The 144,179-nt window shown below is 37.5% G+C and overlaps 5 protein-coding genes across 10 annotated transcripts in view; 3 read left to right on the top strand and 2 right to left on the bottom strand.

Moving 5' to 3' along the window:
- The window catches only part of TMEM144 (transmembrane protein 144), a 19,767-nt gene extending 14,841 nt beyond the window's left edge, over positions 1–4,926 (top strand). For all 3 annotated transcript variants that reach the window (XM_066186067.1, XM_066186068.1, XM_066186066.1), the window contains exon 13: positions 683–4,926. In XM_066186067.1, the coding sequence (XP_066042164.1) occupies positions 683–766 (84 nt within the window). In that variant the 3' untranslated portion in view covers positions 767–4,926. The remainder of the gene's footprint in view (positions 1–682) is intronic.
- Positions 4,927–51,678: 46,752 nt separating this feature from the next.
- On the top strand, positions 51,679–101,794 carry RXFP1 (relaxin family peptide receptor 1). Of its 4 annotated transcripts, none has more exons than XR_010721462.1 (20): positions 51,679–51,711; positions 55,439–55,494; positions 71,111–71,266; positions 83,531–83,635; positions 84,442–84,547; positions 85,805–85,876; positions 87,418–87,489; positions 88,546–88,617; positions 89,417–89,488; positions 90,247–90,321; positions 90,601–90,672; positions 91,590–91,661; positions 92,402–92,473; positions 92,881–92,952; positions 94,939–95,010; positions 95,245–95,474; positions 96,710–97,120; positions 97,633–97,851; positions 99,917–100,371; positions 101,542–101,794. XR_010721462.1 is itself a non-coding variant. In XM_066186063.1 (20 exons), exons 2-20 carry the CDS (start codon positions 55,446–55,448, stop codon positions 101,556–101,558), a joined length of 2,160 nt encoding a protein of 719 aa, XP_066042160.1. In that variant the 5' UTR covers positions 51,679–51,711; positions 55,439–55,445; the 3' UTR covers positions 101,559–101,794. The 4 variants fall into 4 exon arrangements, 3 of the variants coding, with proteins under 3 accessions (XP_066042160.1, XP_066042159.1, XP_066042158.1); XM_066186063.1 differs by having other exon boundaries at positions 99,917–100,060; XM_066186062.1 differs by having other exon boundaries at positions 94,942–95,010; positions 99,917–101,794.
- Positions 101,795–102,102: 308 nt separating this feature from the next.
- Positions 102,103–103,646, bottom strand: CUNH4orf46 (chromosome unknown C4orf46 homolog). Its single transcript, XM_066184987.1, has 2 exons — positions 103,457–103,646; positions 102,103–103,361 (listed from the first exon to the last, which is right to left on the bottom strand). The coding sequence occupies exons 1-2, from the start codon at positions 103,616–103,618 to the stop codon at positions 103,206–103,208; spliced, it is 318 nt and encodes a 105-aa protein (XP_066041084.1). The 5' UTR covers positions 103,619–103,646; the 3' UTR covers positions 102,103–103,205.
- Positions 103,647–103,806: 160 nt separating this feature from the next.
- ETFDH (electron transfer flavoprotein dehydrogenase) lies at positions 103,807–123,528 on the top strand. Its single transcript, XM_066186059.1, has 13 exons — positions 103,807–103,929; positions 105,851–105,997; positions 106,382–106,611; positions 107,471–107,552; positions 107,816–107,934; positions 108,250–108,327; positions 110,881–111,027; positions 112,748–112,888; positions 114,858–115,001; positions 119,726–119,894; positions 121,530–121,712; positions 122,064–122,285; positions 122,586–123,528. The coding sequence occupies exons 1-13, from the start codon at positions 103,896–103,898 to the stop codon at positions 122,747–122,749; spliced, it is 1,860 nt and encodes a 619-aa protein (XP_066042156.1). The 5' UTR covers positions 103,807–103,895; the 3' UTR covers positions 122,750–123,528.
- PPID (peptidylprolyl isomerase D) lies at positions 123,527–138,043 on the bottom strand. The gene is made up of 10 exons (XM_066186060.1): positions 137,886–138,043; positions 136,002–136,142; positions 135,440–135,546; positions 131,929–132,117; positions 131,050–131,172; positions 129,414–129,520; positions 126,705–126,846; positions 124,395–124,481; positions 124,275–124,317; positions 123,527–123,753 (listed from the first exon to the last, which is right to left on the bottom strand). Exons 1-10 carry the CDS (start codon positions 137,968–137,970, stop codon positions 123,665–123,667), a joined length of 1,113 nt encoding a protein of 370 aa, XP_066042157.1. The 5' UTR covers positions 137,971–138,043; the 3' UTR covers positions 123,527–123,664.
- Between the last annotated feature and the right edge of the window lie 6,136 nt (positions 138,044–144,179).

The raw sequence follows: 144,179 nt of genomic DNA, 5'->3' as shown, positions 1-144,179 counted from the left end.
GAAGGTTTTAGTTCCATAGCTTTATGAGAAGCTGTAGATTGTAAGTGAAGACTGTAGCACAGCCAGGAGGCAGGATGCCAGGCACTGCCTGAAGACAGTTTTCGTTTGAGCCAGTTCTTTCAGTAGAGCAGGGGAATGACCAGTTGTCCCAATAACACATCAGCAAGTAGATTACATTTTTAGAGTCAGGTTCAACAAAGGATGTAAAAAGGTTAATTAACCTTTGTAATTACAGTGTAAAGATCCTAAATTGATACAGCAGTGATTGTCTGCAACAAGCTAATTTACTGTATTTTAGCATATAGGCAGAAGTTAGTTTTCTAGTGGAATTCGAAGCACTGAATGCTAGCCATGTAATACCAGGTTCTTTTTGCCAATCTATCCAGGATCCATAGGTACCTAACTTGCTATTGGAGATGAACTTTCTCAGTATTTTTGGTGACTGTTTATCAGGCATCATTGGATCTAGAAGTTCTGTGTCTCCCACTGCAAATTAGTATTGCACCACAGTAGAAGATAATAATGTTCATTATCCACATCTTTGTAACTCTCTAAGCCTTTCATTCTTTTCATATAATATCTGCCTAAATGAAACTTAATACTTTGTTCTACTTTTTTTTTTCAAGTGGTATCAATAATGAAAAGATGATATTTTCATTTTTCTCTTCTTTTGCCTGTACAGGGACTGAAAAACTACGTGTTACTGTCAGTATCGTTTTGCATCATTTTGGCTGGATCACTTTCCACAGCTTTTTCTAAAGTTTGAAAGGACTTTCTGGACCAGTAGATGGTGCTAACGTTTAACACAAATAGACAGTGTTGGTAGATCACAATGCATAATTCTTCTCAAAATGTGTGTCCAACATTTACCCTAACTTGCTTCAGACGAGTGGAAAATGAAAACATTTGGCATGAAAGAAAATCTGGAAATCTCTGTTTCTGTTTTTCTTGGGACAGTAAGAAAATCAAAGGACTTTATTAATCAAAGCTAAATGATTTTATTGTTACTAATTATTAGTTTTTTTCATTCAGGTGCTAAAATTTGTGTCATCATAAATTGAAGTTTACTGTTGTGATGGTGGATAGTGATTTTAATTTTAGTCTATAATACTGTATGTGTTTGCAAGCTGATTTGTTTATTAAAACATTTTCTTACCAACTTATATATAAGACATGTCTTGAAATATTCCTTATGAAACTGATACACATGAAGATAACAAAGCTTTTCTTTTACTTAGAAGCATTATTCTTAAAACTCACTAGTATGCATTAAAATATTGTCTTCCAATCACTTCAGACTTGTGAAGGAAATAGAGTAAAAAGGGTGCAGGAAAATAAATTACTTTTATTTCACAACAGTTACCATTATCACCGCTAATAGGGGCTGTTTATTTTCTTACTTGCGGCAGCTAATAAATGCAGAGATGTTGTCTGAATCTCCTCTTAGTCTTTTCTTCAGTGCATTAGACAACCCCAGCTCCTGCTGTCTTCCCTTGCTTGTAATTTCTCATTGTCTTTCCTGATATTTGAATGGTTTGGCTGGAAGGGACCTTAAAGATCATCTAGGTCCAACCCCTCTGCCAAGGACAGGGATGCAATTCACTAGACCAGGTTGATGAGGGCCCCATCCAGCCAGGCCTTGAACACTTCCAGATATGAGGCAGCAGCTTCTCTGGAGAGCTTATTCCTGTCTTTCACTACCATCTGAGTAAAGAATTTCATGTTAACATCTAATCTAAACTCAACCTCTTTCAGTGTAAAACCATTGCCACTTGCCCTGTCTGCCTGTATTAAAAGTCTCTCTCCCTCCTTTTTATACACCTCCTTAAGCTTCTGGAAGGCTGCAGTGAGGTTTTGTTGAAGTCTTCTCCATGCCGATCTCTCAGTAAGTGGCCTAGGTCTGTGCAGAACACCAAAACATGGCAGTCAGGCTACAGTCTTTCAAAACCAAGAAGAGCAGCTGTAAGATTATGGGTGTTTTTCCCCATGGGATTTGCTAACTCTGTTCATAGTTCCACATCACAGCTTTTTGCCATCATGTCTTGATATTGTTAGCCTGTTTAGATTGCAATCATTTCTTTCTCCCTTCCGCCTTTCTTTGTCTGCTCTGCACCAGATTTGGTCTTAGAACTTCTACTGAACCTGCTTTTTCCTATCTTGTGTTGTTTATTCCTGCCTCGGTGTCAGAACTTGGTGCTTGACTGGCTTTTTCCCCTCTAAGACATTTCACTAATTTTGGTCTCTATGTTAACCTTTTCCTCCAACAAGGCAGCAGCATTTTTCAGCCAGATGTCATCTGCAAATTTAATAAATGTACTCTCTAATTGCTATAAATAATTAATGAAAATGCTGAATCATAGTGGCCTTTACTTACACTTTGGTATCTGATACCTTTTTTAACTTTTCGGGAACAATTGATTAAGCTTTGAGTACAATTTTCCTGTGTCTTGCAGTGCTTTTGTTTAGACTGCATTCTCAGAGCTTTTACATAACATCTGATAGAACTGTTCAAGGTACATGATGTGTTCTACCCTAACACCTGATACTGAACTGAAAACTGGTATTTTTTTCTGTCCAGTACCCAGGTCAGGCACAATTTCTCCTTGACAGACACTTGACTGTTACTTACTGAGCCATTTTTCTGTTGACTCAGACAAGGAAAAGTAATATATTCACTTTGGTTTTGAAATAACTTGAATTAAATGGTACATTTATTAATTTCCTTGGTTCTGTTTAATTTCTTAAAGATCACAGTCTTATGGATTCCCCTCTTAAATATTCCAGGAATATAGTCCGTGCCAGAAACTTGCTGATAGACAAAGAATTGGCCAAACCAAAATATAACATCCTCAGGCTCCTCAGATACACATATATGCTTTAATGTGGCAGTGAGGTAATAGTTTATGTACAGTAAATTACTAGTGCCTCAGTCCTGCTCCCTAGGCGGTGCAAAGGCAGCAGCAGGACAACCTGCCTTGAGCAAGCAGGTGACAGCAGAGGGACAAAGGGGCAGTTTCCTGCCCTGCACAGTTTCCTGCCTATTGTCCCCCCCCCCCCCCTCCGCAGCCCCTCTCCTAACCAGGAAGAGCCACACTCTCAGTGAGCAGTGAGCTCTGCAAGAAATGTCCCTCCTGCTTCAGGCAGGTGCTCCAGGCCCTGCACAGGCTGTTCCAATGCCCCTGCATGGAGGATGGCCAGAGGGTGCTGGTTTTCCAACCACACTTGCCTGTGCTTGGTCCACCTCAGGTGCAACATGGATGCAGGCATGCTGTCAGAGTTTTGAAACTCAGGGCTTCACGGTGTCTGGAATTATGATCACTTTAGGTAAAGAAATGTCACCTCTAGATAAAGAGAAGAAATTTGGATGCATAATTACCTGCTGAATTATCGTATGGGAGATGTTATAAACCTTACATTCTGTTTATGATCTCTATAATAGCCATGATTTTAAAGGCTTAGGATATTAGGCTTACTACAGGAAAAAATCCCAACCAAACCAGTGACCAGTGGGGTTTTCTTCTTCAGAAATAGACATGGACCCAGCTCAGCTGTGGAGAAGGTACGTGGTCCTGTGGCTGCCATTATTTCCATGATCATGAGAGGCAGAACTGCAGAACTTCCACCCTTTCTGCTTTCCCTTTCTCTAATCCTCCATGCATTCCCTGGGATAGATGATCTTATGGCTTCTGCTGTGTCTCTTGAGGGATGCTGTGAACTTCTAATACGGACACAGCATCTGTCTACTGCATATGACTATAGGAAGCAGTTAAATCTTCCAGGGCAGGAGCACCCTTGCATTTCCTAGTTTTTGTACAAGACCACTGACTTTCTGGGGGGGAAAAAAAAAAAACCCCACACAAATCCTGAGCTCCTGTCCATAGCAGTTGCCATGTAAATAAATGTTTGTAGTCTGAGGCAGTTCTCCAGTCTATGTTGTAAAGCTATCAGATGTGCAGACTTAATTGCTGACTGCTAGGGTGTTAATTAAAATTCTTGCTTGTGACAGCTCAAGTATGACCTTTATTAAAATGTTTTTAGAAGCTATCCTATTGGATTTGACTTGTTGACTGCAAGAAAAAAAATCCCACCTCTTCCAGCACTTTTCTGTGAAAAATCCCATGTGATTTTCCAGAACAGTTTTTGTGTTGTTCGCTTGGAATATGTTGTATAAATATTCCCCTCATTTCTGAGATTTTCTTGGTCTTGACATTTCCATTTAGAAATAACACTGCTACTTCTTTCATGTGAGGATGGTGGATTAACAGCATGTTTATAGAGCTATTTGTACAAAACAGTCTGGCGGTAACTGAGTTTAGCAAGAGAAAATTTTGCAGCTAATATAAATTATCATGATTCTGTTTATATCAACATGTTTTTGTATAAATGGAAGAATCACATCTCTTGGAGAAAATTAAACTTTCAAATATTTGCTTATGCCTGTTTAACAACTTTTCAGAATATATTTGATTTCGCTTAAAGATTTTTTTTTCTGGTAATACTTTGAGGCAAAGTAGCCTTTAAAATTTAGGCAAACTGGGAGTTCCTTAAAATTTTTGTGCAGTCTTGTGAACCAGGGAATTCATGTAATCTCTTTTTAGATTTCTCTTACCTGTTTATTTCTTTCCCTGTGTTTATTATCAATGAATATTTTGAAGCTCACTGCCCTTCCTTTTATTCCTTCATATTCTTAGTAAAAATTATTGTACCTGGAAAATAATTTAAGTACAATTGTTGCTGTCTTCAAATGTAAACAGTAAAAACTATTTTTTATTCCCATATAAACTTTATTTTTTATTTATATAATCATTTTCTTTTTTAACTGATAGTCAGGGTAGATTAAATACTATTTCAACTGTACGACCTGATTGTTGAGCTTTCTTGCATCTGGCCTGAAAATAAAATGTAAATTAAGATGATTCACGCTAACGATTAGTGTCTGTTTTCTTTTGACCTTGTTTTCAAATTGAAAACTGATGTTTAATGCCCTATTCCATAATTACTGAATGACTAATGGATTCCACTTTCCTTTAGCTACATGTAATGCTGATAGATAGTGACTGACTATGAAGCACTTTATTTTAATTGCTGAAGTAGTGATTCTTACATTTTTTAAAATCTAAAATATATTTAATTTCTAGTGTAAATTTAAAATACTGTTTAATTAAATGTAAATACCAAACAGTTCTTGTGTCTCTTACTGCTCTGAGGGGCCTGTTTGAAAGTCTAACCTGAGAGAGGAAATAAAGGAAACAGGACCTGCGTTAGTCCTGCTGCTATCAGTGATTCAGGCAGTCCTTGTGCAAGTAACTTGGCATGACCTCAGGTTTTGGTATTCATACTGGAACCAATTCACTGGTACTGACATAAACCGTACCTGGAGATATGCAAGTTATTGCCCCCGTCTTAGCATTTTTCACACTGCTGATCTTCTCAAAACATCTCCTGCAGAACTGGGAAACAAATCACATATCTTCCAGGGCCAAAGCAGAGAAGAGGTGGAGAGGGAGAGGTTTTTCATCTCACTACTCATTAAAATTAGAGAACTGGTGGCAGCAAGTTTTCTGTGCCCTTGGTTTGCTGCAGTGAGGGAAACTGTCATAGCACTCTGAGTTAGTCTCACTGAGCCTGTAGGCAAACCTCAGAGGGCATTGTTCATTGACACCAGTCAGGGATCAGAATAAAAATTCTGCTCTTTGTGGATAGAGGCTGGGGAGAGGAACACTTGTTCAGGAGTTGCAGAATGGTGACTGCTCCCCACCTGTGTTTGTACACCTGAGCTTTGATCCCAGTGAAGGAAGAGCCCTGGGAATACAAAGGCCACAGCCTCTTTGCAGACCTATCCTAGGAGAAAGACTGATCTGAAAGGATAGCAGTATTTCACATCAGGTGATGCTCTGACTCTGCAGTTGATTTTGTGCACAGTTGAAAGGTTGGAACTTGTATAAAAGCATATCATGGCTTGTGTTCCTTGCAGCATACTGTGCTTGTCAAGTTCAAAGGAAATGGTTTAGACTGTAGGCTTGTCTTACTTCCAGATGTACTAGCAGTGAGCATGCATGATCTCATCATCAATTCTGCTTCAGATGTTTGTGTCTAGCATTTTTGAGTGATGTGGTTGAAGTTTAGTCCATAAATCCAAAAACTTGCATTTCTATCTAATCTTTATATGATTAAAAAATGGCCTCGTTTGGATGTTTCTAGAAGTTTGAAGCATAACACATTATGTGATGTTGGTAATGTGAACAACGAGATATTTATTATAGATAAATTAAGCACTTGCAACTTGTGACTTGCTACATACATTGTGTTTTCTTGACTTTCAAGTGCCTAGTCACCACAAAGGTTCTGCTTGTACTCTTCTAACTTTGCAGACATTGAAGTAAAATGCTTGTCTTTTTTCTTCTTAGTTGATTACACTGATTGTAGTTTAGAGCCAGATAGACTCTTTTTCTTAACTTAGTGGGCAACAATCAACTCAATAAAGCAATAGAGAATTTCACAGAGAGGAGGAGAAGCTGAACTATGTAGACATCTGCCTGTATGGGGTTGCTGATATTATGCCACGCTATTCTTTAGCAGATCACATATTTTCATACTTTTATTTGGTAATTGTCACATCCCTAGCATTTCCTTTTTTTACAGAAAATAGTGGTAATCCAGTTAGACTGATCCAATTAATAAACTTCTGCTATTGAATCTGGATTTCACCCATTGCTCTCATTAAGTGGGTCAAGTTGATGAAGTCATGCCACTACCCAGCTGGTTTGCTGCTAACAGAAACCTTGCAGTGAAACCAATGGATAGGATTGTGAGGGAGGTTGTGAACTTATAGGCAAAAAATCATCTTTCTTCATTGTAAAGAGGTCACCTGAAGAAACGGGGGGGGGGAGGGGGCAGGGGGAAGAGCACTTTAACCTAGCACATAAAGAGCAGGTCCCTGCTACTTTTTTCGTGATTGTTGGGACAGAACTGCTCTTTCCTAAAACCTTTTATTTTCCTCTTTGTTTTACTTCGCTGAAAAGATTTATTTTTTTTTTTTTTACCTGAAGCTAAACACTTTACAAACGTCTATAAATTTACTGTGCCCTGCTAGGCTTGCAAATTTATTTGCTGCTTGATCTATTTAGTATAATTTCCATGCCTTAACAGAAAACATCTTGATTTTACTAGAAACTCAGAATCCTGGCTGCTTTAAACACAATTTTGCATATGATTTGTTTATTATCAGCTATGCCTTACACGTTGCATATTAAATATTGTCTGCTGTTTATGGCTGGGGCTGTTTAAGGACGAGATGTGTAAAGTTTCATAGTCTCTTTCAATTTTAAATCTTCATAAAGTTGCACTGTGATAACTACAACTTAAAACACAAGAAAGGGTCTTGTTCACTTGGCCTTCACAAAATATGCCCTGACCAGGATTTGGAGGTCTCTTGCATTTCTTTCATGAGGAAGATCGAAAGGAGCATGGTTAGACTCCAGCAAATGGACTTCTGTGTGGCTGGAAAGCACAAAGAGCTGCCATGCCATGAAATTGCTTCAGAATATTTAAAAGAATAAAGCACTTCAGGAAAACTGTTCCCCTCTGTCCTTCATTAGCTAAGTCTTTGTATCTGTTGCTAGAAACATTAGCTTTCAGATTACTGGCAACTTTCTCATGGAAAATTAGTCAGAATATCAAATTTTATGGCTACCATCAAAACATTGCAAGGAATTATCACAGATTCAAGTGACCGAGTTGTGTGTATCTACAAATACCTAAAGGTGTAAATATCAATATATGTGTGTAGACATGTAGAGATACACTCTAAATTAGGTCCTTTTAGTTCAAAAAGATCTGGGAGTTTTTGTAAGTAGATACCTGAAAATGCCAATTCAGTGATTAACAGCAGTTAAAAAATGCTAGCATGTTTGAAATTATTAAACAGTAAGTGGGGAAATATCACTGTGCCAGTGTATAGTTTCAATTCACTGATCACTGAAATACACGTTTAATGGATTTTAAAAGTCACGCAGAAACAATACAATCTTCCCTTTTACAGAATAATTCCTACTCTAAGTAGCACAGACCAAGCCTGAATTATAGAACCAAAATATGATAACAGCATTAATTAGAAATAGCATGTTAATAGGGATTGATTAGTCACTATGGGTTATGCAAGAAAAGCTGAACAAGCAGTAAGGTTACTAGAAATGAGGTTTGAAAGAAAAAAGAGAATAACTTTTTCAAAGCATGATCAGTGTTTTGAAACATTCTCAGAAGATTTAGTATCTATTGGTATTATAAATGGGTTCTGAGGCAACTAGTGAAAGATAAAGCCATTTCTGCCTGTCACTACAGTTGATCTGAATTGAACATCTGGCTCAAGCCTTTAAGCCACCTGTTTTCCTGAAAGAACTATTTCACTAGAGAAACTTTTTAGTTCCAGACAAAATCATTTGAAAACCATTATTTGCAGACTTCAGCTATTCTACTGTGTATAGAGAGCATATGATATTAATTTCATTAAGATGATCATATAAATTCCATGGCCAGTTAAGCACATAAGCACCTTTTCAGTGTAATTTTTCAACACCTCTCATTATTTGGATATTCCCAAACAGTGCCATTGTCATGGGTAGTACTGACATCCAATGCTTAAACTAGAACCTAAACTTTATCATTTAAAATCGTTTCCACAGACCAAGAGCATTAAACTAAAAGTCAAAACTTCAGTAAAAATTCTGAAATATTCCTTCTAACACAGAACTTTGCACAAAGCAGAGACTCTTTCTGACAGGTGAGTATCATTCAGACTGTACTGGGCCTATGAAAGGTTACACTGTTTGCTTTATATCTTCTGTGGCTTCTGTCCTGCTACTCACTGCACAGCAATTTCTCTGTGGAATCATGTGATCTCTTAGTACAGGTGGGGACTACTTTTGATTAGGGGTGATTGTATTTTTTCTTCAATTTCTGTCCAAATTTGTCACCGTGGTTTGTGTTCATTGTGATGACAAGCACAAGGAAGAGGAAGTTAAAAGGCAAAACTCCAGAAGATAGTAAAACAGAAAATAGTAAAGAGAAAAAGTGTAATGGGAAAAGCAGAAGGAACAAGCTAGTAGAAATTACTGTGATGAGAAATAGAAGCAGAACATTTATATAGGACTTCTACTAGAAGGACAGTGAGCTTTTAATGAAGATGTGGCGAACAGGCAGAAATTCCATCAGTACAGAAAGTACAGATGACAGATCAAATGAAGGGGAAGATGATTGTCTTTCCAGTGCAGTAATAAAATTAAGAAGCAATGAAGTTATAATAACAGTTTCTTATTACCTGAGTTAAGGGGATTTCAGCAACTCACTTTGGCATATTGAGCAGATTATGCTTCTAACTTAGGGACTGTGGCATGTTTTAGCATAACTTTGCTCAGATAACAACTTGGAATCTGTCTCTTCCCACCTTACACAGAGGCTGAAAAGAGCAGTCTTTGTACAATTTTACCTGAGAATGCTTTCAGTATTTCTCCCCAACCATGGCAATGGGTCAGCAGCATAACTTATTTTCCCAGTCACTCAAGTAATAATTCCATTTTTTCTCTGTGTGTTTTCTCTCAAAATAAACATGACTTGGCAAAAGTTTCCATTGTGTGTTCATTTTGAAATCTGTAGGCACTGAAGCTGTCTTATAATGTTTGAACCTATCAGAGAAAGGACACAGGAGAAAAGAATAATGGTTTAGTCCCCTTATGACTACTTGAATGACTATTAGAAGCAAATTCATTCAGAAAATTTTCCTTGTATGCCACTAAAAATACAAGTCCATTGTTAGGTCATATTTCTGTCAGTTTCATAAGGAAAATAAATACTATTCTACTTTACCAGGAAAATAATCTTTCAGTTTAAAGAGTAGTTCTTAACAAATAGTAGTGAACTGAGCATCATGCTATCATTTTATTGATAGGGCAGTGTCCTAACATTATCATTCTTTAAAAATGGCTTCAGGGAAGAAAATACTTCTGCTGGTGTTGTGATGAAAACTCTGCCGGGTTTCATATTTTTAAATATTTAAGCCTAGGCCCAAAGCCAGTACCTGGAGACAGAAAGTATGCATCTGTATATCCTATTGATGCCAGTTTGAAGGGATTATCTTATTTTCCAGAATCTTGTCTTCTGCTTCAAAATGAGATTAGAGAGGATGTCCTTCAGCTGGAGAAGTTTCACAAGAAGATCTGAATGAGCTATGTAACAGGCTCAGCAGTGGGTGGAATTGTAGCAGTGCAATAGTGTGCCCACAGAGCCTTTAATAAGGGTAGCTAAAATGTGCCAGTCTTGATGGAAGAGTGAGTCAGGTGGACAAAATGTTTGTGCCCAGCCTGTTCCTGCATTGTGAATTGAAGTGAAAGGGGAAGAAAAATAATTTAAGAAAGGATATTCACAAAAGCATCTTCATTGACAAGAAGCTAGGGCAAGGTAATTTTAAGGAGTAACAATGTGCTCTGATCAGGAAATTATTAAAAACGTCTCTTAGTAGCCAGGATGCTTTGAACTATTCAGTAAAGTGTTCTTATTTTGACCATACTGGTGTCTGTAAACTTGGGCAGCTGCAGGGCAGAAAAGGTGAGTGCTCTCTCTCTCTCTGTAACCATGCCCTTATACAGCAGTGACTTGTATAGAAAAGAAGAAAGAAAATCTGAGCTGCTCCTATAATCACTGCCTGTTTATGAGATCAATATTAAAGAGATTTTTTTAAATCATATTGCAGCAGGTATCAGAATAAACCATTTTTTCCCTTTTAAACATGGTTAGGAAAAACCCCACTGATTACATAGCAAGATCATCATCATTGCTTTTTTATATTCCCCTTTAATTCGTCCATACTTCTACATTTTACAAGATCAAGTAAATGTGGTTTCTCCTGCAACACTTATTTTATATTTTTAGTATAAAAATTTTCCTATCAATTGCCAAATACTGACGATTCAGAGAAATTGTCATCACCCAAACCAAGCTGTCAAATTGTTTAATAAGAATGATCCAAAACATCAGCATGGGATTTTTGGTTCAGGGAGTTTTTTTGCATTTTTTTGCATTTCTCGTTTTTATTTATCTTCCTATGGAATAAGATCTAAGAAAAAACAGAGATGTGTATGTAAACTTGAAGCATAAATATATAAAGAAGATTAACTTATTTTGCTGCATTAAAATTCACAGCAGTGAAAATAGGCATAGCAGCATTACAAATTCAGGACTGTCAGTTGTCATGAGCAGAGTTTTCCAATGCAATTTTCTCGAAAATAAAAGTAAAATCAAAGATAGTTTATAGCAAGCGACCATTGCAGGTTAACATCCTGGGTTGCCTTATCACACTGAGGAAGAAAAATTATTCTGTTTTTTCTACTAAGATAGACAACCGACCTAAGGAAGTTATGCATGGACTGTTCAGTGCTAGGAAGAGGTAAATTTTGGGCACTGTCCAAGGAAATGCATGTAGGAATGCAGTTTTTAAATGCTTCTGCAGAAGAGTTTTATATACCCCACCAGAAGATACGTTTAATCTGAACTTGCTCCTCTTCAGCAGTGTGATCAATAAGCAAGTCAAATAAATAGGGAAAGGAATGTTGCTCCTGGATGGTTTAGCTTTTCAGTCAGATTAGATCATGGTATCACTGCCTTGTAACATTAGGGTTTGTGACATCTGCAAAATACTGGGAAAGAAATACAAACATGCTATGAAACTTCAGTTTGAACATAGTAATAAGAGTTTGGGTTGGGGGTTTTTGCATTTGATATTGTGGGGAGTTGGATGTGTATACATGAATAAAACCTCTTCTAGCCCATAAAGAAATCCTTAATTTAAGTTACTTATGTATCATTTTCATATTTTATTTTTTCACACCAGAATATCTCCCTACAGAAAAGAATCAAAATAAAGGAAGAAACAGGGAGGAAACTCATGTGCTGTAAAGATTTGCTAAAACTCCTAAAATGCCTAAGCTTCAATGCAAATATTAAGAGTTGTTTTCATTAAATGTAGAAAAAAAAAAAAAAAAGCCACCCATGTTTATTGAGATATAAAAATTTTTGTGTTTAACTTATTCCAAAATACTGCTGCAACTAGGAAAGTGTCATGGTGATACGAGAAAAAATGTTACTGTAACAGAGAAGATTCAAATATTATTCTTCCATCAAAGCATAACAGAGGCTGTAGATGTGTACAATATTTCCATATTATTATAGTTTTATAAATAATATGTTGGGGGGTTTTTTGTCATGTCGGAATCCAACCACTGGCTAGTAATTCTGCTTCTTAGGTGTTTTTCCTGAAGGAAAACTTGTTCACAGCAGTGCAAAAGGGTCAAATGTCAGAGCACATGGGAATAGGTCTGACATTATGGAAGCTGAGCAATATAAAAAAGAAAAAACAACAAACAACCTGTTGCTCTGAAGAACTGTTCATTTCCATTCACCTTGGAGTCTAGGAGATCCACCATGTTGGCTTGGTAAGGTGTCTATTCATGCTACCTGGACAGAACTGAGATTGTATCTTAAGATTTTGACTGATTTTCCTTCTAGGAAACACAGAGAGAAAAGAAAGAAAGAAAAGAAAAAAACCCACCTTCCTACTTCTTTTAGACAGAACATGTTTGAAACCAACAGAAAAAATTATTTCTGCTATTGACTAACTAGGAAACTGAAACAAATGAAAGCGGGCACATGAAGGAGAACGCTGTTTATATTTTTTCTTTAGAAAAGAGAGGCACCTGCAAAAGAAAAGGTATTCTCAGGTAAAATAAGAGCTAAAACTCAAAATGCCAACAGAAGAAGGATGTCTAACTATTAAGCTTTAACATTGCCCTTTCTCACCCTAAAAACATCTCAAGAAATGTATACATTAAGCTGCTGGCTCTTGCTTCTAAACTTTTACAAGTCATATATTCCCAGATGTGTTTCTCTGCAGGATTTTCCAGTTCATTAGCTTTCAAATTGTTTCACTCCATATAAAACACGAATTTTAAATATGCATAAATTAAAAGTGCTCTTACAGTGAAAAACATTTACTTCAGCAGATTCTCATGAATGGAACATGAGCAATTATCAGAACAACATCATTCATGCCAAGAGTCTGTCTTAAACATCCGTATTTCTGATTTCCTCCTCCATTCATCTTCACCCACAATTCACTTATATCATGAACTAATCTTTTTGTTTGCTTGGTTTCATTTCTAGGCATGGAGTTTGGATTAAGATCATTTAAGAAGATATAGGAGTTTAGAAGGACAAAAAATATGCCGGAGAAGTGTGTGTAGTTTGTTTAACTTAGGTAAAAATAGGACTTTTAAAACACAGTGTTTGTTGAGCTTCTAACCAATTGTTTGATGGGAAAGTATTGCAAAATCATCTGTTGAGGAAACAGCATTTTAAAGGTGAAAGCTCATAATGCGAGTATTAATGAAGAGGAAAACGTGAAATTAGCCTTCTTATATGATTCAGGAGAAAGGAGATGTTTCCTGGGGAAATTTAAAGTGTTGCAGGCTCAGAGGCCAAGGCAGTTTGGGATGTAATCTTCAAGACGAGGTGACTTTCCTCTCATGGTTTAAATCAATTAAATGAAGGGATATAAAATGAATGGGCATAGCCTCTTTCAAGGACTTCAAATAAATTGTCCTGTTTAGGTGACACTCCCTTCAGTTTCTATTTTACTTCTGGCCTTACCTCACTTTCTCATTTACACAGTACACAAAGATCCAGTTTTAGACTATCATAGTAAACATCCAAACACCTCCAAATTCAAAAGTTTCTTTTCACTCTGTACTACTCAGATGTTTCTTACATGAAATGTTCCCTTATTGCAAAATATACAAACACTTGTGTCTTTATGGTAAGAGAATAAAGATCAGTATCCCTAATATTATTTGCTTAGAATAATTTATCTAATGATTATTACAAAGATAAGTACATTATGTGTCTCACTCATTTCTTTTTAAAGGAGTGCTTGAATTTTGGTTGTGGTATAAAATAACTATGATATAAGGCTTGAAAAAAAGTATAGAATTACAAATATAGATTCAAAATTCTAAATTTTTGCAAATCAGGGACAAGTACACCCAAGAATCTTTTCTAATCCCTCTTTCATTTAATTAATAAAATCAAAACAGTAAATTTAAACAACTACCTCAAAATTCATCTCTCTCTAGGTGTATTATACCTGGATCTATGTATTAGCAAATAATGGTAAAAATGGTAACATTTCAAAAGAAAAAGGAAGACACTTTTAGAAGGACCATCTTTCTGTTGATGGCTGAGCATTATGTTATTGAACACGAGGAGGGCACACTGAGGAATATTCAGTGATTTTGTTGTCACTAAAACTACCAATAAAAAGAAAGAAAGACATCATCTGCAATATAAAAAACAACAACAAAAATAAAGACACGCGCTTTTTTCACATTTTAGTCTTATTCAAAATCTAATATAATATTTTTTAATTTTATCACCCACCACCCCTCTAAAGTAAACAGTTATAGATCCTCTGACGTAAATAGAATTCCCAAGAGAACTCTAATATTTTATATTAATGCAAATCTACCTTACCTGTGGGCTAGAAAGATAGAAGTGTAACAGAAATCCAGGTATTTTATTGATTTTATGCAATTTTTTTACTTTGAAAGGGTTTATTTTGAAGGGATGAATAATTCCCAAATATGTTGTACAGGTTGTTTTGAAGGTGGAACGATGGGAGGAAGATTATTTATACCCAACATAAAGAAGAAATTCATGGCACATCACTTTCTTTTCTAATGCGACATTTAACTATGTTTGATTGCTGTGCTTAAATGGCCAAAGTTATTTATATAGTTAGATATTATTATTATTATTGCCTTTGGCTTCAAATTTAAAAATTAATTCGCAGACATCATTACTGCATAGTCCTTTGAATATACTCCAAGGTCTCCCAGCTGCATTAACTTTAACATTCTACCCCAGCGCCTGTCAAGGGGGAATCAGTCTCTGAACTGCACTTTATTTAGACTGTTTATTTGTTTTTTGTTTGTGGCTGTTTGAATTCAGCTCACAAACTGGGATTCTGTTACACCTTGTGCTCAGGCAAATTAACATCTGAACAGTATTTGTTTGTTGATCTACAGAGTGATTCATTACAAGCTACGAATCACAGTTACTCTTGGCAAGGCTCCATATTGTTAAAGTGTCCCTTGCAGTAAGTAGAACTGCTGAGATAATTACAATTTGAAACTTGAAACTTTAAGGTTACTTCAGTACAAACACAGGGAGCAGGAGTTTTGAGGCATTTATTTGAATCCACTAATAATTAGGAATGTTCATATGCTTCTGCAATTGAACTTATTTTTAAAAAAGGGTTAATATCATCAGAAAGGTAAGTGGGAAATAATTTTGTCTCCATTATGCTAGGTAAGTAATGAAGCAATAATCTTGTTCTCTCAGACCATTATATGTGTCTGTCTCAAAACATGTTTGCATCTGTTTTACAAATATTATTCTGAATGTACCTTGGATCATCAGAAAAATGGGGGGGGGGGGGGGGGGGAAGAGATTTCCTAAGATGGAAGATGGTATAGTTATTACTAGACAAGATTTTTTTATTTCTGTAAAAAAAAAAAAAAAATCTTTTTCCTGCTTTTAATATGTTTGCATCATAAAAACAGTAGAATTTTCTTAATTGGTTTTGAGAATTTTAGAAAACTCTCTTTCTAATGATGGAATTTCTTAGATTTTAGTCTTCTGTTGAAAGGTATTCTGATAAAACTGTTAGATGCTAAGATGAAGTTATATTAAGAAATTCATAACCTGGAGTTATACAAATGTCTGTCTATTTTTTTCCCCAGGTCTCTAAAATAATTTCTTAGGAAAAAAATAGGGCAGCTATTCCCCCATAATAAAGGAAAACAAATTCTTTACAAAACTAATGTGGAAAATAATTCAAGCCTAGGTTTTTAATTGCAAATTTAAAGTCTTATTCCTATCTGTTTAAATTCTATATTGTGTCACACATGGTTATTTAAGATGCTGAATTAGGATGCACAAGAACAGCATGGTGGCCTCCAAACTCTTCCATCTCTGGAGCAGGGTTTGTAAGGGAGCCCTGTGGTTCATCTCTCAGGAGCCAGCAGTGGAGAAAACTTTCTCAGTAGGTTATTTGACCCTTTCTGGGGAATTTTCTTTCCTCAGCATGTTACTGTCTTGCTTATTTCTACTGGCAAAACCTATGCCTGTAAATGTTGTTTCACTGGATGAATATTCTAGGTACTAAAAGTGGTTCTCTCTAAATAACTACAAATTTTATGCGCAAGAAGCAACAGTGAATCCTCTCAAAATAATTCTTCTTTTACCCTCTTTGATGTATCCTTTCACCAAGAATCTCATTCTGAAATGATGGGGAACTGAGCCCAAATTGCCATAGTAGATGATTCCTAAATTGCTGTCTTTGGGGATCTCTTCTTTCACTACGTAGGCACATGGTGAATTTTCAGGAGACTAAATAGACCCATCCTACCCTTTCAAACATTAAAAATAAAAAAGAGATTTTCCACTATTGTTATAAATATGTTGCTGTTAGGAAGCATTTATTATTTAGTTTCAAATGCTGATGGTAGAATTGGCAGTTTAATGAAATGTTTGCTCAGCTTACTAGACTAAAGAACACAGTATTCAATTTCACTCTGTGAGACAGAAAAGTACTTTATTTAATCATTGCACCAGAAAGTGTAGCCCGCTGGGAAGGTAAACTTTAAAGGTATTTAAGACTTTACTGCAGTTCTGTGAAAATATAGTGCTTGAGTCTACAGATAAAGATTGTAGATTTTTCCAAGAAAACTTGAAATAAATTCTGTATGTCGATTATGAGTCCATTTATTACTAATTTATTTCTATAAGTTAATGCACTGTGAATAAGCAGAACAGGACTAGAAGCTATTCTTCTATCTAGCAGACATGTTGGGACCATACAGGAGAAGAGGAACAAAACTAGAGATAATGAACAGAGACCTTTATTATGGATATAAAATGCTAAACAAGCTGAATAAATCTAAATATAACAGAGAGCTGACAAGAAGATCCTAAACAATTTAACTTGAATTTGTGCTCCAAAGTTGTTCAAATAACAGTTTACTGATCTGGAAAACTAGGGCCTTCTCAGATAGAAGAAGAAATGTGTCCACATATTTTTGTAACAGCAGATTATTTTATTTGTGACAATGTCTTCAGTTAAAAATGGGAATTAACAGAAACATGTTAGAATTAAAGTCAGAAAAAGTTAATGATATTAGCAGACTACTGCTGCATTTTGCAAAGGGTAGGAAAATCTGCATGTTCATGGATTTTTTTCTCTTCTCAAATCAAAATAAAACATTTTGGCAACTTGACCAACCCTTTTTCTAGTTTCTTTCTTATCATAAATCCTACATTCTTCTCAAACCATTCTCCTGACTTTCCTCTTATAAACTAAATTCCTTAATGCAATTTTGTTATGTTACCACGTCTTTTTAACCCTCTAGATCCAACCTAGATTACCCTAAATGCTCCTGAGTAAGCTTTCTGCTGCAGCCACCAGGAAACTGACAGGATGAAGCTGCCATGAACGCAGAATGGATTTGCTCAGTTTGGACAAAATGCAGTAGAATAGTGCAAGTGTGCAGGAGTGTTTGGCAACAAGGGTAAAATGAAGTAATTGACACACTTTGCTTGTAGAGTTGATCTGCTTAAATATCTTAGACGTTTTCAAAATGAGAAAAATAAGTTAGGGTGCTTGGGAAACCATAAGCAGAGTTCTGGATGCAAGTGTTAGAGGACCCAGGCAAGCCCTGGCCAGCCCTTGTTCCACCCAGTCCCAGCAGATATTCCCTGTCTGTGAAATCTTGGGCCTCTGAAACCTTTTGGGTTCACTCTCTCTACAGCAATCTATGCATGGGGGGTGGGGGGGGAGAGTAGAAAAATGAAAAAAAAACCATGTCAGAAGCCTGTCTTTGCAGGTCTCAAATTATGTAATTAGGACAAGGTTATTTCTGTGGATGGGGACAGAGGGGGAAAATGGCCTGAAATGGGCAGCTGTGAACACTTCTCAGAGAATTCCATTGAGAAAGGGTCAAGCCTCAGTGGGCCCTGTGCTTCCTGATGGTCGGTTTCAATGTTTCTCTGTGGTTACCACAGTGACATCATTGTTTTGTTGTGGTTTACTAGGGAAAGTGATTTGTTCTTGATCCCAATTATTCACATTGTATTCGTTTCTGTGTTGTGATCTCTTTCCTTTGTTTATTTAAAATTAAATTGAAGAAATTAATATTTCATGAACATTTTAATTTAATTGTGCAAAGGAACACAGAAAGCAAGAACCAAAAAAAAATAAAATGTATATCAAACAACAACTTTGAATTACTTTTCCAAAATTTGAGGGAAATTCAAAACTCAGAATTATAAAGGGTCCGTTTGCAGGTTTTTATAAGGCAAAATAGAGGAGAAAAGCAAATGTTGGCAGAGGTGCTTGTCCTAGTCTCTGCAACCTGCATTAGTTTAGTACTTCTCCTTTAGTGACAGCTAAGTTAATACAGAAGCATTGGACTACTGTGGGGTTTAAAATGTTGTGGTGCTTGTTCAATTGAATTACATCAGCAGAAGTCCTTTAAATTGAGAAGCAGTACCAGCAAAACTACATTTTTCTCAGTAGAGCTCACAAAACTCGTTTACCTGTTTGGTACAGAGTGATCTTTTTAATACACCCTCATTTATACCAAGAGTGTTTTGTTTCTTCCACACTTGACTATGCTGGCATGGTAAAGCACAACTGAATTGAAAACATTTAAGAACACAAATGCGTGCTATTTCTCAACCTTAAAAACTCCTGTGCAGGCAGAGCAATACGTTCCATCATGAGCAATTTAAGCAAGAGGCATGTTTCCCCATATATTTTTTTCTATTTCTATTTGCTATCCCCAGCTCAGCTTACAATTTTTTTTATTTGTGATAGTCCCCTTCGATCATTATTATCATTGGGCTTGTTGATATTTTTATTTTTAAAGACAAATTTGTTTCACTAAAGGAAATGCCTTTTAAAGAGATTTTATCAACAGATAGATAAGGACAGAAGGAACGCTTCTTTTTCTTGGTCCTTTGAATGAAAGTTGGCTTTGAAAAGTCTTATCACTGTATTAAAGATAAGTTGCAGACTGTTAAATCACAATTTGATTCCTCCAAGAAAGTTAATTAATCTTCAAAAATGCATTTTAATCACACATCCTATGCATCTCAGCATAGCTCAAGCATTAAGTACATGAGACATTACTTTTCAATAACAGGTGAAATGAACAACATTAATCATTTGAGAAATAGGAATCTTAATCAAAACTATGTTAAAAGGATATAGTTTGGGATCCACAATACTGGACCTCCAGATGACCACGTTTGTTTCAGATCAGTGTTGCTGAAGGTTGTTATTACTTGACAGCTGCTCTGCATCAGCTTTATTGAGTTACTGGTTACGTTTCACACCCAGCTGACAAGGCCCTGAGCAGAAATTAACCAAGTGCTACAAGTCCCCAGTTTACCTGGCCAGTGGGGCTACAGGCCAAAGATCAAACTAATACCAGAGGGGCAAGACCCATAGGCAGAGTGTTCTGCCTTTCCCTGGGGTGCATTTTCTCCTTCACAGCTAACAACTTGGAATTTTTTTGAAAATTTGCACAGAAATCTTTTCAAGGAGCTTTGAAAACTTTCAAGTTAGATATTTCTATTCAATTCCCTTTAGCAAAGTACATTAAATTTGATGTCCATTACAAATAGACCCATTGACTAAATTCATTTGCTCTAAACAGGGACATTTCTACTAATGCTCGCTGTTTTGTTGCTTCTTATGATCTTTCAACTATTTTAAAGACATGCTATCAGTATATTATTTTTAAAATAAGCAATTTCTGAAGCCTGAATTTAGTTAATACCATGTCTCTGTTTTAAAATGTCACTTACAAAGTACTTTCTTTCCCTTTGCCAGATTTTTTTTCCAGTACAACAATTTTCTCTGACACTTTTAACTCAATAACAGGAATTTTCGACTTTGAGGTTGGTGACCTCCTCCTTTATAAAAAGTCAGCTTTCAACTACTTTGCTTTTTAGTGAAATAACCTCATAACATTTTCCATAGCAAGATGCTATGATGTAATTGCTGTTGAATTATGATCACTGCAAGATACTATGAACAAGAAAAGCCTAACAAGCAAAGTGAAGTAATAGCTAAATGTATTTTCTTTATATAAACAGTCTATTGCAAAATTTCTCTGTGTGTGAGTTTTCCTTTAATAGGCATTGTACTACAAATGTATGATGTTGGTGGAAGATATGTTCATTCTGAGAAGACATGGAATTATTTAAATTGATTATTTCTAAACACAGCTGTTCCTTTAACATATGGAAAAAACTTTGTCTCCATTGTCAGCTGGAAAACGGTTAATTAGATTCTCATCCACATATAGAGACAATTAGGCTAAAAGCTATAAATAAGGCACCTGACAGACATGAGGCTTCTTCTCCTCACCTGTGTCCTACCAAAACATTTTTGTAGACTAATGCTGTACTTGGGAAGGTTGTTTTTCACAAATATCCCTTCAAACAGATTGTTTAGTTTTAGCTTTTGGAGGTTTCATGAGCCATCTGATGATTGGTAGGTATTATTTAGAGTATCATATTAATGATTTGGGTTATAGAGTACTGTTGCTTTTGCTTAGTTGGAAGACTGAGGGATTTCAGTTTTAATATCATGCCTAACACTCAGCTAGGAGCCTGCTATATTTTGCATACATAGTGCAAAGAACTTAAAAACTGTTTGATATGCAGCTAAAATAAACAAAAAAAATACTGAATGCCATTATTGGCTTTCTACTGTTCCTTCAAGAAAAAAATCAGATATTTCAGGGTTCAAGCTGAGAATGCTTTCAGTATGAAAGCTACTTTAGATGGGAAATTAAGTGCTATTAGACAGGTGTGATGTTTCCTTAAAAGCAGAAGCAATACAAACAAACAAAAAAAACCCTTTTATTTTAGTAAAAGAAATTCAGCAAATAATCATAAATTATAAAGCCACTCTAAATCTTGAATCTTATGATTCTGCTGAATTTAAATCCTGAGAAAGATAAAATTTAAAAAAAAAAAAGCTCGTCTCAAAGAGGACAGTCTTTGAGAAGAATGAATTAAACAGAAGTTGTCAAAGATGCTTTCCATTCGTGCTGCTTGCTATGCAACATCTTTTTTTGCAGATTGTTCTTTCATAGTTTTAGAGAAGTGGGGAATATTAATCCTGTATGGCTGCTGGCAGGGCTAACATCAGGCTGGGGAGTGGGCACCACTGAGTTTCCTCAGGAGACTGAGGGCAGACCTCACTGCAGTCTGCAACTTCCTCATGAGGGGAAGAGCAAGGACAGACACCGATCTCTTCTTTCTGGTGAACAGTGACAGCACCCAAGGGAATGGCCTGAAGTTGCGTCAGGGGAGATTTAGGTTGGATGTTAGGAAAAGGTCCTTCACCCAGAGGGTGGCTGGGCACTGGAACAGGCTCCCAGGGAAATGGTCACAGCACCAATCCTGACAGAGTTCCAGATGTGTTTGGACAGTGCTCTCAGCACACAGTCTGGATTTTGGGGTTGATCTGTTCAGGATGAAGAATTGGACTTAGTGATCCTTGTGTGGGTCCCTCACAACTCAGGATATTCTATGATTCTGTGATATCTTCATTATTTACTACAGTACTGGACTAGTCTAGCTCACCCCATAGTATGAAATCTAAAATTTGGGTTGAGAGTAAACTTCGGCTCCTGTTGGGCCAGAGTTTTCCAGAATGTGTTTTCTAAGACTGCTTCAAACAACTTCTGATTTGTACCATTTAATGGAAGGAAAACACTGTGGTTGTCTTAGACTGAGATTCCTAGGGCATGTTATGCCTAAATAACTGAAGGAGGAGAAGGCATCCAAATTACAGGAAACCTTTCTTCAAGGGTTTTTTATTGCTTTTTAATCTGACTGGAAATGTAAAATAAACTGTGCTAGGCTTTGATTCCCAAATGGTGTGGATATCAACAAAAAGTTATGCAGAATTATTGATTTCAAGGGCTTTGCTGCAGAGGACAAATTTTTTTTGCAAACACAGCAGTAAAATGCATATCTCCTGAAGGGAGCCTTGCTGTAGCTAGAAAATGGCATGATGTTTGGGGGGTTTATGGGACTATAATTTTATTCTTTGCAAGTGAATTTTCATTTTTGGTAGATAAAGAGCCACCAGTCAGATTCGCACAGGAGAGAAATTACAAATTTTCTTTTCATTTCTTTGATATGAGGGCTGGCTTAAGGCTGCTCTGATGCCATTCCAGTTATTTCAGTCAATGACAAGCCACAGAAAGACTGTTCCAAAAGTGAGGACAACTATAATTCAATGGTACAGTCACATCAGAGGGTCCACAAGCCAAAACTGAAGATGAAGGCATAGTACTGAGTGTGTTGATTGTCAGTTTTAGTAGTCCTCTAAACCATGAAAAAACTCAGCAAACAGAATAAGTCTTCTGCTTTCCGCCTGCCAATACATAAAGTATAAACTTTAGGAGAAAAAAAATAGTGGTTTGTGATCTGAAATGTATGATGTGGAGAAATGCTTTCAGTCTACAGACTTCTTCAAAGACAAATGTGAAAGATAACTGCTTGACTGCTTGTTAACTTGCTTAAATTTGCTGTACATGACCTAAAACTTCATTAGTTAACATTCCACAAATCAAACACTGTTGAATGCTTCCACAGAAATATTATGTGATGCAGGGAAGGGGCAAGCTATAGGAAATGTTTTGGTCCTCAATTAAAACAGTATTGCTTGTGATTTGGGCATAGATATGTGAACAAATATGCTATTTTGAACAGCTATGGCAGAACAGTTTGAAAAGAAAAGCAATCTAAAAGTTTGACAATATTGCAGATATTCATCTCTTGAGAAATACGGCCAGAAAAAAGGACTAAAGAAATGAGAAATAGATGATCTCTTTTTTTTTTTTTAGGTTATTTTATTATTTATTCCCTTCCTTCTAAACAGAAGCAAACAATTTGTTCTCTAGAGCTCTGGAAGGTTAATCACTTGCAGGAAAATAAGGATGTGAAGAATATCTAAAGAGTAAGAGCTAAAAATGTCAGATGCCTGGGGATAAAGCAAATATTTCTGTGTTTTTCAAATCACTGGCTATTGTGATTTTTTGAACACAATGAAGAATATTATTTTAAATAAAACATTGCCTTCTGCATAAGGGGAATTATAAATGGATGCAAAGAAAAAAAATCAGTTTGGAAGTGGTGAAAGACTGTGACCAGTATTCAGCTTTTTAGTGAATGAGTGCAACAGGCAGGGAACTGCTCTGCTGTTGGAAAACACACTCCCATGCATGCCCAGCACCAGCTGAATTCTTTTCAGAGTTGCCAAGTTGTAAGACTAGGTTCTGCAGGAAAAGACACTCAGAAAGTTAATGGTAGAGTGTATCCAAAGGGTGTTACAGGGGTTATCACCCCTTTCCTTATCATCTTTCCGAGCAAGGAAAAATAATTGGATCATTGCACATAGAAATCTGTTTTCAAAAAATATTGGTTTTCTCCATAGCAGGTTTTCTGGGTCTTTCTCAAGACGTTTAAAGGAGGTGTTTGCAAAACTTGCTCAGAAATCCCTATTTCTGAGGTGAGTTTGCATCTGAACACTTCATTCAAGATGTAATATTTCACCTCTAGCTTAGAGAGAGGCAAGGGGCAAATGAAGAATTTTTCAAGGTTTATAAAATTCCTGATATATAGTCTCTTAGTACCCTTTTCAGTAGATTGCTGTAGTTGCTTAAGTTTGTCCTGGTGCTGGAGACAGAGAATCAGTATGTATTTTACACATTTTGGATTTAGGGCTCAAGAATGGAACAGTATTTTAAAGCTGAATGATTATTTCAGAAAGCTGATTCTCTAGTGCTGTAGCAAAAAAAAAAAAAAAAAAAAAAAATTAATAGTGGTTAGTGTCAAGCCTCCTGATTTGCAATATGTAAGTGCTTTTGGTATTGAAAAGTCTGGAGGGTTTTTTTTTTAAGTCTTGCTTTTTAATTACTTTCTTTCTGTTAATTTGTTTTGTGTTGCTCTGTCTTCATGACTCCCGTGCCCAAAAATGCATCCAAATTTGTAGAAGCTGGTTGCAGAAGTGCAAATTTGACTTCTGCATTCTCCTGCTGACTTCCATCACTTTATGATCTGCAATTAAGTGATTGGAAGAGATTGCCTTAGTTGTAAATACAATTTCAATGAAACACCTTCTAAATCATTTTCTGATTATACACTCCAATCACTTCTGTAAGGCATGTTCCTGCTACATTTTGTAGCCTGCTTTCATTGACTTGCTCCCTACAGACAAGTTAATGGTGTTCCTGCAATCCAGGGCAGGCCTGAAGCAGGCAAAAAGAGAATGGGGCTTTGGTTGACAGCGAAGGCATTTAAACAAAGTTTTTTCACACAGTACACTTTGTGATTGAAACAGAGCTATTGCTTCAATGATCCGACCTTTTTCACAGTTGGGCACAATTTGATTAATTTTTTTAAGGATTGTATCTCCCAGGGCACCATGTTCTGCGGATACACTAAATGATCTGTCCTACATTTTAGATGTATCAGGGCCAGAGTTAATTAAAATATATACATGCTGTGTAATGTAACAACAGCACTGAGGCCAATCCTGGCTCCCAAGGAAATTATCTACACTAACCGAAAGTTATTTTCTCTCTACACTGTGTGGCTGCTTCTTATATTAAAGTCACTAAAACCATCTTAAGCTTTGAAGTTCTGCAGCTTTTTGGCTGGTGTTTTCATCAGACGTTATTCATCCTCCTAAGGCATCTGTTCTGCTTTCAGAGCAGATATGAGCACTTCTCAGTAATTTATTCCTGTTAAAAATTAAAATGCATTTCAAATGTTTCATATTGGCAGAGCTGGAGATGATAGTCTTCTTTACTTACCCCCATGGCATAAACTGTAATAGTGTCAATTTTTCTTTATTAACCTAATCTAGCACCTGTGGGATAATTGTTTGTTCATTATATTCATATATATATTTATGTCTTTCTTGTATCTTTCTTATCTAGAATAGTGTCTTCTCCTCTTACCATCAGTTTTAATGACTAAATATATCTTGCTATGAATATGCTTATACCTATTCTGGCTGTGAAAATTTATCAGGCAACCTTGTTTCTCTACAGATAAGAAACTAGTAATGGAGATGATTCCTGTCATTCTCCTATGGGCAAGTAAAACGTATTCTAGGGAACTGACTTCAAATAAGTGGTCAAGAAATTTGAGGCAAGGGTTTTACAATGAGGACCATGAGATTTTTGAAGGAGTACAAATACAGTCTCTAGTATTTCTTCAATGAAAATTGCCTGTTTAAATCTCACTGAAAGTCCTTGAATTTTGAGACCATCTTATGAAGAATATTCAAATAGCTTTCATTTTAAACCAGCAAATGCTACTTCTTGCTTTGGAGATACACATAATATTTCTAAATTTTATTTTGAGGATATTGTTACAGATCTCCACATACACATAAAAATAAATTATTCATCTCTTTAAACCAAAGAGCACAAACTTTTTGGTGCAAGAATTGAAATGCGCTGCAGAGATTTATGATGGATAAAATAACTTTGATTCAGTTTGTCAAAGATGCATAGGGTATCCACCTTTTTAGAGCATCGAATACTTTTTGGACATGGTTTGTGGGATGCACTTCACAAGAGACTCCATTTACCCTTCAAGGACTGTTGGTAATAAAGCAGCTTTGTAGGTTTGGACAAGCATTTTCCACTGTCCTCTTGTCCCATGCAATAATGTCATATTAGCCCATCCAGAGAAGTAACAAGTACATCTTACATCTTGACCGTAATTAGTTTTCTCACCTCTACCATTTCTGAAGGATAGAGGGTTCTACTCTTTTTTCCTATCATGGTAGAAAATTTCTCCTTATACCTGTCCCAGTCTTGCACATGACCATCATCTGTTCATTTATTCTCAAGGCAATACTGTTTTATAGCTTTCCCTTCATCAGTGTTTAGTCCAGCAGCTATACCTAGAGGAATTAAGTTTATTTCCCTTGGCCTTCACTTTTTCTATACTGAATTATACCACTTTCTTTTCTGTGCTATTGTAAGAACAAATTGTGGATCCCTTCTGACAGGTGTCGTAGCATCCCTTCCCAGTTTGAACTGACATTTCTTTAAAAACAATTGCACAGAAAGACAGATGGAGTTTCTGGTTAATATTTTAGTTTTGTGTTCACAATGTAAGTGAATTTTTGGTGGGGTGTGTGAACCGAGAAGTGGACTGCAAAGGAGGAGCAATCCTAAACTGGACTCCTTACTCTGAACAATGGTCAGACCTGAGAGGGGTTGAGGAGGGGTCAGAGAAGCTGTCTAGAAGCCGAGTAAGGAAAAAACAGATATTGTTTCAAGGCACTTTGTTTTTATAAGGCTGTAACGCAACAAGGGCAATAGAGCTCTCCTAACCTGTGATCCTGGAAAAAAAATGACATCTCTTGAAGGATGCCTGGTGGGGAAGAGAACTTAAACTGAATGTAAACAGTTATTTGGCCATCTCTTTTAAGAGGCCAAAATATGTGGCAAATGCTTTCCTTAAGAATAACTCTGAAAAGAATGCCACATAGCATTTGTAGTAGAAGCACCTAGGTCTCTTAATTGTCAGAGCTGCTGCTTGTAAACTGAATCTTGACTGCTTCAAATGTGATCTAGAGTTCCAACAGACACAAAATCCAGCTTAGTGTACTTGTGTTTTTATTCAGGATAGCCTAATAGGAGACAGAATTCTTGTAAGACTTGAAACAAAAAGAAGCAGAAACTGGGTGTGCTGACCTGAATCCATAATTAACAACTCTCCATTCATGGAAATTCTACTGAACTTTCTTGGCCTTTTATAAGGCAACTGACACAGCTGGGCCTTCATCTAAACTTAGCTCTTCTAAGTTACTCTAGGGGAGTTTTGTTATCTGAAGCAAAAAAGAACCGTAACCTAAAAGGAATTCATGGAGGCAAATTTTTAGTCCTCACAAGAGGCAATAGATGGATAGTATTGGGTCAAGTATCAGTTTATCACTGGCAACTTCTTTGCTTCTTTCTCTCCTCCAGCCACTCCCTCCTCCCCTAAAAAAAGATCCTCAGATTCAGAATTTCCTGGCACCACAACTGAAGGTGCAGCTTGGAGTTCGGCAAAGGCATTCTAGATGGATATGGTATGAAATTAGTTACATGCAGTCTGAGAGTTTAAGAGCAAATTACAGCAGTGTAATGTCTCTGTAAGCCAGGAAAGAAACACAATGAAAGCGTAGCTCAGGCAATGTGTTGGCTGAATTCTGGCAGCTGCTGGACCTGCCCATGAGCCATGCAGGCATCTGTGGAATGCCAGCTCTTCCCCTCTCCAGTTGCTTTAAAAGTATAAAAAACAAACCACCAACTATAAACCGTGCTACAGTCTGTTCATACAGAATGCTGCTGTGGAGTAGGCATCAGGCATCATTTTCTGGTGCTTACCTTTGGGATAATGTTGCCTGATTATTCTTCTCTATCCACACTCCTGTTTGGGAACTGAGAACACTAACAGCTTTAATATTTTGACCTTTTCTGCTTTTCATTTCTGAAGAGCTAACAAAAAATGCTTCTTCTCTCATCTAAATACTTCTTTTCCAAGAATCTGTCTTCTTTTTTCCAAAGAAAATAAGCTGTCTTCTTACATTATAAACCTCTCATCATCCTCACTCTTTTTCTTCTGGACTCTCTATTGGCCATTTCCTTTGAGAACGTTTCAAAAACATCCAGTCTTGACCCAGTTATATCCCACCAGCATCAGCTGGAATAAAAGAATAACCCCTTCTGCATGTGCTTTTTAATATGCATCAGTGTAACAATGACATTTGGGGGGGGGGGGGGGGGGAGTTGCAGCAGTCTATAAGCTTTGAAGTTTTTGGTTCATTCTAACACCAGAATTTGTCGTAGATGTCAGCACCATGTTAAACGTCTTTAAAGCCACTACACGAACCTTGCCCATTTGCTCTCTGTATGTGCATTTCTTTCATTATTTAAAATATTAAATTATGGTACACATGTGAACCTGTGGAACTGCTCCCATGGAACATCTGAGGGATTTTTTTTGCTTTCCTTTAGGATGAGACACATACAATGACTTTGTACGAATCTTTCTACCTGTTTATACAATTCTCCCTGACGTTGTTACAAAGTCTCTCCACACACAGAGTGTAGCTGAAGTTGCACTGATCATTCTGAGTTTGAGATAGATCCTTCTAAGGACCAGGTATGAGGCTTCATTAAGACATAAAAATTATAGAAATAGATGTCAGCTCTGGTAGCAGTTAATCAGAGGTGCGCTGTGGGGGTATCAATATTCAATCAAACTTTGTCTTGGCAGCTGCTTTTTTTGTTGTGGCTTTTCATTGGTTGGTTGGTCTTTTTAAGAGTTAGGACATGTGAAGCTTTGAGTAATGAAGAAATCATGAAAGAAAATCAGATTATTGTGGATAACTTACTCTTTTTAGCTCTCTATAAAACTGTTAGTACTTCAATATTAAATATCTCCTGTTTTTTTTTCTAGATTTGCCAGTAAAGTCTGTAAATAATGGTAGTACATAAGGACATGCCTGCGGCAAAGATGTTTCAACAACCGGTGCTTCTTGTTCTCTGTATAGGAATCACTTTTCAAGGAATTTCTCCTAAACTATTACACTTATTTTCTGATTAGAGATATAAAAAGCAATTCTACAGTGCTTTACTGAGAATTCTTATCTGAACAGATTCCTACTAGTTTGGGAATGTCAGTAATTGAGGGGACCTTACTGAGCTTATAATGGAGTCCTAAGCTGTGCATCAAAGACTGTTTTGTTGTGATACCTCAATAATTGACATAACAGTATTCACTGCAGTGATGAATAGGGCTAAGATAACCTTCTGTAAGTCTCTTATTTATGTATTTTTTTATTGCTTTTCTATAGGAGTTTGTACTAGATCAGATACAATTTTTTAGGAAAATGTAGTTTTGATTCTATCTTTCTGGAGTGATTGTGACTGGAATCAAAAGTTAAAACTTACATTTCACCAAAGTGTGAATGATCATGTTGAATTTTATTGTCATACAAAACTACAATTACTCAAATAATTCGAAATTCTCACTCTCAACTTCTCAAAGTCTTTCAAACAAAAGCTGGTGTAATTTTTACCTAATCTATTTTTTATTTTAAAAGGAAGAAAACTAACTCACATACTTAAACTTCACCTCTATTTCTACTTAAACCATCTTTCTGGAAATTGTATTCCTCCCTCAGTTGAACTAATAAGCAAGAGTTCTTAGCTCAACTTCTTTGTTAATCATCAGTTGTGTAGGAGTAATTTTTTCTCAAGATCCTTAATTGTAAGCTTCACACTCAATATGCTGAATCTGATAATGGATTATATCCAGGCAATTTAATGTTCTTTATCAAATGTTGTTGGGGATTTAAAAACTAAAATAACCCCATCAGAATTCTTGTACTTCATGTCCTAACTTGAAAACTTTCCTATTTTTATGGATTAATAGGGCTGTGTGTTTGCTTGTACTTTGTCAAACATCTCAGAGCAACACCACTACAATTTCAAGAATCTTAAACCATGAAAGTGCTGTCATCTGCTTAGTATCAACATCATTTTATGGGGTTTTAGCACAGAGGACAGTTTCCTGGGAAAATGAATATGCAATTTTAGCCTTGTTTGCCCTGTGAATGTCAAAGTCTAGTTTGAACTACATTATGGTTAATGGTGATGGTCTTCTCTTACCTCTGACAGAAATTTAGTTCCACTTCTGTGAATGATGTTCAGAATTTTACTGCGCTTCTACATATTGCATAGCTCACTTGCTCAAGACTGAGAATGTAGTTTTTCAATCCCTTGCCTATCCTGTTTCATGAAATAAAACAATTTAATTCCACTGGGATTAATTGGTAGCAACAGAGTTTCTGCAGAATATTGTGCACTCTTAAACAAGACAGTATTGGCTTTACCAGCTTCTGCAAAACCAACGTGCTGTGTAATCCACTTTTATTGCTCTGTTTCATGCTTGAAATGGAGGAAATATGGTGCCATTTTTGTTTATTTCAGTAAATTCAAGGATCTTAAGGAGTTCACTGGAAAAATCTTCTGAAGGGTTTGCTCTGCCTAGCATATCACACTCTGCCCAGCTTCTTTTGTCATGCCTTTGGGTAAACAACTGAATGAAGATGTTAGAAGATGAAAATCTTCTCAAGCAACTCGTCTCCACATGGTATGGCTCAAGGAGACCACTTCATCCTAAGCTGTACAGGAGGGCAGTGTCATTTCAGTAAAACTAATAAAAATAGTTAGCAGCTAGAGACTATAGGGATGATTCTATTTCCAAAATCAGCCAGGCAAGCATGTGTCAGTGTTAAAAGGGATATTTCTGCAGCAACAAGGATGGTCAGCCCCTGCAATGGAGTAAAGCCATCCTGCTCACCAGGCACAGTGCCAAACTGACTCACTGCTCAGTTGTGGGCTTGCTATCTGGTGTTAACCTCTTCATATGCAAAGATTAATCTATTTGTTTTAGCCATTTGCCTCAAGTGTCTTTTCTGTTTTAAACATGACATCCCCAAATTAATACCCAAAGAGTAATACCAGTCCTAAGTAAAGGCAGATTTACCGGAGATCCCTCTCAAGTTTCTCTCAGAGCATCATAATATTTCATTTGTTGCTGCAGATCATCTAGTTACTGTCAAATTAAAAGTAATAGAAGAGATAATGTAGAACAAAAAGTTTTGGAAAAGTTTTTGTTCAAGTTTATCTCTTTGACTTCTCTACTTTCAATAATCTACACAAAACTCTTGTGTTTAATGCTTTCTTTTCCTCTTCCTTCTAATTGTTTTTATTTGGCACATGCTTATCCCATCTTCTTTTCTCTCAGCAGGAATAATCTGAATTGCTTTCTCCAGACTTGGGATTCCACTCAGCTGGAAATCATACTAAGCAATTCTTTATCTTATGAGAAATGTGAATGCATTTCACATGCCATGTAGTGTCACTAAGAAAACGTGCTGCTGCACAGAGGCAGTGCCTGGGAATGCCCACCACACTCTTGCCAGTCTCTCATTTCTCTTGTCATACAATTAAATCTTAAAGAGTTATTTTTACAGAGGTCTCAGATTAATTTGAAGATCACAACTCTGAATAGAATTGTGCTGATTTTTTTTTAATAAATTACCTGCTAGCCATTTTTTTCCATATTATGAGGGAAGAGTTCCCAAGTAATTTTTGTTTTTTGGAGGGGGGAGGGTGGAATCTGCATCTAAAATATCATGTGTTGTGCAGAGAATTATATCAAGAAAAATATACACAAACTTCCTTGTAATTATGAGGTTCTACAAGTTTCTCTGCACTTTGGAAGACAGCAACCTATTTCTGGGTGCTGTTTGCTTTCTCTGTAGGTTGCCATGAGGGAAATACACTCATTATCCTGCTCCATACTTATTTTCTTTGTGACTGAAATTCATTTTTCTTTTACATGTGCATCACAAGAATATGCTGTTTGCCCTTCTTTTAAGTTCCCATCTGTCTTAAAACAAACAGTAACAAAATTCAAATCCTTTATGGTCAATAAAAGGTTTTTTGTCTCAGCCATTCTATCATTGCAATTATTTTCAACTAAGGTACATCAACTCTTTTAGTGATAACTTTTGTCGACTGTCTTTCTTTTTACTGTGAATCTTGTGAGCACTGAGAGGTATGAAATATAAAGTGAGGATGATTTTAGATTACAGAAACTGGAACTTAAACAAAAAGAAAAATCAGGCAAGACTTTAAGGTCAGTTTGCTACTGGCTTTAAAAATAAGTTATAACGCTGCCACAAATCAAAGTTGAGTTCCCTCACCATGATTTTTTTTTTTTTTAATTCACAACATAAATTTCTTTCTGTTTCTGGACGTTGCTGCTTTCCAAAACTGTGGTTCAGTACCTTGCTCCTGTACGTCCTAAGGTTCACTACTGACAGTATCACGAGTGCAGCATTTTTCACTGCTACCACCTTATGGTCGCTCAGGGCTCATAAATCACTTCTACAGGACAAATCAAGTGATGCAAATAATTCAAGCCTTTCAGGACAATTTGGGTTGTTTTTGGTTTTTTTTCTATTTCTGAGAATTATATTAATAAATCTTGAAATAATCATGCCTCACTCAAAAGAGAAAATCCCTAAGGAAATGCAAGATACCTGTATATGTTCTCCATGTTATTTCCCTTAACTGTTCTGATCATTTCAGACAGGTCAGTCATCTTCCTTCCTCTCCCCTCTGTGAGCCCACAGAAACTCCCTTTTGTCTCTTTCTGCAGTTGTGTCACAGTCCCTCGTTTGGTTTTACAGACTTCTGTTATGAAACTTACACCTCACTCTTTCATTCTCTCCCTAGAGACACCTTCCCAACTATCTGAAAACTTGAGAGCCTTGAAATAAGAATTCTTGAAGTCCCGATTTAGCAGGTGTCCCCTTTGTTCTCCTTCCAAGGAAATACCACCATTTACAAAAGTTGCAATAGGCTGGACAGTTTTCCCTAATTCCTACAATTCCGTCGTTCATATAAATCCTTTTGACAAGTGCCAAAGGTTTGGTGATCTTTCTCTTTGCCTGGCTTCCAATGGTGAAAGAGATGTGACAAATCAAGGCTTTGCTTGATTGCATTAATAAATAATGTATTCAATAATCTAACAGTTTATTTTCTTCCACCAAAACTAATAAAGTGCACACAGGTGGTTCTTTTTTAGCTGAAAACCCCTGTATGTTACCTTTTCAGTCATTTTTTTTTTAATAGTATTTTGCTATCATGAGGGAAAGAAAAAATGTGTAATTTGATCTTATTCCATGTTTAACCTGATTTTACAGTGAGTTATCTTAGAAGAGACAATCATCAATTCTAAGTCCCTGCAGAAGAAAATGAGGAAAGATATTAAAATCATGTCTACAGTCTTTAATGGGTAGATATAAATATGATAATCAGTCTAGCTCCAAATCCATCAAAGCAAAAGCACATCAAGTAGCAAAGGTTCATAAGGTCTAGATAAAAATCCCTTTCAAATATTCTGTTAGTCTATGTATACAAATTTACATTCATTAATAGGCTTTAATGTGCGTAAGGAAAATGGATTCAGCTCTGGGCTATTATTATAAAATATTGTGGCACATCTGTTAGAAGAGAGTAATCTCAATATCTTGCTATCTAAATTCAGTACCTGAATAACTCAACTTTAGCACAACACACTTAACAGAGTTAGCAGCATGATTTAGTGAGCGTGGAGGGACTTGCTTTGTTTCTCTTTATATCTAGGGGTGTTTTTGCAACATATAGGTGAATATTTGACTTCAAAAATAGAAGATAAAGCACACTTTATCTCCATATGCTCATCCAGGAAAGCATGTTTGGAATCCCTTTGTTAGAAATTCATGCAATGCATTATGTATGATCTTGATTATATCTGAATATTCAGGTTACACATTAAAAATATAGAAAAGAAACTCCTCTGTCCTCTGTGACACCTCAACTTTTCAAATTCAGTTTATTCTGCGATGTCACAAGGATGCTAGCTGACTTGAATTGATCAGAATTCCTTCTAAGACTAGACCTGCAGTGTCCTGGCAATCCTAAAAATGCATCTGCATTGCAGTAATGTGAAAAAATCCTTCTTTGTACCTAAGTGCTACTTTAAAAAAATGAGGTCATCTATACCTGAGGTACATGTTGTAGAAAACCTGAGAATAAAAAAGCATCCATTTATCACAAGTCCCTTTAAAGAACTTTGATGTAATAAGGTACTATTAGCTTTTTTTTTTGCTGTCATCAACGCTGTCATCTATTTTGTCATATACAAAGCCTTTTCATTTTGCAGTCAGGCCAAATGGTATGTCTTCTCTTCCAGTCAGAATAGTATTTTCCCACTCTGAATAGACCAGCTCCCAAAGAGTTCACACCTACAGAATTATTAGCTAATGCCTATTTCAACAGTGTCTGGAACGATACAGCTACTTTAGACACTGAGTCACAAGGGCAGCTTCCCCTTCACTTTCAGGTTTTGGTGAAATTTCAGGAGAAGATTCTTGGTCCAGTCCTTTAATTCATAGAGAGGAGTTGCCAAAAGCAAAGTTAATTCAGTCAGCCTCTGTTCATAATCTCAAAATGTCATGAAACTCAGAAGGAATACCATAGAATTATAGAATGGTTTGACCTGGAAAGGACATTAAGGATCAATGCCTTCCCCTGAGACACTGAAGGAAAAAAACAGAATCCTTTACTGCAGTTAAAGACCAACTTTAGAAAAAAAAATGTTTTTTATAATATTTTCATATATTATGCTATTGTATTTCTTCTGACAATACTAAGAAGTAGCCTGTAGTACTTAATGTTTGAACGTGGCTATTGCCAAATGGCTACTGCTCCTGCATTCCTTTTTATAATGTTGTTTGCGTACGCATACTATTTCTCTCTATTAACTACTCCATTATATATTTTCATCCTGTATAAGCTATCCAAAGAGGGCATGGTTAAGTGGTAAAAACCAAAAAAATCAACTACACAAAATTCCATGTCTCCTCAAGCCTTATGTATTGTATAAGGCCGTGGTTTTTCATTAATTTTTCTTTGAAGTACTGCTATAATACTACAGATCAGAAGAAAACCTAGGAGAAAAGACCTGGAAAGAAAAAGACAGCAGAGATCTGAAGCTGATGGAAGACACTCTCTGCTGTGATTTTTTTTTTCCTACAAAGCCTTGGTACAAAATAAGTTAGCAGTGCTATTCAAAAAAAAAAAAAAAAAAAAAAAAAAAAAAAAAAAAAAAAAAGCTAGTGATGCTATGTAATGTTGTTTTGTGACAGAAGAGCCTTTCATAAAAGTAACATAAAACCTGGTAGTCTCATAGTGGAAATGGCAACTGCTAGTTTGTTCAGTATTAAATTTGTAGCTGAGTTCTTTCAAAACTCAAAGCTAAAGTTGCTTTCAGGAGCTTTCAGATATTTTCTTTACTTCTTTACTTTTTTTACTCTCATCTTCATCTTAAAATCACATTATAATTTATTTTCTTTACTTCTTTACTTTTTTTACTCTCATCTTCATCTTAAAATCACATTATAATTTAACATGCAGCTTTTATCCACTTATAAATCCGACTATTCATCTCATATAACTCTGGGGATATGTCCCTGAGAAGGGCAGAACACAGGCCCTGAAGTTTTCTGGGACAGAAAGCTCTGAGCCCAAGAGCTTGCCGACCTGGGGAGGGCTCTGGCAGCTTTGTTTTCTGTGTGATAATATAGGCCTCTCCACAGAGAGCGAAAGGAAACAAGGGGAAAAAGAAATATAAGAATGGTAGGGGTATAAAAGCAATACAGCATGGGAAAAGGGGCAAAAGTGGAGAATGTTTAGGCACTGGTAAAAATCTGGGGGAAAGGGTAAAAGGAATTACAATTTATGGGAGTAGGATAAGAAAAAGAGAAAATAGGAAGGAAAAACAGGTTCCAAGTTTCAATGGTAAGATGTACCACTGCTATAAATATTCTGAGATCTATAAGAAAAGTAAGAAGAACAGTATGTGACGTGGTGTTCAGGAGTCAGAGCTGAATAAAGGAAAAATTAATTGCTCATGAAAAACAAATACTTCATTCAAAGCATAGAATTATAATAAATAGCCACGTTGGTTACTAGATACCTTGTGCATGCAGGGCAGGCACGAGTCTTTACCTATAAACCATTTTGTTAACCTATTATTAACTTTTGACTGTTGGACTCTGAGAGGCAATATTAAGAAGGGAATAGGAGACAAGTCTTATGTACTGTGTTGGTGCCAATGGTCTGTGCAAAGCTGTTTATAAATTGCAAGCTGGCCAAATGGCAGCCATGCCTGCTCTTTTTGCTTTCTCCCTCCCTTCTCCCCAAGCTTTTTAAGGTTAGCAATTGCACAGCAAATAGACACAGCAGAAGGATTTATTTACGGAGACCACAGCTTCATAACTCCTCATTAGTTTCCATTCCTTCTGAGAATATTCAGTAGATGTTGCAGAAGGTCAATATCTTCTGAGAAGAGTTCAATAATATTCTGGTCCCTCTGCTAAGCGTCCTGTACCCTTAGACATCCAACAAACAGCCAGAAGTTTGTTAGAGAGTGTTTTTTATTTCAACTTAAGAACCAGGATGTATTTTGGAGTGAATGTTTGTTTTTGCATGCATAAATCCCACATTTAACATTCCATAATGGGGCGGGGGGGGGGGGGGGGGGGGGGGGGAGTGTCAAAAAGTATAGACTCTAAATACATTTATCCTTTATCCTTACTGTACTGGTGTTAGACCATAATTCAAAACATTGTGTTAACATGCAGCTGCTGAGCTACACAGTATTTAATGCTAAGCTCTTCCATACTTCAATGGGGTCAAGAGAAAAGGAAGAGAAAATTAAATAGTTATCTTCAAAGCCCACCTTGCATAAAACCAATATGTGACCTGAAGGCTGCTTTGGGGAAGTTGATGAATAAAAAGGATGAGAGTTGCTTATATTATTTCTTATAGTAAAGTTTAATGAATTATAAAATTAAATATGCACGAATAAAGATTATACTAGCTTTGGATATGTAGATGAATGGTGCAATAAGTGTATTTTCATAACGTTGTATGACCTCAAACCATAGAATTATGCACAGCTTTGTATATTGGAGTATATGTCTGGCTTGAAATATGTGCACAGTTCCTATATTATTTGAAGATCTCAGGACATAAGGAACCTGGTAAACATTAGAATATGAATTGTGTAAAAATATTTTCAGATAAATGTTTGTTGCAACTCTTCATCTTTATTTGCACAGACACGCTGTTAAGTGCAGTAAGGCTAGATTCTGAATCTGAAAGAAATTGAATACTAGGAGAGAAAAATATTACATCTTTTATATCCTAACCATAAGATAGCAATCAGTGAGGTTATAATTTAATTCTTCAAAATATAATTATACATTTTCCCTGGAGCCAGATGAGTTCATAGAGATGAATCTTTCATTCTAAGAATGCCTGTCTATTTCTACCTGAAGTTCTTGCTATTCTGTTCACTCTTGCACCAAAATAAAGCATAGATCACAACTATATATACTGAAAGTCCTCATCACCTGCAACCACTACCTCTATTTTCTTGAAAAATGAAAGAGCTGTAATTGCTAAATTACATTAAAATTATTATCAACACACCTTGCAGAGACAATAGGATGAATATCAAACTAAGATTTCTTTGTTCACTTCACAGACTCATACAGACACCTGGCCATCATTATAGTAAATTACCAAAGCCGAGAGTTTTTGTCATTTTAATACACAAGCCTTTTTTAATACATTTTTTTGCCTTTTTCAATCCCAGTACTATGAACTGCGTCACACCACCTTCAGAGCACTTTCTGGGTTTTTGTTTTTTTTTCTCTGGCTCTACAAAGGAGAAGAGGAAACAGGGCTTGAAAATTTAAAGGTTTTGAGGCTGAGTGTAGATAGAAAAGCATTCCTGCCTGAAAGGTGCTTTCTTACATGGCTGATGTGGTAGACAGAGATTTCTCTGAAATAAAAGATGAGTCCTGCTCAGCTAAGGACTGGCAATATGTTACTCCACTTGTGCAGGTGACAAGGAAACAGAAAACAAAAAAGTCTGTTGTAAGATGAAATACCATGGAAAGATGGAACAAGCTGCAAAAAATAAAAAAAGGCATCTGTGTAAGCTAATGTTATTAGGTATGCTTACAGTAATTGAGAAAAGGGTTTCATTGTCTAAGGGGAAGTTTGATGTAATTAAGAGATGTCAATATGCACCGAAAATGTAGTGTCCCAGAAGGAAAAAAAACCAGAATACTTACATGCAACATTAAATGAGGCTTCTGAGCATAAGAAAATTTTAACGGGTAGCTAGAAATTCAGAGGAAAATGGAAAGGACAAGGTTTTTATCTTCTCTGATTTCAGTCCCTTGACTTAGTCTGAAAAATTTCAGAGACCTTAAACAGAATTTCTTGGATGAGCAAGAGAAAGCATTATTCCTCCTGGCAAAACGTCATGTTAATTATAAGATAAACTTTGGGGACTGAAAATCTCTGAATGGTTTAGTGGAAAAGTGGGGCTATACTTTTGTTCCCTTTATTTTTAATGATGTATTGACACATTCTATAGCACTGTGTATATTCTCCATACACTGCTTCATTGAAATGATGTAAGGGAGAATCTGAAATTAAAATTCCTGTGTAAATCACTGACCTTCAGCCCCTATGCCTTTATATAAGTGAAATTGTAAGCAAAATCTGGCAAGAATCGGGCAAACATGGCTAACATAGAAGCCAGAATCCTTTCTACTCATCAGTTATGATAAAAAGTTTTGATCACATTCTCTCTATATGCATACTTGCCCATGCCTGACTCAGAATATAGGAAATCAATCTTCTTTTCTTCTTTCCCTTTGAAGGCATATTTAGGTGCTGAATTATGAGTCCTTTCCAATAGCCCTTTAGTACACTACTAAGTTAAATTGATTGCAAACAAAAATTATCAGTCTACATATCTAAAACCTATATTTTTTGCCAAACAGCTACCTTGGGATCATTCTTACCATTCTTTCAATAGGCAAAGATGTTATCTTCTGGAAGGGATAGTCATCATGGCTATGGAAACTTCAGCACCTCAGCTAAACAAAATAATAAATGTGGATTTGTAGCTACTTCTGGGACAATCACAAACATCTATTTGTACTATTGTGTAGGTGTGTGTGAAATTTTATTCCTGTGGAAAATGTCTGCTACTGTTTTAAAAATATTGTCAAAGAAACTATATTACATTATTAGGCACTTCTTATACCCGGAAGCATTTAAGATTTACCCTATCTAAATTTGTGCAGAAAAATGTAAATTTATGAGTAACTTTGAACAGGATCCTGACACAGAGCTTGAATTTCTATTTCCCTAAGCAGATGGTAGAAAAACATTTGTGTGGCCATCAACCACAAGCACGAGGCTTTGAGGCTGGCATCTTTTCCACTGATCCCAGTGGCTGTTCTGCAAAATGCATGTTAGCTCCTGTTCTCCCTCTGAGCAGACCCTGGAAGCTCTTAGGGAGTAGAGTGGGAGATTGATCTTCTGAACTTCATCAGAAAAAACTGCTGCTTTCCACCATGAGAGCAACAAACACAGTTTTATTAAAGACCCGTGTCAGTATACCCCATTCTTCAGCCTACTGTGGATGAGTAATGTTACAGGAACAGACTGCTTGAGGAAGTACTTGCCTTACTCGCTAAAATGTTAGGTGGTATCAGAAGCTGTCTACTACAGGTGGAATAAAGCACTTTTCAAAGCAACAGCTTTTATTTGCATATCATTGAAAAGAAAGTTAATAAAATTAACATAACTACTTTAGATTTAACAATATTTAGATTAAAATGTGCAATTATCAGAATCTCAATATTCCCAGGTCATGATCTTCCATTTTAATTCTCTCTCTTACTGGAAGTTACTCTTTTTAAAGTACATTCTGGTGTCAGACACTGTGCATTAAACAGTTATTAGAGATCTTTAACTGTGAGATAGCCGCTAAATCATACGAACTGTCAGCGACTTGAAGCAGTAATTGTCCAGAAAATACAAGGGAAATCTCATTGCAAGGGATGTCAGGAACACATAGAAGGAAATACTGATGAGAAAATGGTTTCCTTCAGACCTTTTCCTGTAAGAGTTGCAAATAAAATTATTCTTCTCCAACGGCTTTACATGTTAATGTAACAAAAGTTGTGCAAGAAGTGGTTTTAAAAAGCTTTGCTTTTTAATGGCCCTTCAACTTTGAACTGAAGACCCACATGGGTTTGGGATTTGGTAACCTTTGTTTCATGTTTCCTCTGTGGTCTGAGAAAATTTCATCACTTGCATGTCAAGTTGGTGCTATTTACCTTTCACTTTTAACTAAACACAGGAAAACTGTCTTTATTTTAGATTTCAGTAATAGTAGAAATATGTAAACAATTCTTAATGTAGGTATCTTCTTTCCAGGTGTTACCTCACTGCCCAGACAAGAGAAATGTTAAGTTTGGCTAATGACATGCACTATCATTCAAAATGATAATCATTCTACCTTACCACAAGAATCAAAAAGAATAGAAGGTATTTAAGAATGAAAAAGGAATAGGATATCTGTGAAATTCAAGTAAAGCAAAACAAAAATATTTTGTATTCATTTGGAAGATAAATTGCAGTAAATTACATTTTCCTCAGAACGTTTGTTAATTAGTGCGTGAGAGAGATTTATATCAGCTATCCTGTGAAAATTAAATTGCTTACAATTTAAAAGTGATTAGTATTCAATATAGATGCTTAATCTTTTTATTGATAGCGATTTAGTAGAGTTTTTCATAAACCATATTGTCAGTAGTTTTGTTGCAATAACAGGCTGAGGCACATGGTATTCTGCATTTATGAAACAACTGAATATTTTGTGATTCCCTATTAAAAACAGCATGAGTACCAGAAGATTTAAAGCAGACAAATGCAAAAATCCTGAAACAACCCTAAATTGCTTTCTTTTTTTCCCTCTCTCACTTCTGTTAATGTCAACAGAGCAGTCATGCTCTAAACCCAGCAGCTGAATCACAGTGAAGGTTTGAATCAAAGACATCAAATCAGGGTGAGTTCATTTTTGATCACTAAGAAAATCTATGGAATTTGTGAAGGCAAGAAAAGAAGATTCTATGGAAAAGACATGTAAGTAACAATAAAAGAAAAAAAAAGAGTAACAGCACTATCTCCTTCTTGAGATGGTAATAAAATTAGAGAAGAGTGGACACTATTTTCAGTTAGTTTTGGACATCAGGACAACACACTTGCTATTTTTCTGTTGAAATAATGCAATAAAAATCAATGTTCCCTGAGCTCATAAAACTGATCTCTGAAGTTCCTGTACCAAGGAGACCTTTTTGGCTTCCTTAGGATAATTTCTATTATGTCATATTTAAAAAGAATATTAAACAAAAGGAAATTCCATTAAATCCTTTTAATATTGAAAGAGTATATTCTAGAAAGGAAGCAAAACAAAATCAAAGTATTTCATACCTCTGCCGGAATGAAAATATATTTGTCTATTTGAATATTGATCCATTAAATGTGGAAGAATGATCAATAAACACTGATGGTCCATCTCTACCAGTGCTGACTGTCCATCATACTGAAAGACAGACAACATAGCAACCTGTCTTGATGGCTTATCTTGAGTCTTAGGATGAATAGACTGATGAAAACGTCTGTGCAGGAGAGCCCTGTGCTTTTTAAAAAGAGTCCAAAACAAATCTATTTTATACTTCTATAGTTTTGTATTGCTGCCCATCTGTGTGCTAGCTAGAATTACATGCTGCCAAATCTGATTGTAGCATCAAAGTCATAGTTGCGTAACTTTTCCTGCAGGAAAAGTATTGCACAAGATGTAATCTTCTTCATTCATCGATCCCTTGTACTGAAATGGTGTGTTCTACAAAAAAAAAAAAAGAAATTTTTTTTAAAAAAATCCTAATCTCCAGGGAATTCAGCTGAGAGAAAGTCAAAGATTTGTTCAGCTAAGTCAGAGCAGCTCACGGCATTTTTCACATGCAGACCCCAAAATAATTTCAAGAAAATCCTAATACTGTTGCTGTGGTGGTCCTTAGAGAAGCAATTGCCACCAGTGAGAGTCACTCCTTTTTGTCCCTACTATTTCCCACTTCATTTTCACAGAGGGACCCAACAAGGAACTCAACAACAAACTAGCATAAGACACCTGCAGCTGCTCTGAATGCCTCCAGAAACCAACTTTTCTTAAATAGAAAATACAGCTAATGACTTGTTATCCTTACATTCTTTTATTATTTGCTGTTAAAATAATCATGTGCACCCAAATATTTTAAAACCTAAACTTTTATAAGCTATACTACTCAATGTATACTTCAAAAAGAACTTCAAAGTTAACTCAGTTGACCTTTTTAAAGCAATATACTTGATTTAAAGGTAGTTCTGGGCAAGAGCTTGTGTAGCTCCCAACCAACACGGAGACTGCAATGCTTGCTAAACAGCAATTCCTTCTCTAGGAAAATACATGTGGAATGTAATAAAGGAGGCCCTAAGTGGAGATAAGCAAAAAAGAAAAAACATCACAGGAATGCTGAGATGGTTGTTTTCATCAAAGAGATTATCTCAAGCCAAATAAAAGCAGTCTGGCAGACTTAAAATAGGATGCTAGCAAGAATATTTGGTGACTATGAGTAAAAATGTAAACATCAGCCTTCAGCAGTCTCCAGCATTTTATAATGGCTTAAATAGAAATTCTGGGAGTGCATATATAGAAGCTAACTCCAAGTACCCTATCACAGCTCCCTATAGTCAGTAGAGCCTTCCAAAAGAATGAAGTTTAGAATAATCCTTGTAAGTTTCAATGGAAACACAGGAACATGAGATTGCTACTACAGACATCTAGATTAGGTGCCTAATCCAGAATATATGAATTAGCTGTATCTCTTCCATTAATTTGTTCTTTTTTTTTCCCCTTGTTGTTGCTGTAGGGTTTTTTGAGGGAGGGAGCTGGTGATGATACAGGGCAGTACAAAGAAACAGTCTTCTCGTTGTTCCTATACATGAGTATAGGTACACTGCTACCCACATTTTTTTGCTCAGATGTATTTGTTGTCTAATCAAATTTTGTGGATGAAACATCTAAATTGATCCGGTATTTTCACTCTCAAAAAAAAAAAATGGATTTGGAGGCCGGTAAGGATTCTGTGACTCAGTTTCAGCTCTAACCTCTGCACTAATGACAGGAACCTCTAGGTATTGCTTTCTGAAATCATTACGGAGCAACTGAGCATCCCTTGATGGCCTTAGTCAAGAAGCTGTAGGAGGGCCACATGTGAGTTTCATAGGCATTGCTGGTGTGCAGAGTTCTTATGACAAAGCCTGAGATCTCTTTAGAAGTGTCATGTGAGAGCAGCCAACCTTTTTATGACTGTTGTTTGGGGAATTTACCAACCAAATAGATGGAAAGGATGCTGACATTAAATGGACATAAAGGGATGCTGAAAGTAGGGATTTCTACTTTAACTGCATGTATGGACTGGCAGTTCTTCATCAAGGCAAGCCTAATGGCTGTCCTATCATCAGGAACACTTACCCTCTGTGGCCCACAACATAAACCCAGTCAGGAAACCACAAGAGACTTAGCAGCCTCAGAACTGTGCACTGGTCTGTGTCACTGCTGTACTTGTATTTACACCCCTGTGAGGCGAGGCCTGGCTCTGTTTGAGGTAGCACACATCAGCTGACTCCACACCCCTTCTAACAGGACCAACAGATACAGCAACTGCACTTGGGAGCCACCCCATGCAGATGCCATGGAAAGTTCATGAGCTTTTATGAAAACCACTGGACAGCACACAAGAGTAGGAGCGTGAGGAAACAAAGCACTCGAGTAATGGCAAATGTTTTCTCTGTGCCTGTGGCATTCTGCATCTTCCAGTGTCCTTGTTCTAACCAGAAGTGAGCCTCAGGGTGCCAAAGGAAATGGGATATGCAGCACATAATCAGTGGCCATGCCACATGGGGAGATTTTGAATGATCAACTCCTATGTCACGTGCAATTTTGCCGATCTTGAAATATGGCAAAGTACATTGTACTAACACATTTTGGAACTTTCAAAGATCCTGCTGATTGTATTTTTTTGCTCCCCTACAGAGAGGGAACTGCCAATCTGCATGGGGTATATTGTACCCAGTTAATTTTATAGGCCACGTGGAAGAGGGACTTATGTCCTTGCTGAATAAAATTTCAATTTAAATGTAACTCTCTGCTTGTTGTCTAGAAATGTGGAGTCACATTTAATTGGCTTGCATTGATCATTTGAAACTGCTTATTAGTTTAATGCAGTGTTTTGACGAAACTGTAGCCTTCAAATAAATGGAGAGAGAGGTTGCTACTGGCAATTGTATTCAAATTTTCCATTTACCAATATCTCGATTTATGAATAGCGTATCTATAACCCCAAAGATTTTCTGGGGCTTTTAACAATACACAGAAGTGGAATCTCAACAAAATTAAAATGTGGAGGCTGACAGAAAAGCATTACTGTTGCTTCTGTATGTAGCTCTTAATCTGGGTCCCAAGGAAACACTAATGGTTTTGAACAGGGACAAGAGAAGTGCAGCACTGCTAGAATGGAAGTCTGCAATATCCCTTATAGGTAGGGATACTTATAGGTAGTTTAGCATTTATAAAGGTATACATACATACATTTGGTATTACAGCACCAAAGACAAGTAAATTAGTTCCTCTATTTGTATAAAGGTTTTTCAAACCTGCTGACTGTTGTTAATGCAGTGTTCAAGTAAAAGTGGCCTTGCCAGCTTATGAAGGAATTAAATAGTTTGCAAATAGCACCTGTCAAAGTGGGGAAAAAAAAACACCCAAACATAAAACCAATGAAGTAAGTACTGCTTGACTTGGACTTCCTTTGGTCTCATTCTCAAAACTTTGGACGAAGAAGAACAACAAGACCTGACTGATCTGACTATTGCCACTCATTCATCTCAGGAAAAGCTGTAATACACGGCAGCTTTGCTGAAACCAACAGGGTTTGTTGATTGTTTCCAAGGGAAGGAACCACTCCCCTGAAGTCACAAACTTTGCCTTTGCTAGTGTTCAGTAACCCCTTCATCATGCTGTCATAGCAAAACTTTTATATTTAAGCCTTTGAGGTATATACAAGGGAGAAAAGACTTCTTGCTGTCTCAGTGGTTAATTGGCATTATCAGAGCTCTTATTGTGGTAAATTCTTCTTCAAAGTAAACTTTCAATAGCTCTATTGTGGCTTGATTAAACTTGTTTGTTCTATTTTTACACCAGCCTTGCCTGCTGATCCCAAATATATTACACATTCACACCTGAAGATGCCCCTATTTTTTCTTCATCTCTTGTTCACACTTTTAATTGACAACTTTTGAACTATTGAGTAGCAATACCCCGAAGTTGCTATGTGAACTGTGCTAAACTTTAGCTTGTGGTTTCATGTACTGAGTTGGACTTTGGTTGAAAATGACTTTGAAATTCCACACTGAAAAAACATGATGTTTTTGGAGAAGTCTTTAAAATAAAGGGGCAGAGTTTTCCCAGATTCTCAGTGGCATCTACACAGCATCTGTGAATGGATGTGATTCTACATTTCAGTGTTTGCCATGCCACAAACTATATATGTTTACATGACATTTCTGGCTTTTATAAAGTCATTATAATCCAAATAAAGTATGCGTGTCTTAGTTGCAAAGTACTCAAATTCTCATCAGGCAATAAGTAATAAATATATTTTTTTTTTGTTCTGAAATGTGACCTAGGGCTTCTCTGTGCTATCATGGTTCCAAAAGGAAAGGGTACTTATGTCATTTTTGACCATGTGGATAAATGAGAAGAATTTTACAAGTTTTAAGTCTGCAAACAACAGCTGAAGTGTAGCAGGAAGGAATATAATACACATAAGTCTACAGAAATTTTCCCCAATTGAGCCCAAACTACATAAGTGTAAAGCATAGTTTATATGGTGTTTCCTCTGGTCATTTAGTCTACTGACTAACTATCCCCATTATGAGAAAGTCATGTGTTATTTCTTGTTTGTGCTTATCTGGCTTTCAGCTCTTCACTGCTGCTTCATATTACATCTTTCCCTGCTGTATTAAATATCCCATTAGTACCCAGCAGAAGTAACTGCAGGAAAGTGCTTATAACCTATAATCATGTTACCTTTTGAACTCTATTTTGAGAAAGTAGAGCAAGCTACTCACTAAAGATATTATATTATTTTTTAACATGTTCTCATCATTTTTCCTGGTTTTTAACTTCCCCTTTCACTAATTTAAATTATTGAAACTGTCAGGAAATTAGGTCAAGTGTTCATGAACCTGTGTGCAAAGATAATCATTAAACTCTGTAATTGACTTAGCCAGATGTTTGAGGCACTCTAAGGTGAAGATCATTGGGCCAAAGCAGTAGAAAGATGTTGGACTTGTTTACATGTACCTCAAAATGTTCTTTACCTACTTGCCTCTATTTGTTCCTCTTATGTTGGCCAGCTGATCACCTTGAACTTTTGAGTGAAAACGTCCAGATAAAGAACATTAAAAACTCTTAAATGCTGTTACACTACAGAGCCTTCGCTAGACATTTAAAAGTAAGCACAGCCCCAGTTTTGCCCTTTCTTTTAAGTTATGTGTCCAACAATTCCTCTTGATGTCCCTTGCTAAGGAACACCTTGGTTTTGCACCATAGTCCTTTGTTTATTTGATTTTTGCCAGCATATCTGATCTATACCTTTGTAAGGAATGATCTATAACTTCAACTGTCTGATTTCATTTACATTTTCAGTACATTTAATTCCTGCACTAGAGAATTAAAAATTGCTGCTTAAACCTATCTGATTTTTTCACTATTCTGCCTTTCTTCCCCCCAGAATAGTATTGTTTACACTTTAATTCTAAATACTGCACTGCTAAGGTGCTGCCAGATTTCCTCAGGGTTTTTATAGATCAGTATCCCAGAAGACTTCACCTTTGAAACCTCTGATTTATGAAGTCTGCTTTTTGAAGCCTGCTATTTTTATTTTTTTTGCACTGCACCAACCTTTCAAGCCAAAGCCTTCCCACAGCTGTATTTTGTCCAAACATGTCAAAAGTTTCAGACTATTTTGGGATTTGTTAAACCACATGTGGATGCTATAAAGAAGAAATAAAAATCATGCACATGCAATAAGCATGCAGGAAATAATGACTGCCTAAAGGTGGCAGCTTTTCAAACGATTTTGTGATATTTTTTATTTCATTTCATGAGGAAATAAACAGGAGAGTAAAGCTTGCCCCAAGGGAAAAAATTGTCCAGCATTGCAGTAAAGATGCAACATTTTTAAAGCACATGCAGTAATACCCAGTTTAAACCACATGACCAAAACGGGAATCATATGCCAGAAGGAACAATAAATTAATTTAAAGCAAAAAAAAAAAAAAAAGTATTTCAAAATTTTTTTGTAGAAGTGCCTGCCTCACCTTGATTTTCCATGACTTTCCATGATCCAGCCATGAATAAAACATCTGGGGAAAATCTTGCGTCTTGCTTAAAATCTTGTGACTTTTAGTAAAAATTACCCAGACTTCTAACTTGCTAGATGGTGAGATGTCCTAAGAAGGATTTGACCTGCAACATTTGTCAGGGAAAGGGATTCCACAGAAACAGAACAAGCAGATAGCTTGAAGTGTAACTGATGTTGGTTGCAGCAGTATTAAAATCTGGCTGATTTTAAAACTAGGTAGATGTTTGCATGGATTCCCACCATGGGTTTGATTGCAGGTTACAAATACTCTTTTTAAAAGGTACAAATTTCCCGCCGTGTTCTGCAAGGACACCAGACTACCTCCAGCTGTACTCAGTGTGGATGGTTTGTATGCAGAATGCCTTCTTATTTGGGGTTTTGGACTATATTCTCTATTATTGAAATGGAACTATTTAAGCTAAACCTACTTCAGCACACAGTTACTGATTCATCTTTTGCAATAAAAAATTCAAAGTTTTTATTTATTTACAGAGAAATGGAGACCTCAATGAAGACAACCCTATGAGGCATTTAAACAATAAAGCATGAGAAATACAATAATTGTTGCTTCATAGAATTCTACCCATCAGTTCCTATTTATTTGTTTTAACATTTTGGGCAATTACAAAGTCAGAAAAGGAATAATAATTACTAGTCTGTTTTTCCTCAGAGATCTGACCATTAAAGCTGATGTCAAGAAATGTAGAGAGTCAAAACACATACATTAAATTGTATGTGTTTAGATATGCACCACAACTTTTAAGCAAGCAATAAAGGCTGGAGACAAAAATTGTATCAGCTTTTTGAAATCCCAGAGCATTTATACAAGTAAAATTCATTGCTAAAATGCTGCTTTCAGGCCACTGGAGATACAGTTCATTATCTGCAAGGTTTATTTGACTTTACTTCAATAGAATGCAGAATCTAGGTATTCATCTGCCTGAGCCCTCTGAAGACTTAATTTCAGAGCACACCTCTAGGACAAAATGGAGTCAGACTCCGTAAAAAATATAATGATGGCCCCTGCTGTTTCCTTTAATATCAGCATGTGTCAGCACCAAGCAGTACTGATCGTCTTGCCTCCTTTCATGTCAGAGCCCAGTGTTTAAGGCTGTTGAGCCAGGTGAGAAAAATTTCATTCAGTGCTCTCATGTCTGAGGGGAGTACACAAGGGACCAAGGCTAACAGAATGAGCTGGTTCTTTTAATGAAGCAACATTCCTGAGCAAAAAAAAAAAATCCCACACTCAGCCAGAAAGAGAGCACAAAACACAGCATGCCACTACAATTCTAGCTGCTCAAGCACTTGTCTAGAATTTTTGTTTTATTATTCCTACCACAAAAATATTTCCTGTGATTAACATAGGAATCATCCTGGGATAAAATACAATGACAGTCTAAATGCATTCTTTGATGTTATCTTACTCTTCATTAAGATTATACTTTATATGCTCAATGATATTAGAAAATTCAAGAATATTGGAAATAAATACTCTCAAGGGGAAAAATTATTTTCATAGTTTTAGTCAGCCAGACATTTGGGGAAAACATCAAATATTTTTACTTGAAATGCAAAACTCTTACTTAGTCTTGCAAACCTGTAAACTTCAGCTATGTTTCAAAACAAAACACAGAAACAAAATAAGTAAAAAAAAACCCTTGGACAGTAGGTCATATCTTCCTATGGTTTAACCATATGTTCTTTGTGGTTCCTTTGGAAAGGTTTTCTCCATTCATATTACTCCCAGGGCTTTAGAAATGTACGATTAATATTGAAATCAATATCTCTTTTTGGTTCAAGCTGCTTATAGAAACATTGATTTTATTTTTTTTTTCCATGCACAATTTAGTGAAGAAAAGGAAGAAAAGCTCACCTACCTAAAAAAAACCCCTCTGTTAATGTAAGCTCCTTCACGACAGGGTATCAGCTGTTCCCAAACCCAACATCTTTACTAGCTCATTCATGCAATTTTTGTTTCATACTTCTCAAAGCTGCAGTATTAGATACAGGTAAATGTGATACTTATTTGCTGATCGCATCCAATGTATATCACTGTAAAAGAACAATCTAAATAGTACCCCAAACAGTGAACTCAAAGCCCCACTGAATTTAGGTCCTAAATATTTACCAGCATTAGGAGAATGTTATGATACTGATCACTTGTAATTATGTAGCAATGACCTTGGGTTTTCTGAATTTCACAGCTCCCTTCTTTTGTCTCTGTTCTGTTCTTTGTAAGCTGTTTCAGAAATACAAAACTAGAACTGTAAATTAAGCCATTATATAAAGGCATTGGATAGGAAACCATACCTACTTAACAAAATGTAGGTTCATAGTAGAGAACTTAATATCTTCACAACAGTGCAGTGGCAAACTGTGGACATGGATGGTCTTACAAATAATGTCTCAAATGCATTCTTCAATTCAGTGGTTCCCACTTTTGATAATGCCTTCTTATATCGTGTATTTGCCCTCTAATAAGCCCTCCTTCCTCATACTGTAACTCTCAGCCTCTTCCTCCTCACTTCTTATGAGTTTTGGGAGATGTTATTAGTTTTTGGGTTTGTTTGGGGTTTTTTGGAGGGGGCGTTCACTTTAACACGTTTGTCCCACATGTCTAATTGCTCCTTTTCTTGATGTTAAATATTTCCTCAATTCAGCTTTTTTCTTGAAGGGAACGTTGTGGGTTCACATGTTAAGGCACTGGTGTGTAAATAAACAGTTCTGAAGGCTCTTGGTGTCCACTGAGGATAATTAATTAATCCTGGTGATAAGCAGCCCAAATGTATTGCAATTCCGCTACCATACATTAATTTCTCTGACTTTAAAGCTGACTTTGCTAATTCTCTAACACAGATGTTTCATAGCTGAGTTACTGAAACACCTTCCATTCTCAAAACTTTATATACTTTTACTCTTTTTTGAGTACATTCTATCAAAGTGGGACTTAATTTTCAATGTTTGTATGTTTGGTACCATCTCATGTTCAAATGTGCAAATAAATTCCTAGTGAACATTTTATGAACTTTGTACTTTTGATATTCAGCTGTTCATACTTGGGAGGTCTGCCTTTTCTTCTAGAACCTTAGGTGCTTAAAACAAAAATTGCACTGGCTCAAATATGAAGGACACAGGTAACTTGGAAAGAGTCATATTGAAAAAGCAAGATACAATTCATCTTGCATCTTTCAGTCATTTGCAGTTCAGTTCCTATAATGTTCCCAAATGATATAAAAACTTACCAAAGCCATTAACATTATACCCGTAAAAAATCATACACAGTCATAAAAATACTGTTACAATCTTTAATCTATCAAAAGCCTGGAAATGGCTGGTTAGGGAGATATATCATTAGCAAAGCTTAAACGTTTGGTTGTTTGTAAAAATGTACTTTCAACATTCCAGTGGCAGCTTTGAGTCAGGCATGCCGGTGAGGTTTTATTTGATTTAGTCAAAACACCCAGCTGGAACAAACAGCTGGAGAAAACTGGGGAATGTGGGAGGAAATGAGCAAGTTTGGTCTGACTGTGGCCTTCTTCACACCAGCTGTAGAGGGACAGCTGGGCAGAGTCACCAAAGCACCCAGTGGCAGAGGGTACTTTTGCAGAAGAGAGGAAAGCATTTCAGTGAGCTCAGAGCTAAATTACTGCTGCTTCTACACCATTGCCTTCAGCCAATCTACTGTCTCATTCACAAAGAAAAGACAAGTAAGGGGAAAAATATTCATCCATTAATCTCTCCTCTTCTGTCTGCCTTTTTTTTTGTGGAAAAGTGATATTCATTCTCTGTGATACCCCCTGTGGCTGCAGCCTAAAACCTAGCAGGGGAGCTGTGATCACCCTGCAGCTGGGAGCTGTTACTAGAGCCATATTTTGTACAATATCTTTAGCTTAAAATAATTTGGCAGAACTGATTTCTGTTTTACGACTCTTGGTGGATATGCATTTCCATTTTAAAAAAAGGTTTCTGCACTGTTCCTGTAGTAAAGCCCTCCAGGTGAGACTATAGCTGTTTTTCCAGCAGAGGAATATCTCTCCCCTTTCTCCAATGCAAGTGCCAGTAATCCCAGCTTAGCTGCAGCTGTGCTGATTAAAAGAGCCTGGAGAGGGAAGTGAGAAGTCAGGAGGTCCTGCAGCAGAGGTGCCTGCACAGTTAGCCTGGCCCATTAGTTCTCGTGTCCCAGGCTCTTCAGGTTCTGTGGGGTAGACCCTATTAAATCTGTAATTGTGAAATGGGAAAAGTAATCTTTATCAAAAAATAGCCCATTTTTGCAGTACTGCTTGAGGCACAAGTATATGAGATAGAGAGATAGATAAAGGTACTGTAGTACAGCTTAACGTTTGGAAAGAGCTGCTGCAAATGAAGTCTTTTCTATCTTTCTGTGCTTAGATATTCTTGTGCTTCTCTTAAGTCCTTTAGTTTGCTTTGCTCTGAATTCAGGGAACCAGGATGTAGGTGTTAAATGAGGAATACACCCTCTAAAGGTAAGAGTTGTCCTGTAAAATACAAATGTCTTATTCTCAGTTGTACTGTCTGCAAAGTGCATTGACAGAACTTTGAATGCAGTGAAAATTAAATAGAATTAAGCCAATTATGTTCATTTTCACGGCTAAATCTTTTGGATTGTAGGATTGATGTACACAATGAAGGATTTAGATTTTAAATGCTGTGTTCTGAACCCTTATCTGTGCATTAGTTATTCACATATCTGTAGTGCAAATCCTGGATTTTGGTCATCAAATGCCTGAGAAAACAAGAGTCACTTCTTGGGCTGTCATTTCTAAGTATAAACAACATAATATTCATGAATGCAGATGGCAACATGGGCCTAGTTTTACTTTCAGTGCTTCATCCTGCACTTCTTTGTGTGCACTTTCACTAGAAACACAGCCAAACAGCTGACAATCTAGTCAGCACTTCCAGCTGAAAATTTGCTTTAGGTAAAGGTTCATTAGGTAATGAACAACTCCTAGTAATAAAACCACCATTGGCAGCAATTGTCTTGTGGATCTTCAATTTGATACATGGAGCATCCTTGAAAGCATTCCTAATCAAACAAAGGAAAATTCCAGCATTAGGAAAGAGCAGAATTATATCTGAGATCCATACTTCTCACTGCTTGGAGAAGCCTGGCAACAGGCAGACTTTAACTGAATCTATCTGCCCCCTGTAGGTCAAACTTAGAGATACAACTTTTCTCCTACTCAAACTGCATCTGCTTGAAGCTTACCAGTTGTAGCATTAAGCCAGTTTGGTGCACGCTGCTTGTTAACCTTCAAAAGAATAGCTGTAGCCTGCAGATAAGTAAACCTTTTCTTCAAGTTGAGAAGGAATTCTAACTTATTTCCTTTGTGGCAGATTTACACCTTAGTGTATTTTTATTTTTAATAATGACAATTATAATGATGAGGCATGCAGCAAGGATTTCTTTACTTCTGTGAAGTTCCTTCTACCTAGCACCTAATGTGAACAATAGAAAAAAGACTACAAGGTGCTGGAGCTTCACAAGAAACTTATTTGAAACTGTCTAATAATTGCAGTTATTTAATTCTTAGTTCAAAATTTGATTTTGAACTCTGTCATAGACACATGAGATGACTCTTCTTGATAGAAAATGGCAATTATTTGGACTTAATGAAACATTAATGCATTCTGTTAGTTTGTGGTTCGGTGGCACAATGTCTGTTGAATGTTTGGAGGGGGTTGACCCCCACTGAAAATTAAGTTCCCTCAGTTTAGATACTCTTTAGATTGAATTTTAATTATAGAACTGCTGTAGGTAGAAATAAAAGCAAATACTGACCACCCCAATGAAGTCCAATATCTTCTCAAAGCTGTTTGAAAAAACAAGCAATTCTGATGAGTTATTTCTTTGCTGTGCAAGGAATTAGTCTATCAAGCCTATTGTTTTCTTGAAAAAAATTCTTAAACACCAGCATGCCATAACTTTTTACATTTTAGTCGGGAGGAAAACACTTATTGCCTTTCTAATACACAGACATGTTTCTTCTAATAAGAAGCAAAAATACATTCAGGTGAGGTAAGCCAAACCTATTTTTCAAAAGCTGGTCTCTCCTCCTTTTTCTGCTCAGCATTCCATAGTTCAGCAATGTGTGTGTTTGTAACTCTAACTTCTTGATTTAAATAGAGTTTCACTGAGAGAATGGGCTGGAAACTGCTGCTGCTTCTTTTTGTGATATTATGAATATGTAAGAAGTTTAGAAGAGGGAAGATCTCAGTGGATTTTCCGGAGAGCAAGCATTTATTTGCAGCAAAATTAGCTTTAATGAGTATCCTTACTAAAGGTTCTTGAAAAAGAGGAAGGCTGAAAAGTGACAGCTCCCACTGGGGCTGAGCTTCAGAAAATATATGTGAGTGGTATGTACCACATTTGGGGGTTTTCCCTGCTTACTCTGAGGTAGAATATTTTTGACTTTTGCAGTGGGTCAGACTGCTTTTTAGAGAAGCAGCTTGCTTGATTTATTATATTATCAGGTGAAAGGATCTAGTCCAAACTTGGACTTACACATGTATGGTTTGGACTTACACATCTTAAGTAGTTACGACTAGATCAGAAGCAGAAAGCCACAGAGAAACTATACAAGACAGAAAATCCTTTATTTAGAATGTAAGCTCTGTCTCATCCTGCACTGAAGAGGTGAAGCTTTTATTTTACTTTTTCTTGAAAGAATACTTCACTTATTATTCACTTTCTTGGTTCAGTTTCATCTTCTGTTTTCTCACCTTGGAAGAGCTTTTCAGCTTAGGCATTAGCCCTAGAGTATGTAGGAGTTAGATTAAATCTTAAACAGTTGTTTGAAGCAAGTGTGATCTTACTTGATATGCTCAAAAGCTAGTCCCCACCGTATAACAGAAATATTTTATGGTTGTCTAATCCTTTTGATCCATTTTTGCCTGTACATTGCCTCTTACTGGTGCTGTTAGAGTAGATGTCAAAGTATTACTTAGGGTTTCCATACACAACAACCTTTTTGTGAACCCCTCTCTGTTCTGCATTCTTTTATATCAGAAATCAAGAGATTGGCAGTTCATGTCTATTTTGTAGACAGCTTTCCCATAGAAGCAATGTGGACTTAGATTTCGACTGTGATAAAGATTTTTCTCATTTTCTAAATTCACCTTTTTGTGGGTGTGTTCACGTGTGCACGTTTCCTTACTCAGAGAAGTTTTCTTCCTTCAGCACCTGACATGGCTGCTAGCAGGTTACGAGTGCTTTCTGACCACTGGCATCCTGACAAGCTTAAAAAAAAAAAAAATTAAAAGCGTTTGAGTCCATTTAAAATTTAACTCCTCTCTCGAGTTCATCTCAGCTGACCAACTTGTTTTGAAGCATGTCTTGCTGTGCTGCTAGATGTTAGCCTTCACATCATAAACCAGATTTTAACTGTGTGACTGTTTAAGTAATAGGGAATACCATGATACTGGTAACAGTAAAATCAAGGGCCAGATAGGAATGTCTCAAAGTATTCAAGTAAGACAAAAATCTGTGAAAAAAGTTTTCCTCATAAGGAATATGTTTTTGAACACTCCTCTTTGTTCTTTCAGATTGTTTTCCTTAGCAGTAGTCATGAAGAGTGGTTAGTGTGTAAAAGTAGTAACACGATATTGGAAATAAATTATACTGTGCATTTTTCTACATTTCAGTGAGTGTCTGGATTGCTACAAAGGGACTGTATTTATAAATTTCACTTCCCCTTAGTTGAAAAACCTCCAGTTTTTTATCTAAACTACAGAAAACACTTGGTTTCAAGCAGATTTGACTAAATAAAACTGTGCTTCTCAGACCTCTTGCAGCATTGCAATTTTAGGAAGAGGAAAAAAAAAGAGAAGGAAAAACGATTAGAGTATTGAGTTCTTGGGACCTGGCTGTGTTTCATGCAGCAGCAGCAGCTTTCCTTGGGACAGAGCCGTGACCATGCACAGAGCCCATCCTTTGCCTGCCACAGAGCAGATCCCAGTCTGTGAGGCAGAGCCCGAGACAGTGTGATCCTGGAAACTTTCATGTGTGCCAGAGAGGGGGGAGAGAGGGAGACCTAGAGCAGAGGCGAGCAGGGAGGAAGGCAGGCAGAGAAGGGAGCTTGCTTCACGCACTGCTGGAGGCTCCCAGAGGCAGACTGTGTGTGCAGCACTCTGGCTGGTGTGCAATTCAAATGACAGCGTTCATTGACTTTATTCATTGAATCGTTGAAGGACAGATATGACACCCAACTGCTGCTTCTACATGTTCTTGCTCATTGGCACTAAGGGTAAGTGTCCCTGGTTTCCTTTCTTGTTTTGAACATTGCAAAGCAGATAGCTGATAAACTTCCGGAGCTGATTTCTTTTAAAAACTAAGATATCTCAGTGTTATTTTACATTTCTTCATGTCAATTATTTTTCTATAGAATCGAAGTGTAATGCAGTCTCTCAAGGTTACTAGCTACATGTCAGGATCAGACGTTTTTGCAATTAACGCCTTGAGAGTTACTGGTAATAGTTATGAGCTGAAATTTAAAAATGAGAAACAGGTTAAACATTGCATAAATACTTGCTGTAAATATTTATTGAAGGTACCTACAGAATTGTCTTGACTCAGATGCCACGAAATCCTCATTTTAGTCTCAGTTCAGTAGTCTGAAGTGATCCTGTGCAAGTGCTACTAGAAGCTACTAGGTACCTCTCAAAGGGCAGAATGCGTTCAGGTAATAGGAATTTTTTAGCATGATAGACAGCATAACATGCAAGAAGGAGACTGAATTTATTGCTAGTTTTCTTTCAGATGCAAATCACTGCAGTGTGGTGGGACTTACACTGGACATACTGCTTATTTTAGTAATGTTTTCTTCATTTCATTTGAGCACCCTGTTTGTAAGTGCTTCTTATGACTTGGTAATGCTGTCCCTGTGAAGCTGCTGATGCTGAAAGCACGAATGTTGAACCTTCCTAATGATTACCATTTTCTGTAGTTGTAATTATTATAAATTGCTTTCCATTGCCTAACATCAATGCTAAAATAGTATTTCATTAATCGTGTAGATGAAAATAGCTACTCTTTATATTATGAACAATTTTGTTAAAATAATAGGAGCAAAATGTTGGATTCTGTCATCTTCCTCTGTATTGTGTAACAACTTGCTCTCTTTCCTGCTTTTAAATGAAATCATTTTGGGTTCATGTGTTCATAGGATACTGCTTAAGATAAAATTTGTAAGGGGTATTGCTCCCACTAGGAGTTTGGGAAATAGAGCTCCATACACAGTTATTTTTCTAGTTGCAAAACTCAGTGAAATCAGTGGAAAAACTTTAAGCAATTCTGTATGTTTTAGAGGACTATATAATTGCAAGCTGCATGCATAAAAAACTCCTATGATGTTAATGTATTTGGAATTTAAAAAAGCAAAAATAATCACATAGTATCAAACCTGTGAGCAAGGTCTGGTTTCATATGCACCTGCATTTTCTGTAAGCTATAATTCAGTATTTAAAGTGGTATTTCCAATTATGCAGAAAAAAGCTAAATGTTTTCAACAAATTAAGCCTTTCGAATTGCTGTTTTCTATGCCAAAAACATTAAAACATAGGAACATAGAAACATTCAAAAAGATGTGCAAATTGTTGCTATTTCTGCTGTTAAGTTCATCTCTGCTTTATGGAGTTTATAAAACATATTGGAATACATTTAAAGCATGCTGCAAAATAGGAGAGCAGATGAGGACTGTGTATGACTACTGGCCTACTAATTATGATGGCCATTAACTTTTTAGGTATATATATCATATATAGTGATGAATAAAAGAAAATCACATGGCTCAAATAGATCTGTTAAAGTGAGAAGCAGTGAATTCATAGATTAAAGCACACTCATGCCTGAAGTCTCTGACACCTGTTAGTGCTCTGTTTTGCACCAAAATTAGCTCCTGCTTAGCGTCAAATTTCCTCACCTTACTCAGTGCACAGTTCACAGCTTCACTGCCTTTTGGAGTTCTAGCCAGCAATGCAAATTACAACCACACCTACAAGCTGGCTGATTTCATCTGCTCAATAGACTTCAGCTCTGCTCAAGCCTTTAGGTTAACTGATATTAAACATTCCTGTAGGAAGTATAGCTGTCCTTAGAAATGTTGGGGTTTTGTGGACTGCTGTGAGTTCAGCTGCATTTTGTTGTGGAGGTTTTTATGTTTGGGCTTCTTAATTTTTAACTTCTACGAGGTCACAGATCCTTCTAATTCTTTATAAAGTTAAATAAGAACTATATATTGTACCAAAGTTACTTGTCTGATTTACCCATGTCCATTCAAGCTGTGCCTCTTTAGTTTTCCTTTCAGTTCAACAGCTAAAGTTCAATCACTTTTTTTTTACTTTCTTCTTTGAGATTCTTCATTAAATCTTTTTTTTTTTTTTTTTTTAATATATATATGAAATGCCTTTCCCTCCAAAATCTAAATAATCAAACTAATTCAAGCAACTGAGCTTTGTATGTTATGGCAACCACCTGACTCTCTTCCCAAGTGCAATACACTATCCCAGGTAGAGGTTTCTGTGAAAACGAAGCAGCATCTGTATCATGATTTTTGACAGCACAACAGCAGTGAGTATGACATTGAGATAAGTAAATTCAGACTCCAGCTGTGGAACTGGCAGCACTGGAGGTGTAGCAGGATGAACTTCTGCCTGGGTGGGTCACCCCCTTGCAAAGCTAGCAGGTCACTTCAGGTGTGTGGCTGGCACTGCACTGGCTGCTGCTGCATCTTTTGTCTTAGCAAAATAATCAGCTGTAATTGCTGCAACCACTGCAGAGCACGGTTGTGCCTTCAGCATGCCTTTGATTGGCTTTCTGGGGACAAAAGCTATTTTATCTTCTTGGACCTTGGCTAAGTGACAGGATCTCAAACAATTCGTTTATCAATCATTAAGCAAAACAGAAGAACATTAATATTGAAAAGTATTCAAAGTGAGTTTCAAAAGGGATTTAGCAGGCTCATTGTGAAAAAGAATTACAACTCTTACAATTTTAACCTTTTATACTCTGTGTCTCTACCTGATGCTCCCAATCCTATTTCTGCTTGTACTTGCAGTTCCTTTAGCCTCCTCTTTCTGTTCTCCCTTCATATTTTTACTTTCCTTTACCCTCACTTTAAAATGCCAAGGACAACTCTCTTTAAACCATCTGAATTTCATTACTTGTTCTGCTACTTCATGCAGGTGGCAGCTGTTTTCAAGGCCAAGATCTTTTATACCAAATGCTTTCTGTCAAATGTGGGAAGGAGACAATCCTGAATCCTTCGTAAAATTGCAAGTTTATGATTGTGCTCCTGTTTACATAGTTTGTAAAATATTTTAAGATTCCTTCCAGATTTGCAAATAGGAAATTGAAATTAACTCAGCCTTTGCACAAGCTTGAATAATCATTGTGTAATAATAATATTTGGTTATTTCTTTCATTTGATTCAGGCATTAGTCTGTCTGGCTTTCCTTTAATTAGAAGAACAATGTGAGTCTTTTGTGAATATATATATGTGTGTGTGTATATATATATATATGCATAACATGAAAATCCGTATTTTTACAGAAAATCAGGGATGCAGGCTAGATTTCCTGAGGAAAATTTGCTCTAATAACAGAGGGTAGTGAAAAATCTGCACAATGGTAAACTGAAGCTTTGAAAGTTAGATCCTACAACTGCTGCGTGGGCAAGAAAGTTTTTCACCTCTTCTTTAACAGCACCAGGAGCCACCCAAGTTGAAAACCTGCACTGACTGTTTATAGCAACTCTACCAGAGTCTGACCATTTGCTCTGAAATTTTATGTGCAGTCTGTGGTCTTTGAGCAAGAAGACAAGAAAACTTAACCAAATTTTTTTTCTGAATATGAGGAATTAGTGTTTTGCCTACACTGATCAGTTTGGATAATCTTGTATTAAGCAAAGTGTTTTCTTGAACAGTACTTTTGAAATATCCCTCTACAATATCACTGTGCCTGAGAGACAATGGGCCATCCCACTAGAGCTGGTGAGGCTGCTCAAGCCTGCTTGCAGTAAAGTAAAAACAACCTTTTCTGATAGATGTTGCTTGTTGGAAGAGAACAGTGTGACACTCAGAGGATCTGTCACCTGTCATCTCAGCATACATTTTTGGTTGAGTGCCATGACTTGGAAGCCATCATATCAGACTTTGAAATGGCTGGTGCAAGGCTGGGAGGCACAGGAAACTGAGAGGATCAGGAAGTCATTCTTGTTGTGTCTGAAAGACAGAGGAGGTGAAAATGTATTGAGAAGGACTGAAAAAGGACAATGAAAGCAGAGACAAAAGGGACAGGTAGATGGAACAGTGGAACAGAGAGCTGAGGGAAAAGACTTATGCTACTTAGTAAGGGAAAATGGAAATCAGGAGGATTATTAGTCTGAAAGAGAAGTGACTGAGGAAAGGGATGTGAGAGAGGGAGCCAGCAGGGAACAGTAAATTAATTAAGGGAGAAGGACAGGGAGATCTGAGAGAGGGGAGTGAGCATCTGAAGTCAGAGGATGGTGAGATCAGAACTAGGCTTCTGTACAAAGAGAAGGGGATGAGATGATGGGAAGCAGGTAATGATCAGACAAGAAAGGATGGGAGTGAAGCAGATGGGGTGAGGCAGAGATGAGCATGAGCAGTAAAAGAGCTGTGCTTGGTACGTGAGCACTGTGTTACAAAGCCAGGATGAAGCCCAAGATTGCCCTTTGACCTACTGACTTCTTTCAAAATGTCTCCTCCTGAGTAACACCTCAGCCCAGAGGCTGGTAATCAGTGCTGTCAGATCACTCTGCCCTCAAAAAACAAAGGTCTGGAGAGCTAAAGGATCCAAACTAGTGATGCAGCATGGTGACCTGTAAGAAAATACTGGAAGGAAACTGATTTCCTCTTCTAATAGTTGATACTACCTATGTCAGAGAAAGTTATTAATTTTGCAAACTCAGTGCTTAGGAATTTAGGCAAAGGACACAATCTTAATTTGTACTATGTAGTCATACTGAATTTTCTTCTTGTTATATCTTGACAAAAACACGTGCTTTGTGTCCTGCATTAAAAGGATGAATCAAAAATTATGGTGAATTATGCTGCCTGAATGACCCCTTCTTCATTTGCTGTAGAAGATTAAGGTAAAATGTGGATGAGGCTGGGGATCCCAAAATGAAGGCCATTACATAAAGGCAACTGAATTCTGCTATGGCAAACACTTATCTTCCTGTTTCTTGCTCTAAAAGCCTTACACTGATCCTGAGGGATCTGGGCATGTGAGATCACTTAGCAGAGTTTATCCAGAGAGGATGTTAAATCACCCAGTCCCCTATAGCACAGCTGGTCGTGTACCACCCTGCTGTTCTGTATCAATCCCAAGGCTTTATTTGGTCAAAATGTTTCATCTCAGTCAAGTAATTGTTTCCTCCAGAGAAGAGCAAGTGTCAATGCAGCGCTAGGAGTGGGAGAGGCTGTACAGTCACTGAGGCTCAAAGACATGCACAAGTTGGTCCAAGTAGGTGAACATTACCTCTTTCTCCTCTGTTCTGCAGAAGAAATAACTGGCTTGACCTGGGAGAAGAGACTTCCCACTGCAGAGCTGATTGTCTATATTATGGTCAATGTAGGGAAAATGGCATAGCGCTTGGAAGGGTGGAAGTGGTATTTTTAAACTTAGGGATATATTTTTTCCCTGGTTTTTATTTTTTTTTTTTTCAGTTTCAATTTAAAAAAAAAGTAGTTAGCAATACATGCGCTCTTCTTTGGAATAAGCTAGGAGCAGCATCCCTTAATGAAAATGCCCACATCATAATTAAAGCCAAAATTTGTGTGTGGGCGGAAGAAAAGGACTAAATTAAGGAATTTAAAAGCCATATGATTGAATGCCTTGATTAGGCTGGAGTACTCAATAGCAGTACAGTTGGCAAAGACGATCTGCATTTTTAGAAGTTTCATTCAAGAAGGTCCATCTACCACAAAAATCTGCTCCTTGACCTCATTTTCTGGACTCCAGTTCCATGTGAAAACATGTGAATCCACTGTTATGTAGTCTTACCTAGAAATTATAGACACTGGTTTTCAGACACGAATTCTTTTCTAGTGATCAAGTAACACTGCAAACATGCATTTATAAATCCTACTTTTTTTTGAGTATGGACTCTCACATCATGCAGAAAGAGTACAGCCACTTTCTACTTTTCTAAAAATGTATCAGAAACAGGTATTTGAATAGCTGATTTTTCTGCACCCCTAAGACTTAGATGTCATATGAGGTCTTTCTTTTTCTTAATATGGTTTAGCAAAAATGAAACACCTAGTACATCTTTCTGTTCTATCACTGTTTGATTAAATTTTCATTTTTTCTTCTTAAATATTTCATTTACATATTCACTGCTTTCACATCATCATTTAACTGGATTGGTTTCTTGGTTTCTAGATTGGTTCGACAGAGCAGGCTCTCACTGCTGGCAATGAGAAAACAGTGTCAGGAACAGACACCATCCTCTTTTAGGTGTAGATGAAGTGGCATGAAAGGAGGAGAAGGAGGAACTATAGACTATGTGGAGGTTAAAACCACAGCAATCCATGCAAAAAAAATTGCTTAGCCAAAGTGCATCCAGAACGGAGCCACGCGTCTGAATGCTGTTTCTTGTTTTATTTTCTAAACTGGATATTCCAGACTTCCAAATATATGCATTTAATAATGTGATATTTCTTTATGTACATTAATAAATGCATAAAATCTACAAGTTATAATTTAAAGATCTATTGCTCTTAATCTGCACGCACATTTTGATACAACCTGCAAAAGAAGAAATAAGTGTCTGGTCATGGCGTCCAAACAGCTGGGTTACATGATCTCAGACGTTTTTTCCAACTTAATTTACTCCCCAGCTCTGTGGTTTGACCAGCTAATATTATTCACTTCAAGAAAGTCAGAAATCCTATTAACTTGAGATAATTTCTGTTTTATGCACTTAACTGGAGTGTCACAATTTTTAGTGGTGAGTTATGTGTACTCACAGTAGAATGTAACCGAGATAGGAAAACTTGTGATTTTTAAATTGAACCAAAGATTAATGGGTCATAATCCAGTAATAATGCATTTATTTAAGCAACATTCTGCAAATTGATTTTTCACAAAATAGTTCTGTGAGCTCTTAGTAAACAGATTTGCTAAAATACTTTCAAGTTATTTTACTTCAAAACAGAACAAAGGATTCCATATTTTATAATACTTCAGGAGGGTGGAATCTCAGAGGGCACATGGCACAGCCACCTCCCAAATCTGAACTTGTAGTCCTATATTAAATTTAAATTCTTAATAGTTATAAATGGTTCTTAGTAATAAAAGTATGTGAATAAATAAAATATATCAGATAATTCTGTCTCCGGCTCACCAAGAAATAATGTATTTTCATTGTTACAAGGTTTATCTTGAGTGTGCTTCAGAGTTTCACTTCAAATTATGCTGGCTTAGTTCCATTGTGAGAATTATAATTGCAATCCTTTTAGCCTGTACTAAAACCACAATGAAGGCAGAAAAAACAAAAGCAGAAAGAAACCCAGATTATGTTTCATATTTCAAATACAGCGTTAGGGCTCCCAAAGCGCTTTTTCCTCTGTCTGGAGTCCTACAAACAGCATAACTGAGATTGTTTTTTGAATGCTTACTTGAGATTGAGCTACCTGGGAGAAGAGGAAAAATAGTGGAATCTGAAATTGTGGCTGATGTGCAGCTTGCTTAGTTCTAGTGTGTCCGTGAAAACTAAGAGACTAGAGAGCAAAAGAAGATGGAGAAAGAGATAATAGAATCTGCCACCACCACCTTTCAGGTCCTTTTCCTCAGACTATTTGGGCTGGCTGTTCTCAAACCTATTTTTCTATCATCAGCACTGCAAGATGCTCATTCTGCCACATTGTTGGGGTTTTGTGGGGTTTGTTTCCCCATCACAAGAACATATCAAAGTTGGAATAAATGGCATAACTTAGCTATAACTTCTGTTTGGGGTCGGGTTGAAAGTGTAGATATTCAATAGGAAAGAAATGCAAGACAGATTTGCCCTTTTCGACAGAGGAAAAGTTAGGCAATGGGTTGTGGTCTTTTAGGTTGTTTCTGCCTTGATTACATGTTAATTATACCCAAATAATTCTTCACTGGTTCTGCCCTTTTGCAAATAATGTGTTCTCAGAATATCCTACAATCTGAATGTCAGGAAGTAATTTCCATGTTCATTGCCTTTCTAATTTCATCCCCCTTTCTCATTGCAGCTTTCTCTTAAGGCTTTCCTACAAGTGTTTTCTGTCTCATCTGCTGGATTTCTTTTTTACTTCCATGCACAAATGCACACGTACACAAAATTCCTCCTGTATATGATATTGTGTCATGAAGTCACTTAAATCTGCCTTTTGTTTATGGAAACTTAAGAGAAATATTACAAATGTCTGTTGTTTGTTAATTTAAATAATTTAGTTTTCACTGGTCGGTGTTTCACTTTTGCTTACTTTATGCATGGCTGACTGGATTAACTTGCTGAAAGCAGCAAGCCTGAAATGAAGTTCTTTACAGTAATCTCTAACTACTGTCCTTATGTATTGAAATTCAGAATGCTGGTTAACTAGATGAGGTGAATGATTGCTGCTTGAGGGACACTAATTTATTGATAAATATCTGTCCTTATCCTTTTTGGCCAAAGTAAATTTTCAATTATTGGATTGCTCTGATTAAAAAAGAAAAAGAACTTTAATTACCTTGCTACTGAGTATAAGATACAAAAATAAATGTAATATACCTGGCAAATACTGCAGTAGAAGAAAACTTTCATCCTAGGATTAAAAAAACTTCAAAAATTCTAGGTATGAACATCCAGAGCACTTTCCAGGGGAGAAGCACTACTTGCAACAAACTTCTTTTCACTTTGGGGCTCAAAGAACCAGGCCAAACACATTCAATAGTGGTTGTGAGAAAGAATCAATTCCTGGGAGAGGAGTTTCTTTTATTTTGATGGCTAACCATTCCCCTTCCAGGCCTTCCAGGTGGGATGGTACTGACTAGCACAGGGTATTTAACACATTTGGATTGGTGCCTTCGTTTCTGTTCAATACCTAACACCACTTAAACAAACCCCTAGTGTTTCATATGGCCAGCTTTCTGCTTGATAATGCTCTGCTGTGAAAAAGAAATTAGGAAAGTTGAGGAGTTATACTGATGCAAAAAACACAGGGACAAAGGAAAGCTTACCTTGATGAATTTTCCATTGGAAATCATGTCAGAATATGGAACTAGAACTTGTTTCTAAACAGAAATAATAGTCAGATATCATTTAAATTCTGTTCATTTGGGGAGAGGAAGAAAAGGGGAGGTGGAGCAATAGAAAAGTTTGGGTCTGTTCATTAATTTGTGTCTGTTAGATGTTGTGCTGAACCCTTATCCTCTGGAAATGCCCAACAAAATTGGATTCAGATGGAACTTATTTTACTTCATATTTGGGGCCTTTAGAGGTATTATCTCTTTCTGTTCTTTATGCAGATCAGAATATTTTTATTCTCAGTTCCATGCAAGCAGAACAAGATGACAAATAAATAAAAGTTATAAGCACCAAATCCTGTTGCAAGGTGCCATGTCACCAGTCTGAGTTGTTCTACTGGCAGTTTCTGGCCCTGGAGTGGGTTTATCTGGCACTTAGACAGCAAGGATATTCCAACCCCATAACTGGATTAATTAGACTGAATTATCTGTGGCATAACTGATAACGTTATGAGATTGGAGGTGACATTTTCAAAAAGATAGCACAAATTTTCTGCTTTGGAAAATGTTTCTGAAATTAAAGCATAGCAAGATGTAAAGGTACTTTATGAAATTAAAATCCAAGATAATTACCAGATTGGTGTACAATAGTCATAATATATGCACCATTTTTGCTAAAGTCCATTGCACTATATTGTGTCTAATGGAAGCAACCATAGACTTAGGTATGTAGTTCAAGTACTATGTATTCCTAGTTTGCTAAAGATAAATGTAATGCAATAAAACTGAAAGTGTATTTCTGGTTGCAAAAATAACAGCTAAATATATTTTAAAATGCTAGTGTTTTAGAAATCAATCTGTCATTCTGAATAGATGACACTGTGTCACTTGCACCCAATCAAACCTAAAATTAAGAACACAATGCATATGCATTACATACATTTAGAAAATGTATAGCTTTCAGGGCTGGACAACTACCAAAGCAGAGGAGTAAATTAGAGAAAAGGCAGTGTGATGATAGAAGTTTAATTACACTTCTGTGAGCACATTGTACGGATATTTAAATCCTTTAGGCCACAGACACTTTGCCTCAAGGATTAATGCCAAATTATCTATTACCACAAGACCAAGGTCTGTTCTGGTACACAAATTTTGCCCAAGATGTTACTCCAAGTGTGGGTACATTAACAGCACTAAAGTACAAATATATAGACTGTTTTGTTCTTGTATAAAAGTGGAATCTATTTTCAGTATGCTATTTATGGACTTTAAACTTTTGTTTTATTGACGTTTAATAATATGAGATTCCTGTTACATTTTCCCAGATATCACTAGAAAGCTTCCCCTAAAAAAAATTAGGAGAGTCTTTATTAAATTACATGATAGAAAAAAAATGCATTCTCACCAATAAAGTTATAACAAGCTAAATGAAATTATGCAGAAGTTAACTTTTTGTGTCTATCCTGAAATGTAATGGACTAACTTCCTCCATTGCCTCAGTCATATATTATTCAAAATTCCCTTGTTTAGTGGGAAGAAGCTGAAAATTCTGAACAAAACCAGGAAAAATAATCTTAGAATGAGCTGCATCTCTTCATTCACTTCTACATATTGTAGTAAGGCTCAAATTTGGATGGACAATAAATTGTTTTTAAAAAACATCTTTTTAAGTTGTTTATTATTTTTTTCTGTTATTCGGTGATTCAAATGTACCTGATCAAAGTTGGTCAGTCACTAGTCACTTCTATTCTTTGTTAATAATAAATTAAACATCTTGTAAGCTAAATTAATTCATAGTTGTAAACTTTTATAACCTTGTTCTGATGATTCATCTTTACAAATGACGGTGATAGGCCTATGAGGCCTGTTCTATGTTATGCAAAAGGTTTTTCAAAGCCATTTCACATGCTCTTAATATACCTTTCAGCAGAAGGGGATATTTTTTAATCAGCTGTCAACTTGAAGCATTCAAGCTAGCACAAAAATTACAGGTGAAATCAATTGTAACTTCAATACTTTCTCAGCTGATTCTGTTTTATTCGAAGAAAACATTCTGTATCAAAGCAAAAATATTTTCAGTCTTCTGTTTCTCCAGCCCATCTCCCACTGTGTCTAGAAGTATAGCAATTTAAAAAAGTTATGTAAGACTAGAAAAGGGCCACCAGTTTTGCATGAGTATCTCTGAAGAACTTGGGCTTTTGTAGGTAAAATAATTTTCCATCAGAAAAATACAGGGTGGATTCTTCAGTACCACAATCATTCCTTGGTTCTTGTCATCTAAGGAGCCTTTTTAAAAAGCAATTGGATGTCCTCAACCATTTTGAAGTGCTATCTCACTTAAAGTGAGGAAAAACAACTTCACTTATTTGGCTGATGGAATTCATGAGTCATTTTGGATTCATGACACTGGATTTCATATTATTCAGATTCTTGAAAGCACAAAAATATTTTCCTGATATTATGATATGCCTTTATTTGAACCTATATGCAACACAACTGAGACTGATGTGACTACTAGGTACCAGGCAATGAGTAATGCCTTTGGTTAGTTTCAGTGCTTGTGACTCAGTCCCATCAGCCCAGAACTGTTCCCTTAACAGGGTCACACTTGCTTGTTTTACGGAACCAACAAGTAACCATGTTAAGCCTGTGTTCTTATAGTGCTTATGTGCCTTATTTGGTTTCTCAAACAGCCCTTGTGACCCTATCACTGTATTTCAAAGAATGCACAAAACTAGCAAGCCAAATGAATCAATTTAGTTGGAAGCCAAGCCATGTTGTCCTGGGAACATCTTGTTCTTGGCTTTCCCAAATGCGTTCCTTCTTTTGATTTCATTTTATGACTGCTTGAAGAGGGGCTGTCATGTTCTTTCCTTAGTGATTCTGCAGCCATGCAACAGAGGAAAAAGCCTTACCATCTATACTAGATGGCAACCCAACTCATGCTTATTCCTTTAGCAAAGGAAAGCAGAGTTAACTTAATCTTGTATTTAAAGACAAGCAGGGAAAGTTATCCACTTTCTTCATCACAGGCGTCATATAGCAATAAGCATCTCAGAGTAGCCAGTCTGGACAAGCTTAAAAGGTGCACAACAGGCATTCTTATTTTCTTTTTGAAAACTTGAGATGAATTAGGGGGATTTCAGGGGACCCTAAACACATGACAGTCAGAAATATTTAATTTTCAGTATCATGAACATGTTGCTAAGTAGAACATTTTTCTGTATTGAGACAACAAGCATCAGAAAGAGGTTTGTTTGTGGTTTTGCTGTTTGTACTGATACCAGTTCACCTATTTCTTTTTACCTTGTTCCTGAAAAATTGCAAATATTTTGATATTTATGCTGAACATTATGAAAAAGAAATTTTCTGGTACAGAATAGCTGAAAATATGCAATTTTCTCTATGTCACAGGAAGGCAGGAGATTATTTTTTCTACAAGGTGTACAAAGAAGAGACTCTTTTACTTGGTATCTGCAAAAGCAAACCTTCTGATAAGCAAGTCTGTCACAGGTTTATCACTTTTCATCTTCTTTCAGCTGCTAAAAAAATAGTACAAACAAGATACAAGAACAGTGGTTCAATTTTTTCATAGTGGAAAATCAATCAAATGTAGAAAAGCCAACAACCACATCACAAAGCTGGAGTGAAGATCATTATCTTGGCATGGTGAACTCCAATGTCAGTAAAGTCTGTATTTGCAAAACAATAATTTTTAATTGTCATTGTTGCAGTGCTATTTTATCCATTTTCATCACATAAAAGACTGAAATTTAATTTCCTCAATCCAAAAGATAATTGTTTGAATTTTGTCTAGCATTTTACAAGATTTTTTACTGTCTAGTCTCCTGTCTACATTTGTCAGCTTTACCAAATATTTCCTCTGAGAGTTGAGGGCTTTTCCATACATAAATCTCTTGCAATCAGCAGAGTCCAAACATCTGTCTTTTTTTGCATAAACAAAGTGTTGTTAACAAGTCAGTGGACAAAGACCAGTGCTTTCACTGATTTTATAACTAGGATGAAGTTGTTGAGTTTTGAAGCTGTGTTATCTCCTTTCCCAGGCAGATATTTACATGCCAGGGTAATCCAACATAGCACAAAATGAGTAATGCAGAGATTCGGAATGGATATCATCAAGGCTATAAATGTACAGAAAATTCAAAACATTGAACATCATGAGGGACTTATTCTTTGTGGCAAAGTACAGATTTCTAAAATGCAAGAACAAATTCATTAATTAGTTCAGGCATTAATATTATTTGAATAATCAATAACAGTTTTTGGAACACGCTGTGAAATTCCATTGAATGGCACTGTGAGAAGATAAAGACTTTCATTGGAAATTGGCACTGCATGGAGATCAGCCCCTTTAAGCACAAGGTTCAAATCAGTGTAAATATGTCTCTAGTGTGTAGGATAAAAAGCTTGACAAAATGTGAGAGGTTTTTCGATGGTCAGTTTGGGATGTTTTCATTTATGGTGGTTTTTTTCCCATACTGATGTCTCTTACCAGATGGTTTGGTAGGTACTCAGATTCGAACAGGTAACTGCACTTAAGGGAGCCTCAGTTGCCTGCTCAGCTTTTTACCAAGAAAGAGACTTAAGACACTAAGTACTGCACATATATATTGTTTGCTAAACAGTATGCCTACATAAGCTTTTTTTTGCTGCTTCTTTTTGGGTGGAACAAGGGTGGAACAAGCTAATCATAATGTTCTGAATACAAGCACAGAACAGCTGAGAAGTTTATGAACAATATGTAAGTGTGTATTTACCCTGTGATTAGGATGTAGCACTTTTTTGGTACCTATATGTAAAAGTCTTAAGGAACTAATGCTCTTTGAGTAATTGCATAGGTTATATACCTGTGGATAAAAGCAAGTCAACTTTTCAAAATCATTCATTGGTGGTTAGCTGGAATATGCAACTTTCTATGCAGGATGCTTCTGACAGCAAGGATAATTCTGTACATAAAGAGGATATTTATCTCAGTTTTCTGCAGCTACAGCTCTAACATTTCAATTTTCCGGAACTGTAAACCTTGTCAAGGGCTTAACCGGAAGAAAGTTCTTCCATGAGAAATCTTTTTATGAATCTGAAGTACTTGATTGAATTTCAGGTAATTTCTATTAGTCCAGGAGAAAAATGAGGGCAAAACAATCAGATGTTGTCCAAGAACATTCCTTTTTAATCTGGGAAAGTTGTGTGAAAGATTTAAACTTTGTCTTTGAAAATAGCCTGGAAAAACCGTTGCATGTTTCAGAATTAGCAGTTTGCTATCTGAACAAGCATCACATCAGAGTTAATAAAGTTTGTAGAGAGTATTTGAAGTGTTCCAAGACAGCAATGAAATTTAAAATAGAATTTCTATTTGGTTTTTGGGGTTTTTTTGTAACAGTATGTATTAAGCCAAATGGCAGCTCTTATAAGAAAGTGATACTCCTTTTTGAGAGTGCTTCAAAAATTAAATTAGCAGACCCTTGCAGAAAGGTACTAAGTAGGTTTAGGGAAATTTTGGAAGTGCATAACACTGGGTAGTGTTCTGTCCTGATGATGCTTTTCCAAAATATTGTGGACTGAACAAATTTAATTCTAGAGTAATTTTAAACCCTCTCCATAGTATGCTCTTGGGAAGAAATTTATCTCGTCCAACAAGAAATCTGACTTGGCATCCTGCAATCCGTTACAGAAGCAGTATATCAGTCATGCCTTCTTGGAAAAAAATAGCGATGGCAGAATTTGTCCCTCAGGTGCACTGGTGGGAATGGTAAGGTGTCATGCATCTGCCCATGTGGGTAATTCGCAGCTGCTGCAGCACAGAGGACCGGAGAGCAGAGGGCAGGCAGAGTCCTCCAGCTGCCCTGCCCATCCCTTGTCAGCATCCCTCTACCTTTCCCCTCAGCACTGCTTGAATTAAGTCCTGTGCTCTCCAAAGTTCCTTCCTACTAAGCCCGGGCTCAGCAGAGCAGGACCTTATCTATTCTGACCAATATCTCCACAGTTTTTGGATCAGACTGACAACTCTTCTAAAGGATTCATAATTGGCCCCTTCATGATGTCTTACTAAATTTTCAGCAAAATTGTGTCACAGATTCAATCTTTGTTGCCTTGTTCTTTGATCCTTGATCCATTTACACCAAGAAATTTCTTTAAAATTAGAGTATAATCAAACATAGAAAGATCTGACTTTGTATAAAGGGACTTATCTGTCTGGGTCTAAAATTTCAGCACAAATTAATGTCATAGAATAGTTTGGGTTGGAAGGGACCCTAACAATCATCTAGTTTCAACTATAGCTTGTCTGGTATGTTGTTATCATGAATAACAAAACAGTCCTTTAAAATAGTGGCCTTGTGTAATTTGTCTTGTATAATTAACATTTTGATCTTATTCTGAGGTTTAATAGGGTAGTATTAGCTGTTTGCTTTATATCAAAGGAAATTTTAATTAGCCAGCAATACAAAATATTTTTGCAAGTTTAAAAAGTGCTTCATATACTATTTGTAATTTCATGTCCAATGAATTGATACATTTTTGTTGCTTGATATTCACATTCAAATGTAACTGAGTACTTACAAAGGTGTAATATCAAATACCTTTAAGCACATCATAAAATATTTTTTTTTCCCTGTTCCTATTTAGTCACCTGTGATTCTTTGGAAGATCGTGTTTCTGGAGATGGCACCAGGTGCCCCCTGGGCTACTTTCCGTGTGGCAATATCACCAAGTGTTTGCCCCAACAGCTGCACTGTAATGGTGAGGATGACTGCGGGAATCGGGCTGACGAAGACAACTGTGGTATGTGACTGTAACTTTTCTTTGTGCCTCGCACCTGTAGTCACTAAAACCCAGGCAGTGCTCACACCAAACAGGAGGCTGTGGACTCTCAGGAATAGGAAAGTTACATTTTTGCAGAGGGTGCAGCAGGTCTGCTTTAGCTGATAAAGCCACCCAGCAAACCATTTGCTAGAGAAAGAAGAATGGGCCACGTTTTTCTTTGTATGTGGTATCAGTTATCACTATCCATTTTTTTCCCTGCTTTGAGCTTCTTTGTACATGCCATTTTGATGTCTACAGATGGATGTATGTGATCTATCAAAGACTGCTTTTGAGGAGAGGTAGGTGTGTGCTCTAACAGAGTTTATGAAAAGCTTAATGTGACTTCATGCAAGAAACATAATTAAGGAGAATTTTCAGAAATTATTTATGCCCTAATTTGGGAGAAACATGTGAGTCTGTGAGTGTACTGTGCAAGTTGAGCTACTGGCAGGCTTTGTTGGTTGAAAATGTAAAAATCCCAGGGCATACACATAGACAGGTCACTTGGGCATGCTGTTTTGATCCTTGTCACTCATAGACTCTCTGGATGGTAGCTGTGATCTTGGCTTGTAGGCTTTGGCTTTACTTCTACTGCAAACCAGGTAAGGTCAGGGCTTTGCATAGGCACTTACCTGTCCATGCTGCTTATTTATGAGCATGGCCCTGGCACAGCTTTTGTCTATGCTGAGTAGCATCTCTCATGCAATATTTGGACCTAGCTCATAGGTGGGATAATCTGGAAAGGGATCCCTATATTCTGTGAGGAGGTAATTTCACCATTTTGTTGTGAGCTAAGACCACAGGGAGAGAAAATCGACCCTAACATTTTATTTACTGTTATTCTCACCTTACTTACAGCCTGGATATTTTCAGAGGTGCTTTCCAGAGCTGCTGATTTGGGGCAGATGGGGGAAGTAGACTTCCTATTCCTTAGCAGTTTTCCTGTAGCCATGGAGAACAGCCAGGTGCACAGTGCCCCACCTCACTTGTTTCCTCCAGCTCCCCAGAGCCAGGCAGCTGAACTGTTTGTCTGTCCCAGAAAGGCACATAACCATCAGATCTGGGTGGGAATGGTGGGAAGAATTAAAATATTAGGTGAAAATTCCAAGCTATGTATACTGAAAGAAATTTTATGAGAGGAATTTCAAACAAAATATGGTAAATGCATTTTTTACCAGGACTCTCACCAAAGTCAGTGAGGTTTTGAAAGTAGTTGTTCTCATTGTAAGTGAAGCTGATTTGTGCACCTATGTGAAGTATCTTGCTGTTACACCCATGCAATTTCAGTGTCTTACTTCGTATGAAAGTGATTTTAAATTATAATCCCAAATAATGGACCTGCATGATTTTGTAGTTTTATACCATTTGCTGGTGCTATAAACCTGCTTTCTGTTGTAAATAAACAAAATCCTGAACAAAAATGGCTTGCTCTATTTTTCTGTACTCATCTCGACCTACACTAGCAGAAATTGCCAGTGATGATGCCCTTTCATGTTTAAGAAGTCCACGGACAATAAAGGGTTGCTTTATCCATATTTCATTTCTGTACAATATCACAACATCCATTGTACAAGGACTTGCTAAAAGATACAGCTTAATATGCGGCTAATTAGGATATACACAGTTTTGTAATGGGAGGTACAAGACAGTATAGGATCATAGAACTGTTTAGGTAGGAAAAGAAATTTAAGACCATTGAGACCATTAATCAAAGAGCTCTTTGCATCTCATCTTCTTACTGACACAGAACTGAGGTATTCTTGGATTATGAATAACCAATTTCAAAAATTCAATTCGAAGTAGCACGTGTTGTCAGTGAGCAGGGAGTGCTGCAAGAAGTGATTTAATACCGAACCCTGGAGCAGTGAATAGCAAAGTCTTAGTAATGCCTTAGTGTTATTCTATGGAAATGAACATACAAGACAATTTAGCCATGATGTTGAATTCTCTTCCGTGTATAGTAATTCAAGAATTAGTTAGCCTTGATTTTTGAAAACCTAAATTACAAAAGATGAAGAGTCATCATATTCATACTGGGAAAAAAATATGCTACTGGTGTTTTTCTCATATCTTGCTTGACCCCCTCTTCTCATTTAGAAATTCATTAATGTAATATTCAGCAGTAATGTTTTCTCAAAAATTGGTATTGGAGTCAAACTTTGTTGTACAGTTAAAGAAAGAGTGACTTCCTTGTCTGAATGTATGCAATGTCCTGATGAGATTTTCTGCAATGACTTCACATGTAGTAAGTGGGGGGGATCTTTGTGGAGTAACTCTGTTTTGAAACCATTCATCTTGCTTAAAATACAAGAAGAGGTCTCAGTGATTAGCTCCTGAGACAGAGAAACCGTCTGTCTTTTTTTTTTTTCTTCCCTACCAGGATCACCTCAGTATGCCTACCTCGTTCCAGCAGTTATATCTGGCTCCTTCTCCCCATTTTTTTAAATTTACAACTAGTTTTCAGTTGAAGTCACTGCTCTTAATTACAGAAAGAAATTAAAAATTAAATTCTTCCAGTGTAGTAATTGTTTCATGCAGTGCCATTGGAAATTTTAATCTTATCCACAAGGTGTTCTAATTAAATAGCTCAGCTTTTCAATTTCTGAACATTTTTGCATCAATTTGAGAAACTTTGAGGTAACTGGTCTATGGGATTCAACCCAACAAATGTGGGGGAGGAAAAAAAAATCAACGTAGACCCTCTAAGGAGTTCAGAAATACCTTTCTCTTTTTCTCTTTTTCTCTTTTTCTCTCTTTCTCTTTTTCTCTTTTTCTCTCTTTCTCTTCTTCTCTTTTTCTCTTTTTCATGCATGTATTTCAAATAAAGCTAGGCAAAGCAACAGTTTCCCTACTAGTTTCTTCAGTAATGATAAAACACTGTCTCAAGCCTACGGTAAAACCAGCTGTATAGCATGGAAACGCAAAGCAAAATATGTCATTAGATGTTTCACTCCAACTATCTTGCAGTGGTTCCTTTCTTCTTTTAATGAACAAATTTGTCTCATTCCCCACTTCATTTCTATAAGGAAATTATGGTTTTAATATTTTTAAGATTGTATTTGTAAGAAATTGTTGTTGTAGTCTCTGAGAATATTTGCAATATTAATCCTGTTTCAGGCACTATGTGCCTGGTAACAGCAAAACATGATAATGAATATTTCAAACTAAACCAAATCCTCACTGAGAGATGTGTTTTCAACTGTGCTGTAATCATTGCTCATCTCTAGCCCAGGCACATGGAGATTGGCTTTATGGTGCCCTCTTCAGTCCTTCTTCCTCTTTCGTTTCCACCATCCCCTCCACACCCAAATAATAAACATAAAACTAAGATCCAGAGTTGTGAAAATCTCAAATTAGGATCATAGGTTGAGTTGGAACAGACTCAGCCTGCTGTGTTAGTGCTTAACCTCAGGGTGTGGATACCCTGCTTGCCAGCTCAGCCTCAGCATTTCTTCCCCTTCTGGAAAAGAGTGAATTATAGCTGTTATTTCATAGTAGAGTGAGGCCACTCATCTTTGAAAACTCATGCATTTGCAACCTAGTTTGCTTTCCAAAATGAATAAAATGCTGTGCGCGATACCCTAATGGGGAAGAGCTTGAGGCAATGTAGTAAACTGCAATAAGAGGAGGCTGCTGGAAATTTATCATGCCCTCAGTTATGGGTGGCTCTGCTTGAACTATGGCTGGATAACCTTAAATGTGCATGGAAAATGCAGTCTTACCTTTTGAACTTGAAAACGTAGTCCACCAAGTAGAAGTGGGTACCTCTTCAAATCTGTCATGAAAATAATATTTTTAAACAAAAATAATTCGAAGTTTTGTAATTTGTCATAACACTTAATGGTTTTGAGGAATTTCCTTTTTTAGACTTGAGAGAGCAGTAAATTTTTCTCTGCTGTTCTGTTCTATGCTCATCCTTGCTGAAGTACCGAGTTCTTAATTAGGCTGAGGTCATTATGAAGCAATTTAGCCTCTATCATGTTTCATTTGGAGTTATTTTTGTATCTATTTGCAAAATTCAAAATGTGTAGGGAAACAAGATACAGCCATTCCAGCATCCTTCCATGCCCAAGCTTGTTTAAAGACCAAGTTTGCAAAGCAGAGCAAGTTTGATACTGTTTAGCCCTACTGGGTTTGATTTCAAACATAATGGCTTCAGCCTGATTTTCCAGGAAAAAGCTTTTCCCATTTATTTACAGCTGTAAGATTTGATTCCATAGCCACTTGGCATTTATAGGTGGAAGGTTAGAAGTTTTGTTTACTTCATTGCCTTTTAAACCTGAGCAAGGATAAATAGGAATAATCACAAATTCTGCTCACATAATGCCATGGCACTGTTGACGTGGAAATTGTTCCTAAAATAAGTAACAAAGGTTTCTCACATCGAAGACATTGCTGCTGCAATATGACTGTTAATGCAGTCTAAACAATCTCTAGGCAAACTCTTTGATGTCCAGTGGCATACTAAGCATGCCAGCTATGTACTCCCAAGTACAAATTCATGGAAAGAAGTTTTGAGATCTCTGCCTTCACAGTGATATTTAATGACAAAACAAAAACAAAAATAACAACAATAGATAAATAACAACAGTTGATTAATGCAAAACAAACAAAAAAACCCCAGAACAACAGTATTTATGATGTAGATTTGCACTGAGCCTACATGTGTTTTCTAAATATAAGATGTGTGTTTCTCTAGATGAACAAATCTTGACACACGAAATATTGGAAAAAAATTATGAAAAGTTAATCATAACATAAACGTACTCCATGCATTTGGAAGAAGAACAGCTAACACTGTCAGTAATGATCCATGGTTATTTCTGTTTTCAAAATATCTAGAATATCTTTAGAAACACACAAAATGTTCTTTCATGTGCTCCAAATTAAATATTTCAACTTTAAAATTTACACTATCTTTTTCTTTTTTTTAAATTTTCTGATATGCCTTCTTCTTAGGGGGCTGAATGAACAAGTTTTTGTCCTAGATAAGGGTCAGCTTTCCCTGACTAAAATTATCCTACTACTGCATGCAGTGATAAAAGCACAATGTTCTCAGTCAAACAACTTCTGTGTAATTATCTCAGCAGGATACAGCACCGGGTCAGTTGCCATTTTGTAGTCATAGCACACTAATTAAAAAGTGCTGCAAAAATTGTTAATGCAAGTAAATTTTGAGCTACTGAGAGACTAAATAGATGTTTTTCCTGTCTGATTTTCTAAGACTTTTGTTGCAATATTGTTTCTCATATTCCATACATTCTGCTGGGTCATTCGCACAATTTGGTCATCAGAACTGTGGATTAGCTGTGCTGTTAATATGATGCCAGTTTTTGGGGAGAAGCCTCCCAGTAAATTGCAGTGAAGCTTACATCTAATTTCTTATTTCAAAACCACCCATCCACTGTCAAATTTAGTTTGGGAAAAATATAGAAACACAGTCAGACCTCAAAAGGCACTGGGCTTTCCTCTGGACTTTACATCCCATCTGGCCAATTTGGAAACATCTTTTATAAGTCTGGAAGACTCAGATTAATCCCTATTGCTCTGTCACTAATATAACTATTGCTGTGTGTCGGCATCCTGTAGCTACAGGTTCTGAAAATCCCTTTTATGTAGAGGTGCACTCATTTCTTTATAAATAATCCTGCTTTCAGATTTAAAAGTTTTTCCTAACTTCCATTAGGGTTTGATAGCGCACAAACATGCACTTAAAATCTATACAGTTATCGGATTTATTATGTTCTGTTCTAATTTAAAATGCAAACAGTATGACTGATGCAATATCTTCAGTCACCACCTGGCTCATGAAGCAAAGCCAATCCCAGTGAGAACTGACCTGGACTGACTCCACTAAAATCAAAGGAGAGGCTCCCACCCTCCTCAGTGAGCAAGGAATCGTAACTTACCTAAGTCACGAAACCAATAAAAAGCTCATATGCTTCATAACCCCAGTGTTTGTTACTCATGTACCAGTCTTCCTCAACAGATCTGGAAAAGACTGGAAGCACTGTGCTATCAGAGGGGTTTTTTTCACTTTAGATGAAGAAATCTAGGTTGTGCAACCTGTCACAGAAACATCAGGTATATTTTACAGTCTCTTCCCATGCAGTCTGTGATATAAATTTCATAAATTAATGCCTCAATCCTTTTTTTTTAATCTCAGACTTAATTGGTAGAGGAGGTATAGTTCATTTAAAATTAGTGTTACTGTAGTATCACACTACTGAATAGCTCTTCTGCTCCATTTCAGAACTTGTTGTTAATATAGGCTCTTCATTTATTACTAATACGTTTCTAGAAGAAGTGTTTATGTGTAAGTAACACAGGTGTAAGTCCTACTTAGAATAAAAAGTATCTTAACATAAGAATTATGTTACACATAAGAATTATGTAAAATTCTTATATTAACAAAAGAATTATGTAAAAAAATGCAAGTACCAGAATTCTTACTAATTTCAAAACAAAAATCACACGCATTAGCCCAAATCCCTTGCACCTCTGCAAACCAGACTCTTTTGTCATAAATGGGACATTAAAAACCAGTAACTGCTGTTACACATTTGACTACACTTTACATACAAACAATAATAAAGGAAGAATGGAAGGAAAAACGTGCTAGTGTTTAATTCTATCTTTTTTTGTATCTTTAATTATGTAGAGCGGTTAATGGAACAAAGTAGCCTGAGCTATTTTGAGAGCACATGTTTCCTCAGTGTTTAAAAATTTGGCTTCTGGACAATTTTGCTGATAGTTCTGCAAAACTGTTTTTTTGGCAGCTAGGCAATGGTTGCAGTGTGTCTGCATTTGTTTTTTAATCACGGTGTCATAGCCACATTTTTCTAGTCTAGTGAAGCAAGAACAGGCATGCAGATTTAATTTGTTTCTGACTCCAGAAGAGTTTTTCTCTGGCTAACTGTATTTACTATTGTGTTGCTCTCAGCCCTATGAGTTCTCAGAACAAAGGACAGCATTCTGCTCCCCAGTTGTAAATTCACTTACAAACATTTGTCACACACGGAGGTTTCCCAAAGAACTGGGGCAGGGAGTGGCTGTTTGAAGCCTTGCACCTATTTGCCTCTAAAAGCACAGACCTCATCTGTTACCGTGTGCCACACAGTCACCAGGTGACTGGCTTGCCTCACTAAATAAGTTACAACAGATCAGCCCCTTATTTAAAAGGGACCAATAAAAATTCAGCAAGATAAACATAGTAACAACCTGTATAAAGTAATGCTGGTTTCGTATGTGTTTCTTTGAAGGTCTATAATCATACACAGAATTATTGCAGTTTGTAGGTTCATTAAATCATCTTTTAGATTCCCATAGCAGAAATCTAAATTTCTGTGGGGTATTTCGAAACATCTGCACAAAAGATGTATGTTTTAATGTTACAAGATTGCTCATAGGGGATGAGAATTTCTTTTTTTTGTCTCAGCATATTGAAGAAGGCCTTGATGGTTTTTATATTTCAAATTAATACTAGTAATGAAAAATGTTATAATTGGTCTTATGTTTTCCTGGCATGGTGTTTTTCCCATCATACTTAAAATACAATTTGAATGTATGAGATGCTATTCAGTTTTGAGCCCTGGATAGCAAATTCTGTTTGTGAAGCATAAAGTAAATATTTGACAGTCAACAGTATACTCAAAATGTAACAAATACCTGGGAAAAGATAGGATTTTCAAGCTTCCCATGGAAATTTTTCATATATGGCCAAATTTCATTGTCATTGCCATCCCTCCACAGTATATGGCACTGAAATAATAAGGTTTACTCTGATGTGCAAATATCAGCACATGGAATAGCTTTGCTGAAATTTTAAGGGTTTTTAATCAACTTTGCTACTGCAGTTTTTAAATATTGTTGGTAACTAAGAGGAACTTGCATTTCATTATACTTATGTCTCTCCTGGTCTCCACTGTAGTGGCTTACTGCTAAAGGAACTTCAAAGCAACTAAAGATTCTATAGATGTATCCATGCTATTAGAATATTTTAATTTTAAGAATTAAATATACTTTGAGAAAAACAGAATATAAAATCAGAATAATTACTATAGATTAAAAACATTGTTATAAAATTAGAAAACCCTACACACATGTTTCACAGGAATAAAGATGAAACATTGTGTATCTTTTGGAAATTTGAACCTTCCAGTTTTCTTAAAAGTTGCACTAGCTTAATTAAATTGCCCTAAAATCATAAAAAAAACTTGTGTAAGCATGTAATCTAGTTCATCCAGAGAACTGTAAACCTAATGCAAATTAGTTTGTTTTCTGTCTGGCTTATTATGATTGCATTGTCACATATAAACAGACAAGATACGTGTGATTTCAATTAATCAGCAGGTACAGGACATAGTACTGTACAGTGACATGCAGATTGGTGTGGGGTAACTTACCTTTGAATTGATTGATAAGGTGTCCAGCTGTAAGTTCTTAATTTTTTTCTGCTCAGATATTCAAACTGAGACAGTGAAATTCCACCCTAACTTTCCCTCCCTCCAGGCACCGCCGATCTCGGTTTCGTAAAATCTCCGTGTGGTCTTGGTCTTGCTGTAGGTTATGAGGCTGTATCAGGATGCCTTAACACCGTGGAAAAGGGCAATTTTATTCCTTAATCTGTAAATATTTTTAAAGGAAATTCTTCTTGTCTGGAGGATATGGGTTTTCCTTGTACCAAAAGACACTTTTTGTGAAAAGGCTGAAGTCATTCCTTACAGCAAGCAAAAGTTTATTCAAGCAACTGACAAAAGGAAATACGTCCATGGGTTATGAACAACAGAAAAGGCAAAATCAAAGGGTGACACAGTTTCTCTTTAGAGTGTTTATGCATTTAGCTGATGACATTTCTCTGTATAATACCCATGAAGACATGGCTGAGAGAAGGGGGAAGTCATATGGAGACCATCCTCATCATAAGCTCCATGCTAAGGGATATGTCTTTAACTGACAATAGATGATACTTTCTTGTAATGCCACTGTCACTGGATCTGTCCCTGAAATGATTACTCAAATCTGTAGTTTGTCAGGATTAACATGCTCTTTCTCATTCCCATCAGAAGTGGTAATTGGAAATTTTCAGCAAGAAAGAGCATGTTAATCTGTTGTCAGATAAATGCACTCTGCCACTGCTTATTTCACTTATCCCATGTAGAGGAAGATTTGGTGATGTCTTGTTTTCTCAGATCTCTTTTTTTTTCTTCTTTTTTTTTCTTTTTTTTTTTTTTTTTTTTTTTTTTTTAAGAGAACCACAGCCAACATAATCTATTTTAGAACTGGCTCAGGGTAAAAGTAATTTCTCATCTGAGCTGTACTCCTTCAAGTGATAGATTTGGGATTTCGAGACCAGTGCTATTACCAGTCATATCTTAAAGTGTTTGGAGAACCTCGCCTCAAAAGACGTAAACAGGTCACAAACCTTCATATAAACTCTAAACGACCAAAAAGTGATTTACAGTTCTGCCACTGAGTGTTCCACCGAGTGGTGGTACCAAATATAGTTCTTTGCACAATACATTCTTTCGAGATTTGACAAAACAGTTTGGATAAAACAGAGACTGTCCCATGCTTGGGCACAGTTTGGCCCAAAGCATATATTTCTGGAGGTCAAAAGATGTTTAATAACTTGTTTTATTATATTCAGATATGCTTTTTATTTCTAATAGAAAGCATGCCATGAGAAAAGCCTACTATTCAAAATGAACTTACTAAAAACACCAAACAACCAAAATGATTCCAGTACAAAATAATCCATCTTCTCTTTGAATTTTTCCCCTTCTGTTTTATGGCCACCCAAAAATACACAGCTGCTTCTAGACTTCCTCAAGAATGCTGAGGAGCCTCCCCTTTGCAGCAAACTGCTCCGTCATTCTTGTCACTGTAGGAGGCACTTCTCATCCTTTTTCTTTGCAGCAGATGTGAAATGCATTGATGGTCATCTCTTGTATATGCTTTGTCACATGACAAAGCATTTTAAAAGTACAAAAACGTGGAAGAAAATGTCATATATCCACTCCTTAGTGTCAGAACAGGAGGGTTAGAATTTATGGCTCTTAACTGCTAACAGGTGGTTCGTTGTCCAAAACTTTCTGTGAACATAATTATGATTTAGAAAATCCAAGAGTATTTTCGTACCATATTCCTGACTGCAAAACATTCATTTGGTATGATTTATACTTCAAGAATAATCTCATTTTTAAACCATCTTTCCAAGTTTCTGTTTAAAAATCTTACCTTCTCTGTTTATGTTGAATTCCCATATATTGCTGAGTCCAGTCATACAAATGAAAGTCAATGGATGTCCTCCTGTTAAATATTCAGGAATAGTGATAGAGAAAACCTCATTGTGGTCCCATCTACAGGGCAGTAGGTTTTTAAGGCTCTTCCCACTTGACAAAGGATCTGTTCTCATTATTTCATCAATTTCAGATTCCATGCTGCAGGCAGTCCTAAAACTGAGCTGCTTTTGAGCATTGGAAACAGGCTGGTTTGCCAATACCTTTCATTTTGTCCAAAATGCATTAAGCTGCTTCTGAATATTAGCTTAATGATCTAGAATGGCACAACGGCTAATGGATCAGAGCATGTAAGGTGCTCTTGAGGAATTTAGTAAAATATTCTTAAATGTTTTATCAGGTCTGTCTTTTCTCTCACTGGAGCAATTCCTGAAGACAGGCACTTATGTTTGCTTTGAATCTTTCATCTTTTCAATTTATGCATAACAAACAAATAACTAGATGAAGGATAGTTTGCCTGAAGTTACTTAATCTTTCATAGTATCATTAATCAGTACATATAACACCTCTTTTCAGCTTAGACAACAAAGAGGCAAGCATCTCTCAAAAACAGTTTCATCTGTGGGCAGGTGACTTTTCAAGGTCATTTCCCTGCCTGTCTGTGAAAACAACAACTGAGATGTAATGTGACTTGAAAAATAAAAAGCCATTTCAGAATGGGAAAAGTTGCAAAGAGGAAAATATTTTTTATTTTTCCCTGCCTGTTTTGAAGCATATATATATATATATATAGTAATAATGCTTACTTAAATATAAAGGTTTATAAAGAAATGTCAATGAGGAATTGTATTTAAGTATAACTAAACTATTAACCCGTGAAATTGCAGGGGTAAACACTATTTCCAGTACATCATAAAGGTGAATTTAAGACTAATTACTAGCAAAGCAGAGCCATCCTGAGAGTTCTTATAGAAATGTTGTTTTGCAGTAGGTACCCTTAAAGTGTGCTGCTTTCAATTGTTATGGGTGCTTTGGCTCACCAGCTAGTGAGTGCCATCCCAAGGAGCATTTCTGCCACTGCTGTATGTTCATTAAAAGAGATGCTTTAAAAGCTGAAGAGAACACAGACTCAAATTAATAAAACTAAAATACAATCACAGCTTTTAAAGGCAAGTTTCCAGTCCCTTTCCAGCCTGTTTGGAAAGTGGCAACCTGATCAGTCAATTTGCAGGACTCAGATATACAGTAGATTTCCAAGAAATAAATAACTAACAGATCTGTAATTATTTCTAGCAGCACTATATCTTGAAATGCCCATTCTTTGGAAGGAACTAAAAATTTTGCTCTTAAATTTTGTTCTTATAGCCATAAACTACTCAGTTCCAGTACATCTATGCACAGCAACCAAACGGGTAATATGGAACCATGCTGCGTTTAAGATGCACATTAAGCTTAACATGAACACTCTGACTTGAATATGTTACTCCAAGTCCCTTCTTCTCCTGAAAAGCAGTGTTCCTTTGGCCTTCATCTAGATTTTCAGGAGAGAAATCATAGGCTATGATAGTGCAAGACATCCCTCTGTACTAACTAGTCAGAGTCATAGTAATCATTTCAACTTTCCTGGTCAAAGTGGCAAACCTGCATGCTTAAGGAAGTATGAAAATATGGTTCCCTCTCATTTTTAGGCACCTAAATTAATAAAAAATTCTGAATTCACAACTATACTTTTCCATGTGACTGTCACAGCAAGTGTTGTTATTGATGGTATAATAAGCTGTTACTTGTATGCAGCTCATATTGTTTGTAGTTATGTATGATTAAGCAGCTGTATAAAAATATCTAATGGTGTACGAAATGCTCTGGAATAAAAACCTGTATTAATTAGACAAGAATTGATGCAACTAAATTAAGTGAAGACATTTCTAACTTCCATTTCTATTTTAATATCTTCTATTTGTGGTCTGTTTATGTTGTATGTGTTTTTTTGGTTTTTTATTAGAGGACAACAATGGATGGTCTCTGCAGTTTGATAAACATTATACAAAGGACAAATACAATAAACTGAAATCTCTGTATGCATTTCAGACAAAGACGCCTGAGTGCTGTAAGTAATTACAGATATTATTTGAGTGATTATTGATGATGATTCCTACAAAGAAATACAGAGCAAATATATGGTTAGCAGGAAATTTAGTGCTATTTCATTTATCCCAAAACAGAATTAATATCTCAAAGGAACAAATGCTAATATGAAGTTAGTTTCAGTTCCATTACAGATGATTCATTTTCTGCAAGAGAAGTGTCAAACGTATTTTAATTAGCATATGCCAGTTAGGAGGGCAATATAAATGTTTATCTCAATATGCTGATACTCCTGGAGAGACTATGGAACTGGCCTTCATTTCAGAGTGAAATGAAGGCAATATTGCTCCCAGTTCACTTCTCTGTACATCAAATGAAATCTGCAAATCCTCTCCACTTATGCAGGTCTTTGTACAGACTTTTGGGTTTTGCTGTCTACTATGATGAGCAAAGACTCCCTGACCCATTTTTGACCCGTTTTCACCCACCGAATTGCGCTCCTTCTAGTAATAAAAGTGCTGAATAATCTAAAGAACTGCTGCAAAAATCCCATGCCAGATTCCTGTATATCATGCTTAAGGTTCAAGAGCTTTTACAAGCTCTTTCACAGAGGTAATACAATTCTTTGTGTCCCTTTATATTTATTGTTAGAGTCCTCCCAGGTCTAAATCAGTTCTGTAAAAATATGTGCCTTAATTATGTGCAAAGAGCCTGATATGTCTGTCTTTATGCTCATTGTTCTTTTATACAACATTTCTTTTTTCTCTATGTCCTATCACAACACATATCCCCACCTTTTGTCCCAGCCATGTTCTTGTTCTCCTGCAGTGGTTGGTGATGTGCCAGCAGAGTGTACCTGCCAAGGGCTGGAGGTCTTCTGCGATGCTGCCAAATTACGTGCTGTCCCATCAGTCTCTTCAAACATAACCATAATGTAAGTAGAGAAGTAACCTGGTGTCTTGTTCTGTTCTGGTTTGACTGTCACTCCTTCAACTTTTTCACAACTACAGCCTTATAATTATGATCAGCTGATGCTTGTCACTGTGTCTCTCTGTTGACAAGTACTTTAATATTTTAAGTACAGATTTTCCTTACATGAAAGGGGAGAAAAGAAACTAAGAAACAAACTCTGTGAACTGATGATTTCATGTTTGTAACAGTGATTTGAGCTACAGTTTCAGGATATCTAAGAAAATCTACAGAAGAAATTATTCCTTTTTAGACACGATGCTTAGAACCCGTTTCTTATTCTTTGATCCTGCCAATATTCCCAGTCTGTGTTTCTGTCTATAAAGTCAATAACCTTGAACTCAGTGGAACTCCCTGCTGGAGCAAATCTATTTAGTTCTCATTTGATGTCTCTGAATACGCTATTATTTAAAAGGATTTGATGTGGGCTGAGTCATCATGCAGATGTGTATGTGTAAGCCAGACTTTTTTTTTAAGAGATCAGAATATGGTTGATGTGCACTTGATTTGCACACTGCTGTTTGAGAATCAGTTTTAGGTGTGGTGAGCAGGGAGCAGCATCCTGTGTCCTTACCTGAGGATCTCCACCATAGATCTGGGTCATGGATCTTTCCTTTTGATACCAATGTGTGTTCACATGTGGCTGAAGTTCTCCTTGTTGGGTCCATGTTCAAGTACTCCAACACTTCATAACAAAAACTGATGTGGAATGTCAAACATCTATTTAAACTGGCTTCTGGCTCAGGATCGAAAAGTAGTTCAAAAATACTGACCCAGTTCTAGCAGGAGAAAAAACAGTGAGTTGGTTCAGTGGCTTTCAGACTAAATTCTCTTCTAATCAAACCGTGTCCTGAAGGAATTTTGTTCTTGACAGGACACTTGAGTGTTCCCAGTGGATATGGGAAACAGAGATGCATGAACTGGGAAATATGCACTATATGCAACTGAGGTTTGAAATAAATCTGTTTTTTATATTCAAATCTTTTTAATTCTTATATTTAACTACTATTTTGTCAGTTTTTCCTGAGGACATGGACTTTTTTATTATGACATATTTTTCTTCCTGTTTAAATAGATAAAAGCATACAGAAAAACAGGAGTAGCATGTTCAGATAGTTTCATGTTGCTTTTGTTTTTTAGCAGAGAGAGCTGCCCTTATTTAATAACAAAAGCACTGTAAGAACCTGGACAGTAGTTTTACTGTATGCGTTCATTCCTACAGGTCTCTACAGAAGAATCTACTAAAGAAACTTTCTGCTGATGTTTTCAAGAAATACCAAGATCTTAAAAATCTGTAAGGGAGTGCTATAACACAATATACCTATCTAGTGCCTTAAATATTCATCCTTTCCTTCCCCCATATGTACACACACAGAGCTTAACATTTAAGTAACAAAAGTCTGGTTTGTGCCACCCTTTGGTACCTCATGTGTACCCTGTTTGGCTCAAGTACCTCGATCTGATATCTGCCTTTTTGCAAAACCATTATTTCTGCATAACTAATGGTTTATTTTTATAGATTGGTTAATACCAGAAAAATACTAAATTTTAATTTTGTCTGAAGGATTTTACATTTATAATAAACAGTAATATGTCAAAATGAATTAAAGTAAGTTAATCAATTTATTCTGGGAAAAAATTTTGGAAACTCAAATTTCTCATTATCATGGGAAGCTCATTTCCATGGCACATGGTTTTACTCCTAATTATGTCTGGTATTGATTTGATAATGCCCAACAAGTCAAATTATTACGGCAATACAATACTGTGTTATGTTTTCCAGCATGTAATATACATGCTGTACAAAAATCATAGAAGTTGGGGGTTTTTTACAAGTTTTCTTTATATAGAAGTAGTGAAATAAAAATTAAATGCAAAGTCTAGAGTAGAGCTTCTATGTAGCCTATTCAACTGTGCTACACTGCAGCACCATCTTGTGTTCTGAAAGTTAAGTCCCAGTATATCCCTTAAATTCCTGAAAGGTAAGTTTTCACTAAAAGAAATAAATCCTACCTATCTGTGGAAAACTTTTGTTTCTAATATCAACTTCACACCCTTCTGATAGATAATTTTACTTTTTCCAAAAGGTCTTGAGCAGAAACCCGTTTTGTAAAAGCCAATGTCCAATTTCTTACTGCTTTCCAGCAGGAGAGCATCCAGTTGCCTCCTTAGCTGGAATTTGATTTAAAGGACTTATGTTTAAATATTATCCAGAGAATAATGCTATAATGACTTAAAATTATTTGAAAAAGACTTGGCATTTGCAGTTTTTACTTTTCAACTCATTACTTCATCAAAGTAGATAAATCCAGAATTTTTAAAAATTGCATCTTTAGTTGACAGAAGATTAATAAGATTTGCTGTGTATTTTTAAATATATTATCTTACAAGTGCAATATTTTGAGAATTCTCTGGTACTAGAAAAAACAAATGGAAATTATTTTAATTTTACATTTGCTGTGCAAAATTTTGGTTGTAGCAGCCATCTAGGTAAACACAGAGATCAGGCCACACAGCTGAGCACTGCAAGGTTAAGACCTAATCAAGGAGGTAGCAAAACCACTCCACTGTTCATCTTTGGCAAAGCAAGCATCCATTGGAATGATTTTTGTAATTTTACTCTTTGTGTGAATTTCTTTAAAAACAACCTTGCAATCTTTGCAGTTATAGCTGTGAAATGGTTATTGTCAAATTCAAGGTGTAACAAATATAACAGCTTCTTTTAAAGTATCAAATGTGTATTCAGTTTAGCTGATAGATTTTAATTGGTTTATTATGTTTGCTTTAACTTTGCTTGTTTAGAGAATAAATTGTTTTGGGTTTGTATCTTCTTAGGTATCTTCAGAATAATAAAATCAGAGCCATATCCGAACGTGCTTTCAAAGGTTTATACAATTTGACAAAATTGTAAGTATTGCTTTTTGAATACTGAAGTAAAAAGCAGCAAGCAGAGTTCTGACAGTCTCTCTCTCTACTGGACTCCATATTAGGAACTTGCAAAGTGGTCCAAAACTTTAAATCAGTGATTGAATTGAGAAAGTAAAGACAGATTAGGAAGTCTCTGTGCAAATTTATCTGATAGGACAGTACTTTGAAAAGACAAGCTGGCTCCATACTTCCATCCTATTCCCCAAATCTCCAGAATGGAAGAAGGAGGCAGTATGGAAGCTGTCCTGCAGAAAGCCAAAGAGGATGAAGAAGAAGTAAAATGGAAGTGAGAGCTTGTAATGGATGAAAATTCTTTAACACAGTGTTTTGTTTTACAAATGCAATTCCAAGTAACCAGTATAGGTGATGAAAGGAACACTTTTTTCTTTATTTTGCAGCAACTTTTTGAAAGGTGTCTCTAACTTTTAAGGGAAATGCTTGGTGAAAGACAAAACCGATAAATTGCGCTGTTTGCTTCAGAACTTCTAATGCAATGTTTCCAGAAGGAAAGTTTTACAGAGCTGTACCTCTCATTCTTCCCATCACACAAGTGCCGCTGATTATCTGTTATTACAGCTGCTGTTATTATCTTCCCAGACCATTTATAGTTCCCCTTCCCATTCATTTTCAGCCTTTCTTTTTCCATTATTCTGGTATCTACATTTATGACTTATATCCTTAACAAAGACTGAATGGTATCCTGGAAACTTTCACGGGACAAATCACTCCACAGAAGAAAACTGGAAAGGGTCTAAAATATGACACAGTGAAAATGTTTATCTGGCTCTGCTTTCTTATGGATAAGACGAAGTGGTGTACATAACTGCTCTTAAAATCCTCACTACAGAGAGTACTGCCTTGCTCTCAAATAATGGCATAAAAATTACCAAAATCAAAAAAAAAAAAAAAAAAATTATGAGCAAAATAGGAATATTCTGGTAACTTGTCAAGGAAAAATAATCTTAAAATTAATTTTCATGTGTCTGCTGCTAAATAATAATTCCATTCATTCATCTTTTGTTGGTCTTGTTTTAGATACCTGAGCAACAACAAGATAACAAATTTGGAGCCTTTTGTCTTTGCAGACCTCCACAGACTTGAATGGCTGTATGTTGTTTTCTTAGTTGTATATTTATTGACTTAATAATTAATTTAAATATATATATAAATATTTTGATTGCTTTCATTTTTGTGCATAGCATTTCTTTACACTAGCTAATAACTAAGGAATGCCTGTTTCACTGTGCAAGGTAAAAATGCAGCTGGCTTTGGTTAGAGCAGAAAATAGTTCTTGAGCCTTAATGGCTTCAATGAGTGATGACTCATAACAATAGTAAAAAATGTTTGTTAGTAATTGCTTGTTACAAATGAATATATTGAATAACCCATGTACTATAAAAGAGTAGACACTTTTTTTGGGCAGATCTTTTCCTGCAAATAGTGCTTAAAATATCCAGGCAAAATTACTGTCATAACCTCAAATATTGGCTTATTACTGCTTTTCAGAGAGATTTTGACTAAGTTATTAAAAATAAGCAAATTATATGTCTTACATTCTTCTTCATGTTTGAGACTGCTGGATTGCCACATAATACTATTAGGTTGTGCTGCTTTGCTTTTACATTTCAATCCATTCAGTGTCTTGATTTAAAAGCCTCAAAGGAAAACACTTTTTCTAAGTTGAAAGAAATTATTTTCTCTAAGTTACTTTTTTAAATTAAGTTTTTCTGAAAGAAAATTAATCCAATTATATCTTAACCTGTCAAGGAATAGTGTGTTATTTTTTTAAGAAGTTTGGCTGGACTTTTGAAGAAATTCACTGCAAAGCTTGTTAGCTTTTATTATCTCTTCAATTTAAGATGGAAGTCAATTATCAATCTGATATATATTTTGCTGTAATTCATAGGATAATTGAAAACAACAGAATAAATCGAATCTATCCATTAACATTCTATGGACTCAAATCCCTTATTCTTCTGTAAGTACAAAAAAATATTTAAAAAGGTGTTATTTAAAAGAACAGAATAGGAAGGGCATATGCATTTAAAAACCTTTTTCCAAGGACTGTGCTTGTCACCCCAGAGTGCTGGCAGTACACCTGCAGCTTTGCCTTACCCCAGGCAAAATGGGCTGGAGTAGGAGGATTTTGGCAGCAGTGGACATGCAGTGTCTGAAAAAGTATAGGGAGGAGTGCAGGGAAAATAATGAAAGGTGTCACTGGGAGGGCAGGGTTGAGGCAGTTGCAGCACTGGATTCCAGGTGTCCTCCAGAGCCATGGTATGACAGGAGGAGTCCCACAGCTCCTGCCCCTGGTAGCAGCCTGATGTCCCTCTCCAAGACCCTGTCTATGATCTGCCACTGCCCTCTCCAGCCCCAAAGATGAGGAGCCCTCTTACCCTCAATCCCGGAGGGACATCTCCCTCCATATCCCACTTCCTTCATCATCCACAGAAGTGACATGTTCTGACTGAATAGTACATTTTTATTGGATTCCTACATTTCATTTTAAGAGCAGTGAAGTGGAGTGAACATCTTTCCTTTACCTGGTCATTAGCAAGCTAAGTATAAAATACTGGCACAGAATGCCACAGGGAAAATACGTGGAAGAATGTAATACTACTTTCAAAATTTTTCAAGATTGGAAATTTTTTTTCAGAAGTACATAAGAGGCATGAACTTTTTCTATAATGTAACTGTGCAAATATGATCAGCTGTGCTATTCCTCTTTTTCTTTAGAGAGATGATGAATAATTCTCTTGCTCGTTTGCCTGATAAACCTCTGTGCCAATATATGCCAAGATTAAACTGGCTGTAAGTCTACCTTATTTCACTGGAAAGATATTATTTTGTTGTATTTGTATGGCACTTCAAAGCGACTTTTTATTATGGGGTGCTGGATTTTGCAGAGTGCCTGCTGGGTCACTGCAGAGCTGATGGCCTGGAGTCATCAGTTAAGTGTTCAGAAGTATTATATGTCTGCCTCCCATTCTCCTCTGTGTATTTAAGTTTTGGTAGTATTTTTCTTCAATTACCTTAGAATAAGTGCCTGAGTTTATTTTCAATGATTGATGAGATTCTTTTATATCTCAGAGACCTTGAAGGCAACCATATCCATCACGTGAAAAATGCCACTTTCATCTCCTGCAGCACTCTAACTGTACTGTAAGTAATTGAATATGCTAGCTAGCCAGAGTGAGATGTGCTTATGCTGTACAGTCAAGTGATTCATTACAACTAATATAAAAATTTCCTGAGTATTATGGTTATTTATCTCTTGAGGATATAAAATTAAAATGTTTGGTTTGAAGTGAGCACCACACAGAATATCCACTGTTTATATTTTACAGCAAAGTTCAGCATTGAAATATATAACTCGACTTCACTTAAGAGACTTAGACTAATACTACGATTTAGAAATTTTCATTATAACCTTTTTATTGGAGTGAAAGATTTCATAATGAGAACAAATACAAAATCTATAGTTTGTTGCTTATTTTGATTGGCTGGTGGGTTGGCTGGCTCATCAATTTTAGAATTTTCTCCAAAGTTTCTTCAATTATGATGTAACCATCTTCAGAAAATCCCTTCTACTTTTTGGTAGAACAATAGGCTCCACTCAGTGAGTGTCACTTTCAATTTTTAACTCTTCTGCAGTACCCATGTTCTTGGCTTTCTCGTAATTTTTAAAATCCAGGTAGTTCATTCAACGAATAAGCTCAGTGGAGGTGAAATAAGAGTGAGTGAAAAGTTGCATAACCATGTACCTGTGTCTGAGACATGATTAGGTCCTAAGCCTTCCAGCCCACTTAATCCTCCTCCTGCCCTCAGTCAATTTTCATGGGTGTATGTGTGTGTATATATATATGCAGAAGTACATGCACATATGGGATATATAGGCAAAAAAAGTTATTTACCAAAGGACAAAATGCTAAACTTCTAGACGCAATTAGTGTGGTAACTAAATTGGGCAAATATTTGAAGAAGAAGAGAACAGAGAACTTTTATAGTTTATAAAACCTTATGTCCAAAATCAAATAGACACCAAGAAGAAGCAACATAAGTTTGTTTTATTCTTTCAGGGTGATGAGACGAAATAAAATCAGCTCCCTAAATGAAAACAGCTTTTCTTCTCTCCAGATGTTAGATGAATTGTGAGTAGATTTCTTCTTTTATTTGTACAAGTCACACCGTTTTGTCATCTATATTAGAAATATCATTCATCATTAATTCTATTTCATATAACATGCTCTGGAGATGGCATCCTTCCTTAGGGTATTTTTTTAGAATATATATTGAACAGGAAAGAAGTAATCAATAAAATACATCATCTGTATAAATCATATTGGGGTTTTTCTCAAATTATGTTCCCTGAATAGAATAGTATTAATTATTCTTGTATCACTACAATCCAGGTGCATGTGTGTCTTCAGAGTCTTTTAGACCAGTTTGACAGTTTTTGTTGGACTGAGACCTTTATTCCCCTGTTATTAGGACTTTTGCACAATGAGTGTAAGGGGAAAGGTAGAGATAAAAAAGCAAAGTAAATGTGTGCTGTTTAGCCCATGTGCCATCATGAAACAATATGTTTAATTAATTTCTAAGCTTCTACAAGCCAAAATAATGCTATTTTACTTTCTATTTGTTGGAAATAAAATAACAATAAATTATGTATCTAATGGTATGTCTGAACTAAAGAGACAAAGCAAGATCTGATAGATCTAGCTTCCCACCTTGTTTTAACATGATTCTTTTACAGTCCAGATTTCTGATAACCTAGAGAATAATTAATATCTTATGTAGCAAATAAAATTATGGATATTGAAACTGTAAAACTATTCAGCAAAATTACTGCGTGTAGTAAGAACTTACTGTAATCTGTGTGTTTCTGCAGAGATTTGGCTAACAACAAGATTGAATCGCTTCCACCATATATATTTAAGGAACTAAAGGAGCTCTCACAACTGTAAGAATTCTTGGTTTTTATTATTATACATAACTGTATATTCCTCATTTGATATGATGCTTTCAGTCATATGTGTCAGGAAAGAGAAGAGCACATTTGTTTGGATGCATCATTTAGGTTCTTCCTAAAAAATGCACCTAAAGCAATTATATCTGGCAGTTTGTCCAGAATAATTTTGTAAAAGACGTGCATTTTCGTTTCCCAAAAGACAGAACGTTCAAACTCTACCTTTTTCTAGATCTTGTTAGTACATACAAGATGAGCTATGCTAGCTACATCATGAGAAATTAATAATTGCATGGGAACACTTAACATGATACCAGGATTAAACTGTAAAAGTAGATCGACTTTGTTTTTAGAACAAGGTGTAAGGAATGTAGCCAAACCTATTTTTGTTGTCTTTACAGGAATCTTTCTTACAACCCCATCAAGAAAATACAAATAGACCAGTTTGATTTTCTAATTAAACTCAAATCCCTGTAAGTATCAAGTTTTTATAATTTGTCTATTCTCTTTGTGATTATGCATCTCCATCAGTAGGACATGATCCAGAATATGTTTTGTAAAAGATTGGCCCTGAAGAATTTAGGGAGAGTTTTCATATGTGCACTAACACAGCAGCTCTAACTTGAATCCTGCCAGCAGAGCTCTTCCTAAAGTTCTGAGATAGTGCAGCAACATCCTTGCAAATCTGAAATTATCCTGCAGTAGATTTAAGTACATCTTCACTGGTCACTTCACACCTGAAGTAACCCCCTTGGTGTATAGCACGGTAATTTCAAAATCAAAAAATAATTTGTTTCGGAAATGACCCTTAAAAGTCCTCTAGTTCAACTCCACTGCAATGAGCTTCAACTAGATCTGGTTGCTCAGAGCTCTGTCCAGCCTGACCAGGAATGTTCCCCGGGATGGCGTATCCGTCACCTCTCTAGACCACCTATTCCAGGTGTTTCACCACCTATTAAAAAAAAAAAAAATTCTTCCTGGTATCTAGTCTAAATCTACTATTTTTTAGTTTAAAACCATTACCCCTTGTCCTATTACAACAGACCCAATTCAAAATGGGTGTGGAGATTAAAAAACAGATGTTTGCTTGGACAGAAGTGGAATAGGAGTTTATGATTTGACTTGATATGATTATGTGTGAGCTGTAGCCAGCAGTATACATACTTTGTTGATCTGACCAGTCCCTCTTAGAGTGTTGTTCCACTCCCTCATAGTGACTGGAATCCCCTGGCCAAATTCTACTAGATTTGGTAAATGTCTAATGAACGGAAAATACTAAATCTGTATAAGTCTCATGAAAATAAGCAGCTGAGCACAGGAAATAATAACCAATTACCTGCTTAACAGTCAAGCTACAGTATGATTTTATCCTTTTACCTATTATTTAACACCAAAGAACTCATACAACTCAGTGATCATGGCCTTCCACTTTTTTAGTTAAAAATGTTAAATCTTGAGATAGATCGATAGGCAATTGTATTTTGGCAGTTTGTAGGACACCAGTTCCCTCTTCATCTGTTTGAAATAGTAAAAATAGTTGGAGAAAGCACTCCCTAGGACTGCTAGCAGGACTTAAATAAAAGTAGCACACTTCCATGTCGGGGTTTTCTCATGTCTGCCAGCAAAACTGCCCACCAATCCACATCAACTAACCAGTAAGTCTACTTTTCTCCATTTTTGCCTAAATGTGTTCAGAACCCACATGAATATTACCTTCAAATCTTTGAAAAATAAATCCAAATAAGTCCCCCCACAAGGAGATCCGAAGACCCCATACCAGTTGCACATCTAACCAGAGAATGGGATGGAAGAATACAGAACCTGAAGTTCTAAAAGAACATCTTACAGAGTTAAATTTTATGGATCTAGCACTGCAGGGGAAAAGATATTTCTGCTTTCATATATATATAAAATAAACTTTAAAATAAGGAATCCCACCTGTGTGTCACAAAAAAGCCAGCATTCTTTTCCTTACATGCTGTGTTCTGTGTCCCAGTTTCCTGCTGTTTTTGATGAAATGAAGACTGAGCTCTTGGGTTGGTTTGTTTGTCCAGTAAAGCACACCCTGGGATAAAAGAAAGAGATGTGTAAAAATATTAGTACTAGAACAAGTTGTTATTTTCCCAGAGATGATGAAAGAACATCAGTAGAATAGCACTTTGAAAGGATGACATGTTAAGCAGACATTCATGAATTCTCATGACTGAGAGCAGCACTAAATGTTTTCTTCATGAATCTTGAAGAACAGTGAGTTCATCAAAATTATTTGCAATTCCTTTTTATTCCACTTCAGATTTAATGTAGACTTTTTGGTCAAGTTTGAAAAGGTTGACAGATTAGATGCAATTAAAGTTCTTCTCTGGTTTCCTATAGTCATAAAATCACAACTAAATGCTCATAAAAATTGTTTTTTTACTACCAAGTTTCAGTGGCCTTTTACTGAGAATATATTTTTACAGCAGCTTGGAGGGCATTGAAATTGCTAACATCCAGAGGAGAATGTTCAGACCCCTGAGAAACCTTTCCCACATGTAAGTAGATTATTTTAGAAAGTTTGCTTTCTTTGGCCTGAATTTTACAATTATGGAATACTGGATAATTGAAAACAAAGGTGCATGAAAAGCAGCACATGAGCAGTTGTTGAATTTTGACAATTTTTAATTTATTTTTCTTCTTTCAGATTATGTTTTCTGAGTTGTTACTAGATAGTTGTGATATTTTGACAACCAATCTAGAATGATTTCTCATCTGTTTCTCACAACCAGATATTTCAAGAAATTCCAGTACTGTGGATATGCTCCTCATGTGCGCAGCTGCAAACCCAACACTGATGGGATCTCCTCCCTCGAGAATCTTTTAGCTAGCATCATACAAAGAGTGTTTGTCTGGGTTGTATCTGCCATTACCTGCTTTGGGAACATTTTTGTTATCTGCATGAGGCCTTACATCAGATCAGAGAACAAGCTGCATGCCATCTCCATAATGTCTCTCTGCTGTGAGTAATCCATATCTACAGTATTTTTTAGTCTGCTTGTAGCATGTATGATATTTTTTATTATATTGTAGTGACATATTTCCAGCATTGGATTAACTCTACTTTCGTAATTTGGCAAAAAAGCCCACAAAATGCCGTGGCTTATATACCGGGAGGTGTCATTAAGTGCTGCCTTTGCCAGCTGGGACATTCCAAAGGTTTCATGTGTGATTTTCATGCCACTTTCTTCAGCAAGAAGAAATAAATTTCCAATATTTCAAATATACAAATCTATATTTTACTATGCATTTCTCAGTAAAGAGTGATTTCTGCACGTAATTATTGTGTTCAAATATTTTATTCTTTGCACAAGCATAAGGTTGTTTATGCAAATATAGAAAATTAATCTATCCTAGCTCCCCAGTATTAGGAATTGGGGTGGTCTTTTTTATTTTAGTCCTGAAAGCAAGACAAGTTTATGGATGAACTACTTGGCAGTACAATCACTACAATCCTGAGTCTCTCAATACAGGAGAGTCTATAAGGATTGCACAAATGCAATTAGATGCGTTTTGAAAGGTAGTTGTCAACATTATATAAAATTGTTGCAACATTTCTAAATACAGCATGTCAGTGATTTTGAAACTTGGTTTTTCCCCTAGAAACAATCTGAATACTGAATACTATGCAAAATTTTTTACAAAATGCCCAAGAAGCCTTTAGTTCTATGTTGACAGGTCATCTCCCCTAACTAGTCTTAGAAGACTATGCACATAAGTTTTGAACCAGCATAAGGTGGAAAAAAATAAACTTCAAATCAAGCAGAGATGGCCTACTTGAAGAAAATTATCTTAAGCCAAATGTTAATACAGAAATAAAGAAATAAGACCTAATAAAAAATGGTTGGAAGTATATTTCTATAAATACAGTAGCATATATTTCTATTTGCAAATCAATTTTACCAGAGCTTTAAAAAATGGAAGCAAGTATGAAACATGGCCTGAGAGTCCAAATGAAAAGGAAAACAAAAAAAATGAAAAAGTAATATAAAATTATACTTCCTTAATTGTAGTTCATAATAACATTCCAGATGCAATATTGATTTTATATCTATGTATTAACTAAATTGTAAATAGATACTTACATGTATTTATATGTGTGTGTGTGTGTGTGTGTGTGTGGCTGTTTTCCAATATACATATAGAGAGTGGGAAATTCAGATGTGTAAATAATGATGTTAAGCACTGTGCCCACAGGTGCTGACTGTCTGATGGGAATATATTTATTTGTGATTGGAGCTTTTGATCTTAAATATCGTGGAGAATACAACAAGCACGCTCAGTTGTGGATGGACAGTATACACTGTCAGTTGGTTGGATCGCTGGCTATTCTGTCTACAGAGGTGTCAGTCTTACTGTTGACTTACCTGACTTTGGAAAAATACATCTGCATAGTTTATCCTTTTAGGTGTTTGAAGCCCAGAAAATGCAGGACAATTTCCATTTTGGTTCTTATCTGGATAATTGGGTTTGCTGTTGCTTTTATCCCACTGAGCAATAGGGAATTTTTCAGGAACTACTATGGCACCAATGGCGTCTGTTTTCCTCTTCACTCAGAACAATCAGAAAGTTCAGGAAGTCAGATTTACTCTGTTGTGATTTTCTTAGGTAAGTTGCATTTCTTCTTTATGTATTACTAGAGCTGCAAAGGAACCACACTTTCAAACAAATAAGATAGCGCTGATGTTCACACCTCCTTGGATTTAGATGGTCCAGGAAATGTTTAAAGACTATTTCCAATATAAATGCTTTACTGTATTACATGTGTACCTACCTATCTTAAAATGAATGAAGGGCTGAGAAAGTAGAAATTATTGACCATTATATTCTTGAATTAATAGACTATGCTAGAGAAGTAGAGCAATAGTAAGGTCAGAGAAGAACTATTTAATTTTAATCAGATGGTAGCTATTTGCCAGTTATCAGTGAATAAAATGAATACCTGAGTAGAGGCAAAAATTCAGTCTTCAGATGAGGACAGACTCAGATTTTTTGGCCACTTAATTCCATGGGACTAGCAGTTTAGATTAAAAATTCTTCTTTATTACCCAGACTGCAAATAGGTGATGTAGAATTGCCATTATGATTTTAAGGTACAATTAATTTTAACTTTTAAACAGGTGTAAACTTGGCTGCTTTTATCATCATTGTGTTTTCCTATGGGAGCATGTTCTACAGTGTTCACCAGACAGCTATTATGGCTACTGAAATTCGGAATCATATTAAAAAAGAGATGATCCTTGCTAAACGTTTTTTCTTCATTGTGTTTACTGATGCACTATGTTGGATACCTATTTTTATTTTGAAACTCCTTTCTTTACTTCGAGTAGAAATACCAGGTATGTCCTTTCTTTTATGTGGCTATTTCAACAGTGCCTGCATGAAATGTTTCGTCTACTCCATAAGAAAAATAATTCAATCAAATGAGCTGTATTGCTGCAATTAACTTCATGTTCTACATCTATATAGCTGTACACACAATATAATGAACTATATACTTTTGCTATTTAATTGAACTCTACTACTATAATCATGAAAGATTAGCCACCTTTGAGTTAAATAAAAACCTCCAAAATTCAAATCATTCAAGTCTGTCTGCATATAATATCTATAAAGTCTACAAAATATATTTGAAAATCAAGGCTGATTTGCGTTGGCTTTTCTCATCTTAGGATTTTGCTGGTTCTGTTGCCTAAATGTCTCAGGACAATGTAATATTTTCTATCTTGATTTAATAATGTAAATTATTCTAAAATAACTTCATTTTACAAGCTGGTATTTATAGTTCAACTCATTAAGTTACATAAAGCTCTGCTTACCTTCATGCTGTGAATTTATTCCGATGTAAAAATAGTGTAACCTGAAAGACTAAAATTGCACCTTAATTTTTTCCTTCCCTTTGCAATACCAATAGATGCCAGAAAAAAGCCTCTTTGTGGGGGACTTGTACACCCTGTTAGAAAGGACATGTGAGCATGAACAGAACAATCAGCAAAAACAGATTCAGACTCAGTGTACAAATGTATGTCACAAGGTTACATTGGCAAGAAAATGTTTTAGATCAGACTATTTTTCCTTTTGTGCTGACCAGGAGGGCTGGGAGTTGAGATTTTCAAAATTTGGACTTGCATCTCAAATGTCTGGAAGTTACGTTGATTATGTCAAATATTCAGTTATTTTAAATCTTTTAAAATTCCTCTTCAAAAAGCTATCAAACCACCTACGATATTTGAAAGAAAATATTGTGAAAACTGGAAGCAGCAGTATTATAAGTCAAGAAACCTTGAAGAAATTTTGCAGAATCACAGGTTGATCTTGGGTTCAGCAAATTAATATTCTGTGGTAGATGAATCAGATTAAGCAGTAATTACTCATTTCATGAAACTCAAGACATGACAGCTTACTGTCCGAATTGACACAAATTGTAAACCTCATTTGGTAGCATTTGTTTTTTGTCAGTGATACATTGTGACAGTTTTAGAACTAAGCAGCTGCTTGTTTCCAAAACTGTAGCCAATGTGATGGGTTGTCAACAGGAATGTCTTGATGTTGCAACAAAGTTGTAAAACTGGAGAGGGCCATGGGGGTGGTGTCCCGTATGGAGAGAATCAAATAAGTTTCTTGTGCCTCTTTGAACAGTTCTACAAGTTTTATAAGTCAAACAACGCAACAGAGGGCACCCACTGACATCTTTCAGCACTTTAATCCTGTCCCTTCTCCAGCTGCCCCTCAGTAACTTATCTCCCAAACAGTAAAGGATGAGAAAGGGATGTTGCAAAAATGCACAGGCTGACATAGGCAGACAATGAACAGAGAAATTCTTACCAACAGGAAAAGAAGGAAATAAGGAGGATGTATACAATCCTCTTTTTCAGGGGGTGGAATGGAGAAGTTCTGGTGCAGAAGAGAAAAACAGGCTCTTTGGGGATACAGGGAATGGTGGATAGTTTTGCAGGAAGACAGAACATCAGGGGCATCATTCGGACTACATATCATCAGTCCTAGGAAGAGGATGGGGAACAGGGATCACAGGAAAAGATAAGGAGCAAAGCAGAAACAAAAGGTTTTGGGGCAAGAAAAAGGGGCTCAGCCAGAACAAGAAGTCTGTTGGGGAAAATAGGAAGTTATGGCAGAGAAAAGAAGGATAAATGGAACTTCTGGGAGAATAAAAAATGTCAGCTTTTGCAGGGAGTACTGCAAACAGAGGGAGATAAGAGGCAGTGCAGGTGTAACAGAAAGAAGAAAAAGAAAAGCACCTGTTGTGCCAGGATCTCAACCTGAGAGCACATGACCTCCCCCTCTCACCAGGAAGCAGTGCTGCATTGGCATCAAGTGCTTACGCAAACTAAGGGGAGCAAACACTGGGATGCATATTACAGCTGCCTTTCTTTTTCCCTCCCTAAGGTACCATAACTTCTTGGGTGGTGATTTTTATACTGCCAATAAATAGTGCTTTGAACCCTCTTCTCTACACTTTGACTACACGACCTTTCAAAGAAATGATTCATCAGGTTTGGTACAACTACAGACAAAGAAGATCCAAACGAGGTAAAGGCAGCCAGAAACCGTACGGTCCGTCATTCATTTGGGTAGAGATGTGGCCAGTGCATGAAATCACACCCAAGGTTACGAAGCCTGTGCTTTGTACAGACTCTTCTGATGCTTCAGTGACTACACAGTCAACAAGACTAAATTCATACACGTAATTACATTTTGGATCCTCACGGTGACATCAGCACTGTTACCTTCACATCTGTGGGCTTGCTGCTTTACAGCCATGAGGAAAATGAGGGAGGTGTGACATCAGGGCTCACGTGAACCATTGCGGGAAGAAGAGGGAGCCATGTGTCTGTTTGCAGGTAGAACTGGCATTTTACCATCTCACAGAAGTACCTGACATTTTGACAATTCATCCTAGATCAGAATGAGATATCAGTTGTTTGTGGTTGATAACAAGTCAAGAGTGTGGGGGGAAAAAAAAGAATTGTCATTCAAAGCATCTCACCCTGAAAGCAGAATGTCTCAAAATTGTCTATTTATGGGGAAGTGCGTGTGTGTGTGTGTGTGTGTATTTTTTCTTTTAAGTTCCCATTTCAACAGCTGATTTTTTTAAAGATTCAATTGGTTTCCTCATTAAGAAATGCATTTTCTCCTCCTAAAAAGTTTCTGACTGGCTCTATTTAGGCTGCATCATCTCTTAAAAAGCTTTAAAGAGCAATAGCCATAAGAAAAACATTTAAATTTCATAATTAGGTCAGTTAACTATATTTGGGAAAGCTAAACAAGTGAAAATAATATTAATTTTATAAATTTCCAGACTATTTCACTCACGTAAAGGCAATAGTGAAGTTGTAATGATAGTTCTAATACAGTCGCCAGGTTGGACAAGGCCTTGATCAGCCTGGTCTACTGGGAGGTGTCCCTGCCCATGGCAGGGAGAGGCTGGGACTAGATGATCTTTGAGATTCTAATTCAGGCAGAACCAGAACTGTGGTGAAGAAAAAAATAAAAAGGAGAGGTCTGGGTTTGTTTTGTTTTGTTTTTTTTGGTTTTTTTTTCCCAAGAGAGTGTCCCCCAGCTTTAACTGCTGGCAGTTCCCCCTTCTTATTCTGGAAAGACTGGACTGAGTAATCCCAGCATCTTGCTGCTGTTCTTTTCTTCACTTTTCTTAACACGCTACCAAAAGTAGCTCACCACAGCTTGCAGACTTCAAGGAATTCCAGTCTTAAGATGTCTCTCTGTGTACAAGGGAGATGGCCAAATAGAAAATTATCAGTCTTAATGGCTGTCATGACATCTACATTTTAATCACTTTGTACATGACTGGACACATTACGAAGTAATTTAAAGACCACTGCCATTCAAGCCATTCAGCACTTTTTGAAGCATTATTTTACTTCCCAGAATTATAAGGGTAAAATAAAAAATATCCCATCTGAAATGGTTCCCTAGAGGCAGTTCCTTCACACATTGTTACTGAAGAGAATCTTTTCTATTATGAATTATTACAACTTCCCTTCTTCTTTCAGTACCGTATTCAGTCTGATGGCCTAGAAGCCCAAAAAGGTAAAAAAAGCTTTTTTTTGCATTGATTTGAAACTGCTTTAAGTCAAAAGATAATTCCAATGTTTGCACTTAACTTCTTAACAGTATAAGAAGGAGAATTTTGAAAAAGTGTGACTCACACTTCAATTGTTTACAGAACTTTGGATTATCTTGAAACTGAAGATTGTTACGCATCTTGTTTCCCCTACTGTATGTTCTACTGAAATAAAATATTATCTGCTGAACAAAACGACTTCTTTTTGAAGCTGTTTAGCAATATTTTGGGTTGTGGGGGGTTAAAAACACCTAAGCAAAATCCTGCCACATGGATTGCCTTTAACTAGGACAATTACAACTCAATTCAGTAGAACTCCTTACTCTGAGGGGCCAAGCCCTCTCAAGGACTGTAACTGCCTTTGCGGGGATATGCAAGGATCCCTGACCTTGCCATTACTTGTTTTTCACTACTAGTGATTATGGTTATATTCACTGTCACCTTTGTTTCTATCAATAATACAGTAATAGTCAATACTTCGGAATTTTTGCAACACCTTTATTGTTTTGATAAGCAAACTACAGTGGGTCTTTCTCAAAGTCCTATAAGTAAAAATAAGGCCAGCTAATAAGTCATGGCAGAGTCATGTCCTCCTGCAGCCTGCCATTGCATCTCAGTATTACTTTTTTTCACAGTGCCTGGTAAAGGTACAGGAGTGACAGGACAGCAATTTATTACAGTTCAGCCATCTTTCAGACCTAAAGGTTCTATTAAGAGTAAGCTCTAGACTATCAAGCTAGTCACTGCTTAAGGCAAAGATAAAAAACAGGACCAAATACTGGAAAAGCTCTGACATGCTTCCCCAGCGATGGGACATGTCACGGATTCTTTTCTAACTAATGGAAGCTTTTACTTACAGTTCAAAAGAATCCATCCTATCAGTAAACAATGCTGTTAAACTTCTACCCTGCAGAGGTATATGGTCCATGATAAGGCACTTTATTAAAACAAAATGTAAGGTAGAATTGTTTGCAGTAATAAAATATCTTGCAAAAAATAGTCCGCAGGTTTAGACATACATTGTAATACTGCTAAAAGGTTTGGGATATACGATTTTTCTACAGCTCATAAATAAGCCACAACTTGCCACATTATCCCATACTCAACATGAAGAAAAAGTGTTCATAACAAAAAAAACTGAAGTTAGTTGAAGTTTCTCAAGGGTTGGCAGGGTTTCTGCTGGTGACAGCTTTTAAAAAAGGAGGGCTGACAATTCTTTATCATAGGATACCACTCCCCTACCAGTAATAACTTTTGAACGTAGCATAATACTAACTTTGTATATACCACGTTAGCACGAAAGAGAGGGAAAAAAAAAAAAAAAAAAAAAAAAAAAAAAAAAAAAAAGGAGAGTATGAGATCGCTTGAGCTTCAACGAAAAATCTAAAAGTCAAAACTGATTCCCTAAACAAAGTTTTTTTTTTTATTCGGTAGACTAACATAAAACATCCATACGAGAGCCCTCAAGTATTTGTGAAAGAATTCCAGGGGAAAACAAAATTCCACGTGAGCTCCCTAAAGCAAAGGGGACGGTGGAAAAGGACTCCTAAAGCAGCCGGGGCCGAGCGGGCGGCTCGGCGGGCAGCGCCAGCCTCAGCCGCTGGGCTTCAGGGACTCGTAGCCCTCCCTCAGCAGGTCCCGCCACGTCCTGAGGAACCGGGCGTTCTCCGAGCACTTGGTGGCCAGCTCCTCCACCTGGGCCGACACGGCCGACGTCGCCTCCAGGATCTTCGCCAGCGAGAAGGCGGCCTGGAGGGACGGCAGAGAGGTTGGGGGTCGCCGGGGCCCGGCACCGTCCCCGCGGGTGCCCCGGAGCCCTCCCGGGGGCAGCGCGCCGCACTCACGTCGCCGATCTGCATCTCCACTTCCTCCAGCAGCTCCCGCGCGTCGCCGCCGGGCATCTCCGGCGGCCCCGACCCCTCGCTCCCGCGGCGGACCCTCCGGGGCTCGGCGCCGGGCGATCCCTCGGGCACGGCCGCGGGCGGCAGCGGCCCCGCCTCGGCCATGTCCCGCTCGGCTCTCCCGCGCCGGGCGCGCCTCCCGCCCGAGCGCCGCCCACGGCACGCCCAGTCCCGCTCCCGCCGAGCGCCGTCGGGCCGCGGATGGGCTGGCAGCGGCCGCAGTCGCCGCCCCCGAGGGCAGCTCTGGGAGCTGTAGTCCTGCCCCGGGACGGGGCGGGGAGGACGCGACCCGGGGCCGGGTGCGCAGGCGCGGCGGGGCCGAGGCCGGCGGGGTGTGCGCAGGGCGGTCGCGGGAAGCGGAGGGTGCCCGGGGGCCGCTGCGATGCTGCTCTACGGCTGTCCGTCCGCCCGCCGAGGTAACGCGCCGGGGCCGGCTGGAGGGCCCGGCCCCGCGGCCCAGCCCGACCGGGGCTGAGCTGGGCTGGGCTGAGGGGGCCGCTCGGCGCGGCGGGTGGGGCCGGCGGCTGGCGCGGCGCCGAGGCAGAGCAAAGGTCGCGGCTGGGTCGCGCCGGTGTCCGGGCGGACGCGGGGCCGGAGCGGGGCCGGCGGGCGGGGACCCCGTGGCTCCCCCTGCCCGGGGCCGCTGTGCGCCCTGAGGCGGGAGGACAGCGCTGTGCGGGAGCGCTGCCCGCGCCCCAGCTGTGCTATTGACGTGGGTTATTCACCTGCGGCGGGGTGAATGGGCGAGAATTTTTGAGCGACACTAGGTGTCACCTCCTTTAAAGGCTGGAATAAAGCAGTGGAACGAGTGCCCTTACTTGGGAAGTAGTTGTGGAGACAGCATCCCGGCAGCTGTTACTAAAGAGCTGCCACAAAGTTTCTCCTTGGAGATTGCCTGGTTCTTGCAGGCGTTTCCCATCGCACTCAGCGTCCGGGAGCTCCCAAAAGCGCCGTGGCCCAGGCACTGTGCGCCCGCTGGGGAAGACTTTGCCAGTCCAGCGTTTGCACCCACCTCTGTTATTATCAGACGTGTTCGGAGCAGAGCTTCACTTCTTTTGCATATGTGTAAAATAGTTGATTTTTCTTAAATATCTTGTGTGATTCTTGATACCATCAGTTATGGTCAAATAAATCCTGAAAGTTAAGTTAAAGTTTTGTAATATATATGTATGGATGTAGCTGTTAGCAACCTTATAGAGTACTTGTTCTCAGATCCTGCCTGGTTGCAGGTGAAGGGTAACTAAGAATAATGACGTGGTATGATAATAGCTTTTATGTTATGTTGGTTGGGTACAGAACTCCTGTAAAGGAACCAGCATGGACAATACTCACTACCTTGTGTATAGAGATCTCTGTCCTAACTTCACCAGGCAGGGTTATGACACAGGATGCTTGTGCTGGCCTTGCCAATTGCCATTCTCAACTAAACATTTCAGTCAAAGCACACTGGTGATTTTACTTACGTAGATTTGCAGAAATACTCCACTTTAAATATGGGATCATTCTTCATCCATGAATATAGGGAATTCTTTAAGGAAGGAATAGTATTAGTCAAGGCACATTAGTTCACAGACCTTTTAACTATAACTAGTTTTCATACTAACGATGTTAGGTTTTTTTTAATACAAATCACACACATAAATTATTTGTTTCTAAAAGAGGAAAATGATAACATGTAATAGCCCTCTGAAAAGAGTCCTGGTTTGATAATTCAAAAGTTTATTTTTCGTCCCTTTGCTTACACAGAAATTCTAGTTTGTTCTCACAACAATTACTGTATCTGCAGCAAAGGTAAAAGTTTACCAGTATTTACTGTTCCTAGCTTTGCCTAAGCATACTTGGATTCAAGTCTGTGCTTTTACTGTAGACCATGGCATGTACTTTAGATGAACTGTCTTATATTAGTAGACCAAGGTGTGTGTCTCAATGTATGTTGAGATGTCAGAGCTAAACTTGCATGTCCTGTTTCTACCATTGTTAGGTCACTTTTAATGCAGTCCGAAATAAACCTTTTGAAGTTCAAAATTAAATCAGAACTTAAAATGTGTTTCACCTGTGTTTACTCATATTATCCTATGTCAGCTGTGCATGGCTGGCCTGTGTACTGAGTAAAGAATGCTTAAAGGGGAAGCTTCTTTTTTTTTCCTGATAAAAAATTACACAGCATCCTCCTAGCTTGAAAATTTAAAAATTGGTGTTTATTGTTCCTCATCTTTGTTTCACCTGGTAGCCTTTGGGAGGGGCAGGCTGTCATATTTGTTGTGCTACTTGCATCTCTGAAATTTTGAAAAATTTGGAAAACTACTGATTTGACAAAGTTGTTTCTGGTTTTTGCAGCACGTCAGTGCTTTCATGCTCTAAAGTTGATCAGGAAGGATTGCCTTCTATCACTGCGTGTCTCACGATGTGCCTCTACTGCCTCTGTGCCTCGCATAACTACACACTACACAATTCATCCTCGGGACAAAGACAAACGATGGGAAGGTAAAAACACTGCATTCTCTAAAAAACTATGCTTTAGTATTATTATTATTGTCATTGCTGAGTTTTAAAGATGCTGAAATGGATTGCTTTTTTTTTCTCTTTATGAAAATTCTCAACACTTAAATACAGTAGTAATATTTCAAATGAAATTTTTGCTTGGTATCTCACAATGAGTGTCTTTAGTGCTATAAACTAGTATGCTTGTTTTCGTAAAGAAAATATACAAGCAGCTTTTGGTTTAGTGATTATCCTAACAAGATTTAGTTATGCTCAGTATGTGTCTGCTTGGTTTTTTCAGTTGTTCTTACCATGAAGGTTTAGTGAGAGAGAGGTTAGAAGAAATTGGAGATTGGCTTATGTTATTATCATTTTTTTCTGTTGAAGGGGTAAACATGGAAAGATTTGCAGAGGAAGCTGATGTTGTCATTGTTGGAGCAGGCCCTGCAGGCCTTTCTGCAGCCATTCGACTCAAACAGTTGGCTGCCGAGCACAACAAAGAAGTGCGTGTTTGCCTGGTGGAAAAGGCCTCTCAGATTGGTGCACATACGTTGTCTGGTGCTTGTCTGGAGCCAAGGTCCTTAGAAGAACTCTTTCCAGACTGGAAAGAGCGAGGGGTATGTATGAGATGTAAACTCCAAAGTTCATTATTAGATTGTAATGAACTTCATATCTGACTGATTCTGGTATGTGTTTGTACCTGGTAACATTAGTAATTAGTGCCATTTTAAAATACATTGATGGAACAAAACAAAAATGAAAGCCTTCTTTGTAGTCTGTTTCCTATAGTTCAACAATGCTAAAAGTTTTCTGTCTACACAGATATGCTGTGGCCTTTGCTCTTTTCTGCAGTAGTCCTACTGCATATACACAATATGTCAGGTGCAGCCTGGGGTGCCCTGCACTTGCTTTTGCACTTTGTGCAAAATCCAGCTCCTGTGTACAAGCAGGAAGGCATTTGGTCCTTACCAATGACAGATCTGTGCTGGATCTGTGCACTTTTTTTGGAGATGGCACAGAGTACACTGAGTTCTGTGCAGACACTGTGGTGGAGCAAAGGCCTAAGATGATTGTAGGAGGGAGGTCCCAGAACAGCCATCTGACTTGCAGCCATCTGCCCACTATCACCTGAGGGCTGCAAGAAGTCAGCCATCAACTCTTTGGTTTGCCTCATGGTGATAAATCTGCAAGTTGAGGTGCCTTCTTTAAAAAGGTCTAGAATATCATTGTAGTACAAGCCTGTGTACAATAGATGTTACTTGCAAAGCCAAATTTTTTTTTTAACCTCAGTAGTTGTGTTGATTCTTGCCTGGTGACTGCCTCATAAATTACTTTATCTTCTCTCTTGTGATACCTTCCTATAGAAATGCTATACTAAACCTGTACTTGACTGCCAGTTTGATTGTTTGATTTGTTGTTTCTGTTGGATTGGTTACGAAAGCATTACTCTCTACTTCTTCTATTTTGTTTTTGTAGGCTCCACTTCATACTCCTGTAACTGAAGACAAGTTTGGAATTTTAACAGAGACATCTAGAATTCCAGTGCCAATTCTTCCAGGTAAAGTTTAGTGAGGGAGAAGAGAGTCAGCTTCCTCTGTGTCTTTTTGAACTTGTCCATGAATCAAACCGAGTTTGATTTTGGTGTAGCAGCGAGTGTATGTAGAATATTACAGATTACACCTCTGAGTAGGTGATGGCTCTGATAATACATGAGATTACCTTGAAGATAGTAGCTGTAGATGTGACATCTGCTGTGTACAGTTTCAGTTATTTTGCTTAGTGTCTGATGTTTGATATGTGGGTGTGTCTTTTTTTGCCTAGGACTTCCAATGGTTAACCATGGAAATTACATAGTACGTCTGGGCCACCTCGTGAGTTGGCTAGGTGAACAAGCAGAAGCTTTGGGTGTTGAGATATATCCAGGCTATGCAGCAGCTGAGGTACTGATGACGTTGGTGTGTGTTTATGAAAAATGGCTTTGGAACCCCCTTCATTGCAGCCATGATCATTTGTACATGTGCAACATTCATTTTAACTGATACGTATTGTGAAAACTGTTTCTCTGTCCAAATTCCCTGGCTCAGATCCAGCAAAGTGCTAGTGGATCATACAGTATGTGAATAAATACATAATCTTCATGTTTTACCATTAAAGTCATAGTGCTTAGAAGTTCTGCTTTAGAACTTTTAGTGAATAGATTCAAAGTACAGTTTCATTACAATTTTGTTTGTTTGTTTGTTTAAATATTTCCAAAGGTACTTTTTCATGAAGATGGTAGCGTGAAAGGGATAGCAACTAATGATGTAGGCATTCAGAAGGATGGAGCACCCAAAGTAAGTATCTATCTTCCCCATACCTAGGGGTCTAATTATAGAAATTGTGATACATCTGCTTCTACTGCCATCAGTAGTCTTGCTGCAGCATAAGAAAAGTTGTAAAATTCAGTACCTGTCCTCCCTCTCTATTTAATTGGATTGATTACCTGTGAAAGTTCTAGTCTCAGAACATTGTAAAATTCTTCTGAGATAGTAGAAAAAAAACTTCTCAGGAAAGTTGTCTTGTAGGAGATTATCTAAGGGTGTTTTGGCATATGTGAAATCTGGAAACAAGGGAAAGAACTGTAGGAACTCCTGGAAAAAAGGTCCAAAGGTGAAGCAGAAAGCTTTAGGCCATCTGGTAACTAGCAACATGTAAGAGTGTGTGCTTCTGGCTGGTTTGGTTTTCTTGATATTTAAAACTGCAGTTGCACTTGCTGAGAGTCTGTCTACCTTGTTGGGACAAGGTACACAGTTGAGTCTTTATACCTTTATGCTGGTTTGTCATGTTTCTTCATCCAGACTACCTGCCCAAGTGTCAGACTTGGATTTTTGGTTTTTTTGGTGGAATCCAGAACCTGCACTAAGTGTGCTGTTTCCCTGTATGATATGTTGGGAGAATGTGGCACCTCAGAGTTACTTGGACCAACTTTCCCACAGAATTACTTGACTACGTAAATTAGGAGTACAAGTTTTTTTTTTAACATTTACTTTCTTTTTTAATAAAGTTTCGTTCTAGTTTCCTAGAGTTTCAAAGAGGTATTTACTTTCACATAAATTGTGGGCTGTTTTTCCCCATTTAAGGCAGTGAGTGTGAAGAAAAGACTCTTTCTTGTTTTGAGGGAATATAGCCAGTGGAGGTATAATGCGTTTTTCCAGTGTAATATTGTGTATCTGCTGTAGGGGACAGACATGCTCTCCTTTTCCAATGCATGCTATGTCCGGAAGGTGGCACAAGTAATGTGTGCAGCTTCTGCTGTAGTGAAGCTTCATTAGGAGTTGGGGTTTGTTTTAAGATGGGTAGGAACAATTTTAGGTGTATTTCTTAACATCCTCAAAACATAGATTCATTGTTTCATTTTTTGTTCTGGGAGAATGTGTCTCTTAACTTCTTTAATGACATAATGAGTATGCCTCTACTGCAGGTTTTTTTACTGCACTATCACTCTATTCAAGTATTTTAGCTGTCAGTTAGGTCTGCTGGTACTACCTCCAGTTCATAAAGGCTCAGGTAAATAGATTTCGTTTGTATAACCTCCAAGGCAAGAATATCTTCAATGTGTTTATACAGAGCCTAATCAAACAGACTGTGGTTAGTGAATAGATTTTCACTTGCAGTCAGCACCAACCAAATAAAAATTACAGTGGTAAAAATACATTGTAGAAAGTTGCACATGGATTCTTGTGTAGATATTGGAGAAGGTTGTAAACTATGAAGTACAACTCTGTCACATTACTGAAATGTTTCAAATGAATTAATTTCTAATATTTACAATATGGAGTTGTAGTTAATTTGTTTTATATGAAGCTACTTCAAAGTGGACACTATATATTCAAGAGGTAACTCTTGTTTAGTATTTTGTAAAATTCATTCATATTCACATTGATAATCAGGAATTCAAAGAGTACAAAAAATTTCACAAAATCCTGTGACTCCTGTTTAAATGTAATTCTCAGCTAGAGGGAACATTTTCAAATGTAACCTACAAGCAGATTGCACCTGAGAGACAATTGAAAACCAAAGCAGTAATCTTCTTTTGAACCTCTGCTGGCTTACCTTGAGATGGTTTAATTGGGTAATGCTGGAGAGCTTCATCCAAAGCTGTTTTCCTTGTCCTTTTCAACATTAAACTTTCTGACTGAAATCAAGCTTTTTTTGTTATAAAAAATTTGTAAACATAATCTATATTCTTGCCCAGTGTGCTCACAGATGCAGGTGATGTACTCATACAGCACTATGCCAATTCTCCTTACCTGGTTCTAAATCTCATTGTTGGGACTTTTTAATGAGAATTTTTTATGGTTATATTTTATTTAGTTTATGTTATTGTATGTTTTAACATGCCAGATTGGAGTAGTGCCATTATTCTGAAGTAGTGGGTCCTTTTGGGAGCAGGGGTGATTCAGGTTTTTCAGATATGGTAGTTCTGTCTAGTCTGTCACGTGTGTTGGGGCACACACACACAATGTTTCATTGTAATGTGACTTCATGAGCAAAAGTTAAAGTGTGAGGTTACAGGTAAGGGTTCTTTTTCTGTCAGAGTTCCTTTGCACCTTGTGAATGAGCAAATTTGATATAAGTATCCTCTGATCTGGAAAGATTCTTTTTTCAGTGACAAATAGCTATTCACTCTGGGGCTGCTTTACTGGAATCCACTTCCAAGACTTGCCAGGGGTGTGTCATGTTTAGGTGGGAAAGACAACTGAACTGGAACCATAATTTTCAATGGTTTGTAGGTTCTGAGATGTGTTACCAAGTAGTGTAAAATCACTTTATTACCGCTCCATTTTCTTGCTGTGAGTTTGGTGTGGCACAGACCTAACTGCTGATGAAATGCTGTACTTTTGCAGGCTACCTTTGAAAGAGGCTTGGAACTCCATGCTAAAGTCACAGTCTTTGCTGAAGGTTGCCATGGACATCTAGCCAAACAGCTGTACAAAAAATACAATCTAAGGGAGAACTGTCAACCCCAGAGCTATGGCATTGGATTGAAAGAGGTATCACTTGCATAATTTTAACAATTAAAGGAAATACCATAAGACTCCAAGGTAGATTCTGTTTACTTTCTAACTAATTTGTGTAAGACATAATAATTAAAGAATTGGAGTTACGCTTTCAGACTTCAGAATCTTTGCTGTTCTGAAGCTGATCAGAGCAGATGCTCCCTGAATGTCATGACTGTTCAGCTGCTGCTTCTCTTGTATCTGTTATAACTACAGCTACCTTTGAATCTGCTCTGTTAACATTTTCAAATTACAGTTGCTTGTGAAATCTGTTTTCTGTACTTGTACTAAATGAGAGAGGGATTTGTGCTGCCTAATTTGGGGGGGTGGGGGGGGTTAGTAGTTAGTGCATGAGGAAGAAAGGAAATACTTTATATGGCTTTCTGTATGCTAGTGAAAGAGAGGAGAGCTGTTTCAGATAATGAGTCGTGGTCTCTGAAGCACCTTCTGGATGAGCCTTTCTTTAAAAATATATCACTGGGCATTTAAAATTGGGATAGGAATGAGATTTCCTTTCTAAAATATTCTGTACTCAGGAAATATCACTCATGAAAAAGAGCTGTATTATTTTAGAATATGTTCAGAATTTTGACCATAACATATTCTTTATTACTTTAATATGTGCTTACAGCTGCGAAATATTTGTTAAATATTAGTTTACACTTCTCTAGAGGATAACCACTCTGTAAATGACAATCTTTGTTGCAGTTTTTAATACTGAAATTGTCATTAAAGAAGGGTTTTCCTGTAGAGTTCCCGTGCTTCCAGATGAGACTGTCTGCTTTAGCAAATAGTGCAGTCCAGCAGGGGTGGATCTGAAGTACTTGGTGCTGATGAGCTGATATCCATACTCTACAAGGCTCGAGTTTATTTTTACTTTGGACTAGCTGTGATCTAGTCCCATGGACTGAGTGCCCTTTCATGACTGGAATGCTTTAGATGGACTTTTAGGACCTGTCCTTCAGTTTCACATTAAAGGAAACCAGTTCATGCCTTCCATTGCTGCTGTTTGATGTGAGTCAAAGCACAGTAAATGGGAGGAATCAGAAGTCCCATTCAAAAACTTTAATATAAACTGGAACATAATTGTAGATGTACCCTCCATGCTTGAGCTGATCTTATGGTGCTCAACTGCCCTCCTGTCATTAGACTGAGCCTCCCTGGTGCAAAGATGTTTTGTGAAATGAGCAGAAAATAGACTCACTCCTGAAAACATGAAAATGCTTCTCCGAGTTCACCATGGGTCAGTGGAGCACTGGAAACATCTAGGAGACAGCAGAGACAGTACGATTTGTTTGACAGAAAATATTAAGTCAACTCAGGCATATTGTTTTGTCCTGACCTTGAAAAACTCACAAGATAATTCACTGAATCATGTGAAAAAATAATACTTTCAAATTAAAAATTCAACAATAAGCATTGCATTCTGTGGCAGAAGTATCTGTCAAAGTCGCTAATATTAGGAGTCTTGTAGTTGAATGAAAATTTTGGGTGTAGTACTGGAGTCTCAGTTATATTTTCTGATACACAACATTTAAAGAAAGATCCTAATTGGTAATCCAAAAAAGCATACTAAACAGTTGGTATTTTGCTGTAGGAATTTTTGCATTGCTCATTGGAGTAAATTAAGTTTCTCCTATATATAATCATGTGTTTGTCTCTTAAGGCCATTACTTTGCAATCTGAAGTAATTTTTTGGTCATCTTCATTTCAGTTATGGACTATTGATGAAAAGAAATGGAAGCCAGGAAGAGTGGAACATACTGTAGGCTGGCCTTTAGACAGACATACATATGGAGGATCCTTTCTTTATCACTTGAATGAGAGTGAGCCTTTAGTTGCTCTTGGATTTGTGGTAAGTGAAGTTAGTTTTTCCATTCTTGTTTGTTGTTTGATCTTCATCTTATGCAGTTTCTTTTCTCTGTTTTAATGAGAAAATGTAAATACAAGAATAGGAACAGACCAAATTTAGTCCTTTCTAAATCTTAAATGTGCTTATGCCCATATTAAGGAAGGCTAATTTGTCATATTAATCTGTCTTTAATCCAGTGTCTTTTATTGAGACCGGTGAGAAAACCTATTAATAATTTCTTTGCAAACCAAGCGAATTTTGGTAATGGCTAAGCCAAATGACTAATCAAAACTGTGCTCAAAAAATCCTTGTAAGTTAGGAAATCTAAATCACATGCTCTTTGTACACTTTCATTTCCTAATTCATGTGTCAACCTTGTGTGTAACTCCACTTTTTGAGAGAAGCGTACAAAGTGGAAGCAGTGCAGTGCTACAAGCAATGTCCCTTTAACTTCTGAGCTCTTCACTTTGTTTTTGGTATTCTCCACCCTGTTGGCATTGCCCGCTTTAGCAGCTGCTTTTCTGAATTGGGCAGGCAGCTTCTTCCTGCTTATTTCCACTTTATCAGAAGCAGTGAGATCACCAGAGATAGTCTGGTGTCATTCTGGCACCCAGGTGATGCCAGGAGCAAGGATTGGAAATATTCTCTATCACCTACAGTTCAAAATGAAAAATTCACTATTTACCCTGTGCACATGCTTCATCACAGATGTTGTAAAAGTCAAGCATAGAAATTGGACTTTCAGCAGCATGGGACTGAGCTGACACTTCTGCCTCCTAGATTTCAGAAGGATTACAGATTGTGTGGAAAAACTCTGGTTTTATCTGTTTTGTTAGAAGCATTGTAAAAACTTGCTAACTTTCTCAGACACACTTCCTTGTCCTATACAGATTTCCAATATTGGAATTAATAAGTACATACAGTAGATATTCAAATTCTGTTTGATTCTAGAAGGGCTGAGAGCTCTGTTTCTCACAGAGAATGGTAGGTAGTCAATAATGTTCATGTTCTCTCCAGAGAGGAAACATCAACTTCTGTGTGAACACACAATCACTTTTTTTTCTTTGACCTTTATACCTATTTCAGTCGGAGATGATTCTTGTGGTAGGGTTATTTCACCTTTATTTTGAAACCTTTTCATTAATTTTGTTTTGTCAGCAATGCAGATGCAAGCACTGCTCTAAAAGCCGTGAGCTGCCACAGATACCAAAGTCTTGATTGCTGCTGACTCATGATATATTTTGTTACTTATCTCCAATAAAGCTCACAGCAACCAGAAATAATCCCTTTCTCAAAAGAGAAAAATTCAGCAAGAAAATTATTTTTAAGAGTATCTTACAGATGGGAAATGCAGAGGATATATTTGAGCACATTCTCAAATGCATAACAATCCTGGGCTTCCAGCCCACTGGCAATCTTTTTTACCCCATTTTCTGCTTTCATCATTGCTCCCCTGTACTTTATTACAATGGCTCACCTAACTGGAAATTATAATTGACTACTAAATAATTTGAAGACCTGTTTAAAGTATGAGAGCACAAGGACATAACAATTAAAAAATAATTGTTTACCTCTTTTTACAGCTTTTTTAGGGCAGAGTTATAAAATACTCTGAGTTATAAAATATTTATTAAAACGAGTTTTTCTGCTTATCCTACCCATTAAATCATGCTTGATTTAATCCTTTTTATAACAAAGACAGCTGAAAGGAGGTTACAATGCAATTAAATATTTTTCATATTTCAGGTGGGGACGAGAGCAGACTTGTAGCAGCAAATTTTCAGATTTGCCTCTGCTGTACCATTAATAGAATATATTTTTGCCAGTAGTTTAAATTGAAAGATCCTAAGGTTGCTTTAGTATAAAATAGATTTAAAGACTTGATGTGGTAATATGCAATTGTTCTAATTTCAAATTTTTGTGGAAGTTTCATACCTTATTTTTATTTATCTGCATTTTTTCTTTTTTTCAGGTTGGTTTAGATTATCAAAATCCCTATTTGAATCCATTTAGGGAATTTCAGAGGTGGAAGCACCATCCTAGTGTACAGCCTACTTTGGAGGGTGGAACAAGGATTGCCTACGGTGCCAGAGCGTTAAATGAAGGTGGTATCCAGGTAATTTTTTTCATGAAGTTTTTATCTTCAAGTTCTCTATGGCCATGTATTTAGTGCTGTAGATTTGTGCTGCATGCTGTACCAAATGTTTTGCTGGACAGAAAAACCTTCTTGTTTTGCTGGGTACTGGCTGCTGAGATTTGCTAGACTTAGGCTCTGTCATACTGAAAATCTTCTGACCTATTCACTTTGCTTTCTAAATGAAATACAGAATCATAGAAGCATTTAGATTGAAAAAGATTATTTACAACACTGAGTTCAATAACTAGTCCAGCACTGCCAGTTCCACCACTAAACCATGTCCGTAAGTGCCACTTAGGGATATGTCTTACCCAGGGGTGGCAACTCAACCACTTTCCGGGGCAGCTTGTGCGAGTGCTTGACAGCCCTTCCCGTGAAGATATTTTTCCTGATATCCAATCTCAACCTCCTCTGGCACAACTTGAGCTCCTTTCCTCTTGTCCTATCAGTTGTTATTTGGGAGAAGAGCCTGACCCTCACCTCAGTGCGCCCTCCTTTCAGGTGGTTGTAGAGAGCAGTAAGGTCCCCCCTGAGCCTCCTTTGCTGGAGCTAAACACCCCCAGCTCCCTCAGCTGTTCCTTGTAAGCTTCCTGAGCTCCAGGCCCATCGTGAACTCTGTTGCCCTTCTCTGGACACACTCCAGCACGTCAGTGTCTTGTGAGGGGCCTAAAACTGGACAAAGGATTGAAGATAGAGCATCACCAGTGCCGACTCCAAGGGAATAATCACTGCCCTGGTCCTGCTGGCCACACTATTTGTGATCCAAGCTAGGATGCCATCAACCTTCTTGGCCACCTGGGCACACACTGGCTCATGTTCAGCTGGCAGGACTCCCATGTCTTTTCTGCTGGGCAGTTTTCCAGTCACTCTGCCCCAAGCCGAAGGCACTGCATGGGGCTGTTGTAACTCAAGGACTAGACACAGTACTTTGCCTTACTGGATGTCAGTATAATTGGCCTCAGTGCATAGATCCATCCTGTCCAGATCCCTCTGCAGCAGATCAACATTCCCACCCAACTTTGTGCAGCCTGCAAACTGACTGAGGGGGCACTCAATCCCCTTGTCCAGGTCATTGATGAAGTTATTAACCAGGTCTGGCCCCAGTACTGAGCCCTGGGGAGCCCCACTAGTGACTGGTTGCCAGCTGGATGTAACTGTTCATCAACATTCTCTGAGCCCAGACATCCAGAGAGTTTTTTACCCAGCAGTGTTTCTCCAAGCCATGAACAGCCAGTGAAGTGGAATTTATATTGCAGTCAAGTATGTTCAGCAGCAAAGATGCCACAGACAATCTTTTGTTTTGCCTGGAATCTTGGGGAAGACAGGGCAGTACCACTGATCTGCTCGTGTGGGGTCTTCCAAATTATTTGTTTATCCCAGCAAAAGGAACTCCTTTTCAGTGCTTGAGCCTTAAGCCACTGATGGTGCTGAAACTGTAATGTAGTTTGGCAGGTCGATCTTTATCTCTTCAAGTACAAATACCTTGAGTTTCTTTCATGCACACCTTTGAATTTCTTCTTTCTTGGGAGGTGGAATACTTTGTTCATTTTGTTGACTTAAGTAGTGTAAAAGGTAAAATTTTGAATATGTATTCATCAAGACTTAGTCAGTTGAAAGGGCTGGAAAAGCTTGCAAAAATGATCTGGAGTTTACATTTAATAGTTTTAAAGTACTTTCAACCTGTTAGCTTCTCATCCTGAAACACAGGGCATGGCAGTATGTTCTGTACTCCCTGATCCATCTTCCAGATGCTCCTTTCAGTTTGGACCTTAAAAGTAGCCTGAGTGTTCATGATTTGCAGCCTGTGTGTGGGGCCATGCCACTCGGCCCTCTTGACTACTTTGCCTTCCCTTTCTGAACCTATTCTTTAGTGTAACTGTGGCTTCACACAGTTTTGCAATACAAGTGGATTTCATCACAGCGTCGCTCTTGTCACAGTCATGTGGAGTTAGGCTTTTACCCCAGTGTGCTTTCCTGGCAGTGAGTCATGTGGGTTCAGGAAGCAGCTTCTTCATTACACCCATGCTGCTCATTTAATCAATCTGAGCATTGATTTTGTCCACTCTGCAGTGGAAATATGTCATATCACACTGTAACACAGCTGTGTTACTGGCCTATTTAAAAAACCACACATAATCATTGAATTTCTGGCCTTGGTGAAGTAGCCAGATTGTGACTTTAGTTGCACCCTCCCTTTACTCAAAACCTGTAGCTGACAGAACACAGTATTTTTCAAGTCACTTACAGACATTGTGCTAAGTTACACAGTAGAGCTACAGATCTTGCACATTTCTGCCTCATCTTTGGACGTCTTTGCTGGATTTAAACCAATATGTCCCTTACTTTGCATTGTTCCTAATATAAAAGTATGCTTTGCTTTGTTGGTTTTTTGGGTTTTTTTTAATTCTCTGTAGATAGATTTGTCTAGGTGATCATGAAGTCACTCTTTGAAAAGACTTTTTTTAATACATGGCTTCAGTAAAAAAAAAGCTTTATTGATGATTCACTTAGGAAGAGTTTTAAGATTAGCTCTTCTTTTGCATGTGTTGCTTTGATTAATAACTGAAGCAGTCTGACTCATTTGTATCACTGTAGTCCAGGAATATTTCCTTATGTAAGTCATTCTGTAGCTCCAGTTTGATTTTGGTAATGGAATTGCATCAGGTGTATGAAGTTACCATCAACCTCAGCTTTTTTGTTATAGATAACTTTATGACCATGATCTTCAGTCTTTAGCACCGAATGAAGGGAGAGTGCATGTTTTTTAATGTATGTGGAAGGAAGGATCAGAGTTTAGTAACTTAATCTCTGTAGCTACTATTTCTTATGTTCATTAAAATCTCAAAACAAAGCTTTTAAATTCCCATGCACTCTCTATTTTGTCAAAAACTCTTGAAAGGTTTAAGAGTTTTGTGGAAAAAAAGGTGTTGCGGTTGTTGAGCAGTGTATGCTATGAATCAGAGGAAAAAACCTTTATACTGACAACCCATTTAAGTGTCAAATATTAGAGTCACTTAACAGATTTTAAGCCTTGATCTGAGCTAAGGGGAGGAAGAACATGAGGTTTCTTGTCTGCTGGCAGGAAAGACCGCAGGGAGCAGGTGTCTCCTCCTCTAAAGCAGCCTTGTTTTATGTCTGTATCTCAGGGGCATGATGTGTTTCTTCCACTAAGTGTGAAAGCAGGCACCAAGTGCCATAGTAGTAATAATGAGAATTCCTACCAAAGCTGCAGTATGTACTATGTATTACCTTTTGTGTTACATGACTCATCTTTAATCTCATTTATTCTTTAACAGTAGTTGGGTCATTCTGTGCATATTATGTGAAACAGTGGTTGCAGAAGAAAAGTACTTGATCACCATCTTTCTATGCAACTCAAAGAGTCGGTCAAGAAGTCTTTCTATGCTTATGTCAGTGCTATACCATTGAATCCTAACAGATAACACAGAATGGCTGTTTTCTGTGAAAAGAGAGAACATCTTACATGCTTAATTCCTTTGAAATAGTGTTATATGTCTGAACTTAAAACTTCTTCTCCCAGAAAAGTAAGTTGTAGTTGTGTTTTCAGCCTGAATTACCTTTCCTATGAGCCAAATCACTAAGTCTCTGATAAAACAAATTGCACAAAACACAGAGGAAATGCTGTGTAATATAACTTTTTTTAGTGTTTGCTATATGACTATACAAAGGTAAGCAGTCCTGCGTGACTACTGAAGAGGTAATAGTTGAACAAGCAGAAGAAACGAAACTTTTTGTTTGGGTTATGTTAAATTCCAAGGGGTCTATTTTTTTGACATTTTTCATTAAATTCTACTACTTGTTTAGTATTTAGGTTATTGCGAAATTAATTCTTTCAGATAGTTTTAATAAAAGCAGGATGCTTGATTAAGATGTGATTAAGATGTGCTTAAAGACTTTTGGAGGAAGGGTATGTTCAAAGCTTGCCTTCCACAATTTGTGACTTAGGCTTTGATCAGAGCTTTCTGCTCAAAGTTCTACAGTCAGTCTGCATTTTGAAGCTGTTCCTGGTCTAAAATCTTAATCACCTTGGTAGCTGAGGTATTCCTTAGTTAATATAAGTGCATAACACAGTTTATTAATACTATTGACCTGATATTTGCAAATCATCTTGGCTGCCTTAGGTTTGTGAGTTGACCATACTCTATGGCATTACGCTTACAGATTGGGAGTAAGATGGTGATTTTGCACCAAAATATATTTGTTGGCTGTGAGCAACTTCTAAAATAAGGAGGGGGACAGGCATGATAGCATTGGGCACTTTCACAGAAAAAGATTAGTGGAAAAAAGCACTGTGTGGTGAGATGAGTACAACTTAACTGTGTGGAAATCAGGGAAACAAATGGGGGTTTGGGTTCTTTATTTTAAAGAATTCACTTGAGGTTGAAGGAGGAAAGTCATCAGTTGGTGACACTACTGGAGCTTTGCTGCAGATAAGGCAGCTGAAGAGAGGCTATAAGGAAAATGTCACTTTCATACTCAGCACAAGTACAGTGTCTGTTCCTATATGCATACTATACTCAAACTCCTAAGTGGACTACCTGGTGTATGTTTAGAGAGTGCATATGCCAAGTCTGAAAATGGAAAGGACACTCAAGCCTTATGCCAGTTTAATTTCCAGAATGTTATTTTCACTTTAACAAACAAGAATAAAACAATCACTTTTCTTTCTGTTTTCTCTTCAGTCAATACCCAAACTCACCTTCCCAGGTGGATTATTAATTGGTTGCAGTCCTGGACTCCTGAATGTTCCCAAGATCAAAGGAACACATACTGCAATGAAAAGTGGCATGTTGGCTTCAGAAGCCATTTTTAGTCAAATAATCAATGAAAATCTCCAATCAAAGACAATAGGTAAGATCACTGTAATTACCTTGTGTTCAATTAGAACCACCACCAGCTAACAGCAGTAATTAATCTGGCTGAATGAATTAGTTGGAAATGTGAATAAATCATGAAATGGGTCTGTTTAAAATATATTTTATTGCTTATTTACTATTGATAACACAAAATGATTTATCAAAGAAATTAATATTTGCTCACTTATTCATAAGTATTGATCCTACTTCTAGAAGCTGTAATGACCATCTGAAAAGAAAGCTTGTGCTTCCTGTATAAGTAAACCAGAAGTTTCATTCCTACAAACACAATGAAAAGTAATGCTTTATGATTCAGAAAGTATTACTGAAAGCCTGCCAGAACAGGGAAAAAAAAAGGAACAGATTAAATGCAAGCAAAACAGCATGAGATTTTTCAAATTTTCTCTTACTGTTGTTAGGATCCTGTTTTCATTCAATCCTTTTTTCTATTAATCTTTTAGTCGTCTCAGCTTAAGACTGTGTATTTTATTTTATACATAATACAAGCACATTGTGGTCACCACCTGGTCCTGACCACCTTGTAGTGATTTGTTTAAGCCTTAGTTGTCCCCTTAAATCTGTAATAAAGTCTGTAGAGAGAGAGTATTAGAATTTCAGTCACTCTGGAGATCAGACACTACAGCCAGGTGCCACATGATGATTATTTTGGGAATCTCCTCTCTGTACTGATGGATTCAGGCCCTTATGAGCTCTCATTCAGCTGAAATGCACCATACACAGAAGGTGTGCTGAACAATTAAAACTTCAGCTAGACATGCTAAAATGCATAGGATCCATCTGAAGCTATAAACACTGTTGGTGGGTAGTGTGCCACTCCTGTCCCACTTTCTTCTCTTTGCAGGGATAATGTGCTTTATGGGAAATACAGACTGAAGCATGCTTTTCATATGTAGACAGGGCTTAAAACTGATTATTTAGAATATTTATTCCTATACAGTAGTAATGGAGAACGGTGAAGGGAAAACTCTCAAATAATTTTCATTTGAAGAACCATTATTTTTTAAGATAATTACTTGACTTCAACTGCACTGTGGTAGATGTCAAGTGTGAAATGTCTAGTATTTGTGAAGAATACAATCAAAGAGTTTAAATCAAAAATTTGCAGTCAAATGTATCTCATGAATGTGCTGATCACACACATTATCTAGCGCTGGCACTATCCATTGGGCCTTAGCCATAGTTACTGAAATGGGACTTTGGTTGCAAAACTTTTTTGGAAAAAGCTTTTGAACCTGACATTAGAGTTGCAAACCTGGCTTTGGATCACGGGTAGACTGTCCTGGTCAGCACTCAGAATCTGTGAGTGAGTAGCTGTCTTCTCACAGAGGTGCCAAGGTAGCCACATGTCTGATTATACTTTGCTGAGGTTTGAGGCAATTTAATGCTGCTTGTGGCTCATTTTAATAGAGGCTACAAAGGAGCAGTACATATCTGCCAACAAAACAGGTCTCTTGATTCAAGAAGCATGCTGTCTAGTATACTCCCAGGTCTGAAATTCTTATTTTGCACATTTCATTGCTAGTCGTTGCTTTTATTCAGCATCTATTTTTTTATTTCAAGGATAGTTTTGACGTACTGTAGGTACCTAACAAGTAATGTACTGCCTTAGGGCTTGATGTGCAAGAATATGAAGAAAACCTGAAGAAGTCCTGGGTGTGGAAAGAGCTGTATGCTGTGAGAAACATCCGACCATCCTGCCACAGTGTACTTGGTGTGTACGGAGGAATGATATATACAGGCATATTTTATTGGATACTGAGAGGAATGGAACCATGGACATTAAAACATCCAGGTAATTTCATTATTTCCTGAGGAAGATTCTAAATTTCTATGTCAGTCTTTTTTCGTCTTGGTTTCAGCTAGTGCACACATGTGGTCCAGTGGTGAGGCCTTAAAGTGTACAAAAGAAATGGGTGATAAAGCACTGAAGCAGACTTTGTCGTATTAGCTACCACACAATGTAAACTAACACATTAAAACACTGTTTAGTATAATTTGGTGTAGTTTTTGTCTTGTGAAAAAGGCTACCTTTTATGAAATACCTCATTCTGATGACAAGGGATGTTAAAGCAGCTTAGTTAAATTGATCTTGAGTAATAGCAAATTGCAATTCTATACTGAAATTTATTAAAAATATATTTAGGACCAGATTTTGCTCAGCTCAAGCCAGCCAAAGACTGCACTCCTATTGAATACCCAAAGCCCGATGGAAAAATCAGTTTTGATCTCCTGTCATCGGTGGCTTTAAGTGGTACAAACCATGAACATGACCAGCCTGCTCATTTAACTCTCAAAGATGACAGCGTCCCTGTGAGCAGGAATCTGGCTGTATTCGATGGACCGGAGCAAAGATTTTGTCCAGCAGGTAGGTACAAAAATGTGTGCTTCAGCTTTTTCTCCAAGATTAAAAACTGAGTACTTCAGGAAGGGTCCACCTGCCCTACTACTTACTTCAAGCATTCTATCCCAATTTCCCTCCGAGAAGGAGGTTCAGTCGCAGATCGTAAAATATGTCAGCAGTGCTTCTGTGATGAAATAACTGTTAACGTGTTAGAAGAGAATTAAATCACAATAGTAATATACTTCCCTCATTACACTTGCTGGTAAGTATACATGCAGGTGGAATCTGTTCAGCAAAGTGATAGCTCCCTTCTTGTCTTTGTAGGAGTCTATGAGTATGTTCCTCTGGAAACAGGAGAAGGATCAAGGCTGCAGATAAATGCTCAGAACTGTGTCCACTGCAAAACATGTGATATTAAAGACCCAAGTCAGAACATTAACTGGGTAGTACCTGAAGGTGGAGGAGGACCAGCTTATAATGGAATGTAAACTAACGGGAGATCTATTCAGTGACTTCTGATCACCAACAAATATGTTGGAGTATTTTATGCTGCAGCATAATTGATGTAACAGCACTGATTTGAATGTTGAAAGAGTTTGAGACTAATGTGCCATTCTGAATTTTACATATGACTGTTGCATTAAATGGAAAGTTGGTGCCTTCTGGTTAAACCCTAGCCTTATTTAAATAGGACTTCTTCACAGGAGCTGCATGGCAGGCAAAGTTCTTATCAGGACTGACAAAGAAGTTTTGGATCTTGGATTTACTGCTGAAGTTCAGTGATAACAGGAGCCATATCCAGAACTGTGCGTATGGTGGAATAATTTAGGAATAAACCCACCTTTAAAAAAGTATTTTCTCTCTCTAGATGGAATGATTTACATGGAATCATACCTAGCAGTCAGGGAAATAGATTGGTCTAGAAAATTGTCACTGCTTTAAAGTGTTACATTTTACATCAAATTTACAGTTTTGGGTTTTTTCCTGATGATGATAATAGAGAATATTTACTATAAAGTGGTTTAAAAAAAAATACCTGCATCTTCATTCTATGTCTACCAGCCTTTTTATTCCTTAAAAGATATCAGGCCTGCTCTAATAGGAACTATGAAAATGCCCAAATTCTCTTTGTGTGAAACCAAGCTGCTTAGGAAACACTATTAAGCTGTGAAAACAACCACCATTCCTTTACACATTAGAAAAACACCTGAGTTACAAAACACAAGTTACTACAGCTCAAAAAAATAAGAGAAAAACACATCACCTTTGAACAGTCTGTCTTTATTATTATACTTTCGTGTTGTAAACACTGAAAATTGCAGCAGAGGGCAAATGAAAGAAGCAGCTCCATTTATCCTTTTGCATGAGTTAGTGCATAGATTTAAATGTTTAGGGAAAAAAAATCAAGCAAACATTTTAGCATAAGCTGCTTTCTCTTTCTCCTTTTGGGCTTTTATCTTCTGCTTGATTTTGAGTGTTTCCGTCTGGATAGCTGCTCAAAAAGAAAATGACAGAGTTACATCTCTTTACATTAGGTCTCCTCATAGGTTAACGCCAGGTCACTGCTGGAACTTACCCATGTTATTTCATAAAACTGCATTTAATCTTTGATTAGGTCAGATACTAGCAACAAAAGCCTTGTCCCTTGCTTTGTCTCCGCTGGTAAGGTAACCACATAGAGGAGTGTGTAGCATGGTATTGGTGCCAACACAGAACTTAAGGAGCTAAAAATCTCACCCATTAAGAGCAGGAAATTAAGCTAGTAAGAGCCCAGTGAGATGCAGACATAGTTCAAGAGGAATGCTGCTGACCTACATAGGCAGGTCTTCCAGTGCAACAGAAGCATCACTGCTGTATAAATTCAGCTTTTCCACCTCAGTGGGTTCTGTGCTCAGAATATCAGTGTTTAAGAAGCTACCATTTTAGGCATCACACTGGTATGAATTCCAACTGAGTACTACCCTGGATACTTTAAATTCTTAAGGGAATTTTTAAAGAAACAGCTTATTTTACCTTTGTCTTCAGGGGCTATTTCATGAGCCTTTTTAAGATCAGCCTTAAATAAAAGAAAAATATAAATTAATGATCCAACAGAATTTTAAATTTAAAAGGAAAAAAAGAAGCGATCATTACCAGAGCTTGATCGAGATCTTTTATTCCCTGCCATCCTTGAGCCCGTCTGTAGAGAGCTTTAGTATTTGCTGGATCTATTTTAAGAGCCTGTAAATTTAATAAAATTGTCACATTAACATTTCTTATACTTCACAGCCTCCCATCTCCACAAATGGCACAATTCACACCAGCAGACAATCTTCACAGTTGGTTTGAGGGTAAGCTGTCAAAACATTAACTGTGTAAAAAGGAATGCTATAATGCAGCACACTGAATAGCAAGTAATCAGCTTCAGTACCACTGCACCAAAAGTGGTCTTTTGTGAAGGATGAGCATACACGAGGCCCAAATGGAACAGCTGTGTGTGTATATTTAGACAGCTGTCAAGGCTGAGGAGTTGCTGCAGTTCAAATTATCTCAACCTTGAGTCACACAGGGCAACTCACTATTGCAGCTCCTTCCTTCGCACTAAAACCTCCTCAAATTGCATCATAAATAAAACAAAGAGATTTCCTGTAAAGATTTTTTTCACTGTGGGCTAGAAAGATGCATGCAAGCAATCCATCTCATCATGCTTCAGGAACTTTGCCAAGTTTCAGTCATTACGCCTCTTTTGAGCTGAATGTTTTCAATAATGTGTATATGCCGGCTCTAGTATGACAATATCAAAATAGGAAATACAGTGGCTGGGCAAAGAGATTGTTCCACTATTTGATTACTGTGATTTTTTTTTTTCAGAATATCTCAGATAATTTGGGCAGCTAGCTGTTACCTTATCTTGCCTTTGAAAATCACATTTTTATTGCAGTTAGTTCTATAGTGTGTCTTGTGTCTTTATTTTTAAAAATATAGTTTCTCAGTGTTTAGAGGAAATGTCTTCACAGCAATGTGTTGCTTTATTATTTTATTAACTTTAAATCATCAATAGGAACCATATTTTTTTTAATCACTTGGGTATTGGCTGTTAATATGAAGGAAGTATTACTGTGGGTGCTCCTCTTGATCCGTCTACTATAAAGCCTTCAGCCTCCTCTGTAGTAAGAATTAGTTGTCTGGACTGTATACACAGAGGTAGCATTCTTTGGTTTTACCTTGTCCATTGTGTGTACAGCCATTTCAATGCAAGGTTTGTTTGAACAGGTTCAGCTGTTCATAATTCATTATTTACACCAAACAATGCATGTATTCCAGGCTGCTAATTAAAATTGCTTTTGGCCTTGTAAAATCAGAAAAGAGAAAGTATATAGTTTCTCATTAACAATTACCTAAAACTTCATTAGCTAATTTTAGGAAACTGATGTTCTGATTAAAGCACCGGTACAGTTATGAGACATAAGCTAAATACCTTACAAAAGTCTATTATAGCTACAGAGTTGCCTTCATCTAACGATTGTTTAACCTTAAAAAAAGGAGGTGTGATTTTCTTCCCACAATAGCAAGTATTATTAGTTGTAGTAATTTCTACCTGTAACACTTGTGTTTCAGTTTTTACCATTTTCCAGGTGACAGGAATCACACAGTTTTCCTATTTTCTTCTTTCCACATTCCCCATTTGTCCATTCTAAATATAGGTTTATGAAGGTTTTCCACTATCAGCAAGCTAGAAAGCAAGACAGCTTGCTAATGACCTCACACATGGCTTAGCTAAGACTCCTGCTTTCAGCACGAAGCCCTAGGAGATGCTGCTCAGGATCCTTGCTACCAGATAAGAGTATTCTTTCCTGTGTTTCCTTCAAAATATTAAGAGTTTTACTGAATTATTTAAAGTTTCCTCAAACGTACTAAATTTGCAGTACACCCATGTCATGGTTCATTTTTTTCTTTAGTTCTACTGGTTTTCTTTTTTTCCATATTTATCATTACCTTGTTTCTTTCTTCCTCTGCAGTCATTTTATTTCACCACTAAGCCTACCTGAAAGGTTAGTTATTTAGTTAGAAAGTCCCTGCCATGAATAAAATACAAGGCCATCAAATCCAGAGGCAAGGAAAACATTTTCTCATACTAGTCTTCCAGAAAAATGTATTCCTCTTTCACTGAACACAGTTTAACTCTTTGTAATGTTAAGAAGTAGCTCTGCAAACCAAACTGACAATGATGTGCATTTTTCCTGGCAGTAAGCAACAGCCCGCTTTTGTTTGTTTCTAACGATTCATTTCAATTTCAAAATCTTTTTTAAAAGCCACATATTGCAAAGTTAGTACTAACTTCACCATGGGCTTCCACTTTTTTACTTTCAAATCATAAGCTTGTCAGAAGACTCTTTAAAAAAAGCTCTGTAGTCTTGTCTGTACAGGCCAGTTCTTGACCAAGATACTGAACATTATATTTACCTCTGAACAGCTCTCAATGGCTCCCTGCCAATCTGACAGTTTTAGTTTGCAAGCACCGATGTTTAGAACACAGGTCAAAGCAACAGTCTTTAACTTGGGTTTGTCTGCCTCCTCTGCCACTCCTTCAGAAGCTTCTACATACCTGCAGAAAAACAGATTCACACATAACATCTTAGTGTTGCAACTTCCATTTTGTCCTGCCCTTAGCTGTCTCTCCACAGATATGTGTGAACTGGCCTATCCACACTACTTTGAAAGCAGCTTCAATTCAACTATTACAAATATTTATTAAACTAAATATATAAAATCCACCCTAACAAAAACCAGTCAACTCACTAAGGAATGTTTTCCCTGTAACTCTTTAGTCCTCTGCTGTAATAGCACATCCTTTTAGACAGAAGTATTGTTCTTCTACAGGAAAACATTAGAATTTATCTCAGTTTATTTTCAAAAAACATGTTGCTCATCAGTGCCAAAAAAATCAACACCAGCCCTGCACCTTTCATGTTCATGAGAAGCTTCATCTCTTCTTGAGTTGCCTCAATAATCTCTTGATAAGCTTAGGAATTGGTGGCTAAAATCTGAAGCTAACTTTACTTTGTAAGGGAGTGTGGTTTATGAGCATTAGTAACACCACCTTCTTCCCGCTGTCCTTCATGACGTTTCCTGAACTTCAAAACTGACACTGGTTCAGGATGGAGCCACAGCAGTTACTACATCTCTGTTTCGAAAGCAAATTTCTTAATTTATAATGTGCTAATGCTGTCTGGTTTTTATTTCCAGTGGCAAAGGTCTGCTGCGGATACAAAAGTTTTAACTCCTTAGTGGTCTATTTGATCGAACCTCTGTGAGTTTTAGTTAAAAAACAAAAATTGTCCTTGCATACATTCATATTTTAAGCATGCCATGAATTAATGTCGTCTTTGCAGATCAGTGCCTGTGTACTTTTTACATGCCCTGTCTTTTTTGTTGTTCATATACTACCTTTGGATCACAAAAATTAGCAATACTTAAAAAGTAAATTAGATGCTTTGTGCTTGTAAATTAGATGCAGTCCCAGGGCTTGTTCCACTTGCTAGGCATCATGCAAAAGATGTGAACCAGAAGAAAGAGCAAACAGTAAAAAGGTAAGGAGACTTATAACACAAATCTGTATTATGTTTGAAAAAAATGGAACACATTTATAGTATTTATAAATCACATCAAAACATAAAAAATCCTGCAGCCATTCTGGAAATAAGATTAGAGCTTCCAAGTAAAAAAAAAAAATCAGTGAAGTGAGTATCAAGGGAAATAATAGGAAGTAATACATTTTTTGACAAAAGGAAGTGTAAATTTTAACATATAAAGTATTTTTTATAAAAATACTAAGAAACAATGAAACAAGAAAGATAACAGAAGATTATAATAATGGTTACTGTATGTGAAAAGAAAAAGTCAGCACTGTTAGATGGTGTGCCAGGTGAATTGTACCTAAGCCATGGGATACCCTGGTAAGAGCTACTCTATTCCTATCAGTTCTGGTGACGTGCCAGCTAAAGGTCACCATCCTACATAAAGTATTAGATTCTATGATACAATAACAGGGCATGTCCATAAAAGTATAGCCTGTAAGGAAGAGCTGGAAAGATCAGATTTGTTTAGTCTAGAGAAATTACTATGATTTCCACCTACAAGGACAAATAAGCACCAAAGCAGCTCAGACAGGAAGAGCCTTCACTAGGTGTGCTTAAAAGTGAGCAAGACAACTAACTGGAAGGGATGGTGTAATTCTACCTGGCATTTACATAAGAATGGGGAGAGAAAATGGACAGATACAACACAAAGATCCTTAAAGATCCTTAAAGATCCATTCCTGCCTTTTTAATGTATGATTTCCAAAAAGGTTTGCATAGAAATCCTTTTAACTTTGGTGTTTCTGTTTCTATGACGGGGTTTTTGAGGGCAGGCTGAGACACTGCATCTTGGGTTAGTATCTGTAATAAAGGATTCATTTTACGGTTCAGAAAGATGACATTTATTTGAAACCCAGTCTGCTCAAATCTCAGCTGAAGCATTAAACATGCCTGATTTTTTTTCTTTCATTATTGTTACTGTTGCTTAGCCAGTATTCATTAAGGAGGTCAGGGTAATGGTCAGTAAGTATAACTTTATTTTTAGGAGATAAAGCAAAAAGCATGAAAATATGAAAGAAGCGGTATGGAAACAAAAGCAGAAAAACTATGGTTTTGAAGGCGAGTCTGAATTATGCATGGAGTCAGGATGATGGTATGGACCCTCAGAAAAAAAAATAGTAATGAATGAGTAAGGGCTACCTTTTTCTTTTTTTTTAACTTATCAATTTCCTAAACCTGTTGTTTTTTATAAATCATAGAAAAAGTATTTCCCTTCCTTGCTGTCCATGAACTACCCTGGATACTACTGTGCTTTTCTTCCCAGGTATGTAGCAGCACAGCGATAGAATTATAAAGAGTATTTAGTCAGTTCTGAGCAATGGTTCCTGCCTATAGCTCTTACCTAGCAATGAGGAGAAGACCTACTTGATTCTATAGCTAAAAATCAACCAAATGTTACCCAAACTCAGAAGGCTCTTTGTTTAAAAAAGAAAAGAGCACGGCACCAGGCACCTTCTAAATGCACAAATCATTGCTTAACAGGGGTATTAATTTGGGTTACAGGAACTACCTGATTGAGTGATGAGAGCCTTACCGTAAACTTTTACTATACTTTTTAGCTGCCATTGCCCAATTTTGCGATTTGAAGAAAGAATTTCCTATATTCTTTGTGTCTTCTGCTATGGCCACAATCTTGTCAACCTAATAAAATAGATGGGAAATATAAAATATGAATGTACTTATGAAGGAAGTTGTGAATTAACTAATGTTTAACAGTACGATCCCAGGCCCATCCTCTTTCAAGGTTTATAAAATCTCAGAATGGAAACACTCCAATTTTAGACAAAATACTACCTTCAAACCACTTCTGTAATATTCTCTTATTTTATGTAACACAAATGACTGAAGATGAAATTCCTAGTGGGTTTTCTACAGTATAAATGGTGAGAAAATACTAGAGAAGATATAGCAGTCCAACTCTTTTCCCTAAATGCTGCTACCCACACAGAGCTATATATAAAGGTGTTGACCATTATTCAAAGAAAAGAAGCTATGTTAACAATTATTCAACTAAGACTCTCTTATTCCTGATGAAAGGTTGTCTTCTGCTTCTCAGAACTGTATCACTCACGTGAACTCTGCACACTCTCAAACTGGAAGTCATATCAACACTATTCTCCTTCTCTCTGAACACTAAGCGTATCAATAGAAGGAGAAAAGAACAACTGCCTGTTTCTTTATCAAATCCATCACTTCTATTTCCAGAATTGTATACACTTCAAGTTTCTTCTCCAGTGGCAATAAATAGTTCACAATTACTGCTGTCTATTCTACCCTACTAGAATCAGTAACCGTTGCAAAAACTGATCAGCATGAGACCAATGTCACCATGGTGTCTGTAGTTGGTTTGTGTGAACAAGTTTTAAGTTAAAGGGCACAGGCAACCTGCCAAGTTTGATTCTGCACTACATCAACTGCTATCCAAAAACATCTTTTTCAACAAAAATTGAAGTGCTTCTCAACAGCCAAGGAGTTTATTTTCTAGCTCAAATGGATTTTTACAATTCTATCTCTATTTGGAATCTACTCGTGCAGCCCCCTTTTCTTCCCGCTCTCACAAATCACTGTATGATTTACACCGTTTGTCTAGTTCACCTTCATGAGAAAGTAAAAACCTGCTGAAGAGCTGCTTTCACCAGTCTGCTCCCTAACTCCCAACAACAGATCTTCCTTCAGTTTGAACAATCTAAAAGTAAACAAGTACAGGGAATTAAGAACAACTAGCTGTGATGTAGTAAAAACCTTTTTAAAAGGCTGATCCTTTATTTCTAGTAAGTGGGTCAGAGTCTATTAAAGGGTGGGCATTTTAAAAAGTGTGTAGGTAATAACATTGTTAGTCATCTGCAGGATGGAGTTCTAGTAATTGCAATTTGACATTACAGCACAAACAAAGATAAAAAGAAATCAAGAATAGAAAATAAGTGACAATTTAAAGTGAGGTCTTAGTTACTGGGGGGAAAAAATGGGCTGCAATTAGCACTGGAAAAAAAGAGATAACAATCTCTTCCCACACAGCCTTCTCTTTCTTAAAATGGAATGTCACTATTTCATCAGGACCTCAATCCATTCTTAAGAAAAAAAGCTTAATGAACATCATCACAGACACCATGTAACTCAGATTACCTACAAGTCTTGCAATCTGTAAAACACCCAAGAAGAAAAATACTTACATCTTTTAAGTCTATATCTGAATCTTCAGGAAAATCTGGATGAGCATCTCCAGATCCATCCTGGGGAGTAATTCCCCAATCATCTCCTTCCTTTAGCTCTCCACATTCGGCGATGACACACAACTGAAAAAATGAAGTGTGAATAGTAGTATTGCTTAATAAGACAATTTTTTAAAAAAGTAGTAACTTCCAAGTGCTCTTTGAAATTTCTAAAATTCCATAAAAAGGCTTTTTCATCTGTTGTTTGGGTGCATTTATTTCAGAAACCCATCACATCATTAGCCTATCCTCATCAAAAAAGGCTTTTATCACACAACGTGTTGCGTTCAGAGGATCAGCATTCCAAAAACACCAGACCCACGCTTCAGAGAGAGGCTGGAAGAGGAACCAGCAGCAAGTTGAAGTGCAGCAAAACACAAGACATGGAAGTTCTACTACATTAGAGAAGATGGTTCTTTCTTCAACTGCCAAGTCTTTTAAAGTTAGAGGTATTAATTCATCAAACACCCACAAACTGCTATGACCTACACACCAATTGCTTTTTCAGAAACATGGCTTCTGACATAAAAATTATAAGAATTACGTATCATTTAGGTGGGATTGTGAATTCCACTTTTTAATTTCATCGCCCATCCTACACTTCTAGCAAAGGCTTCCACCCTCACAGCTGTGTTGAACAGTAAATGGTTTGTGCAAGGGAAATGTACAGTGCAAGAACAAAAGCCTCTTAACAAGGACAGTAAAATGGAAATTACCAGTTAGTAGAAATAACTAACATTTAATAGTTCTAAATATTACACCAAGCATTCAGAAGAAATGATTATACATCACATAATGAAATAATAAACATCATCCCTCAGTGCTCTGCATTTTGCTTACCTTAGCAGGATTTTCTCCTTTTACTTCAACGTTTTCTAGTATTTTAACTACACCCATTCCTTTGATCACTTGGCCAAACACCACATGTTTCCCATCCAGGTGAGGAGTAGGCACCGTTGTAATAAAGAACTGAGAGCCATTAGTACCAGGTCCTGCATTTGCCATGCTCAGCAGACCTGGTTTATCATGCTGCATTGGGGGAAAAAAAATTACCATTAACATTTAAAATATGTTATAAAACCATGTGGAAGATTCTGTAAGGCTGATCATAAACATAGCCAGGACAGTCGTAACAACTTGGTAAACCAGAGAGTCACATACAGGTGGCAACTAATTTTACCTACTGTGACTGAAGAGGACAAATGCTCAGCTCTGGGTCTTTACCTGCCCCCCACCAATCTAGCAAGCACTGCCACATGTGTGACTTAATGCTGTAACACCCGTCTGCTGCTTCTACACTCCATCCCTGGCATTGCTGCTGAGTACAGGCAGATCACCTGAGAAACCAGGGAAGTTCCTCCCTGAATTATTTAAGACCACTGGCCTTCAGAAATGAGGCTAAGCACCACTGAAACCACCTTTAATGCTGCATTACTAAGATAGGTATGTAATATGAATTTGGAAGGACTACTCACACAAAGTATGGTGTAGAACTGTGGAGTTTAGAGGACTGTGGTCTTTAAAACTTACGGCTTGGTGATTTTGTTTGGGGATTTTTTTATCTCCTTCACTTTCCAAGAGACACAGTTTTTAGTCTGTTGGGATTTTTAACCATCTAATTATTTTGCCACTTAAGCCACTGGGCCTCAAACTAAAAGAAAATTGTTAAACAGCCCAGTGTAACAGATTCTGTGTATCTTGTTTCTTGCACGTACTTTTTCCTTTTTTGAACTAAGATTTCTCTTGTTCCATCATGTAGATTATTTAGTTTTCACCTGTACTGCAAAAATGTGTTTTTCATGTGTGTTGTGAATGTCTTGTTTAACTGGCACAACCCAGCCATGAAGATATTATTCTCCTCAAGTTGGTCTGGTTATTAAGTGCAATGAATTCCATTTAATGTAAGTGAGGATGTTATACCAAGACACTGGTACACATCTAAAGCGATCATGCTGTGGTACTGCTAAGAAACTTCATACTGTGGGAAGGAGAGGAGGGGCAAAAATGATGATAGCACGGAGGACACAGAACCAGATTTCAGAGCTCAATGGGAGGTTGATTAGTTGAGATAACAGTCTGAGCCTGGTGTATTTAAGCATCTGTTTTTTTCCCTACATTCTCTACCAGTTCAAAGAACCTGTTGTTTTGAAAACTGTTTTCCTACACACTGTTTGGATTTCCACGATGGTAGGGAGACCTCCTTGCCTGAACTGTTCATCTGGTTATAAGGCGAAATAAGTCGGGATCTTTTCAGTCAGGATTTGGCGTAGGAACTCTGGGGAAAGGTCCTACAGAAAGCCAGAATCACATCCAGCCAACAGAAAACCACTGGAATCTTGGCTTTGTCTGTTCTAATCTTGAAACTCACCCTGGGAGTCAGATGGCAAATGACAGAGGAGCCTGTGTTCCAGAGCAAGGAAGGCAGCTGGTAGGACTGCAGCTTCCAAAACAGTATCTCCCACTTTGCATTGTAGTTGCTGGCAAACAAGTTAAACAGAAGGCTTGCCCCATAGCAGATTTTTGTAAATACCATTTGAGGCTGGTCACTGCTTCACTGCCCAAGACCTATACATCTTACCTTTCCTCCCCCTTCTCTCCCCAGTTACAGCTAACACTAGACAGCAATGGTTTGTAAACAAAAGAACAAGGAACAGTAAGTTCTGGTGTTGCCTTACACCTGCAGGTTTACCTTTTGTCTGTAAAGATGTATGGGGACAAGTTGGAAATTATAGAGAACAGTCTGGTGCCTTCAATCTCCCCACTTATACACAACCCCATTTCATCTGGGACCAAATCTCAAGGTTAGTCCCAAATTATGACTCTTTATTTATAAAGAAAACTGTTGTCACTCATGAATTTTCTTGCTGTGTTTTGAAAAACACTGCAGATAGATGGAATGTCTTTCCCATTACGGTTTCTGCTGTCATTTTCTAAGCTCATAAAGCAAGCAAAAAAATCTGGACAAAATCGGATTCTCTGACCAATCCAAGGCTTGCAAAACTATGCCATAGTAACAGTGTTTGGGGTTGTGTAAACTGGGTGTTCCACCAGAGCAGAGCCATTATCTGGAGCAGCAGCATTAAGAAAAGCCTAGTGGGATTGATCTGTGATGATAAGCTGACTACTGACAGAAGTTCTGCAGTTTACTGCAATTTGCAACAGTACATGCAACCAGCACAAGAGCAAACAGTTTGTGTCCTTAAACATCAACAAAAACAACTCTTTGTTTTCCGAGACAGTGGGTGAGAACACTGCAGGGCTGCTGGATTAAGTGCAAGAAACAGTGAAATTCTATGTAACAGACATTTAAATTCCCAGTAAAATCCTAACATACTGATGGATAACAGGAACCAAGCTCTCAGACTCTGTACAGGATCCAAATGGGTTCTTCAACTCATCTCTGGCACTTTGACAACATTTGTTAGAGCTGAGAAGTACAGAGAAGTACAGAAATGGGAATAATTTGTATCATGTTTATAATTACCTCCAGATCGCAAAGAACAACCAAAAACATAATGACACAAAGTCATCTTCAGGGACATGATCCTGTGACAGTACCAATGAACAGACACTGCTAGCAGCAGTGCTGGGGGCACCACCTGAGTGTCAGACTGCACAGCACACAACTGGAATTATCTTTATGATGAATATTGGAGTCACATTTCCAGCTATTGCTCCAAACTTAAGTCCTGTGAGGAGTGGCTGGGGAAGCTGAGGTTTTTTAGCCTGGAGAAAATAAAAGTTCAGGGGTGACCTTATCACTCTCCATAGCTACCTCAAAGCAAGCTGGGGGATAAGTCTGTTCTCCCAGGCAATCAGCAACAGGATAAGAGGAAATGGCCTCAAGTTGCATGAGGGGAGGTTAAGATTGGATATTGTGAGGAATTTCTTGACAGAAGGGGATGGGCTGCCCAGGGAAGTGGTGGAGTCATCATCCCTGGAGGTGTTCAAGATCTGACTGCATGTGGCACTTAGTGCTATACTCTAGTTGACAAGGTGGTGTTTGGTCAAAGCTTGGACTCATTGATGCTAAAAGTGTTTTCCAACCTAACAGACTCTTGATTCTGTGAGCCTGATACAGAATTTTGACATCTAATTAGTGGAGGATTGCTGTATTTTCTTTTCCTAAAATACTGTTTGGGGGCAAGTACAACTGGAGTCAGGGCTTTGCTTTAACCATGGGACAGTGATGTCTGTAAGTTTTTTAGTCAGTGTTATGGTACATATGCTGCCATATATAACATGGTATGAAAATTATTAATGCTAATGCTGACAATTGTTATTGCTGCAGCAGGAATAACATCACTGAAATGTCACAAACCAAACAGAATTAGTGGTTTCAGTAGAGTACCTGATAATGAAAGTTTTCGTCTTCAAATTTTTCACCATATATGCTTTCTCCACCTGTGCCATTTTGGTTTGAGAAATCTCCGCCCTGAACCATAAACTGCTTAATAACTGTAAAATAAAATAGTTATAAAATGTATCAGCAAGGCACAAAAGGCATGAGGGGGAAAAAAAAAAAAAAGTAATTCTAAGATGAAAAGCGATCCTTGTCCCCAGCATCTCAATGGAACCAAAATCCATTTTTTATTTACCAAGTGTCACCTAAGTACTCCTTTTCAGTTATGTGGATATCACTTGATATTTAAACCTTTACCTGAGATTCATTTCAACCTATTTACAACTCAGAGTAAACTGGTTTTGCAAAATTACTAGTAAATTTTTAATTTACTATTGTCAGTGCATGGTGAGAACATGCAGTCATTAGGAGGATCAAAAAGTGAAAAACTTTCCGTCAGTAAAGTTATTTCTTTAACAAGTACTTGAAATACTATTTAATATTATTTCAAATATTCTTGGTAGACAACTTGTGTTACCAATAGGAAAATGGACGATTTCACAAAACTTACTTCTGTGGAAAGGACATCCTTTATAATGGAGAGGTTTTCCAGTGGTAGGCCCTGTTCCTTTTTCTCCTGTACATAACGCACGGAAATTCTCAGCAGTTTTAGGTACAATGTCAGCAAATAATTCAAAGACAATCCGTCCAACTGAAATGACAAAGAGAGAATGAGACATTTTTAAGTCTTGTCCTTGGCATGGCGATGTGTTGAGCACTCTATGTAAAAAGAAATTAACGTCTCAAGCTTTATTATATTCTTATTTTTATTTTGATTACTATTCAATTTCCATCTTGGGGTTGCTCCACGGCAATTGCTCGCAGAGTTACACTGGGTTTTTAGCAAGGTTATTACCAACAGTGAATTCCCCTGCCAAGAATAATGTAGGGGAAATAAAGACAGATTCTGCAAAAAACTAATGAAAATTTCAAACGCGTTTTCTGCCAAAAAAAAGGTGTGTGGGAAATCACACACACATATATTAAAGCCAAATTATGAATTTTAATGTGCACACTTTTGTCAATTTTAGTGGATTTGTAGTTTGTTCAATCAAAAGTACGTAGAATACAAAAAGACTGTTTTGTGGAGACTTTTAATCCATAAAAAAGCTTATGCCAAACACATCCCTTACTCCTCACTCTCTTAAACCTGAATTTTACTAAGACACAGTGGTACTTAATATGCATATGAATAATGGCTATTTACAATTAGAGACACCACAAGCAATTGTTAAATCCAAAGCTGTGCATGTTTTAACTGAAGGAAATTAAACCTGAGTAGCTAACAAATCCTGTAATAGCTGAGAAATGGATTCTGTGCCGAATTGCCATTCCTTCACAAACTGGCTTCTCAAAGAGCTATTTCTCACTCCTAGCAGCCACCATCAGTTGATGCTCCTGTTTTCTCATCAGCTTCACAGTCAATTAATTAACATAACTTCACTCTACCGGAAGATAAATGTAAATATATTGATTCTAATTAATACAGGAATGAAAACAAATTAGACAACTGAAAGTCAATAAAAGGCAAATCATCTCACAGACTTTCTTCTTTTATTCTTCTGAGCACCAGAACTGAATAAATGAAAAGCAATTTCCTGACAAGATTTAGGCAGTCCCTATCTTTATCCATTTTACCTTTAAATTTTTTAAAGCTACGCTTTCAAGTAGTACCCCAGCTAACTTGCTGTTGTCTCCTTATTTCCATTTTGACCGTTTGCCCAGATTTTTGAATGACCTCTGGCAGCACCGGCGCTGCCAAGAGAACCAGGGCTGCCAGCATCCCCGAGCTTTCACCGCGCAGCCCCGCACTGCCGGCCCGGCAAGGCAAGGGGTAAGCACGGGCAAGGCTGGCCGTGCTGGGGCAGGTCCGCGGCCACGGCGGGGCCGCAGGGCTGGGAGTCGGGGGCGGCTCCGAGCGAGGCCGCGCTCGGCACGGCGCAGCACGTGGAGCGCGGGAGCGGCCGCACACGTGGGCAGCCCCGGGAGCCGGGGATGGGCAGCGCCGGCTGCCGTGGGAACGGGCGGCACGGGGGCAGCGGCGGCGGGCGTGCCCCGACCCCCGGCATCTCCCCCGGCATCTCCCCCGGCATCGCCCCCGGGCGCCCGTGCTGCCATGTTGCCTTTCTCTCCATGTTCCTCGGGCCTGTTCGCTCTGGCGGGGGAGGCCCGTTCGCGGCGGGGCCGCCCTCCTCCTCCTCCCGCTGCCGGGGCCGTGCGCTCGCAGCCCGCAGGGCAGGGCCCGGCCAGGCCCAGCGTTCCCCCTCGTCCTGATCGCTGCGGCCCGGCCCGGAGCCGCTCCCGCCGCTCCTGCAGCCCGGCCCGGGCCCCGCGCGCTCCGCACGGCGCCTCGGCCCGGGGGGCTCGCCCGGGTTCCGTCGCGCCCCCTCCCCACCTCGCTCGCCCCCGATGTCCACATCGAAGAAGGTGCGTGGGTTGCTGGCCTTGCCGGGCCGGGCGACAGGGGTCGGGTGCCACATCCCGCAGCTGCCCGCTGGCGCGCTGGCTCCGCCCGCTCGGCCCCCGCGATCCCGGCCGCCGCGGGTCGGGGCCGCTCGGCGCTCCTCCCACCGGCGGGGGCGGGCGGCCGGGAGCCAGGAGCCCGCGGGTGGCCGCAGGGCCGCTCCGCCCCTGGTCCTGCCTCCGAGCGGCCTCGAGGGACCCGGAGATGATCCTCTGAGAGGGAGCAGTGCTTTCTCCACGGTATACGCACACACAAGGCCTGGAAACAGGGGGAAGGAAAGAGATTTTAGGTTTTGCCTGGGTTTATATTTTACGAGGGAAATGGCAGGCTGTGTGAAAAGATCCGTGGTAAAATGGGCAAATTGTCAAAAGTGACTGTTATCCCGTAAAGGTTTAGAAACGCAGAATAACTTACGCCTTCCTAAGGCTGTTTTTGAAAACAAAAACATGGGGTTTTTTGGTTTTGAAAACAAAATCTGTTTCATCCCAAAGGATGAATATCATGATAATTGCTCCAAGGCAAACAATCTCTTTTGGACATTTGTGTTGACCAATAGACACAAGTACTATCAATACACTTGGTTGGAGTGTAGAATCAAGGTGTAGATTCCCAAGCAGGTGAATGGTTCAACAGGGCCACATCCTGTACTGAATGGCATCACAGAGGTAAGGTACTTGCGGCAAAGATAGAAGGGCCAGAAGAGTGCTGGGGCCTGACTCCTGCAAACTTATAGTCCTTCTGGGAATGCTGCTGATCAAAATGAGCCTTTGTATCTCTTGGACTCCTCTAATCCATCCCAGAAACCTCTACTTTCATTCTTTGATTCACTGTGCTCTCCAAAGGCTTTCCCCTGTAATTCATGTCTACATGTTTGGACTTGAGCTTCATCAAGCTGGTTTTCATCTCTCTCTCAGTATGTCGTCAACATTGGATATGTCAAAGGGCAGTTGTAATTCCCACATTGAAAGAAAAGATAAAGTAGCATTGATATTAATAACTGCAGTCCATATACTGCACTGTAATCATTCCCACACATCTGCACAGATGTTGGGTAGGAGAGGTGATTGGCACAGAGTGCTGTTACACATTGCATCTGGGAACCCTTAACAGAAGGAAAAGCCATCTGCTACCATCTGGCAACACTTAAGTGAGAAATCAGTGGAACCACACTAAGGTATTTCTCTCTCTGAGCCAGGTCATGCAGCTGTGTCGGGGATTTCGCATGCTCCACGATGTCAGAGGCCACCAAAGCTTTGAGTCATCTGTAATTCATGAGGCATTTGGCCGCGGTCACTGGCTGAGATATTTTTATCATTATGCTTAGCTGAGGTGCAGTGGTGTAGGAGAAGCGGTCTCACACCAGCAATGGGCACTTGCCGCCCAGTAAGCCAACCATATCCTGGACTACATTAAAAGCAGTGTGGCCAGCAGAGCAAGGGAGACTATTCTGCCCTTCTGCTCTGCCCTTGTGAGACCCCACCTGCAGTGCTGCAGCCAACTCTGGGGGTCCCCAGCACAGGAAGGATGACAACCTGTTAGAACAAGTCCAGAGGAAGGACACTAAGATCATGTAAGAGATGACTACACGACCTCTTCTATGAGGAAAGGGCGAGAGAGGTGTGATTGTTCAGCCTGGAGAAGAGTAGGCTCTGGGGGAGAACTTAATGCAGCCTTTCAGTGCTTCTAGGGGGCCTGTAAGAAAGACGGGGACAAACTTTTTAGTAGGGCCTGTTGTGATATGGCAATGGTTTTAAACAGAGAAAGGGTCAATTTAGATTAGATAAAAGAAAGAAGGGTGTTACAATGAGGGTGGTGAAACACTGGAACAGGTTGCCCCAAGAGGTGGCTGATGCATCATCCCTGGAAATATTCAAGGCTAGGATGGGCAGAGGTCTGCACTACCTAGTTGAATTGAAGATGTCCCTGCTCATTGCAAGGGGGTTGGACTTGACGGCCTTTTAAAGTCCCTCCGAACCTAAAATATTCTATGATCTCAGTGAGTCAGTTGCTAGCCAAGTGAGTGGAGTCTAGAAGAGATTTCTGTAGCAGACATCAGAGTAAAGTGTGTGTTGTTGGTGTGTGTCCCCCGCAAGAGCTGTTGGCAGCTTCCTCTCAGGAAGAAGCAGTGATTCATTCTTCCAGGAGTAGACTTATTCAGTCCCTGCAGGTTTTTTTACTGGTGAAGTTGGAATAGTCTAGATTCTAGATGAGTAATTCTTTTTACACTTGTTGCTTGGAAGTCCTTATGTGCAAGGTCCTTCAGAGGTACAAAGAAAGAGGCATCTCCATGATAATTTGGAGATGTGAGCTGAACAAGAGAGAAATCAAGTGATTTTCTTAATGTCAGTAGCAGATTCTGGAAAAGATGTGAGCTGAATTAATATCTCCCAAGCACTGCAGTAGCATAATTAGTTCCATATTAATTTATGAAAGTCATTGACAGATTGTAAAAAACAAGCATAATGTGACTTCTGTCAGGAATATACTGAGTGATTTCATGTTCAAATTCATGTATTAAATTACACACTGAATTTATATACAAATAACCTCTTAAAAGATCAGACTTCCATTATAAAGTCCTCTAAATTCTGTTTTCAAGCAGTGAAATCACCCCTGTGTTCCTCTAATCCTTTGTGATCCTGTAACTTTAAAATATTTCCTATCACCAAAATACCTCCTATCTTTTAACATTTCCAGTAGTTTATGTAGTAAATGCCTGTAAAGCAGTACATTGAAAATACTCACTGTAACTGAATTGTCTGTTAATTTTTTAATTCACCTATTTCTCTTCCCACATGTACAGGTTTGACTACCCAGTTAAGTAGTTTGAGTATTATCAATAGATAAACATGTTGTGAGTGCTAAAATCTTGAAGCAAATGGCTTCAAGTACAGGTCTCCCTTCCACTAAGTACATCATACTTGCTGGAGTATGACCCCGCAGCTTAATTAAACCCAAAGATCAGCCTGTTATAAAATATTTGGTTTTACCTCTTCTTCCTTTCCTGACTAAATAAGAAAGCAATCATTGATAAATGCATAGAAATGCATATGTAATTCTAAAACTAGTACTCTGATGGAATACACAATAAGCAAATTTATTTCAAAATTATTCTAGCCTGTCAATTTGCATTCACAAAAGAATAAACTCCAAAATAAAGATTATTTATAGTTGTTGCAGATTGTGTTAAGATGGGTAAATATGTATACATACAGACTAGGATTTTTTTTTTCTTTTTCTTACTTTTTTTTACCTTTAAATCTGTATTTGACACTGTAAAGAAAATAGAGGCTTAAATATGCTAATTCCACTGGAAAGTGAGTTCTTTGGCTCAGTGCAGGACTGCCTTGCCTAAGGATATTAAAAGCCATTTTGCTTTGTATAGAAGTAATCATATGTGAGGTTTTCATTGGACTGAGCTGCAGCTTCAGAATATGGTGCAGTACTGATGGGATCCATCTGACAAGCAAATGAAACACATACCTCATCAGCTTTTCAGAACAGCTATCAAGAAGCTCCCAACATGCAAACATTCTTGGATAGGATGCTTTCACTGCTGGCTGTGAAATAGAGCAGCCCCTCGGCCTTCCCTGTGCTATGTGACAAATAGGGCGCATCATGTGCTGTTCCCATGTGACCTGGCACATCAAGCATGTCACCTTCATGAGAGACACACGAGACAGGAAAAATAAATCTGGATTTTCACCATCAGGTTTATTGTTACCCACCTGCACCAAGTCTTTTGATGCATAAAATTGAATAAAGAGGGCCCAGATTAAACTCATACTGAGCAGTTACTAACTCTGTGCAGATTCCTCTAAGCTGAGTTAAAATGCAATGTTAAACAATGAAAGAACCAAATGTTCTTGACTGGGAATGTTTTAAAAAGAAAATTTTCCACACAGAGCTGACATGACAGAAACTGAAAATAAAGTCATGCATTTACTTGTCACTAACTTTCAGATATGCCGATCCCTGAAGAAATGGTTAGGAACAAAGCAAGAATAAGCAGACTTTTTTGTTATGTATTTTAGGTCTGCTTAAAACATGTTTTTGATGCAACTATTCAGAGTAGTGCTTAGGACCTCAGGATGTGAGGTGGCATGGAAGAGAGTGGCTGTGACTTCTTGATAACAGAAAGTGGCTAGTAAGGAGAGGCCCAAAGTGTCAGCTAGCAGGTGGTCACTGCTGCAGCACTGCAGGATATCAGTTGTGTTGCTAAATTCCTGCCCTCCATTTTGATACAAATGTATGTCCTGATACTATTGCAATTTCAGGTAGATGCATGTTTATGACAGTTACCACCAAAAGGTACTGATATATCAATTATGATGACTGCAGTCTTTCTTGTAGAAAACGTTTTTGGTCTGCACCTGATGTGTGTAGGATGGAGTCCAAGGTGAACCACATCTGCATGGACTCAAAGAGTGCAGCCAGCAAATAGGAAGGCCCATGGCAGGTTTCACTATTGAAAATCTGGGACATGAGGATTTCCAGCTAGACTTTGGATGGAGTCCTGGGCAGGAGACTTACAATTTACCAATGCTAAGAGCTTTGTTGAGAAGAGGAACCAAACCAGGTTCTAAACAAGTGTTTAAACATTCACAGGTATGTACATTTTTCAGGCTCTTCTGGAGGAAAAGGTAGTGTACCCTTGCCTTAGGAAATTTGACAAGATGCTTATGTACAGTAGTGATTTCAGAGGACTGTACCTATCACCTTCACACAATCCAGTTCTCTCCATATTACTTGATATTTATATTTTGGTGATTAAAAGAAGACATTCCTCATCTGCCCATTTTCTTTGCTTTTAACACCAAAGACTATTGAAAATTAAATGTTTCATAACATACATCAGTATTTCCCAGTAATTTTGAAGTAAATTAATATTTCCCTTCAAACTCTCTTTGGTTTTTAACCTAATGTGTTCCATGTAAAAAGACACTGAAAATGCTTATCTGTATTATGGCAACACCTTTGTGGCTCTGTTCAGGGGTTGGGGAAAGTTGCTGCAGCAACAGCTCAAGTTATGTAATGCTTCAATGAAGGATGAGTAAGCTGGTTTGCAGGGGGCTGCAATCCCTAGCTTTCCTTTTCTGTCAGTTTCTGTCTCTGCTTGTGAAGTGAAATACATTTTACAATAGGTTTTTAAATCCTCTGTGGAGAGTAATTTAGATTTAATGTGCTAAATAGTAATAATAACAACATGGAGAGAGAATAATTCTGGGTATTTCTTAATATCACGTTTTACTTGGCATGTTTGAATTGGCATTAAAAACTGGATTTTTTTTTCTTTTACAGAATCAAAAATGTCACTGAATCATTGCAAAGTGTAGCAAGACTTACCTGTGTTCATGTAACCTAAACAGCATGAATTACCACACGAAGCAGTAAATTATTAACAAACACCTTAGATTACCAAACTTTTTGTTAAATCTTCAGAGTTTACCTGTTCTGGCCTCTGGCTTCTCTTTGCAGTACCTCCAAAGCCTAATTCTGACAACAGAGGTTTGGGAGCATAGCGAATTTATGCATTCAGGACTGAACAGAGTGGAATGAAAGTGTCCATAAAGGAATTCAACAGTTTGTCCAGGTGTAAGTGATGGGGAGGCAAAGTGTGACTTAGGAAACTTGGCTTTTAATCGTACCTGTCCTGGCTATTAAACCTGGCTGCATTTTCAGGACAGAATCTTTAGAGAGGTTTATGTGCTATGAAACATTGATATGCTTTTTCAAGCATTCAGCTATGCCAGGATTTAAATGATCCTTTTTATGAATTGTCAGTTTCGTAACAAAGTCCCATCTATTTCTGCGTTGAAGATCTGGCTCCTTTTCTGACTGAAGTTTAAACAACTAAATTGTCTTTCTCTGCACATAAAGAGTCTGACCCTCAGGCAGAATATCAGTTTTTGATTTTAAATGCCATTTTTATTTCCTGTATTTCCTAGATAAGTGAGGATTATAGACGCACTATCTTGCTGTAAACGATCTTTGCTTGACAGCTGGTATGGCTTTTTCCCTTACATCGGCTCCTATTTTGCACTCTGGGGTTAGTGAAAAATCACTGCATTGGCTTTACCAGGTGCTCTTTATAGCCCAACTCTGTTTGGAGTGTAACAGTGCGTTCTGATTGTGGAAATTATTTTGGAGTCCTTTGCTGATTCTGCTGGGAGGGTTTGGGTTTTTTTTTTTTTTTTTTTTTTTTTTTGTTTTTTTTTTTTGTTT

Source organism: Chamaea fasciata, unplaced genomic scaffold (genome assembly GCF_029207755.1).
Source record: "Chamaea fasciata isolate MVZ Bird 193981 ecotype frontalis unplaced genomic scaffold, bChaFas1.0.hap1 SCAF_6, whole genome shotgun sequence".
In the NCBI taxonomy this organism is placed as follows: Eukaryota; Metazoa; Chordata; class Aves; order Passeriformes; family Sylviidae; genus Chamaea; species Chamaea fasciata.
The sequence above is the reverse complement of the archived record's forward strand: the minus strand, read 5'-3'. Positions and strand labels throughout refer to the sequence as shown.

What these genes read in the sequence shown, in the direction of transcription:
- RXFP1 (XM_066186061.1), top strand. Translation starts at nt 55,446, where the DNA reads ATGACACCCAACTGCTGCTTCTACATGTTCTTGCTCATTGGCACTAAG. An exon ending in CTAAAGGAGCTCTCACAACT is followed by an intron (nt 92,474 to 92,880) that starts GTAAGAATTCTT and finishes TTGTCTTTACAG; the next exon opens with GAATCTTTCTTACAACCCCA. An exon ending in ACTTCGAGTAGAAATACCAG is followed by an intron (nt 97,852 to 99,916) that starts GTATGTCCTTTC and finishes TCCCTCCCTAAG; the next exon opens with GTACCATAACTTCTTGGGTG.
- PPID (XM_066186060.1), bottom strand. Translation starts at nt 137,970, where the DNA reads ATGTGGCACCCGACCCCTGTCGCCCGGCCCGGCAAGGCCAGCAACCCA. An exon ending in AAGTATAGTAAAAGTTTACG is followed by an intron (nt 126,847 to 129,413) that starts GTAAGGCTCTCA and finishes GTTTTTCTGCAG; the next exon opens with GTATGTAGAAGCTTCTGAAG. An exon ending in AAGATCTCGATCAAGCTCTG is followed by an intron (nt 124,318 to 124,394) that starts GTAATGATCGCT and finishes CTTTTATTTAAG; the next exon opens with GCTGATCTTAAAAAGGCTCA.
- ETFDH (XM_066186059.1), top strand. Translation starts at nt 103,896, where the DNA reads ATGCTGCTCTACGGCTGTCCGTCCGCCCGCCGAG. An exon ending in CTGTCCGTCCGCCCGCCGAG is followed by an intron (nt 103,930 to 105,850) that starts GTAACGCGCCGG and finishes TGGTTTTTGCAG; the next exon opens with CACGTCAGTGCTTTCATGCT. An exon ending in GCAAAGATTTTGTCCAGCAG is followed by an intron (nt 122,286 to 122,585) that starts GTAGGTACAAAA and finishes TTGTCTTTGTAG; the next exon opens with GAGTCTATGAGTATGTTCCT.
- CUNH4orf46 (XM_066184987.1), bottom strand. Translation starts at nt 103,618, where the DNA reads ATGGCCGAGGCGGGGCCGCTGCCGCCCGCGGCCGTGCCCGAGGGATCG. An exon ending in TGGAGATGCAGATCGGCGAC is followed by an intron (nt 103,362 to 103,456) that starts GTGAGTGCGGCG and finishes CCGTCCCTCCAG; the next exon opens with GCCGCCTTCTCGCTGGCGAA.